The sequence below is a fragment of the Ursus maritimus genome, unplaced genomic scaffold, assembly GCF_017311325.1.
Source record: "Ursus maritimus isolate PB19 unplaced genomic scaffold, ASM1731132v1 scaffold_8, whole genome shotgun sequence".
Taxonomy (NCBI): Eukaryota; Metazoa; Chordata; class Mammalia; order Carnivora; family Ursidae; genus Ursus; species Ursus maritimus.
In genome coordinates this window covers 2242506-2386684 of record NW_024426996.1, presented here as the reverse complement: position 1 = coordinate 2386684, position 144179 = coordinate 2242506, and the positions used below count along the sequence as shown (strand labels likewise).

Sequence of the window (144179 nt, the reverse complement as noted above, 5' to 3'; positions counted from 1 at the left end):
TATATTCATTTTGGAAATTTTCTGTCTGCTATTTGTTAATTCTAATTCAGAGCTAAGTATCCTGTTCCCATTTGCTTCTCAGTTATCTTGCATTTATAACTTCTTTCTGATTTTCCTAGTTAGGTAAAAATATTTTGAGATGTACAGTAAAGCAACAGCAAACAGGAACACAGTTGTGCAAAGCAGAAGTATCTCATTGAAGTTACTTTTTGAAAAGTTATTTTAAAAAATGAAGAATGACTTATAAAACTAAAAAAAAAAGGTTTTAATTAGTTGATGGATTTCTTTATTTAAAACCTCCATGCAAAGCATTTTGAGGTTGTAAAGAACAGAGGCATGCTGAAGGAACCAAAGGCCAGTGTTCTTGGGAGCATATAGAGAAGACTGCATAAAATCTCTAGAACGTCATAAAGGAAAGTAGAATAGCTCTCATGACCTGGTTGCTCAGCAAGTTTCAGCAGCTGGTGCCTGTAAATGTTCCATCACTATAGTGTCTCAGACACTTCATCTGTTTCAACTGCTTCTACTTCTCCTGCCATTAAGGACCAACTGACCAGTGGAATACAAACTTTGTGAGTTTAATCCTGTAAAGGGAGACAGCTGCAGAGACAGACTGTGGGACAGAAACTGAGAGAGGAGATATGGTTTGATGCCCTTTATGAAAACTTCTGCATCAAAACAGCTGGTCAACCTCTGGCTGAGGTGCCATCCTTTGGTTAATCAGCTGTGGGCCAGAAGAGCAAGGTCACCTATAGGGAGCATGAGATCACACGCCCGAGGGGCCATCTGGTATAAATTATGGTGTCTTATTACCTCTTTTCCAAGTAGAAGACATAGTCATGGCAAACATTCCAAACAAGATAGAGTTCTCTAGAGCATATGTCATTAAATCAAAATATAGAACCTGGAACCTTCCAGGAACTTAAAACACATACCCTATTTCACATCCATTAAGATGACTGATGTTAAAAAAGAAACCCGGAAAATAACAAGTGCTGGTGATGACGTGAAAAATTGGAACCCTACTGCCCTGTTGGTAGGAATGTAAAATGGTGACGCTGCCATGGAGGACAGTATGAGGACTCTTCAAGAAATTAAAAATAGAATTACCATGTGATCCATCAATTCCACTTCTGGGTATATATCCAAAAGAATTGGAAGCAGGATCTTCAAGATGTTTTCCCCTCCTGTTCATAGCAGCATTATTCCTAATAGCCAAAAGGTGTAGTGCCAGTACCAGCAATGGCCAGCCCGGTGTGGTCGGATAGTGTGCAGACGCTGGAACCAGGCTGCCTACGCCCAACTCCTGCCTCCAGCAGCCGAGAACTGTGTGATGCTGGACAACTTAACCTCTCCGGCTTCAGTCTCCTGCTCTGTAAAATCGGGATAGTAACACTGTGTACCTCATGAGGTTGTTGTGAGGATTGCATGAGTAAATAGAGCACTTAGAGTAATGGCTGGAACATACCACGTGTTCCGGAAATGGTAGCTGTTCTTACAATTTGAGTATGCATAAAATGTGGTACTTTTTTCCTAAATGAATTGAATAGATCAAAGTGACTTTGGTAGGTGCCTCTTCCTTCACAGTCTGAAACAAAGAATTTCTAATAGAAAGTCCTAATGTTCTACTTGTGAAAGAACAAAAGCTCTTTGCCTTGGGAACACAATAGGTTGGTTTCTTTAGGTCGGATGTGTCCATATATAAACCCATATATTGTGATCTGCTGGGTTAAGAGTATTTTTTTTTTTTTTGCATGTGATTATTTTCAATTTTGCCACTAAAAGAAAATGAATTTCCACATTGGATATTTTGCTTTCTCAGGCTCCCTCATTAGATTTTTGCCTATCTATCCTCTCACAGTTATTCTGGGTTTGTATTTATCATAGCGAGCTTCGGAAACATGGCTGAGCATATCTAATTCTGCGAACCAGACGAGGCTAGACATAGAAGGATCGTATTTGCATAATGGCCACAGTAACAGCTAAACTTAAAACATTTTCTTTTGCAAAACAATGACATTCAAATGATTATGCCGCTCAAAATACAGCAGTAAACTAACCCGGTCAGGTGTCCTAGTTTAGTATAACATCCCGTGGTCCTCTTTTCCCCGAACATACCTAATGCGGCTCTTGTTTATTCAATTTTTTCGTGTCGCAATCCGTATAGGGCATCTCACAGGATTATGCATGGGTGAGCTTGTTTGTGCGTATGAGATTCTTACGTAAAACAAAAGAATCTGGTTTTCTGATTTGTTTTGACTCCTATTGAAATTATTTTCTCAATTTGTATTCTTATTGATGCAGTTTAAATAATTTTTAAAAGCCTAGTAAATATGCCTATATGAACAGTCACAATAGCAATTCGTATAAATGTGTACCATGAGTTTAGAGTGTTATGTGATTTCAAAGTTTTCTTTTTAATCAGATATACTGAGAATATAGGAATCGTCTTTGGCTGCCACAATATTATGTTTTTCAGCGGCATATGGAAAAATCTAAACTCACAGGTCTTTGTTGTGTTCTTTTTTCCCCGGAGTAGTAGTTATAAGCGTGAGATTCAGCATCATATAGGTCCAGGGCACTGCTTTGCTAGTTGTGTGACTTTGGGAAAACGAACCTCTCGAGCCCTCAGTTTTCTCATCTATAAAGTGGAGAGCTGTACTCATGTCTGATTACAAGGGGTGATTACAAGGATTAAGTGTGAAAGTGCAGAGTACGGCTTCCTCCTCCAGTGGCTAACAGTCTTGGTGGCAAGAGGGCTAGAAGCAGCTCCAGACTTACATCTGACTGGTTAAATAACTCGAAGAAAGAGAACTACAAAAGGCAAAGGATTGATATTCATTTGTCTCGATCAAATGTACAGTCCACAAAACTCCACAAAAATGCCCGTGGCCAGAAGGAAGGAACAAATGAAATGGCCAGGGTCTCATGCCTACTATTTTTTTTTTTTTTGGTAAAGGTTTGTTCTTTTAAGCTGTACCCAAGTGTCATCTACCTATGATAAAGTTCACCCATTTTATGTGTATCGTTTGATGAGTTTTGGTGAATGTATCCTAATGTGGAACCACCACCAGATCCAGGTGTAACACATTTCCATCACCCAACAAGTTCCTCTGTGCCTCTTACAGTCAAGCTCTCCCCTAGCCCCAGCCCCTGGCAGCCCAGGATCTACTTCCTGTCACACTACAGTGTGATCATTTCCTAGAATTTGACATGAATGGACTCAAATGGTCTTTTACGTCTCCCTTCTTTTATTTAGCATGCTAAATGCTTTTCAGATTCATCCATGCTGCTGCCTATATAACTAATTCTTTTCTCTTTCTGAGTAGTAATCTATTGTACAGATACAGCACAGTTTGCTTCTCCATCACCATCTGAGGAATTTGGGTTGTTTCCAGTGTTTGCTTATTATGAATAAAACTAGTATGAATATTAATTACAAGTCTTGGTGTAGATGCATGGGTTTTTTTTGGGGGGAGAATAGGGGTAGAGTAAATACCCAGGAGTGACATTTCTGGGTCATGTAGTAAGCATGTATTTAATTTAATATGAAACTGTTGGACCGTTTTCCAAAGTAGTTATACCCTTTTTCCTTCTAACTAGTGATATGTGACAATCAGTTTGGCGCTCATCTTTGCCCATACTTGGAATTGTCATTCTCTGAAATTTTAGCTGTTGGGTTGGGTGTGTAGGGATATGTAATTGTGGTCTTCATTTGCATTTTCCTAATAAATAATGGGGCTAAGACTCTTGTCATGTGCTTATTTGATGGAGTTTCTGTCTGCATTTTTTGCTCTTTATAAATTGGGTTGTGTGTTTTCCTATTATCAACTGTTCAGTATTCTACATATGTTCAGAATACAAGCTCTTTTTTTTTTTTTTTAAGACTTTATTTATTTGTCAGAGAGAGAGAGAAAAAGAGAGCACAAGTTGGGGCTGGGGCAGCAGGCAGAGAGAGAAGCAGGCTTCCCACTAAGCAAGGAGCCCAACGTAGGATTTGATCCCAGGACCCCAGGATCATGACTTGAGCTGAGGCAGACACTTAACCGAATGAGACACCCATGCGTCCCCATAATATAAGCTCTTTATCAGATACAGGTTTATAGAAAATGTTTTCTCCTACTCTGGTTTGTCTTTTCCTTCTTAAAGGAGTTTCTGAAGAGTAAATATGTTTAATTTAATATTAGTTATCTTTTAAAAATATTTCATATGTTTTATATTTCATCAAATCTGTTTCTTCTTCAAGGTCACACAGATTTTTTCCTATATTTTATTTTAGCAGTTTTAAAGTTTTACCCATTATGTTTACATTTATAATCTGCTTTGAGTTATGTGTGTATGGTGTGAGATAAAGATACAGGTTCATTTTATTGCATATAGCAATCCAGTGTCCCAAAATCATTTGTTAAAATATAATTATTCTCTACTGAATTACCCTAACTTCTGCCTTGAAAATCAATTTACTATGTATGTCTCTATGTCTATTTCTTGATTCCCTTTTATGCTAAATTGGTTCATCTGTATTTGTGTCAATATCACACTCTTGATTAACTCTGAGTTTATATTAAGTTTTATAATCAGGTGGTATAAGTCCCCCAATTTTATTCTTCTTTCTAATATGGTTTTAGCTATTTTTGATCATTTGAATTTACATATAAATTCCAGAACCAGTTTGGTAATTTCTGCTAAAATGTGTTGGGATTTAGATAAAGACTGTGGGGAATCTTCAGATGGATTTGGAGGAGAATTGACTTCTTAAAAATACGAACTTCTGATTCATGAGCATGATTTATTTCTCCCTTTTATTTTATTTTTAATTTTTATTTAAATTCAATTAGCCAACATATAGCACATCATTGGTTTCAGATGTACAGTTCAATAGTTCATCAGTGGCATACAACACCAAGTGCTCTTCACATCACGTGCCCTCTTTAATGCCCATCATTCATTTATTTTAGAGAGAGAGAGAGAAAAAACACGAGCAGGAGAGGCAGAGTGAGAAGGAGAGACAGACTCTCAAGCAGACTCTGTGCTGACTGTGGGGCCCAAGGCGGCACTCCGTCTCATGACCCTGAGTTCACGACCTGAGCTGAAACCAAGAGTTGGACACTTAACCGACTGAGCCACCCAGGCGCCTCTATTTTAGTCTTTTCAAATTTCTCTCAGCAATTTTTAGGAATTTTTCAGAGTACAGGTCTTACACATATTTTGTTAGCCATATCTCTAATATTTCAAATTTTTGATATTATTATAAATGATATATTTAAAATTTTTAATTTCTCGTTGTTCATTGCTAACAAATAGAGCTATGATAATTTTTTCTGTGTGAACTATGTATCCTGTGATCTTGCTAACTCAGATATTAAACTGTGAAGTATTTTCATAAATTACTTAGAATTTTCCTCTTGGACAATCATGTTATCTTCCTTTCCAATCTGTATGCCTTTTATTTCTTTTTCTTGATGTAACGCTCTTGTTAGGACATCTAATACAATGTTCAATAGACATGATGATATAGACATCCTTGCCTCATTCTCAAGCTTAGAGAGAAAAGCATTCAGTTTTTTACCACTGGGTATAGTATTGGCTATAGGTTTACATAGATGCTTTTTATCAAGATGAGGAGAATTTCTTCTATTCCTAGTTTGTTTGAATTTTTTTATTATCAATGGATATTGCATTTTGAAATGTGCCTTTTCTGCATCTAGATGTTCATGTGAGTCTTTCTTTTTTCAGTCTGATTATATGGTGAATATTTGATTTTTGAATACGTATATTAAAATGATCTCATATCCCTGAAATAAATCATTCTTTGTAAGGATGTATTATGCTTGAATTTGATTTGCTAAAATCTTAAAGATTTATGTATCTGTATTCATGAGAGATGTTAATTAATGGTTTTCTTTCTTGCCATATCTTTGTCTATGATGACCTTGTGAAATGTTTTGTGAAGTGTTTTCTTCTCTATTTTCTGGCACATTTTGTGTAGAATTGGGATTTTTTTTTCTTCCTTAAACATTGGTAGAATTCACCAGTGAAGTCTAGATCTAAGCCCTTAGTTTTCTTTGTGGGAAGACCTGTAAGTACAAAATTATAGCTATAGAGCTATTAAAGTTGTCTATTTCTTCTTGAGAAAGACTTGGCAGTTGGTAATTTTCAAGACATTTGTTTATTTCACTTAAGTTGTCAAATTTATTCACATACAGTTGTTTACAATATTCCCTTATTCTCTTTTTGATTTCTCTAGCTTCTGTAGTGATGTCTCCTCTTCAATTCTATATATTTACTTTTTTGTCATACCCCCACCCCCTTTCTCTTTTTTTGATGGGACGGGCTAAAGATTAATAGTATTTATCTTAAAACATCAACAACATGTGGGACTATATCAAACTACAAAGCTATGCACAGGAAAAACCAACCAACCGAAACCAAACCAACCAAACAAACAAAAAACAACCAAAGAAAAGGCAACTTATAAAACAGGGGAAAACATTTGCAAATCATACATTAGATAAGGGGTTAATATCCACAATATACAATCAGGTATTAATATAGCTACTCCATCTTTCTTTTATTACTGTTAATATATACCTCTTTTTGTGTCTTTTTACTTTTAACGTATTTGTAAGTGGATTTCTTGTAGGAAACCTACAGTTGGTTTTGTTTAGTACAATTTGACAATCTTTACCTTTAAATTGGTGTGTTTATATCATTTAGATTTATATTTGGTCTAATTCTTCCTCTCCTTTTGGCAGTATGCCATGTATCATATTTTGAGGGCAACAACTATTACAAGTTTACATTATAATTATTTCTCCTTACTCTGGTCCTAGGCTAAAGAAGCAAATTTATTATTATAATTTTGCATTCCATTGGTTTTCTGCAGGACCATAATGTATTGGCAACCAATAAGGTCCACTATAGTCTGACTAGAAGTTGTATTTCTCATCATAAAGCTGTCCATTGATATTCATGCTTACGCAGCTGTCTTTGTAAGCAGGGTTAACCGCAGGAACTAATCCCTCGGAGTGTGCTGCTGCTCTTCACAGCTGAGGATTGTGCCTATGACCATGATTACCCCCCTGACGTACTACCACCCCTGGAGGTCCTGAATGGGTGTTCTGCCTTCCCAGACAGCTCTATTTTTTGCTGTAACTAAACAGGACTTGGTTCTCAATGAGTGTATCTTCAACAGTGGTCTATGGAGCATTTATGTAAGAATCATCTGGGGTGTGTCTTGTAGTGTAGATGCCTGGGCACAAACTCGGGCTAATTGAATCCATCTCTGGCAGGTAGGCCCCAGGAATCTGTAGTTTAATAACCTTCCCAGGTGATTTTCATGCACACGCAAGTTTATGTTGTGAACTCTGATAATTAACGAAAGGCATCCTCTGTATTTATAATAATATTTATAAATTTTACACGTGTTACTATATTAGTGCTATAGAGAGCATAAACACAGGCAAAAATAAATGTTAAAACATCGAAATTTACAATAAAAAAATAGAAGTTCTGATATTTTTGTCTATATTCTGATGGTTGTATTGTACTCACTTACTTGGGACGCACCTGATCTAAACCTTAGGGGAGCTGGGTGGGCTGAAGGCTATTTTCAATAGTTTTATAAAAAGAAACCAACACAAATGCTCTAAATGAATTATTGGGAGTATTGTTTCTCAACCATGATAATGCTCAGGCTACACCCCGAACAATTAAATACGAATCTGGGATGGGACTCAGGCCTAAGTATTTTTAAAAGCTCCCCATGCAGTCTCGATGTGCAAAAAGGTTGAGAATATTGCTATTAGAACAGTGCTTCTTAAATTTTAACATGTATAGGAATCACCTGGAGAGCTTGTTAAAACACAGATTCTTGGGCTCTATTTGCAGATAGGCCTAGGCGAGGCCGATTTTGTGTTTTTAACGAGCTCCCAGGTGAAGCTGATGTTATTGGTTTAAAGACTGCTCTCAGTAGCGCTGTCATACAGTGATGGGGCAGCCCCTCTAAACTTTCGGACGGCCCTTCACCTGTCATAATATTGCCTAACTTTCAGTAATTAAAAATTGAGATTCAGCCTATGCCTACGTTAGTGAATTATTCCTTTGGGAATATAATAATTACTTAAAAATAGTTTCATCCTAGGCTCTATCTTACATATTTCAGGAAGACCACTTATGTCACTGTACACTGGCTCATCCTGATTCTGTGACATGAATTAATTAATATCATGGCCCTATGCCCTTTGCCATGTGATAACCAAGATACATCACCAAGTTTATTGACCTACCTTTTCTCCTTTACTGAAGAGTTTGTTTAATATCATATATTCTCGATGTAAGATTGAGCCTGATTCCTATGATGGCAGGTCCCTACTTTTTCTAGAATTAGGTCTTCCTGGACTTCATCGGTAGCAATTCTCAAATCTCAGAAGTAGAGACAGGGTAAATAGGAGTGAGGACATTCAGTTCCAGTCTGACTCTGCCATTAATTCTCTGTGTATGTCTAAAAAAGGCATGTTCAACTTTCTAGGCCTCATGGTCTTCATCTATCAAATAAGGAGTTGGACAGGTGAATGTTATTAAATTCTTTTTCAGTTCAAAATTGTCTTCTCTATAATTTTACAAAATATTGGACCCAGAACAAAAAGGTTATTATGTGAGTTTGTGTTGTTTCAGTAATTCAGTACCTTAAAAAAAAAAAAGCAAAGAAAAAGGAAGTTGAAATGCTTAGCTCTTTGGAGCTTTACTTGTCAGCTTTTAGGGCAGAGCAAGTACAATTAAAATGGGTATGATCTCATGGCAGCTTTGCTCGATCCTGCTGTGGCAAGGAAACGTCTCCATAGAATCTACTTCAAGAAAATCATCAATTTCAATCTTCCTTTGGCAAAACAAAAGGACTCTGTTATGCTGGCAGAAATTGTATTCTTCTGTATAAATTTCTGTGTGCCAAATAAAGAAACTTGATAACATTATTGCCAGTTTAAAAAAGAAAGATTAGTGATTTTTTAATAAGGTTACAACTTAGAGCTTCTAGTCTATTAGCCCCGGGTAGGAGTAACAGGTAACTGACAGCAATTGCAAGGGAGGAACTTAGTATTTGACTGATTTTAAGGACTAACAACCTAGTAACACACAATGCTTGGGAAAAATAGAAGCATTTTAGGTGTTTTAGGGGCGCCTGGGTGGCTCAGTCGTTCAGCGGCTGCCTTCGGCTCAGGGCGTGATCCCGGCGTTATGGGATCGAGCCTGCTTCTTCCTCTCCCACTCCCCCTGCTTGTGTTCCCTCTCTCGCTGGCTGTCTCTCTCTCTCACATAAATAAATAAAAAATCTTAAAAAAAAAAGAAGCATTTTAGGTGTTTTAAAGAAAAGAAGTGGATTCTAAAACTCACTTTTGATTACTCGATAATTCCGCTGTTGGATATGTTTCCTAAGAAAATAGTTAGAAACATGGTAAAAGCTGTGTTCGTGAAGATGCTGAAGATAGGGTTATACACACAGACAAAAGGAAGTAGTGAAGTAGAGTAACGTCCAACACTGGAGCAGTTAAGTGAATCACTCCATCCGCAGGATTGAATAATATGAAGACATTAACTATACTATGATTATACAAAAACATGGAAAGAATGGCTATAATATGTTAATTGATGAAACCCAAGTACAGAATATGTCCTGTAATAGTCATGATACAGAATCATGAATATCGAAAAGGTGGCAAGAAACTATACAGTACGCAGTAGTTACATAAGAATAAAGAGGCTATGGGTGACTTTTTCCTCCACTTTCCCAACTTTTCATAATGTTTATGTGTTATCTTTCTATCACAGTGGTTCAGAGCACAAATGTTGCAGCCATATGCCTGTGTTCAAACCTGGCTCCACCTTTTACCAGGGTGAATTTGGAAAAGTTATTAACCTCTCCCTCTCAGTTCCTCATTTCTGAAATGAGTATAAAATTAGCAACTCTCTCATAGGTTGTGAAGATTTAATGAATTAATGTGTAAAAATCACTTAGATCAGAGAATACGGCATATGGCAAACATAGAAGTGTTTGCTATTTATTATTATTTAAATAATCTTATCTCATCTATAATGTTTTTTCTATTGAAAGAAACACTGCACCTTTTTTTTTTTTAAGATTTTATTTATTTATTCGACAGGAGAGAGACAGCCAGCTAGAGAGGGAACAGAAGCAGGGGGAGTGGGAGAGGAAGAAGCAGGCTCATAGCGGAGGAGCCTGATGTGGGGCTCGATCCCATAACGCCGGGATCACGCCCTGAGCCGAAGGCAGACGCTTAACCGCTGTGCCACCCAGGCGCCCCTGCACCTTTTTTTTTTTTTTAATAAAAGAAATATAAAAGTTGATTCTTCAAATCACTTGGTCCCTCTGACGCATATACACCAAGTCCACACAATTCAGAAAAAATTACTGGTAAGTTTATATATTTTATACATAATCCCTGCTCTGCTCAGACTCTCATTTTTTATCTTATTTCTTGGACAGTCTCTTACACGCACTTAGGTACACCAGTGGGTTTATAGGCACTCACACAAATGTGAGGCTTGGTGATTACCACTGGGCTTAAAACGAGACATTTGACTTATTTTTGCTCAAGTCTCAGAAATTCCAGAATTCTTTGGGAGTCTTTGACATGCTATGAACCTGGTCATCAAATAAGGAAAGCTTATTTTTTAGACAACAATCCGTCATAGGCACACTCATTTCAAAAATTGCTGGGAGCTAGAATCTAACTTAACTTGTTCTAAAGCTCCTTGGCTCAGAATTTGTTTCCATAGTCACAAGGCAATACAGAAGAACCGGGACTCCAACTCATGAACAATCAGATAAGCAAAAAAAGTTTTAAGCAAACTCTTAAAATGAGAAAATCATTGGAATGTTTGAAAGTAGACGAAACCTGGTTATTGATAAATACTAATAGTGACACATAGATATTTCTAATATTTAAAAATTGTAAATTGGAAGAAAATTCCTAGCTCCGCTGTTCCTTTGTCCTCATCTAGTTCCTCAGAGGCAACAACTTTGAGTTTTCAGTTCTTACTGTTGTTACTTCAGTGTATTTAAATAATGTGCTGGTACTTCCGGCTCTTCATTTTTTTCTAATCTGACAAACTGTTTTACCTGGCAGGTGAGGGCATTTGTATGTGTAACGATGGCTGGTGTATTTGAAATGATTTCTACAATCTTATTTTGTGTTCTTTTTCTCCAGTGCTTTTCCCCTCCCTCTATCTTTTTCTGTCTTCTTAGGTTTATCAAGATTTTAAAAATCCTCTTATTTGCTATAATTAGTTTAGAAGTTATGCATTATATGTCTGCTGCTAATTTGACTTAACATACTTAAATTGATTGATTTTTAAATGTTAAACCAAATTAGTAATTTGCATATAAACCCAACTTTGTCACGCTATAGTATTCTTTTCATACATTGCTGTTTCTGAGTTGCTAAGACTTTAGAATGTTTTCTATCTCTATTTATGAGTAAGATTGGCCACTAACTTCCTTCCTTTTTACTGACATTGTGGGGACCAGGCAATACTAATTCTTAAAATCAGTTGAATCAGTTGAGAATTAAAACACTTTTCCACTCTTTGGAGGAGCTTGTGTACAATTAGAATGATCTTTCCTTAACTGTTTACTAGAATCCAGGGGTGAAACAATCTGGACGTGGAGTTTTTGTGGTGGAAAGTTTTACATTACTGACCTCATTAATTTAACATTAAGATGTCTGAAGAATTTATTTTATACAAATTAAATTTTTTTGTCTGTGGGATCTATAATGGTGCCATACTATTTCATGACTAAACTGGCTACCTTTCTCTCTTTCTCTATCAGCATATTAATTTTAATAGACTATTCAGTTACTTTTGGCCTGGTGACCCTCTCTATTGTGTATTTGTTTTCCATGTTGTTACTATCTTCTCTTTCTCTGCAAGTACTTCCTTCTTACTTCTTCCGAGGGATTCCTAGCTCCTTTATTTAAGGCTATCTACTTCTCTCTACGGAGTGATTTTGTTGCATCTTGTGAATTTTGATATGAAGTATTTTCAGGTTTTACGAAGAAGTGGATCAGAGTGGAGCAAGAGGTGGGCTGTAGTAGATGCTGGGATGTGATCACCCTTCCAGAAAGGATCACTGAGTCCTCCCAGCAGAAGGCCTGCAGCTGGAGTTCCCCTTCATATACTGCCCTGACTGATGACAGTGTGCCTCACTCATGGTCATGCTTCCTTCCTGGGGAACTCTGCACCCAGGCCTGACTGCCATGGGGTAAGATTCCTGACCTCTCTCCCTAATCTGGGACAGCACTTATGGGTCAGCTTCAAAATTTCCCCTGGAATCAGATCAGTTTTCTGTTGAAATTTCACAGCTATAATTCTGTCCAATCTTGTTTTCTTCTTTTTATTCCCACAGATATGGATCCTAAGAGCTCCCTAAAAACCCCCTGGCTGGATAATGTCTGTATCATGCTTCTCAGGGAATTCAACCTATGAGAACAGGCTTTCTGGAAGAAATGATATTCAAGCTGAGGACCGAAGTGGGTGTGTATAAGAACGTATACGGTAAGTACCAACGGCTCATTCCGTTGGGGAGTGGAAGGTGTATGCATGTGTGTGCGCGCTAAAGTGGAGTGATGGTGGGGAAGAGCGGCAGTGGGAGAGAAAGAGCTAGAAAAGCAGACTTACCTAAATCACAAAGGAGCTTATAGTCTACCTTGAGGAGCTTGGGGCCTTAGACGCCACTGGTAGTACTCCAGATGTAAGTACTAGGCACCGTTCATTGATTAAAAGGGGTAGGTCGGAGCTCTCTGCCAGATAGAATTCCAGAATATAAGTGGAGCCAAATTTCATTCAAAGAGTAAAGATATTACCATTTCTTGAAGTATGATAGCACTTAGCCAACAACAAATGTTTGCAGATAGAAATGATCACTGAGTGATTCCAGAGTTTTTAACTACCCAGTTCCTCATTAGAAGTCCACTTCACTGTTGACTTACCCAGCAGGATTTTGGAAAATGTTTTTACTCTATTGGGACCATGTAGCCTTCTACTCTTATGGCTTGCATGCAAATGGCACCCACAGGGAAAATTCTACCGCACATCGTCAGGACTCAGATATGCAACCAGACCACTGCTGTGCTTTATTAAAGGCATAAATCTGAACTTATGCTGAATATGTACAAAGGAAATTTGATTTGTACATCTTTATAACATCAAAGACTTACTCTAGTTTCCAAAGGCAACCTATTTACTGTCTCATTAGAGGACCAGCACCACAGTAATATTTTCTAAGAGAGGGTGTCACTGACAGGTCTGAGTTCCCTATGTTTTAAAGGCAGTGGAGAATGCGACATAAGCATAAATCACATCCAAGCTAATGCCTCCTTCTTCAGTTGTCAACAATGTATCAGGTATGGAAAAAGTGCTGATTTTATTATTATAAAAATGCAGTTAAAAATTAAGTTTTTTGGTGAGGAAAATAAAACCTCTTCAAGTATTTAGAGGAACTGAGTAGAAGGAGATGGCAGAAGGAGAATGAAGGGAGGGAGGAAAGTCAAAGGATATCTATCTTTATTTGACTGGAGAGAAAAAATAACAATGTTTTTATAAAGATTTGAATACACACTTCAAAAATCTGCCACCAGCAAAAAGTCAAGAGAGTCACTTTGATAATGGACTCAGCTGGAAGTGGCAAACCCTGTTGCATAAATACTGTGCTTCAAAAGCAGTATTGCAACGCCTGAGTGACAGGTTGTTAGCCCTACCGGTTGGACGTATCCAGGAGAGAGCAATGTTTGTGTATGGAGTTTCATAAACAGAATTGGAAAGCACAGTGATATTTTGTGGTCTCGCTCAACACGAGGGAAGTTATTTCTCACCGATGTAGTAGTCCAACGAGGATTAGTCATATGTTCCCACCTACCTGCAGTGGAGGCTGGGAAATGGGATCTGTGACCGTGAAGCCACTTCTCAATGTCATTTCTATACTCTGGTAATTTGGGGAGCTGCAGTTAACTCTTCCACATGAGCCATCACTGTCCTCAGAAAGTAGCAACGGATCCCCTTTTGATTTACTTTTCTAATAATTTCTGCACTGAGATGCAAACATCTAATCTATATCCAATCTTCTGCATTTAGAAAAAAAATATTATATTCAGTTCAATTAAATAAAAATCACTGTACTAAATATTATAGGGATCTGGTGTTGTTGCATTTCAATGTTAAATTCTGTGACTAAGATATTATTAGGGTCCTCAGGGAACTCATAGGAATATATTCTAATAAAACTCAATTTCAATACAATGTAGTAAGTGCTAGTCTCTTTTAAGAGTGCTAGAAGGTTATTCTTCCTATAAATATTTTCAAAGATTTTATTTATTGATTTATTTTAGAGGGAGAGAGCAGGGGGGCAGGCAAAGAGGGAGGAAAGAATCGCAAGCAGACTCTGCACTCAGCATGGAGCGACGTGGGGCCTGATGTGGGGCAACATGGGGCTCGACCCCACAATCCTGAGTTCATGACCTGAGCGGAAACCAAGAGTCAGCTTCTTAACCGACTGAGCCACCTCAGTCCCCCTATTCTTCCAAATTCTAATGAGGCATCATTCATTAGACTCAGATACAATTGTACCGACATTGGAATTAAGTTTATGTCACGTGTCAAGAAATGACACAAACTTCATAAGATTTTACTGTATCTCTAAAGTGTAACCATGTAGAGAACTTTACACTGCATTGAAAATATCTGATTTTGGAGAAAGCTCTTCTCAATTCTGTCTTTCCAAAGTGGAAAAATAGCATCCAGGCAGACACAGAGTAGCCAATGTCATTTTTATTCCATAACATAACACATGCAGTTAATCTTCTATTGACAGCTAATGATTGATATTTTGCCTTAACAAGATTTAGTTCCAGAAGTTTTCTGCACTAAGGAGTTTGACGTCCACCCAACAGCACAACCACAGCACGTACAATAAACACTTCAACTTTCCTGTATCAGTACATGCAAGCTATGTTCTTCAGTGGCCTCCGCAGCCAGAATTATGACTCCTCATTCCACTCTTGTACTTTTTGATAAAGAATCAAATACATTTTTGGATCTTCATATGGAATTAGGTAACGTAATGGAAAGAAATTAAACCCCAAAGGCCTGGGTCTGCCATGGTGTGACCTGAAATATGCATTTAACCATTCTGTGTCTTCGTTCCCTAATGAGTGAAATAGAGTCTCTGAGGAATGAAGCTTCGATGCCCTATGTATTTTGTTGAGTTAGTCTATTATTCTAGTACATTTCTGTGTAATTATGTTGTCTATGCAGGGAATTCCAATGCAAAAAAAAAAAAAAAGTCCGGTAGATATAGGCCATAGCCCTTTTGTTATTTAGATATAATTTACCTACTTGTTCAACTTGGAAATCAGTTGTTTACTCTACATTCTATTTATGTCTTCGACTTCTTCTGTGCTTTATCTTTCTTATCTCCATAAATACAAATTATCGACTACCTGAAACTAACTTCAGAAGCTACAAACTTAGAAATTGCACAATTCTTATGTTTGGCAATACTCTAAGGAGGAAGATAATGTATTGAAAATAAATAGGCTTGGTTTTGGGAATGCTTCCAATTTCGAATCCTTGGCAGGGTTGGACTTCCACTGGAAAATAAAATTAGCCAAAGCTCTAGCTCAAAATCTTTTGAAAGATAAAGCTATGGGGATTACTCTAATGCATTCAAGGTGTCCCTGTGCTTTGAGTACAGCTAATAATAAGCTCCCTGGAAAATATGACGAAGACACTGGCAGATTATCAAAGTTCAACAAAAATCAACCTCATGCACATCTAAGACTACCATTTCCAAAATAGATCGGTAGATTTTAGGTTTATTGTTTCATTTGGAATGTTAAGTTTGGGATGTGGGAGGCATTTTTCATAATCACAGGGAAAGGGACAATAAGCTTTGCCTCCCACGTTCAGTGTGTATCCTCATGCTGTTTTATCTTAGCGTCTGAAATTCAGAGTAGCTTCCTCCAAAGCAAAAGGCCACCCAGGAGCTGGAATGAAAGGAGCATGTGGAGGAATTTGCGGTGAAATTTGGCCACAGTCCCTGAAAAGCCCCCCTTCCTGTATTTTTTAAGAGTGTTGGGTAATCTTTGAGTGCTTAAAATGTGATCGATGTTCTACCCACCAGACTCGGTCTTGAGGAATTCTGGAGCAGCACTGTATTCTGCTCAGAGTGATTGCACCTCAGGAGTGACTGAAGGTATGACTTGCCTGTTCCAAAGTTCGGAGGAACTAATGAAAATTTTTCAGATCGTGAGAATTTCCCTAGTAATCCAGCTACATCTCAGGTTCATCGAAAGGGGTTGAAGTTGCATAACTGAATAAACTCCCTTTCTATTCAGGAGTTATATAACTTCCAGCAGTCATTTTCAACTAAGGAGATGAAATGAAGGTTGAGTCAGTCACCTGTGACACTTTCTCAATTCACACGCTCTCTCCTCTCCACAGGCCCCGTTTTCTCCCCTAGATTCTAGCACATTCTTGCCTGCAGGGCAGCATGGGTAGGATCTGCACTGTGATCAATAGCTCCTTATAAGGGGGGTTGCAGCTCCCAAGTACTGGGGTGGGGAAGAGGTTGAGAAAGAGCTCCGTTGTTTTGGAGCCACCGTTCTCCACAGTGTCTCTAGCTCTTCGAGGATTTGTGAAGTTAGTAATGGAGACCCACAGGCGATGTTCATTATTTTTCAAAACAACGTTGTAGCTACTGACAATAAAACTGCCCTTGCTGCTGGCTGAAACCGTATCTCTTGTCTTCAAGCTAAAATTACACCAACTCACGGCGATGACATAACTGTTGTAAGCTATGTGGAAGCTCTGATGGTCATCGGCATGGTCCTTCATGAACAGAAATGGGAAGCATGAATTTCTATTTAATTAGGTCTAGTCATTTGATGGACTATTTCAAAACACGGGACACATAGAGGAAAAATAATTGAAGGGCATGTGCCACTAACATGTTTGGAAACCACTGACCTCAAAGTAGGTTTCACACAAGGGAAATGTCTGTTGATTTTTCCTTAATCAATAACTTTCTTATGGATAGTAACATCTATAAATACATCACTATGCATATATGTACATATGTAGATAATGTATATTATATGTGTATGTGCACAGATTAGTATTTTGTTCTTTAGTAGGTAGGACTGGGGAAAGAAGAACAAATCTATTAAGGATGGAGTTCTTTATATATTGACAGCTGTAATCATTTATTAATTTTAATTATGATCTTCTAAAATTATTCATGTTTGATTAATCTCCAGTAAATTTGAATTCCACACCCTTGATCTTCCTGGAATGGGTGCTGTGGGTGGTGAGATCGTGGGAGGCTCAACTTCAGAATGCATTTTTACAAAATCACTAACATCATCAGTAAGTTCTGGGTCTTACATAAGCTATGAATGATTGACCTGAAAAATATATCTGGGAATATGATGCTTATTAACATAGTTCTTACTGCTTTTTATATAATGAATGATAAATGAAAGTTTGGACACTTGGGTGTCTTTCTTTCTGCAGTAGTGGCAAGAATTTCTACCAGCAAGCTGCCATTAAGAAACATCACTAAGGAAAGAAAATCACGGTGGGAGACCCTGAAACTACCAGCTTTTAACTTTTGGGGAGCAGCAGAAATCTATTTGTCCTTTTTCTATTTCCTTCCTAATACCAATTAGAATTGAAGGGGGGAAGGACAAGGGTGGCAGTGCTTTGTTACATAGCAGTAAGGAATAAGGGCTTGAGAAGTGTGACATAGGATCCAGATGAGCAAATATCTGGATCTGTTGGTTTGATCTTTTTTTTTATAATAATGTTTTTTATTATATTATGTTAGTCACCATACAGTACATCCCTAGTTTTTGATGTAAAGTTCCATGATTCATTACTTGCGTATAACACCCAGTGCACCATGCAATACGTGCCCTCCTTACTACCCATCACCCGCCTATCCCATTCCCCCACCCCCTCCCCTCTGTAGCCCTCAGTTTGTTTCTCAGAGTCCGTAGTCTCTCATGTTTCATTCCCCCTTCTGTTTATCCCTCCTTTCTTCTTCCCTTTCTTCTCCTACCGATCTTCCTACTTCTTATGTTTCATAAATGAGTGAAACCATATGTTGGTTTGATCTTTAACGTATCAGTGAGAAAACAATGGAAGGAGAAGACTGACCTGCTGATTTCCCTTCATGGAAGAAAGGTGTCTTTTAATTCTGAATCAAGTGCTATTCTAGAAGAATTCCGCTTTTTAAGGCGATAGCCAGCAGGTTCTTGAGGTTCCGGGTCATCCTTTCAAGTTGCTAGAACAGAGAGAAAACGTGCATGATTGGTATCAACCTCAGTTCCTTCCCACGTTTAGTTAACATTATTTCAGCACTCTTGGAGTGGTGGTGGGCTATACTATTTACCAGTTAGCTGTCATTGTGACTCCTCAGTCAGATTTTGACACAAGGAGATCGGACAGAGAAAGAAAGAAAAGAAAGAAAGGATGTAAACCTTTGCACTATGTGAAATAATATATGAACTCATCTTTTTGAAATCCCTTTTTCATCCCTGCCTGTTTCCATTATAAAGCAGGACTAATAGTTGGGAACTTGAAAGCAGTTTGACATCTGTCCCTCTTCGCGTGTAGAATATCTGCTCTCCATCAGTGGGCCATCTCTCTAGACAGAGGAAGCCCGTGGCGCAGGAACTTGAGACCCAACATACCATGGACCCTTCTGTGAGCCGTCTAGTCAGACAGCTCAGAACGAAGTCAGGAGGCAACTTCCAGGTTTACATGTGCTCTGAGAGTCTGACAAACAATTGCAGGGACAAGGCAGAGATCACTGTTCCTTGGTCAACAATTCCAAAGTTATCTTCACCCCGCTTTGAACTTCTTTGTGAATTTTCTATCCTTTGTCCTCTTCCTCCCCATTACAGTACTTAGCCAGCACTCTGCACACACATCAGCCTCTCAGAAGTCTGAGCAAGTTGGACGTAAGTTAAATTTGAAGTAGCGGGTTGGAGGGGGGGTGAGGGTCACCCAAATGCTCCACTTGGATCTGCCGTGGGAAACATAAGTGCTGGAGGTATTGCTGCTGCTTTCTAAAGCCCTGTTTCTGGTGCTAAGGCAAGTCCATTCCTGCAAGGGCAGGACTCCTCTCATAGATGACTTTGGCCCGAAGACTCTGGAGGCCTGGCTTAAACCTTTAGAGCTGTGTTGCGGTGTGAGACTCTTCCTACCAACCCTCCTTCCTTTCCCTCTCCTTCTGCTGGAGTCACACCTGCAGCCCACTCCGAAGCCTTTCCCTGTCTCCTCCAGCTTCCCCTGCTCGCCCCTCACAGGGTTATTCTCCAGCTAATCTCTTGCTGTCTAACCCTATCTTGGCATCTTCTTCTCAGAGGACAGGAGTGAACACCGTGGGAAGTCAACTTTCTCTCATGTGTTAGAGCTCTGAATCTGAATGTAAATAAGGTGTTAGGGAAAACCAAGGCAGATATCCAAATGGGATTTCAAAATGTGCTTGGCCACCCTCCCTCTCCCTTAACTCTTTTACCACTTCCCAGCCCTGGAGCAGGGATTAGCCAACTTTGTCTTAAAGGGCAATATAGTAAATGTTTTATGCTTATGGGTGATAAGGGCTCTGCACAGCTACTCAACTCTGCTATTGTGAAAAGCCACCGTAGGCCATACGTAAAGGAATGGATGTGTCTGTGTGCCTGTGTTTATTTAAAAAACAGGTGGCAGGGCATATTTGGCCTGTGGGCCATAGTTTGCCGACCCCTGGTCTTTCAAGTACACATCAGAGATTTCCTTCTGCTGACTTATTCAGTCATTTATTTAGACCTCTGGAATTTGAGAAGATCTTTAAAGCTCGACAGAACAGGAGGATCTGTGTTCTGTACTGGCATCTGCTCCTTTAGAAATGCCTCACTCTGCAGTCAGCATGGAAGCCTCTCTTCCCAGGGGGTCTCGCGGGGGCCCCATGAAACCCGTTCCTCAGCTCTTTTTCATTTTGCTTGCAAATTGCTAAGCACTCCACTTCCTATTCTAGCAAATGAAGCTTTATTTTGTTGTTGTTGTTGTTGCTGGAAATTTTAAAAACTGAAATATAATAAGAGCATGACTGCATCTTATAAAAGCTTCTAGCAACTACAATAGGAGTCACCATGGCAACTCACATTTTTTTTGGATTAAAGCATTTTGGAGTGGGAGCCGATGAGGAAAAAAAAAAAAGTGTTGCATGCAGCCAACTGAGGTTTTGACTTTCGCTAGAAAAATACCCCAAAGTTATCCCAGAGGCATAGGAATTGGGGGGGAAAGAAGCAGAGCTGATAAAATGTCCCAGGGCTGAGAAAAACTCAGGTAGGAAGTCAACTGATCAAACAGCCAAATACTCGGAAGCTACAGATGAGATGGGAAGATTTTACCTCATTGAGTATGTTTAATTGGTGGTGAACATGGATGTTGTGTGATTAATGTTTAAATGCTTACTGTGGCCTCATTGATATCCCTGCTTGGATGTCTCCTTGGATTGTACCATTCTCAAAGAAAAGATGTAGACGGAGGCACTGGGCCTGTTCGGATTGCCTTTGACACTTGTTCCAAACTCCAAGACAGGATGGAAGATAATGGCCTCCGTTCTTGGCTGTAGGGTGGTGGCAACGGAACCCTTGGCTCTACCTCCTGAGAGAGATCTTCGGCTCAGAATGGATTTCCACACCATCCCTCTGTCTCCTGGCACTTCAGCCTGATCCTCTGTCCTTCCCTTCTTCTTTGTTCTTGTTGAGGACTCAGGCAGAAGCGACGCTGCAAAATAAGCACAGTTGATAAAGCTTCATTTACATGGAGCCTCTTATTAAGGATGGTGACAGTGTGCAGTAGTTTTAATGAAGAGTCCAGAGTAGTGAGGGTTCATCATCAGATTAGTGACAAAATAGTAAATAACAAATATAAATCATTAGCAATAACAATCACAGTTACAAAGGGACGGATTGAGGATGACCGCAATGACCACTACAATAATGATGAAAGGCGTATCATCTCATTTGCTTTTCACAGCATCGTCTGTAGTTGCCATTTTACAGATCAGAAAATGTCGTCTCAGAGTTTAATTCTGATGACATGATTCAACCAAGGGCATAGAACTGAGAATTCACAGAATGGAAATTGTTGGCTAGTCTGGCTTCCGGTGGCTGGGACAAGTGTCTAGGCTCAGCATTCTGGAGCCGGATGACCAGGGCTTGAATCTCCATCCTATGCCGTGCATAGTAAGTTACTCAGCTTCTCTGTGTCTGCCGCACAGGGTTGCTGGGAGGATTAAGTGAGCACCGTTTGGAGAATGTTTAGAATCACGTTTGGCCCATGTACTACATCAGTGTTTGTAAAATCGATAAATATACCGTGTGGCTTTCAGGAAGCTGAATACGTTAGCTGACCTGATCGTTCTGAGCCTCATTTTCTATTGAACTGTAAAATGGAGATAGTAATAGTACCTATGTTACAGCTGCTTACTGGGCTAATTGGGCTTCATGTAAAGGCCTTACTACAATGCCTGGGATTTATTAAGGGCTCTATTCTGGTAGCTTTTGAAGTAGCCAGGGTTCCCTAGCAAACAGAACAAACAAGATGTGCGTGCATGCGTGCTTGTGTGCGTGTTACATACATATATGTATTTACACATATGTGTATTACATGCATGTTACGTATACATATATTTACTATAAGGAGTTGCCTTATGCAACTATAAAGACTGAGAAGTAAGCCGAATATCTGCAGGCAGCAAGCTGAAGAACGAGTAGTGTAAATTAGAATCTGTGTCTGAGTCCAAAGGCAGAACATCTATGGCCCAGCTCAAAGACGTCAAGCAGAAAACACTCCTTCTTATTCAGCCTTTTATTCTATTCAGGCTTCAATGAGCACCACTCACATTAGGGAGGGCGATGTGCTTTGCTCTGCCTGTCGATTCAGATGTGAATTTCATTCAGAAACACACTTGCAGACACACTCAGAAGTAATGTTTGTAATGGACTGAATGTTTATGTCCCTCCAAAATCATATGTAAATACCTAAACCCCAAGATGATGGTTTAAGAGGTGGGGGCTTTGGGGAGGTAATTAGGTCATGAAGGCAGAGTCCTTGTGGACGGGATTAGTACCCCTGTGAAAGAGACCCCAGAGAGAGAGATCCCTTGCCCTTTCACCAAGAAGACAGCCAGCCATCTAGGAAGCAGGTCTTCAACAGACACTGAATCTGCTGGTGACTTGATCCTGGACTTTCAGCCTCCAGAACTGTGAGGACTAAATTTCTGTTGTTTATAAGCTATTCACTTTATGGTATTTTCGTTCTAGCAGCCCGAATGGACTATGACAGTGTTTAACCAAATATGTAGGTACTCCATGGTCCAGTCAAGTTGTTAGATACAATTAACCATCCACATTAATATGGTTGTTTTTACTACTGTTGCATTGTCTTATGTGGAGGCAGAATCTATGCAAGCACATCAATCAGGCTAACATTGAACTCTAGTCAAACGTACATGGTTAATATGGAGGATAATATGTATAATATCTAAAATTTCTTAGAACACTCATTCAAAGATTAATCTGCTTGGCTGAAAAAACAATTTCAACTATATTTTAAGGGCATTGCTTTTTATAGATATGCATCTCATTCAGGCATTAGACAACGTGAGAGTAATGGGTTGACCGAAAAGACAGTGGTCTCAGAATAGACCGATGTATAAACATATTAGGACCTTCCTTAAGTGTTGGCATTTTAATGCATCAGTTGGACAGCAGGCTTTGCAAACTGCTAAATTAAGACAGAGCTCTTGCAGCACAAAGCACCTTCGCATGTGAGGGGAACTGGTGAGAAGTCACAGGTGGTTTGCTAAAAAGGACCCAGAGGAAATTCCTATGACCTACAGGAGAGCCACGCTGCAAGAGCTGTGCACAGCTCCCTCAAGCTGCCACAATGAGAATCAACCTGCAGCCCTGTAACCCGGGAAGACAAGGGGCTTGTGCCATGACCCCCCCTGCCTTCCCTTCCAGCTTTCTCTACGTCTCCTCCCTCGTCTCTCCTTCACTTATGCTGGACTTCCGAGTTCTACCAGTTAGCCAGGCTCAGCCTTACTTTCAGTCCTGTGCACAAGCCACTCCTTTCAGTGGGGGTCATTCTGTGCTCACTCCTGGTTAACTGCTTCTCATCCTCTGTCTTAGCTGAGGTATCATTTTTCTAACTAGGGTTTCTGTGATGGCCCAGGTGAGATTAGACCTTGCTGAGATATGCCCCAAGAGCATGTATGTTCCCCTCATAGAGCACCATCTTTCATTTAATTATTTTTCTGACTATATTTTTTAGTCACTACAGGTACTAAAGGCAGGACCCATTTTCACTCTATATTCTCAGTTCTTACCACAGTGCCTGACACATAGTAGGACTTCATTAAATGGCATATCTAATTGAATTTAAGATGTATTGATTGTAAGACACATCAGTATTTCATATACCGCTAGAGAAAAAAAAACCCTTCCAATTACCTATGACATAATGCTTTTTTATCATTGAGCATTTTTGTTCTATATTTGCTGGAAGATGTTATTGAGTCTAATTTAGACATAGGTTTTTATGATATATTACTCTTGTACACATATGAAAAGAAGAAAGTGAAATAAATTTGTTAGTATGTTTCATAAATGCTTTCATATTTGGAATCTGAGTTTTTTTATTTATTTTATTGTATTTTTTATTGTGGGAAAGTATACATGTACATGACATGAAATTTAGTATTTTAACTCTTTTTTAAGTGGACAGTTCAGTGGCATTAAGCATATTCTCATCATTGTAAGATTTATTTTTTAAGACTTTAGGTATTTTTTTCCTTCCTCTCACAAATTATTAGCCTCTTTGCCATCAAGAACGTCGGTGATAGCACGTCTTAAAAGGATGATCCACTATTGTCTCTGAGGATTTGATACAAATTTCACAACATCCCTCAAGTATTTATATACACACGGCCCAGCAATGACAGCCCCACCACGACTGTAGGTGGACCAAAGTGATTTTAGGATGTAGCCCATTTCCAGAGATGTGAAAAGTGAAAAAAAGGAGGACAACAAACATGGCATTTGCCAAATATATACTGTAAACTATATAAATACATGTAAGAAGGTCTAACACATATTTATGTAGGTAGGTGGTAGGTAAATAGCAATAATGTCTTGTGCTCAGTATGTGTGTGAAAAATGAGAAGTTCACATCTGATGGCTTACAGGCCTCTTTGAGAGCTTTAGGGGTCAAGGCAGGAGTGCGGCATGATGTACCCTCCTTTTCCTCCTGCTTCTCCACGTCTCTAGGCTGGGGCGAGAAGAAGGGTGCGGCTTTTACTTTTGTGAAAGAAACTTGGCCGTCTCCTTGTTCTGAGCTTGCACACCTTTTTCTTCATATCTTACTCTCTCACTGTAACATGCGACTGAATTTATACACAATGACTTAGGGTCTTGATTCTGTTTAGGCTTTAGGGCACCATAAATTTTAGTTAGTCAAATCTTTAGTTTGTAAAAGAGGAAATTTGATATCCATAGAGGTAAGAAGCAAACTTCTCATAGTCACATGTAGACAAATACAAAGCAGAATGAATGGAGTAGACACTGCGGTGTAAAGTCATGGGCGAGGCCTAAACTCCTGTACGTTCATCTATAATACATCGGGCTGAATTATGTCCTTCCAAATTCATCTGTTGAGGCCCTAATCCCTGGTACCTCAAAATATAACTATATTTGGATACGGGTTCTTTAAAGAGGTAGTTAGGGTTAAATGAGTCTGTTAGCTAGACCTAGTCCAATCTGACTGATGTCTTTATAACAAAAGATTGGGATATACAGAAAGAGACACAAAGATATGGCAAGAAGGTTGCCATCTATGAGCCAAGGAGCAAGGACTCAGAGGCAGCCAACCCCACCAGCACTTTCATCTTGGACTTCCAGCCTCCAGAACAATGAAAGAAATTTTTATTGTGTAAGACTCCCTCTTCGTGGCATCTTGTTATGGCAGCTCTAGCAAACTAATACATCTTGAGGGAAGAGAAGAGGGGATTCAGAAAGATAATTACAAATGAAGGAGCAGGAATGCACTGAAATATCCTTAATAACTTACAGCAAGATAGGCTATTAGTAGAGTTCGGGGAGTTTCAGGGGAAGCCAAACCCTCCCTCGAACCACAACACTCTTCTTCCCAAGGCACTCAAGGAAGAGATGAGCCAAGAGCAAGTCTACAACACTTGGTGGGTGGCTAAGCATGGCTTGGTGTGGAATGCCATTAGAGAACTCTGGTCTGCTGGGTGAGGAAGTAGGATGAGGGCTTCTTTCCTTGCAGTGAATTTGCACCTGTTGTAGCCCCTGGTTGCTTATGCGAGAGGACAGTATACACAAGAGAAGAAAATGATATTCTTGGCAGTTTCAGGTTTTTATTTCTTCTTGAGTAAATCTGAGCTATTTATATTTCTCTATAAAGTCATTCATTTCATCATGATTTTAAAATTTATTAGTCTCCTAATTGTATGGATTTTTCTTTTCTAATTAAAATAAGACATCTTCTGTATTCATTATAGACCTTTTCTCATATATTGTTTTAAATTCTCTTTTAGAAAATTTAAATCCTTCTCTTATATTTGGTTCCCTTGGAATCCTCAAAACACTTGCTCTCACGTACTGGCATGGCCTCTTAACCTGTGCTGTCATGCGGGTTTCTCCGTGATGTAGAGATCACATTCTTTCCCAGCTTTCTTGTGGTGGATCACTTTCAGACTTATGCTCTTCTTCTGGTCTTCATCCTTATGCTCTGTTCTCCTGACCCACATAGGATGTCTTTTACTTGCTTGTTGTTGCCTCTTCCCTGAAGGGAATAAATCTACACCTGGTGCTTATAAACAAATATAGTATATGTATTGCCTTTGACCTCACTCACCAACCACTTGAGTATTTGTTCTGTTGGTTCCATCTTAGGTACATGACAAGAGAAGAGAAAATTGTCGCACATGGTCTTCATTTCCATTTCTGGAGTTTGATAGCCTTTTGCCTAAGGCAACCCCACTGAAGTTCAACATATGATACCCCTCCTTGAACTCCCCCACTTCCTTTTGTAATACATCGAATCAGTGCACTAGGTGGAAAAGAATAGTACTCAGAATATTCTACTCCTCTGGCTCTTTTCATGCCCACGCTTAAGACCTGTTCCTACTGTCTGGCCCGTTATTTTCTGAGTGTTGCATTCTCTAGATGAATATAGAAAGAGGGGTATCATATCCTGGGGGAGGGAAAAGCATGACGATATCATCTTGTTTGCCTCAAAAAAATAGAATCCATGCAGCGGCAGGTTTCAGGCTCAATGCGTTGGTTCATATCCTCCTGAGTGGGGCAAACAGTGAGGAAATAAAAAGATATGTTCTTTTCCGTTATCTAACTTTTGCAGAACGACAGATCTGCTTTCTTTTCAGAAGCAAAATACATGTGGGGTACTAGTTGTATTTCCCAGTCCCATTTCATCGTTTTAATTCTAGTTTTAGGCTATTGTATGAATTTCCATCCTTTTCTCTGACCTCTACGTGGCAGTCAGGTTTGTCATTTTGCTTCTGACATATTCAGTGTCTGGAACACCCTAGGTGCTCGACAAACAATTCACTTCATAAATGGAGGAAGATCACCGTTGTTATATGACTGGGTTATTAGGACAATTAGCTAGAATAAATTTTTAAATGAGGCTTCACTATTAAGGTTGGTTTCATTAAATTCTAGTGCCAATTTTAGTTTCTTCCTATTTAGTAAATGTGGGTATATAACAGAAGCTAATAGGGACGCCCAGGTGGCTCAGTTGGTTAAGCATCTGTCTTCAGCTCAGGTCACAATCTCAGCATCCTGGAATTGAGCCTTGCATTGGGATCCCTGCTCAGAGAGGCTGTTTCTCTCTCTACCTCTGCCCCTCCTCCCTCCACCCCTTGTGCTAGCTCTCTCCCTTTCTCAAATAAATAAATACAATCTTTAAAAAACATAACAGAAGTTAATAACTTGATCTGAGAGTTTTGATATGTAAGAAATTGTATTAGGATCGATCATTTTTTTTTTCACAAACATGTATTGAGTGCCTATTTGGGTTACCACTGTGGCATGATAGAATTCTTTTCAGCTAGGGATTTGGGGGTGGCTATGTAAATATGAAGAGCACAGGTTCAATATACAAATACATTTTTATATTAAGAGTAATTACAATGTATTATGAAATATAATAGAGTAATGTAAAATGTACAATGAGATACGGAAAGAGTGACATTTGAGTTATGTTATGGGGTCTTTAGAGAAAATCATGAATGTTATGAGCTTTGAAGGATGAAGATCTAAGAGGAAGAGCATTTCTGGGGAAGGTAGTAATATCCAGAGTCTAGAACAGTCAGGGAATTATATGTACTTAAACGTGATTGAAAAAAGAGGGCGAAGGCTAAGTGGAAGGGCCTTGAAAATGCAGTTATTTATGGATCACTGAGGATAATTTTCCCTAGAATGCATGGATGGTACTAGATTCGGAAGACTGGTGGACCATAAACCAGAGTGATGATGACTGAGGTAGATAAGTGAGTGTGGGGCTGTGAGAAGTGCCTGTGGACAAGAGTTATATGATTGGATAAAGCTCCCTTCAAGGAAATGGATTTAAAACAGCACTGGATAGGTTAGAAGAGAAAGTGCTGAGAGAATTACTGTGTACTTATGGAAAGAGATGTGTGTGTGTGTGCGCGTGTGTGTGATGAGAGCACCCTGGACCTAGACTTGGAGCAGCGTTGCTGCTTCACGGCCAGCATTGGTTTGGTATCTTGGAGTCACGGCTTAAAACACTGGCTCAACTCCAAGAGAGGGAAAGTACAGATAAAGCATAAACCAAGAATACTTGGAGAATAGAACAAAATGAACTACCAGGGAAATTGCTGGGAAAGCATCACCACAGATTTCGAGGGCTCTGAGCTGTCATCAAAAGAGTGACGTATTGAGGGAACGTAGGACCTTAAATAGTAAATATAATTGGAAAACTATTAAGAAAGGGGCATAGAAGAAGAGTAAGTCCAGGCAAGCAGGATGTGAGGATTAGGATGTTAAAATCGTAAAGAATAGGCATTCACTTTTATTCACAGTGCAGGCCTTATCTCTAGGAACTTATATAAACCCCATCATTGACTGTACCAAACCTTTCCTGCTTTATTCGAAATCAAATTCCGCCCCTACCCATGTTGGTTTCATTTCTTGCATCCCCTGCATGTGCCCTTTGGCATAATGTAGGTTTTCTAAACCTTTATTTCTTCATACTGTTATTTAGCAGTGGTATCCATTGCCATGAGCTCTGCAACAATTTAAATGGTGATTAAATAGGTGTGCGTGGGTCCACGTGCACATGCAGAGGTAATTTTAAAATAACTTTTTTATTTAAATCAAGAAATATAGTATACTAAAAAATGTTCTTGAGATTTTATTTGTATAGGTGTTCAAATGTCCAGTGGGGGGAGATATAAAAAATTTGCTCCATTTTGCCATGTCTTTTAGCTATGCAAATTACTTGCCAGCCCAGAGGGACTATTTATAGTGCTGAGATAGCTCTCAAGGATGATAAAGAATCATCATTATCCAAGGTAGTAGTTATTTGCCACTGGACATAGTGAAAGGGACCAAGGATATGATAATGCTCAGAATTTTTCCTTAATGTAATTTCACGTCTGGACTTCTTCCGAGAAAGACATGCACTGCATGATAACAAGCCCTAGAAGCCACAGTGGAAAGATGACCTAGTTCTGTTGGGGTAGAGATGAGGGGGAGAATAAAGGGGTGGGGGAAATCAGAGCTGCTTTTTTATCTAAGAAGTATTTAAGATTGTATTTAACATTTAAACACAATTTAAAAAGAAACAAAAATAGCAAGGTAAATCTTATTGTTACCAGACATCAAATTAATGGATTAATGTAGGTTTAATTCTGAGTGTCCCAATAACTTTGGCAAAATGGAAGATATGTTGGTTTCATGTTGTTCTATAAGGGAAATAGTACCAGCCCATCAGCAGAAACAAACTTCGATGGCACAAATTCAAAAACGCATCCATTGTGTGGGTCTTTATATAAGGGCTATGGGATAACATATCTGGCAATGTTTTCAATTAGAATTTTGCAAAGAACACATCTATATTGTTCAAAATGGAGTTTTGTGTATCTATTATCTACAAAGGTTAGGGAAATAACAATAAAGAATCACTCAAAGAAGGCATTTCTGCAGGAAAATGAGATGGATTCAGGAATATTACTTCTTAATGGTAGTAATGCGGGGATTAACTTTCTTAATGCAGGCATTAGAATCTAGGGAAATGCCTAGATAAAATGCCCATTATGTTATTTCTCCAACATTTCAGGTGCTTAAAATGATCGCTTCACAAATGCTCAGAACTGGCTTTTGGTATTTATCTGATGAGACCCTGGAGTAGAGCTACTGTCAAATAAATATCATTTATCGGTTGGAATGGAATTCTCATGCTTGATTCAGGAGCGGAGCATTCTAGTAGTTCTCACCTCCATCTGCCTCTGTGACATTTCTCTCTCTTGCCTCGTCACCTGTGGCTGTTCAATCTTGATTTTCCTTCTGCCCTTTCTTTAAATGTTGGTGCTCTTCACTGTTTTATTCTTTTTTTTTAAATTAACATATAATGGATTATTGGTTTCAGAGGTACAGGTCTGTCATTCATCAGGCTTATGTAACACCCAGTGTTCATTACATCACGTGCCCTCCTTAATGTCCATCACCCAGTTATCCCATCCCTCCACCCCTCTCCCCTCCAGAAACCCTCAGTTTGTGTCCTAGGATTATTCACTGCTTTATTCTTGCTGTGTCAACTCTCCCCGAGACCGTGTATTCATTCTCTTCAATGACCGTGCATGTGCTGATAATATCTCAGGCTGTATTTCCAGTTGAGGTATCTCTCCTGAGAGTCAAGCTTCTCATTCCTACTGCACCTCCATACGGCTATCCATATAGATAGATATCGCCCGCTCTGCTTCTTCAAAATTAAACTTACCAGATTCACTCGCACCTTGATGTGTCTTTAACTGATACCATTATTCGACCAGTCATACAAGGGAGCCACCCATCTGGGAATCATCTAATTCAATCAAAAAACCTGGTGGTAATTTTTTGCAAGAAGAAAAAACTAGAGTGGGACTGTCTAGCAGGGCCACTGATGGATAATTTAAGGTAGCTTTTATTGATAAAGATGATATAGGTGACACTTCATTTTGAAGAATTAACTGGATAGTTTGACAAACATTTGATCTCATCACTAAGGACTGGCTCTGAACTCTTGGTATTTTAAAGTATTGCTCTATCTTCCTATTCCCCTTTTCAGTTTTGGATATTGGAGTTACTAAATCCCAGGATTGAGTCCCTACACTATTTGGACCTAGTCTGTAGCCATTAAACACAGTGGCTATCGAGCATTTGAAAAGTGGTGAATCTGAACTGAGATAGGTTATTAGTAAAATGCACACCAAATTTCAAAGACTTCATCTGAGAAAAAAAAGAATCTATTTATGTTGTCGTTCTCAAAAAATATGTTTTGTATGTATATGTTAAAATAATTAATTTTGTCTGTTTCCTTCTAGTTTTTTTTTTTTAAAGATTTTATTTATTTATTTGACAGAGAGAGAGACAGCCAGCGAGAGAAGGAACACAAGCAGGGGGAGTGGGAGAGGAAGAAGCAGGCTCATAGCGGAGGAGCCTGATGTGGGACTCGATCCCATAACACCGGGATCACGCCCTGAGCTGAAGGCAGACGCTTAACCACTCTGCCACCCAGGCGCCCCTGTTTCCTTCTAGTTTTTGATGTGATTACCAGGAAAATTTAAATTACATATGTGGCTCACATATGTCTATGGAATAGCATTGGTTAGACTTCAGAAGAATTGTCATAGGATTGTGGGTTGAGTGACGTAATTTGCTTAGGTATCAGTGAATATGTAAGACTTAATAATTCTGTTAGCCCGAAACATTCTGATTGTGTCTCCAAATATGTACCTATTAAATTCTTTTTTTCAAAACTTTCTCACAAAGCTAAGATGTTGAAAAAAATAACTTGCTCTTAAGTTTTTGGTGACTGAATGACTTCTTGTTAACATAATGACAATTTTTGGTAATTCCAGGCAGGGTTTGTAGGCCATCTAATTTTTCAAGTCTCGGGAAAGCAAAAAAAATGTCAGCTTCCCTGTGAAATGGCTTTGAACCGACGTCAGAAGACCTGGATTAAAGCCAAAACTTTCTTGGTCACTTACAAACGGTCTGCATGTTCTCCAGTAATAAATTATCTTTCTGGGAGCCAACAATGTGTTTCCATATCTATAAGAAGGGGAAAATTAACAATAGGGGCCCAACTTAACCACAAGGTTGTTGTGGAAATGGAATCATAATTTCAGTAAAATTTTTTGTAAAGCATTATTACATATATAAGGTGTGATTTTGTTACCTTTTAATATATAGGCAGTAGAATTATATGTATATTTGTTTTATTAAACTTTTTGAAGGAGAAAAATACATATGTAGTATTTATTTGGTAAAGCTCTTTCAAAGCCTAAACTGAGATTTACATTTACTCTCTGCCCCAGATTCCAGCTAGAGATAATGACCCTAACTATTTCTGTTTTCAGTTCTTCTGGGGCTCATCACTACAATTGTAAATAAACTTACATCTTTTTCTGTACATTGTGGCTCATTGACCCCGTGCTATGAGTCAAAGAGAATTTAGCTCACGAACACGACCTCCCAAGTTAAATAAACTATATCACTCTTCAATGCTTTTATTGCTTTTCATTTTAACCTTAAATAATATAATCAAACTTATTCTTTTTTCCATTAACTTTGACAGTGTCTCTGGGTTTCTCCTTGTGTGAAATACAGGCATCAGTGTCCCTACTGCATCTCTCACCTCTCCGCCTTCCCTCATCCCGTAACTTCTTTCAACTCCGCCATGATTTTGGATCTTCCATGTTTGAGTTCAACCTTAAATTCTGTCTACTGAATAATTCCAAAATTGAGAACCTATGAACATATCTTAGATTTTTATGATTAGATAAAGCGTACTCATGGCGGAATCCAGAAGTAAGGTTTGCTTTCCCTCAAAGGATCTTTGCACCATTCTGTGGAGGCTTCCTCCCTGTGGACTTAAAAGTTGCACTTGGGGCGAGCAAGCAGTACGCCCTTCTGTTCCAGCAGGCACTTTATGTATCAGGTGACCATCAAATACAAGATTCACTTAAATCATTGGAGCTCGCACTTTCATGGGAATTTTTGCCTACATGAAACCGTGCAATGTCTTCTTAGAGAATAGGGGAAACTTGCCTTCTGATCTCCATAATAGGAATGTACAGATTATAATTGGTTATTATTGTCCGTCACCTTGGGATAAAAGAAGCAGGCAGATTACTTCGAAGGACAGATCCAAGGCTCTGTAGATCTTGACCCTTGATTAATTAATTTTTAAAAATCTAAACTTTTTAAGATAGGGGCAGTGTGGAGGGAGTTATCAAAAATCTCAGGCCTTTGAAACAATTAAGGAGAGAGACGCAGGTGAATGGAGTTTGAGAATCCAGTGTGGGTGATAGCTGATTATTAATTAAGTAGCAAATAAAGGGATTTTTTGGAAATATTTAGACTAATGTTTGTATATTATGGGTGTGAATCTTTTTTTATAATAATTTTTTATTATGTTATGTTAGTCACCATACAGTATATCCTTAGTTTTTGATGTAATGTTCCATGATTCATTATTTGCGTATAACACCCAGTGCACCATGCAATATGCCGGTGATGGGTATTAAGGAGGGCACATATTGTATGGGTGTGAATCTTTCATTGCTTTAGTAAAATACCTTATTCATTAATTGGGCTCAGCAAGGACGGGAATCTTTCTTGATCTTTGGCCAAAACTATCCCCTAAAACAGACAGAGACACTAAGCGTAGGAAATATAACTCCGTGTCATTAAATTGTTTCACTTGAAGTTTCTATTCTAAACATCCGAATCACATATTCTTTTGGGAGTATTCTTGACTGTGTGTTTTCCCTTCCTCATTAAGAAAAAGAATGTCAAAAGGCAAAATTAAAAACGAAAAATCTCTGGTTGCATCTTCCCTTAACTGTTTCTTCCCCATAACATACTATTTGGCTGAAATACGTTTAGAGTTTCCTCAATACCTATAGAAAAAGAAGCAAAACCTTTCCAGGGGACGGCTTCTACTTATGCTCCGACCTTGTATACCTACGTACTTGTCCGTATTAGCTCTCTGCTACGCTTAATTTTTTGTCGTTATCGATGTTTTCAGTTATTGTTATTTATAGGGTAGGCATTGTGTTAAATGACGTGCACACATTATTTTACTAAATCCTTTCCAAACCTTAATAGCACCATTTTAGAATTGTGAGTCTCACCTGAGGAAACTAGACTTAACGCTCGTGTCTAACTCAGAGCTCATGGTTCATTCCGCTCCTGTGCGCTGCACCCACCACCTGCCACTTGGGGAGCAAAGCAGTGTCCCGTAACACTAAATGTTACTCTCCTGTCCTCACTTCACCTCCCTGCCCGTGGTAGCAGTAGGTCAAGAAAAGCCCTCCCTTTTAAGCTGTCTTCTCTTGTAAGACAATAAATTCTTAGAGGGAATGATCACCTAGGATGTCTTTTCATCACTCTGGTGCCTTAAATAATACTTTGGACTAGTAGGTGGTAATAAAACTTTATTGATGATAATAATGATAATAACTATTAGCATTTGGTATTAATAGCCGATTTCAATTTCTGTTCCCTTCCCACACACGTTTCTTAAAGCTTCAACCTTTGAAATCTTCCCACACTTGTCTATCCAGACAGTTTGACTTCAGATCCATACTTCACACTCTGAACCTCCTCAGAGTGGGAAGCACAGCTATCAGAACTGTTCTTCTTTTGAAATAAAAATTCACACCCATTTTAGGGAGTGTCCCAATAACAAGGTGGACTGAGACTGGCACATTTTCTGGGATGCCAGAGTTTCAGCTGCTACTTTACTGAACCGTAAGTCTTAGGTAATAGAGGCATTAATTAGAGACGGCTTCTTGTAAAGCACACATGAGAAACAGTGGTACAGCCCTCAGCAAGTAAGTGGGCTTTCCTGCAAAGCCAGAGAAAACCTCATCTGAGCCTCCTCTAATCTATCCGATCACCTAAGCTCTCTGAGATAACTAAATGGCATTGCAATGGGAGCAGCAGGGTCGTGGCCGACAGTTTTTATTTGAAATGCTTTCATTTGCTTTAGTTTTAGTTCCAAGCAAAATGTTCTAAATCCTGAGCAGTGTTTACACTTAGAATTTAAATGCAGCATTATTATACTGCCCTGCAACACGCACAGGTTAGCCCTTCCTCTGCCGATATATCGCCAGCACACCAAGAGATCTCCTTCCTTATCAGGGCCTATGTGCGTGCTCTGTCCCTGTCCCCTTCTCTGTCTCTCTCTCTCTCTCACACACACACACCTGATCCTAGAGGAGCTTAATGAAGACCTGACCCTAAATTTGAGTGTACAAGTAAGGTTTTGTAACTTAAAACATTGCAGACATTTAAGTGTGCTTAAATTGGCATGGTCCAGGTGTACATCTGGCCAACAAAATAAACATGTTCCAGAAATCAAACAAATCTGTATTTAAAAAAAAAGTTTTCTCAAATTACTCATCCTTATTGCCTTTTTCCTCATTATCAAAACACATCCTTAACACCAGTGATAGTCAAAATATCTCATCACAGGTGTGGCATGGGGCATTGATATGTAAGAACAGACGGCCTCACTTCTGCCAGACATTATCCGTTCAGGAGCTGGATCCGAGAGAGATCTGAGGTCCCAGGGGAGGGACCAGGAGGGGTCCTGTGGGGGCTCTTGGGAGGGAGTAAGCTTAGGATAGAAGCTATTTATCAATGATACTGAAACATTTCAATATTTTAACAGCTTATCCGATAAATGTTAACATTGCTAAAAGCTCATTTATATTAACAGGTAATACTAGAATCATGACACTTAGAAATAGAGAAGGTTCTAATCTAGTGGTAGACTAGAAGGGTTTAGAAATTCTCCCAGGTGTTAGAAAGGGATCTCAGTCTTGCCAGTTAACTTTGAATATGAATATGAGTAGTTCTAACCCCAGTTGTCTCAAGAAAAATCAGCAAGGGAAGAAGTTATTATAGCTTGTGTCCTCGTGCATGGTAATCTCATTTAATTATCTCAGTAACCCTACAGGACTCTAGTAGTTTCCCAGACTACCATAGTAATGTACCACAGATTGAGTGGCTTAAATGAGAGAAATTTATTTCCTCACAATTCTGGAGGGAAGAAATCCAAAATTAAGGTGTCGACAGGGCTGATTTCATTCTGAGACTTCTTTCCTTGGCTTAGAAATGGCTGTCTTCTCCCTATGTCTTCACACAGTTTTCCCCGTATGTTTGCTGTCCCCTCATTTCCTCTTCTTAAGGACACCAGTCATATTGGACTAGGGTCCATCGTAATGACATCATCACTTGATCACTTTAAACTCAGTCATAATCTGAGGTTATTGGGTTAGGACTTCAACATATAAATTTGGGGGAGCACAATTCAGTCCGTAACAGAAATTTAGTAATATAACCCCTCCTTTTAGAAAAAAATTCATTCAGTCAGTGCATTCCTTGCCTCGACTCGGCTTGCCAGGGACGGTAGCTGGTACCTGGTGTTTGCTCCTGTCACCTGTGCCCGCTAACCTGTAGCTATTATGCACAGTGCTTCTCTACCTATGTTGGCCAGACTGGGGTTCCGTTGCCTGGAACGTGGCATTCAGCCCAAAGGCCACATGCCAGTGACAAGACCATCGGGGGAAGAGCAGTGCATTACTTGCCTCGACTCGGCTTGCCAGGGACGGTAACTGGTACCTGGTGTTTGCACCTGTCACCTGTGCCCGCTAACCTATAGCTATTATGCACAAGTGTTTCTCTATCTATGTTGGCCAGACTGGCATCCATATCAACAATGCCTGCTGGGAGTTCCGTTGCCTGGAACGTGGCATTCAGCCCAAAGGCCACATGCCAAGTGACAAGACCATCGGGGGAAGAGATGACTCCTTCAGCACCTGCTTCAGTGAGATGTGTCCTGGCGAGCATGTGCCCAGGGCAGTGTTTGTAGACCTGGAACCCACGGTCACGGATGAAGTTTGCACTGGTGCCTACAGCCAGCTGTCCACCCTGAGCAGCTCATCAGAGGCAAGGAAAATGTTGCGAACAATGATGTCCAAGGGTACTATGCCATTGGCAAGACTGACCATGTCTTGGACTAAATTCAGAAACTGGCCAACTAGTTCGTAGGTGTCCAGGGTGTTTTGGCTTTCCACAGCTTTGGAGGGGGAACTGGCTCTGGGTTCACCTCCCTGCTGATGGGACTCTCTTTTGATTATGCCAAGAAGTCCAAGCTGGAGTTCTCCATTTACCCAACTCCACCCGTCCCCCCAGGTTTCTACAGCTGTAGCTGAGCCCTGCAACTCCTCCTCACCAGCCACATCGCCGTGGAGCACTGTGATTGTGCCTTCATGGTAGACCAGAGGCCATCTAGGACATCTGTTGTAGAATGCTTGATGTCGAGTGCCCAAACTACACTAATCTGCTTCATTAGCTAGATTGTGTCTTCTATCACTGCGTTCCTCAGATTTGCTGGAGCCCTGAATTTGATCTGACAGAATCCCAGACCCACCTGGTATCCTATCCCTGCATCCATTTCCCTCTGGCCACATAGGCCCCCGTCATCTCTGCTGAGAAAACCTACCATCAACAGTTCCCTGTAGTAGAGATCACCAGTGTGTGCTTTGAGCCAGACAACCGGGTGGTGAAGTGTGGCCAAGGTAAGAACATGGCTTCCTGCCTGCTGTACCATGGCAATGTGGTTCCCGAAGATGTTAATGCTGCCATTGCCACCACTAAGACCAAACATTCCGTTTGTGGACTGGTACCCTACTCTCTTCAAAGTTGGTATTAATTACCAGCCTCCCACTGTGGTACCTGGTGGAGACCCAACCAAACTACAATGAGCTGTGTGTGTGCTGAGCAGTACCACAGCCATTGCTGGGTCCTGGGGTCACCTGGACCACGACATTGACCTGATGTATGTATACCAGTGTGCTCACTGGTACACGGGTGAGAGCATGGAGGAAGGAGAGTTTCTCTTTTCTTTTTTAGAAGAGGGTAAGGCAGAGGGAGAAGGAGAGATAGAAGAGAGTAAGGCAGAGGGAGAAGGAGAGAAAGAAGCTTAAGGAGGCTCCCCGCTGAGCGTGGAGCCCGACGTGGGGCTATATCTCATGACCTCAATATCATAAGCCCGAGATTGTGACCTGAGCTGAAATCAAGAGTAGGATGTTTAACCTGTTTAGCCGACTGTGCCACCCAGCTGCCCTGGAAGGGCCTGTGAGGGCATAGCTGCCCTGCAGAAGGGTCATGAGGAGGTTATGGATTGTGTTGAGGAAGAGGGTGAGGAAGAGAGAGAGGAACACTAATTACCATTCCCTTGAGCCCTGGAGCGTGTTAGACTCACAACTGCAGCTTCAACAGTGGCTGACAGGCGTGAAAGCTTTCTGGTTAGATTGTCTTCACTTTTAACTGTGATCATGTCTTATTTTGCCATGTGTACTTACAGAATTTTCCCATCATGTTTCAAAGTAAAGGTTTAATAAAGAAAAAAATATGAAAAAGTTTATAAAATCTTTTTAAAAGTTAGGTTTATTAAGGCATATTTTATACCTAAAATAATAACCATTTTAAGTGTACGGTTTGAATTTGGGCAAATATGCGCACCATCTAACCCACACCACAATCAAACTACGGAAGTTTCTATCATCTCAAAAAATTGCCTTGTGCTTATTTGCTGGCACTCCCCCTTCATCCCTGGCTCAAGACAGACACTGGTCTGATTTCTTTTCTAGCGTCTCATAGAAATGGAGTCATAAAGTATGCACACCACTATCCCCGGCTTCTTTTTTACCACATGATGCATAGTGTTTTTGCGATTCATCCATTTTTTTGGGTGTATCAGCAGTCTGCTCCATTTGATTGCTGTGTGGTAATCCCTTGTATGACTCGACCACAATTTGTTTATTGTTTATAGCTTTTGGCTATTATGAAAAGAGCTAAAATGAACCTTTGGTTATAGGTCTTTGTATACCCAGGACATGTGTTTTCATTTCTCTTGGGTAAGTACATAAAAGTGGAATACTGTGTCATATGAGAAGTATGCATTTAACTTTTGAAACTTTTTTTTTAAGAAGAATCTGCTACATTGTTTTCCAAATGGTTGTATTATTTTACATTCCCACTAGCAGTGTATGAGCATTCTAGTTCCTCCATATTCCCTCCAACACCTGGTGTTATTGGCCTGTATAATTTTAGCCTTTCCTGTGCATATGTAGTGGTAATCTCCTTGTAGTTTTAAATGTGCATTTTCTTGATGACTAAATGATATTGAGTATCTTTCCATTTGCTTATTGGAAGATCATATATCTTCTTTTGTGAATCGTCTTTTCAAATATTTTTCCTGTTTTTAGTGGATTGACTTCTTAGTTTTAAGTTTTTTAAGTTCCTTACATGTTCTAGATATAAGCCATTTGCCAGACATGTGTAATTCCAATTTTTTCTTCTATTCTTTAGCTTGCATTTTTGGTTTATTAGTGCTCATTTCAAGAGCAGAAGTTTTAGTTTTGATAAAGTCCAATGTATCATTTTGCTTTCAGTTTTGCCCTTTGGTGTCCTATTTAGGGAATCTTTACTGACTCTATAGAAAGCAAATGTTACAGATGTTGACTTATGTTTAAATTTATGACATTCAAGTTGGTATATGTGTAGTACGAGGTAAGTGCTGACTTTAGTTTTTTATGCACATGAGTAAACTATTGTTCCATAACCATTCTTTTCTCCATTGAATTAATATGGCACCCTTTTAAAAAATCATCTGACCATATATGCATGTGTGTATAGGGAGATATCATATACTTACTTATTTCTGAAATATCAATTTTGTTCCATTGATTAAATTCTATCCTTAGCTCAGTACAAACTGTTTTGATTACTGTAGTTTTATAGTAAGTCTTCCAAACCAGGAGTGTAAGTAGTCCAAGTTTATTCTTAAAAAAAAAAATAAGATTTAGCAATTCTAAGTTCATTTTATTTTCATATAAACTTTTGAATTATCATCAATTTCTATAAAAAATGAAAACTGGATTTAGAATGGAGTTTTGATAAATATGTCAATCAATTTAAATAGAAATGACATCTTAATATTGAGTAGTTTAATCTATGATCTGGTGTTCTTTAACTTCTTTCAGAAGTCTGACAGTTTTAAGTGCATATGGAGTGCACATAATTTGTAAAATCTATCCCTAAGAACTTTATATTTGTTGTAAATGGTATATCTTTTCAATTTTCTTTTTTTGTTACTAAACAAATCAGTTGATTCTGTTTATTAATCTTACATTCTGTAATCATAACAAATTCGCTTATTAATTCTGGAAGCCTTTTAGTGGGTTTTGTAGGATTTATGCAGATTCTGTCATTTTTCTTTCCAGTCTGTACATGTTTTTATTTTTTACATTATTGCATTGGCTAGCACCTAATCCCCACCCCCACCTCTAGCCCAGAAAAATGTTGAAAAAAGTGATGAGAGAATATGTTTACTTTGTTTCTAATTTTAGGGAAAAGCATTTATTTTCATCATTTATATGAGTTAGCTGCCTTACAATGACTGATTTTCAAATGTCAGATAACCTTGGATTCCCAGGATAAATTTCACTTGCTATTTTTTATTTTGCTGAATTTTAGTTGCTAATATTCTGTTAATAGAATAGTTTGGGGTTTTTGGTATTTATGTTCATGAGGGCTATTGACCCATAAGGTGTTTTGTTTTGTTTTTTTTCCCTTTACTGAATGTCTTTGGCTGGTTTAGTTATCAGGATAAAACTAGCCTGTTGGAATTAGTTATGAAGAATCCATCCTTTTTATCTTTTATGAGTCCCTTTTTATTAACTAATTTTTCTTATGATTACTGTTCACAGCTTACTTCTTTGGGGGCATCTATATCATTTTAGATCAGATGATGGCTATTTGGACATTTATGTTGTCGATGATGTGTTGTTTTGCTGTATTTTGTTGTCTTTATAAAAGATTGTCAGACCTTGTTCTGGGAGGCCTTTAAATATGTTGGGTTTTTTTCATTCTTTCAGGGCTTGGTTTTAGGCTGTGCTAGGGTTTATCTAAAGTCACCTTTACTCTAGGGGTATTTTAGCATGACTACTAAAGTGTGATTCCCCGCCCTACTAAAGCGTGGGGTCATCAATCAAGGTGATCAATGAGGTTTTTCCAATATAGCTGGTCAGACCTTGAATGTCTTTCTGCCTGGTGTGGTGTCTAGGAATTTTCAGCATACAGCTCCTTTTTGTCTGGTTTCACGGAATTTCACCCTAAGTGTATGCACAGTTCCATTAGCAGCAGATAGAAAGTCACCTATATGCAGATTTTTGGAGGTCTTTATGTAGCTCCTTAGGCCTGGTACTCTGCTCCACGAATTCCAGCTACTGTAGTCCCCTTGCTCCAACCTATGTCTCCTCAACCCAGCGTGACTCCCAGGTTCTCCTCAGGGGTCCTCCTCTATGCAGCTGGTCTGAAACGTGTCAAAGTCAGGTCTTTACTAGGCTCACAATTTTGTTTCTCTCTTCTCATGGATCCTGGTCCAGTTCTGTCTTTTGTCCATTGTCTGAAACACTGGTTTAGTGTTTTAATTGTTTATGGGGGGAATCTGGTCCCTGTTTTTAACTGTGGCCGGGAGTATAATGCTTTCACCCCTTTTTATAGATAAATAAACTTAGATTAGAAAGACCAAGTAGTATAGTGATGTTGAACAGGGATTTGGGATTTAGGTTGGAATCCAAATTTTTGCTGCAAACTAGTTGTACAACCTGAGTAAGTTATGTAACTTCCTGTCTTGGCTTTCATATCTTTAAAATGGATATGCTTATGTTTATGCTTATGATGATAACAACAATAAGAAAAATAATATATTAGAAATTATTTCTTACCATTATTGGGACAATTAACGAGATGACGAACATGAAGTGTTTAACATAATGCCTGGCACGTAGTGAGTCTTGTATATGGTGTTAGCCAACTAATGATGTTGTCCATGATCACTTCAGAAGAATTCTGACTTCAGGTCCACGAATGTAACATTGATGGACATGATAGAGGTTTTCCCATTATTTAACACAACTGTTTTTCTCTTAAAAAGTATTCAGAACAAGAAAATATATTCAGGTCCACCCACAGGACAAATCCCCTTGAAGCAAGGACGAAGTATACTCGTTTAAGGTAACATGAGAAATCTAGTTTGTGCTGTTGGAGACATTTTTAAGGAAAGATCTATGAATAATCCATCATGAATTCTTAGCTCAGGATAACTATTATTTAATTAATCCACAATGATGGGTATCTTGAATATAGGTAAGAATTAACAGTGTCGCAGTTTTGAGACTAGTATCGTTCAAAACATAACTTTTAAAGGACATATCCAGTTTTCTTTTCAGAACCCCACAAAATCTTGAAAAATCACAAGTAGGGCTCAATAGAGGAAAATCAGGGAGAGCTAGCATATTCATTATTGAAGGTTCGTCGATGTCCTAAGTTGATCCTCACGATGGCAGGTAGACAAGAAATAAGACACAGATTTGTCAGATGTGTAATGGAATATTTCAGCTCAGCAAGGGGAATTTAGAAGTCTTTCTCTGCTGACTGATCACAGCCACTGTGTCGGCCAACAACATCTGCTTATTCTCAGATGACAACAGTGCCAGTTAATTAGCTCTTGTTTATGTTTTGACTATTGATAGACTTAAATTATATTCATATTGTCATGCAGAATAAATACATAAGAAGGTTTCGCTTTGATCTAAATACAGCCCTTCTACTGTTGCAGTGACATTTGACCTGTATATCAGAATAAAAAGATTATAATAAGTCAGGCATAAAAAGTAGATCATCTAAATCAGATAATTAAAAAAACATCTGATGAATGATCATTTTGGCTTGAAAACAAAATACCCTACTTCAACAGAAGTTTTAAGTTGATTTATAAAAACGCAGACATTATCTACGAGAGAGATTGGTGCTACAAAATGCCACTAACATCTCTGCAAAGTCCTCAATCCTCTTTTCACTTTGACTGTTTTAAAGATTTAATGCCGTATTTGTTAGTATAAAGCAGATTCCTTATGGCAAATTCTTGAACTAGAACGAATTTCATTCTTTTATGACCATTAAAAAGCTTTCCCTCTTCTGATCCTTGTAAACTCTCTTCCAATAATACTTATGAAAAGTCAAGTAAATGGTTTCTCTAGAAGCCAGAATAACATATCGCTTGTAGTAATTTAAGTTGCAGAAAAGTTTGTTTCTTTGCAGTACATTCTGTGTAACAAGGCTTCTGTCGAGGAGCTCAGTACAGCATTCTAGGGGTGTTGGAATATTTTCCTTCTGGGGACAAATATTCTGTGGTTGGCCAGCTCCAGCCTTTGCTGTTCCCATTTAAAGGCTTCTAGGTTAGAGTTGACCATAGGCAAAGCATCCCTCAGGGGAAGTGTATGTATAGGATATCCTCGCTTTTTTCTCTACCTTCTTACTTGCTTTTTTTCTGCCCCCACGTCCCCCATCTCTCTTCTCAAAGAACCATGAAGAGATACCATTCAGTCATATAGATATGCTTGCTTGGTGTCCTTGATTAGAAATAATCCAGACATGAGGAAGCTAAAACCAAGATGATTATTTATATAATTCTTAAAGCTGGAAGTTTTGAAATACACTGCAAAAAAAGCAATTTTAAAAAGCAGTTTTATATACACTATTCTGTCTCCACTACACTGCGCTCACATCACTAAGACAATTTAGCATTGAAAGCAGCTTAGGCAATCATTAAGTTAAAGAGCTGTCTGCTACTGGCAGCTTGTTAGTTCCAAGGCTTTCCATAGAACTTCAACCAACATGATGACATTTTGATCCCTTGTGTCCAAGAAGTGGTCAAGGTTGATCAGTCAGCTTTCAGCAGAAGAATTTGCTCCTGATGGCGTGGCAGCTATAATCGTATGGTATTTTTAGGAAAGTGATACACTGAAAAATAATATCATAATTATGTATTTATCAAGTGTTGGTTTCTACAACCTGGAGATTTGACAATGATTGCTCAAACAAATCATTACATTTCTTAAAAAATTTAAAAATGCACAGACGCTGTCAACTGAATGGATTATGAAAAATCTCAATCCTGTTACCATCTTAATGAATGCAGTACTGAGCGTCATAAATGCCCTTATATCCTTGTCACATAGTGTGAATTACAAATAGAAAGACCGAAGAAATGGTAAACTGACTTCCCTTTCATGGAGTCTGATTTGTGAATCCTTTGTTCTTTTCTCACTTATTACAGATGCCTTTCATTAGTGAGTTCTCATATTCAAATAATCAGCCCCCAAAGAGTCATAATTATGGGAAGACAATACCATTGCCATTTTCACAGTCAAATTGTAATATTTTTAGTGAGCTGAATATAGTAATTATTTATTAAAAGTAACACATGAAGATATGAATAAAATATCTTTATGTACAAAGTGGCATGGCATGATTTCTACCTAATATTTAATAATACACTTGCAAATTGTCCCTGCATTAACATAATACAAAACAATAAATACGAACATCAGGTAATGTAAGAACACCAAGAAAATAGGATCGTCTCCATGGATAGGAACCGCTGGCTCTGGAAACTTTAAACTCAAGGGAATGTCATGTCATCTTGAACCCACCTGCCTGGGCTATCAGGTTAACTGCTCACAAATGTCCTTCCTAAAACTCCATCTCCTAAGATATGCTTATATGTGCTTTTTCACATCTCAAATGACAGGAGAGGCCCCGGCTTCTTTTGGATTCTATGACACTTTTTTGGGACATCTGGGCATCACTTTTTTGGGACAGGCGACTGGCACAGACTGGAGAGCAGGACTGGAAGTCAGGATTGAGTCCACAAATTGAGTCTCCCTTCCTATCCCTGGAGCATAGAAGCTGAAGATTAAGCCTGTGGGGGAGGAAAAAAAAGTTCAGATTCCAAGAAAGAGAAGAAGTAGAGATGCTGGAGAGACCATTTTTTTGTTAAGAAATGTTAGTGACTTGCTGAGGTTTCTCCACTCAGTGGAATCAGGTGACTGTCTCACAAGCACTTCAAACTCAACATGTCTGAAGGGAAAACACACTCTGTAGCCCTACCCCAGCCCATCCGTGGTTTTGTTTCTCCTGATTTCAGCTACTCATGGTCAACCTCAGTCTGGAAAGTGACGATCCTCATCCTGACCTATTGATCAGAAGGTCAATAGTAGCCCGAGGTTACGTTACAACACACGTCATTCGTCTCACTTCATCTCATCAGGCAGACATTTTATCCTCTCACGTCATCATAAGAAGGGTGAGTACAGTACAAGAAGGTATTTGGAAAGAGAGAGAAGCCACATGCACATAACTTTTACCGCAGTTTGTTTTTATAACTGTTTTATTTTGGTATTAGTTATTGTTGTTAATCTCTTACTGTGCCTTATTTGTAAATTAAACCTGACCATAGGTATGTATGTACAGGAAAAAACATAGTATGTACAGGGTTTAGTGCTATCCATGGTTTCAGGCATCTACCGGGGGGTCTTGGACATGTATACTGCCTGCCAAACCTGTTCCCTCTGGCTGCACAATTCTAATCTTTGCTGGAGCCTCCATGGTCCACCCAGGCACTCATGCTGGAAACTCATGCTGGACATATCTACACTCCAAATCTTCCTCATTCCCCACTGTGCACATTCAATCAATCATGACCTCTGGAGAAGTTTACCCTCCAGACATTTCTCTAGTCCATTCTGCCTCTTCACCTCCATGTCTACTGTCCCTGCAGAATGGGCGAAGCCCTTGTCCTTTACTTAGGGAATATTGCAACAGTTTTTCAGCTTCGTTGCTTCCAGTCTTACTCTTCTTGATTTAATCATTATTAAACACTCAGTGATGTGTCTTCAGCACAAATCTCATCATATACTTCTTCTGATTAAAGTCCTTAACTCTACCCTATCATAATGGGACACAGTTCAAGATCTGTTGCTTGGGGTGACAATGTGAATAATGAAGATATTTATTGGCAACTTTTATGCTTTGCTGCTGTGTGCTTATCAGGGGGAAGCATGAACAGACAACTCTCCACTTCTCCTTCACAAGAAGAGAAAGAGAGCCAGGGCTTTGTTTTGTGACTGGGGTTTTCGTCTTTGCAGTGCATAAACAACTTTCTCTGTCGGCCGCACAAGGAGCAGGAGCTGGAGGTTTCTGTGCCTAAGCGGAAAAGGGGAAGTGGCCTAACCTGACAGGGGTTAGGTGCTGTCCTGCTGTCGATGGCAGGACTGCCAGTTCCCAAGAGTCTGGGTGGGGTGGGCCCTGGTACCAGGGGTAGAGACCTGCACCCTGCTCTGTCATGGCATGATTGGTGGAGGCAGGGACTTCGGTAGGGACGGTTAGTCACACTTTTGCCTCACGTGGGGGAAAGCTGGACCCTGGCTGTCTCTGTGGGGAGTGGTTTGGAGAGCGGGGAGTGGCCACAGGATCCACGTCAAGCTTTAGTCTATGGAAAGGATCATAGAACAGAGTATTTCTGATGTCCTCCCAGAGTATCTGCAACTGACAGATGGCCCAGTTTATGTTAGAGCATGGCACAGCTCTAGAAGGAGCACGATGATCATAGGCATGACTGCGGAACAGACCCTCTCTCCAATTTGGAACTGATTTCCTGGATATTTTACCTCCAAGGTAGCAGGATGGGGGTGGTTTCCCCAAATGAGGAAATTTCTGCATGGCATTAATGAAGGAGGAAAGAATCTCATTTTATTCTGCTTAGAAAACGTAAGCATTTTATTCTCGCCTTCTGCAGTCCTTGATAATTTACCGTGGAAAACAAGACCTCCCATGATCTTGTGCCCTCTACTGCTTCAGCCCGATTTTCCAGCCTCTCTGACATTGAATTATATCCTCTTGGCCCCTGCATCTCAAAATATGAATGGTGAGAACCAGATTTTTTAAAAAAATTTTCTAATCAGTTGCAAAATGATATTTAAAAAATACAATAACGTGAATAGCATATTGCAACCATATCAGATTGCTATAACAATTTTTAGAGGCTTATACTCAGTTTCTGTACTTAATCTCACCATAGAACGTTATCAACAGCTCAGTGACCTAGCAGCAGATGTGCGTGCCACAGCCCTAGGCCAACCCGTTGTTTCTAATTTCTTTCATATACATGCAGTTTCTTATCCTATAAATCTCAGCTCAAATGCCATCTTTTCTAAGTAATTAGCCATTAAATTCAAGGTGCCATGTCTAACTTACATACCACTATCTTATTATTTACCATATTAAAGTAAAATTGTCTTCCTCATGTGTATTTCCCTTCACTTCTGTAACCTCTTGAGGACAGCAGCATGTCATATCCCTGTTTATACCTGGTCCCGTACTTGGCAAAGAGCAGGATGTCTGTCACTCTTTGTTCAACTGACCCAGACTCTTTCGTAGGTGAGTTCCCAGGTGAAGTCAAGCGTTTGTAGCACAGACCATCTGGGTAAACACCTGGATTTATGTGAGTAAGGTAATGCTCATAATTAATACTGCACTGTTTTTTTCTTTCAAGGATCAGCAAGTAAACTGGGAACAAACTGACATTTTCATCAGCGTATACTCCACATGGATAATCTTTTTTCAAGAGATGGATTTTGCTTCATTAATGATTTTTTTCTTTAGTTAGAAGTTTCAATTTGAATGTACCAATATCAGTATTTGCTTCCTCTTCGATGTTACAATCTCTCTAAATTTAGTGTGTTGTCCTCAATAATGGTAATGCATGACTTTGTGGTCACTGAACGTCTCACAGCCCTAAAATTTTATAAATTTATGATGCTTATAAAGAATAAATGATCACTTTTATAATAAACTATCATAATGCATTCTTCAACACTGACAACACTTTATAAGCAAAGAATCAAAATGGTCTTAAAAGAAAATATCTTCCTGTACTAGGGTTTACAAATGTGGAGCCCAGTGTACAGCAGTATTAAGAATTTTGTTTAGGCACGTGTTGTGATGAGCACTGGGTGTTATACGCAACTAATGAATCATTGAACCTACATCAAAAACAAATGATGTACTATATGCTGACTAACTGAACATAGTAAGAAAAATGCGTATTAAAAAAAAAAAAAGAATTTTGTTTGGGGCCATAACTAGGATGAGAAAATAGGTCTCTTTCATGATGTTTTGTTTTTAGCCCCTGCTATTTTGTCTTAAAATGTAAGAAAAATGTTGAAAACATGTTAAGCTCTTCTGGAAGTTTGCGAAGATGTTTTTTAGATCATCATGGTACCATTGAGAAATGACAGAAGTAGAGTGAATTGTATCTGGGAGAAAAATGAAAATGGGTAACATTCCATACTGATGAGGGCCTGTGGGATGAGACTTTCATATAAACTGCTGGTCTGTCCAGACAATTGGTTCTTGATCTGAAACTCTTTTTGCTTCTTAAACTGTCAGAAGGCTTGGAATAGAATGGAGAGAGCCTACTGGTGAGGGAGCAAGCGGGTTACAGTAGCTCTCTCCCTTCCTATAGTACAGAATTGGTTGTGGAACAATCAAGTGCTTTCTGTCCCGTTTTAAAATTGTCCCCTCCCCCACTTAATATATACCTTAGACATGTTTGCATGAAATTAAAAATTGTCTTGAGAATTATTTTGCTAAGTTGTATAATGTTATTGATTGGATGAAGCATAATTTTCTTGAACTTTCCATACCACTAGACATGTAAACTATTTCTAAATGTTAGCTACTATTCTTTGTATATTAACCTTTAATCACAGTTCAAACAATGTCCTTATGAAAATTTCCTAGAAGTGAAGTTACTAGGTGACAATTGTGAATATTTTAAGTCCTTTAGTGAAAGTACTACCAAACTGTTCTTCAGAAAGATTAACCTAATTTATACTTTCAAATGCAGCATCTGATTTTATTTGCTTCACCAGTATGACTTTTAAAAATTAGGAAGGAAAAAAAAGTGTAAGTAAATTGAAGGTTACAATTTTTTTGGTCTTAATTCACATTTTTTAAATGACTATAGTAACTCTTCTGTAATTTTATATTGCCATTTCTGTTTCCTTCTCTATGAATTACCTGTTCCTGGCCTTTGCTCATTTTTCTACTTCCTAATCTGTATAGATGTCTTTGGTATATTTAAGATTAGTTAATTGGTCTCATATTTATAGCAAACATTTTCCCAATTTGTTTTTTGTTTCATAATTTTCTTTATGATAATTTCTTTGTTTGGACTTTTTAAGTCGTGATGTGATAGAATTCCTATCTTTTCCATTGAATTTCCTTACATTGTTTATGTTTTAAAAAACTTTTAATCGGTTACTTAATAATACACACAGAATTTTTCTTTTACTCTTTCTCTCTTTTCTTTTTTTGTATTTAGTTCTTTATACATCTTTCTCCATTAGACATTATTAGCTAATGTCCCCACCTCCATCCTCATTATGGATCAATTTATTCATTTATTGGGATCAATAAAAAAAAAAGAATGTACTTTGATCGCTCCACATTTTTGCATAGAAAGTCTGGCCTTATCAGAAGTTCTTTGTGATAGCAAATCAATTCCTTTAGCTATGTTATCCTTACCACTCCTTTTCGTGGAAGAATTAATCTCAGAAGAAAATAACAGCACATTTGCATTGTAAATGAGCACAAGAACATATAGAAATGCATATCACTAATATATTTCTAATCTTTGACTTTGGTCGCCTTCAAAACTTAACACAGATTATTTTTGCATTAATAGCTATTTTGAAGGTGGTACCAGCTAATAGTTGGGACCGAAGTGAATTGTACCAGGCAAGTTTAGGCTAAAATAATCCTTTCCTTATTCTTAAAAAGTTATGATCCCTAAATGGAGCAATGCATCTTCAGTAAAAGGATATTTTTTGAACCCTTATCAATCTTCCTTTTGTTGATATAAAAGTCTCAGAGATTTTAGAATCTGTTTGAATTGATAAATCAGTATCAATCATGCTCACATAGCTTTTAATTTTTTTTCTCTAATTATTATCTTACTTCTTATATGTGATTTCACGTTCCCACTAGGCAAAGCTTTGCAGAGGGCAAGGATCATAGATCATAAGTATTTTGGAAGTCTTGTCTGCCCTGCCAAATCGCATTAAATATAATGCTTTGCACAAAATAGAGGATCAATATATGAAGCAGCAAGCGTTAAACTATTACGGAATTTGATTTGAGATGAAAATTTTTAACGTTGTGAACTTTCCATATTAGTGTTTTCTGTTGCATACAGATCCAGACTTCTCAACTTCTATTCCCAAATTTTCTAGCTCTGATGACTATATTCCTATTTATTCTGAATCTCTGAGTTGATATCTGATTTCTCATTAATAGCCTAATAAAGTCATTACTTACTGGTTACTACATTCAAAGTACAATGATTGCCAAGAGAAATACACTGAAAAAAAGTAAGATGAATAGAATTGACATGTCAAACTTCTTTCTTCCCTTTACTTTCCGATCTTTACTTTTCAGAACATTGTTACATAATTTCAAAATTACACAGGAGAGCAACAAAAGCTACTTATCTCTGCAAATTAAAAGACATGAAATTAAAGGCTAGGCATATTTTTTAAAGTACAAAAAATGGGAAGGAATGGGAACTGGACAATAATTTATTTTGTCAAGCTTGTTTGGGTCTCCAATACTCCTGATCTCTGTATAGTTTTTCCTTCTGACTGAAAAGAAGACTTTGTCTTCCTCCATGTTGGACGATTAGTCACTAGGAGTTAAGCATTTTGATAATTTAGAAAGCATCATTTTACTAGCCACGAGGTTGCCAAGAAACCATAGCAGGTATAGAGGAAGTTTTCCATGCCCTGGGTAGGTTTGGACCACCTGTCTCAACAAACTTCTCAAATTTCTCAACTTTTCAAACTTTGCATCTAAAAGTGTCCATAGCAAAAGGATAGGCAGACTCTCAGATTACTCTCATTCTAATGCACCTTTGCTGGCTAGAAAGGGATGGGATTGTGATCCTGGTGGTCACATCTGGATGGCACTGCTCTGTCTCCTCTCCTGCTACTGGCCAGAGAAGCATGGCAAGCATCATGTACTCAACAAGCCCTCTCTATGTGTCTGTAACAGCACCGTATTAGTGGTTGGGTACTAGGCATAGGGACTGGACACAACAATAACATTCCGCCCTCTGGACACTACCCAGAGTCCCTGCCAGGGTGGTCAGGTCAATTCTGGACAAATACATATTGATTTGTGTTTTTTTGCTTTTTTACTCTTAGTTGACAAAGGGTAAATTCTTCTGCAGGTTCTAAAAAGCATCAAGCGCTAATTGTGAGGGCACTTAATCAATGCTTCTTGTGAAAACTAAATCAAAATCAGAAGACCTCCTTACCCAATTCTAGGAAAGCAAAAGACAATCCCATGCTAAACTGAGAGGGTTAATTCCACAATGCAAGAACCTGGCCTGAGCTGTTTTACTGAAATAAGAAATGTGTCCTCATTGCCCTGATTCCTGGTCAAAACAGAGGACATGCAGAAGAACAGTGTTGCTCGTAACCATAGTTTTGGGAGGTTTCAATTATTTATTGATTCACAATTGCTGTAATGAGATTGTTCATTTGCATCTGTTCTCATAGAGACCCTGGCGGGCTCTGTCCCTCAGCTAGTTATACAGCAACAGTATGCCCCTGGGACCAGCTGGGTATAAGAAACCCCAACGGAGACTACTTTCTTGGATCACCTTGTTTGAGGGGCCATGTGTACATATCCACGGTTCTTGCACCCACAGAGAATGTATATCCTGGTATAGTCTTTACAGAGCGAGGACAGATGGACCTCCTATCTGCCTTCTCTGAACCCCTTGCCCTGAAACAGCCTTTGGCTGTGATGCATATCCTTACTTCAGTGCAGCTGCTGTACCCTATCTTTTTCCTGCAGGGAACTGAAAATTTGTAAGCACTGTCATTCTGGGTCCTCCGTTAGCCATAGAACCCTGTCTAACTGCCACTGTTAGTGTGTAGACACCGACCAGGTAAAGGCAAACTTCATTTATATGAAAACATGACCAACAGGCAGAGTAACTGTGTCATTTCTGAGGTAGGCAAACAACTGGAAGAATCTTCCACAGCCCCCAATATAAGCATTTCTCTGGAAAAATCTTGGAGTTTGTTTTTAGACAGATAGACAATGATGGTTTCACTGACACAATCCGTTAGCTTTTCAGCTTGTAAAAATCTTTTGAAATAATCTAAGCTGCAGCACTCTAACAAAGCAGATACTAATGAGCATCTCAGTGAATGAAATTAAAAAAAAAAACGTACGTATTTATTGCCCAGGTGTGGGGAGGACTCATCAAGCTGTCAGTTCTTGGCTTTTCCTTGTGCGGAGTGCTCACCTACAAACAGAAGATATGTTTTGATCCATAAGCTCAGAGAGTGAATAAGGACGAAAATACAGCTTCTTGACTTGTTTTTTATTTTTCCAGGAAAGTCCAATTTCCCTGCAAGAATGTCATTAGAGCCACAACTTGTCTCTTGGTATTGTTTGGAAATTGTTCAACAAAATTTATGAGGTTTTTTCTACCATCATCTGTTTTCACCCTAAAGGAGCAATGCTAACTAACTCCCTGGGGGGGGGGGTGTGAGTTAATGAGAGAGGCACCCTAGGGAATGAGGTATAGATTTTTGCTTTTTCCCTGAGCCTAAGCAAAACTATGTTATATGTTTAAAGTGCCATTTTATCAGGAAGCCATTCTAGAGTCCTCTCTTTAAATAATTGAGTGAGAGTTTTGTGAAAATGAATTTAGAGGCCAACATAAACCCTTTGGTGATACACAGAGCAGCACAGGGAATATTACTCAAAATAACATATTATTCCATCAGCCAATATAAATATTGACCTAGGCTGATGGGAAGCTGAAGATCCCAAGTGTTTTCATATGGCCCTGCATCCACGAGCAACACATCTCACACTACCTGTGTCTTTCAGGTAGACACAAGTATCACCATCAGTCATACTATACAAAAGCAATATGGGCCCACGTTTCCAGCTTTGAGAATAAATGTCACTGTTTTGCTCCAGCTTTTATCTGTCATTTAGAAACCTGTTTCTGGGAACTCCGTTGATGTCACCTGTCACCAGAACTATTACGGTGATAATAAATAGTGCCAGAGACCAAGAAGGAGAAAAAACCTGGGATGCCCTTAAGAACCCCTGATGTGGGGAGCTCTGAGAGATGCCAGGTACGGAGCGACAACCCTCCCAGTTGCCTTCCAGAACAACTCTTTGCTCACTATCATTATTTTCCAGAAAGCACAGCACTTCCTGGAATCCATGGCTGTGAAGTAGAGGAATGAGAAGTGAACAAAATAAACACTTATCGAACCCCTACTGTTTGTCAGAGTCATCTAAAGCAAATCATATGAAAATCATTCCAATTCTTAATATCTCTTTTCATGTTCTGTCTAATTGGGAATAGAAAATATGAGAAAGATTCAATTACAATATGAATCCGATAAGTTATAATAATAATGTCTATGACAAAAGGAAATGAAACACATACCTAGAAAAAAACCACTGTAAAGAAGTACACCAATGCCAATGGTGATTGCATTGGGTTGGATTTCACAAGTAATTTTAAATTATTTTCTGTTCTCCAATTTTCCCTATTCTCTATTACGCATAATATGGTCTAATGTTAAAATGGCAGTGTAAGCCATGAAGAGATATTACAAGGCAAGTGATACATGTTGATTTGCCAAATGAAAAAAATATGTTCAGAAGAGGGAAAGACCATGTACACCGAGGATAGTCAAGGAAGCTTCGGTGAAAGTGTAGGGAATGGCCAAACATTGAAGGGCTGAGAAGACAGAAGCCGAATCTGTGTATGATTTTCTAAATCTTTTGATCTTTTTGCTCATCTTCACACTTCACATTTCTTTTTTAATTTGTGAAAATAAATAAGCAAAAAAAGTGACTGTACATTTAATAATTACCATAACATACTAATTAGTATTGGCATACTAATAATTTACTAAGAATGTGTAATTACCATAATGGTGAAGTGGTGGAGGGGAAGGAGTGACAAAAGGGACCAGGGCACCATCTCCCCCTTCGGAAGAGCTTGAGTTCGGCAAGGAAGACAGGGGCAGGAGATGAATGATGTCTGGAGAATATGAGTTAGTAAGTGGTTCACAGACTGAGCAAGAGAAGTCTTGGCGCATCACAAAGCACCTTCGTAGACACGCTAAAGTGTTTGAACTTTATCTTAGGTAATACAAACTTACCAGTTTTCTAAGCAGAGGAATATTATACTGAATTCAGATTCTCTTTTTCTTCTTCCAAATGGTTCAAAATCAAGTAGTGCTTTAACACTAAATTCAAAGATACTATGCTTTGTTTCTTCTGTGAAGTCATGTATTCTTTAATTGATTTAAGCAATTTTTCCTCATAATCCTATAGTGTTTGATATTAAAAACAAGACATTGTATATTCACTTTCTGAGGTGTGCGTAAGTGGGAGTCATTTCAAGATGCATCATCGTCACATGTACATTTTGCCGTCGATCGTGGAGATGTTTAACTGAGCAAGATTTCTTACCAAAGTTGAGTGGGATCTTGTATGTTCTCATAAAGGACTCCTTGATCGGTTGTGTTTGGTGCTCATTTGTTTCTGAAAGCAGATTCCTATTGTACTCTAACAACCTTTTTTCTTTTACGTTAAAGAAAACTCCTAATTTAAATAATCAAATTTTAAACATTTATGGATTACAATTTCAGCAAAACAACTTGCTCGAGAGTGAACACACTTGAAGAAAGCAAGGAATGTGGATGATGGCCTAATCAGAGGAGGTTTTGGAGCAAGGAACTCTCTTATTAGGAGAAAATGACCAGAACAACAACCATGGCTCTTGGAGGCTTCTGGAAACCCAGACATTTTAGCATCCACTGGCATTTCCCCCGAAGGTGGGTTGCTGCAGAGCTCTGTTTCCTGGGAAACATGATTTATTGACCTCCAAAATGGCACAATTTATTCTGAGATACAATACCAGAGCTGATAAATTAAAGCACTGACCAATCCAATGCGTTCTTTTGACCACTGAAGCTCAAATTTCATTTTGTTTCCACCTAGGTGCATTAACACCACATTTCTTAGGTCACAAGCAAATAACATAAAGTGTAACAATCATCAATTCTGAGTGGCGGGTAGTCAGATATTTGTTCTGTCAAATTCTTTTCTATATTTTTCAGATTTCTAAAAATTTTTATATAGGAGATAGTGGAACATTGAGCTAAGCCTGTGCATTTAATTCAAACCTACTCATTTAAGATTTTATTCTAGTTCTATTTTAGGAAAAATGTCATAGTTATGCAAAATATGTTTAGGTAAAATAATTATAACAACATAACTTCTGTTGAGTATAGTGGGCTATATTTAAAAAAAGCACATTTGAATACTTTTAAAAGGAAGTGGACAGGTATTTGGTGATGAGTGTTTCAGGAACCAGACTTTAGTAAAACTTGCAGTTGTACAGACAGCATTTGGAGATCATTATGTTTTGGATTCTTAATTCTCGGCTATTGAAACTGACTGTGAATGAGCAATTGCAGTTTTGCCCTATCACCAAATATCTTCCATGGTAATCAGCTAGGTTGACCATGGAGAGGTTATTTCATTAAAAGAGGTATGATTCCTCAGGTAAGGTTGGTAGAAATAAAAAGACCAGAGAATAGATTTTATTACTTCCATGATGATATTTCCTCCTTAGACCTGTGACTTAAAAATTTACTTATGATGAAAAGGAATCTTAGAGAATTAAGGGTCTTCTTAACTATCCCCCCGTAGTCTACGTCCCTTGTTACCGCAATGATTATGGGAGTGGGAGAAGCCAGTTTGTGTCGACTTTTCCCTGGGCCTTAAAGAAGACTCAGATATTAAATTTGCAACCAAAAAACAAGATTCTCTGGAATTTTCCCACCCTCAACCCTCAATTCTGGTGTCAGTTGTGATTTCCATGGTAGAAATGGGGGGTAGGGCAGGTTGTCCTCATCCCAGGCCTCTCCTCGCAAACATAGCCAGAGGCTCCTACACGGAGCTGGGGTCTCCCATAGCTAGGAGAGCCCTGAGGCTGCAGAGTGTTTTGTTAAATACCCACAGGAGTAATGACAGTGTGTGAAATTATTGTGATGCTTTCTTGCAAGCCACAGGCAGATTCTGAGAACTTTTCTTGGCAAATGGTGTGGTCACATTCAGGATCCTTACTTAAGACTGGTTCACATGTAGGCCGCACTTCCCTGACCTGGTAAAATAGGCTTGGCAACTCAGTCAAGACTGGTGAATAACCAGGGGAAACCTGTAAGTGGTTTCCAATTATCCTATGAATGAATGTTACTCCTTTGCCCATTCAGATAGTTACCTCTAAGAGAACTGTGTGGGAATAAAGGAAATGTGTGCATTGAAGAGCAGAAGAGATACAAGAATGAAGAATGTCTCTCGTAAGAGAAATGACTCCCATGACGGGTCTGGGCATGTGTCTGAAGATTCTGGGTACCCTCAGTTTTCAAGGCTTCTGTCTAAATGCTGTAGTTTGTTCTCGTTAGAATTTCCCACCTGAAGTTGGGACCACATTCAGCCTTTGGTACCTTACTCTTGAATTGGGACCATATTGATTGCTTTTTGTTTGACAAAATTGTTTTTGCTACATATATACAATGGAGCTCATTATTCCATAGCTTTCACCTGACAAACTACCTGTATTCTGTGATTATTTTGTACAGGTAAAATGGGGGACCTAATATTGTAAATGCAGTCATGTAACTTGATATTTAAATTAGAGCCACTTGGATTGTTTTGTAGGGCTAATAATTATTTTTTATATATGTTTTGCAATATTGAGGTTTTAAATCTTTGGTCTACTCAGAACAAGAACAAAATCTGTGCTTTTTCATTTTTAAAAGTTACTTAACATTCATTTTTCATTACTCAATAATTCATGCAAATCACACCTATATTTTGAAAAACTTATACATTTCAAATCCAATTTAAAAACCTAGGAAATTGGAAAAAAGAAATGTAAATTTGATCAATGGGAGATTGTGTTTTCTCCTCATTGGGAAGTTCAATTAAAATTATATGAAATGATACAAAATAGGATTTACATTTTATCTAATGAATCCTGGTTCCAGTTGACTATAGATAGTCATTACCAAAAATGAAACAAAGCAACAGCAATAATAAAAACCATGTAGTACATTTAATGTTCTTTCTGCTACTACCGCAGAGTAGAAAATGTCTTGAGTCACCACCCCTTTCTTGGAACACATTCATATTATAAAAAGCAACCTTTAAAAGTATAATAGTCCAATGATTTTACCAAAAACAGTATTTCCAGGACTCATCTTTTCCGTATACTTTTCCTGCATTGTGGGGGAGTTACTAATTGTCTGTTTCTAGAGAAATTATGCTTTTTGGTTGTGTTTCACCTGAACAAAATCCAAGTTAGATTTTGAAATAACCATTTTCAGCTAATCAACAATCTGGGAGCTTACCAGACTCGTGAGAAATTGTCTTAACAGTGAGAAGCTTCACACTCTCTTTATCGGACTGAGGTCTGTTGGGAACAGAAAACATAAGTCAACACCACAGTAATTAGCATTGTATGTTTGTGAAAGAGAGTATACATGATATAAGCAGAATGAAGAAGATACGCAAGCATATATATGTGTATATATGCCATATATATATATATATGTGTGTGTGTGTGTGTGTGTGTGTGTATGTGTGTGTTTCTATGGCAAAACCTGTCTTTTTACATACAGACATATGTATACTTTTATAGCTTTCTACTTCTAGAATCAAGCCAATAAATGTCTGCCACACTGTTAAACAATGATAGATAAATCAAGCACGGAAACGGGTTGTGTGAAACATTGCTCACAGGTCCGTAACGCACAGGTCTCCAGTCCTGAATTATGAAAGGGAAGACATAGGGATGTTTCCAAGCCTTTTGGGCTCATGCTACGTTTTGGGGACATCCCTTTTCATGAGGCCCTGGCTACGGCAGTGCAGGGTCTGACCTATTCTTTTTTTTTTTTTTAAGATTTTATTTAAAAACGGGTCGTGTGAAACACTGCTCACAGGTCCGTAACGCACAGGTCTCCAGTCCTGAATTATGAAAGGGAAGACATAGGGATGTTTCCAAGCCTTTTGGGCTCATGCTACGTTTTGGGGACATCCCTTTTCATGAGGCCCTGGCTACGGCAGTGCAGGGTCTGACCTATTCTTTTTTTTTTTTTTAAGATTTTATTTATTCATTCGACAGAGATAGAGACAGCCAGCGAGAGAGGGAACACAAGCGGGGGGGGGGGGGGGAGAGGAAGAAGCAGGCTCCCAGCAGAAGAGCCTGACGTGGGGCTCGATCCCAGAACGCCGGGATCCCGTCCTGAGCCTGAGCCGAAGGCAGATGCTTAACGACTGAGCCACCCAGGCGCCCCATGGGTCTGACTTATTCTAACCAGGAGTTCCCACCTATCTTTCTCAGATTCTAAACAGTTTCAAACCCAGGTTACTTTCCTTGGACGTCTCAAGAGACAGTATTTCTAATAAAGGATAAGTGATCTAGGGATATTGTTTTTAAAGTCCACAATTTGACGAACATACAAAAACAGCTACATGAAGGGAGGCTGCAAATTCGGGTCAACAAAGAAGCCTTAATTACAAAACTTGTTTTTGACATTAAAACAATTTGTCTCTTTATGGAACCTAGTTTGTAACAGCTGGCTGGATTGGTAACAACTGTTTTTTGTTTTGTTTTGTTTTGTTTTAATATGTCGAAATAGAATAACCATCTACTGTCACTAAGATAAAGTCACTTAGAGCTGTCTCAAGGTGCAGGCATGATTATTCCCTAACTGTGATAAACATACTGAACATTTCACTGGGAAAACTATTTTAAAACTCTAGGTATGTTTTCTATGAGATTTTTCCTTATAGTTATTTATATTTATTCTTCTATCTTTGCATTTCATCTTTATTCTTTTATTTATTTATTTATTTTAGAGAAAGACAGAGAGAGCACGCGCACAAGCAGGAGCAGGGGCAGAGGGAGAGGGAGAGAGAATCCCAAGCAGACTCCTCGTTGAGTGCGGAGCCCACAGGGCTTGATCTCTGGACCCTGAGATCATGACCTGAGCTGAAATCAAGAGTCGGAGGCTTAACCGACTAAGCCACCCACGCACCCCTGCATTTCATCATTTGATTTCCCATTTTACTACCTTATTCAAGCTTAAGAACAATCTTCCCTTCCAGTTGTTGGAATTTCTCTGTTGATTCAGACAGAGTTCTGACAAACAGCCAAACCCTGTTTCTTGTACTTTTTACACAGATTCTTTTAAAAAATAAACCAAAAAGAGTCTAAATAGAAGATTAATGTTTTTGGGGTTTGTTTTTGTTTTTGTTTTTTCCCCATATAAATGGTAGGGTCAGAACTTCTGGGGAAAAAAAAAGTTACGTGGCTACTTACTGGTCATTTCCATTTTCCGGTGTGCCTAGGGGAGGAGAGAATAGTTATTAGAGCTGTGAGAAGCTTGGCTATGAAAACAAACAAACAAAAAACAAACACAACCCCAAGACCCCTGCTACTTTCTGTGCAGAGATGTTTATAAAGCCATTTTGTAACTTTCTTATCTCCCTGCAGCCCCACTGGCCTTTTTCTCAGATATGGTTCCTATTACACCTCAGGTATGATGGATACATTCATGGGATAGTCCTAAGTAGGCCAACTCCACTGAATTTAGTTCTGGACTAATTTTAATCTTATAGTTTCATATTGCTATGTGAAACTACTATCCATTATCGCACATCCCACAGACACCAGAAAATGTCTCAGTTTATTTCAGTATCTCTGAAAAAAAATTTCCTCAAAGTATCAAATTACCTTTTTATACCAGAGAATTGAATTCTTGGCTCTCCTTTATACACTGCTCTTTCTGGAGACACAAATCACTGCTTTGTGGTGAACGACAATGTAGACATTGCTTCGAATGGCATCTGGAGTCCACTGATCCGGCCTCTCAAAAGTGCTCTGCAAAATGTCACTGAGGCTACTCACTGTAACTAATCTTTTGTTCGTTTTGCTGGGCTGCTCCACCAGGGTCTGGTAGAGACATCTGGGGTGCAGAGTGAGAATTCAGAATGATTTGTTCTGCACAAAGCCTTGAACACTAGGGAGGATACGCTGGTGGTCAAACCTTGCATCATTCATCTGGGGCGCATCAGGCAAACTAATGTAGTTGCTTCAGGTCCCCCTGTTTTGTTCCCGCTTTTGCTGTGGTTTTATTCCATCGCTACTCAGCTTCTGTCTCTTGGATTTCCTTTCACCTCTAATGTAGCCCTTGTTATTGGGATGTGCCCTTTGTATATGATTCTCCTGGTGGTGACCATCGTTCTTTTATAAAGAGCGTGAGTTCCACGAATGTTTTGGCTAATTCTATATCTGTCACTTTGGCTAAGAGACACCATCATGACTCTTAATCCCTAGTATGTAACTCATGGCGCCCATATGCTGTTCACCAACTCCATCTAACGTTGTCTTCCCAACATCAGCAGGATTTTAACAGCATGTTTTTATTCCTACTTTAAGCATTATGTATGATATCACTTGTCATGCTTATAACTCTATTTCAGAATAAGTTGATACTTTTTTGCATGTCTGTTTGATTTATTTATTTTATTTCTTTATTTTTTTAAAGATTTTATTTATTTATTTGACAGAGAGAGAGAGACAGGCAGCGAGAGAGGGAACACAAGCAGGGGGAGTGGGAGTGGAAGAAGCAGGCTCCCAGCGGGGCAGGGAGCCTGATGTGGGGCTCGATCCCAGGACTCTGGGATCACTCCCCGAGCCAAAGGTAGACACTTAACAGCTGAGCCACCAGGCGCCCCAGCATGCCTGTTTTAATATTTTTCCTTAGAATACTGTAATGCAGGTTCATTGGCAGATAGATGCATACCAACAGACGATCTTCTGCATCTATGCTGTTCTTCCTTGGGTTAAAGCTCAGACTACTGTCAACATTATCTGGATGAGCTTAATTTCATACCGAAATCTTTGGATCATGTTGTCTTCCACAGGGTAGCGAGGGCTTACAAATTTTCTGAACTTGATGAGTCTCACCCACATACTTGAAGAGAGATTAACTGTGGGTGTCTAATGTTGCTAATTTAATAACAATGCTGTAAAATTCTGTTTGGAAAGCAAAGTTAACAATAACCAAATAGAATTGGCTAATTGTACAATTGCTGAACTTTGTTATAAAGTATTATATGCCTCCACAATAACTCTCCATAGCTGTAGGAGTTTTATACATTTGTTTCCCTGAATGATCCAATTCATCCAATTCATCTTCTTTAATAGAAAATGTCAACTTTTCAAATAACTTATTTGCAATCTTCTTATGCAAAGCAGTCTTTCAGTACAGGGTATTTTTACAAATGGATTTAGCACATTAATTTTTTACCTATCCTACATACTCAACACCCACAGGCTTTAACTGGGATGGTCGATTTCCCATAAAAGGTAGGATTGGTGGTTTAGAAACTTAGAGAAATTAAACTGATCTATAAAATTGCTATTTCCCCTCTGGAAATTGACTAAGGAGACATATTTCAGACATTATTAAGAAGTTTATTCACTAACTCCCAAAGGGAAAAGCATTTATTTGTTTTTTGCTTATTTTCCAACAAGAGCTAAAATGAACACTACTGGCTTTTCGTGTACCTTTGCCTTGTGCTGTCACCCTTGGGTGCTGAACTCTCGTGTGGTGCACGGTCAGGGACTGGCCGCAGGAATAGCATCCCTTAGTATCCTAGGGTGCATTGTTCATGGGCTAAAGAAGAGTGTGGCTTGCATATCTATAAAAATAATCAGTTTTGGGGCTCCTGGGTGGTGCAGTCTGTTAAGCATCTGACTCTTGGTTTCGGCTCAGGTCGTGACCTTAGGGTTGTGAGAACGAGCCCCATGACGGGTTCCACACTCAGTGCGGAGTCTGCTTGAGATTCTCTCTCCCTCTGCCCCTCCTGCTTGTGCTCTCTCTCTTTCAAATAAACAAATATTAAAAAAATAAAGATAAAAATAATCAATTTTTACTTAACAGCTCTCTCTTTCAAATAAACAAATAGTAAAAAAATAAAGATAAAAATAATCAATTTTTACTTAACAGTATTTGAGACTTAGGTGATATTCTTGCTAGTGAAATATTTAGAATTGAAGTGAGGAAAGGGAAGGTTCTCTTTTACTGAAAATTTAAAAATTTATTCCGGCAAGCATCTGATACGGTTCTGCTATATGCTATGCATAATGCAATGTGGACGCTATGGGTGTGTGACGTGGAGGGCTTGCCTGATGTTATGGACTGCTCGTGTCCTCCTAAAATTCATCTGTTAAATCTTAATGCCCAACGGGAGCATGTTAGGAGGTGGAATATTTGGAAGGTCATTAAGTCATGAGGGTGGAGTCCTCATGAATGGGATTAGTGCCCTTATAAAAGAGGCCCGCAGAGAGTCTCCTGTCCCCTCTGCCATGTGAAGAGAGCAGGAAGAGTGCCCTTGTTGTTCCTCAGGTCCGAGGATGTCTTGATTAGACTTCTCAGCCTCCAGGACTGCGAGAAATGCTTGCCGTTGAAGCCACCCTGCTCATGGTATTTTTGTGATAGCAGCCCCAACAGAATTAAGACCCATCTTGCAATGGCAGTGGGCACATAGAGAAGTAACTGTATGGTCATGTGATGAATAATGCCACAGATTCTGTGCAATTACAAGTAAGAAAACACTGTTCTTCTTAAGGAGATGGTGTGTTCTAGAGACATACTCTCAGTTGCTGTTTGAGCTAGATCTTTCATGGATAGATTGGAGACTGGGTATGTTATAAAAGTTAAGCAGTGAACGAGGTGTTCTAGGCAAGGGAATAGCATGGATGAAGGCATGGGGACATGACACTACGTTGCACAACCAGGGCTCGGGTCTGGAATGGAAAGATAGGTCGATGTTTAAGACAACAGAGGGGAGTGCCAAGCCATGGGAACTGAAGGGGGTTCGAGAGAAGCTCAAGTGTCTGGGATAGAAAAAAGACTGCATGAAGACCGTAGGAAATCTGAATAAAGTAGGGGTTTAACGAATAACAATGCGTCAATATGGGTTAATTGTGACAGATATCGCAATACTACTGTAAGATATTAATGATAAGGGGAGCAGGGTGTTTGGTGTATGGGAACTCCATAACCATCCCTGTCACTTCTCAGTAAATCTCAGTCTATTTTAAAATAAAAAATTTATTTAAAAAAGAATGAAAATATAATGCCATTATGGAAACCATAAATATTTAAGAGGAGGGAGAAGCTAAAACAGCAAAAAGAAAAAAAAGAAAAACAGGGTGAAGATGTAAAAGAGAGCAGGGCTACTTAATTAATTAGCTAATTAATTAATTAATTTTAGTTTCAGGAGTAGAATTTAGAGATTCATCACTTCCATACATCACCCGATGCTCATCACAAGTGCCCTCCTTAATCCCCGTCCCCCATTTCACCCACCTCCCCTCCACCATCTCTCAGTTTGTCCTCTATCGTTGAGAGTAGCAGTGCTATTTTAAAGAAAAGAGGACAGACTTTAAATGCCATTGGAGAGATTAAGGAGGATAAAGAATTGTCAAGCTAAAAGCCCACTAAAAATCGCAATCATGTTCAATCCTGAGGAGCTGAACCAATTAGCAGAACACACAGTCACAGAAGACACCTCCATTGGAAGGAAGCTGTGCCTCCCAGGAGGGCATAAGTCACAGAATGCTCTTCCTGAGACTGGGCCCCTCAGCGAAATTCCTAGCAACGCTTACCTCTATCCTCTGTCACATGGAAGTGAAAAATTCTTCACTACAGATAAGGTCTGTGGTTTTATGCCTTCGTTACTACCATAATCCCCTGACCACTCACAAAACTGCGGTTACTTCACTAAAAAGAATCTGTCCATATTTGATAATCTCTCCTCGCAGGTAAACCCCAACCCCTAAAACCAACAACCGTCAAGGGAATTTCTCCGCCCCTACCCCTCTATTTCCGTGATCAAGCAGTAAGGCATTTTCTTTCTTTCTGTAATCCTCCTCTCCCCGTAACAGTTTAAATTCAAGTTTAGACTGAACATATATTCGCCTTTCGGAAAACAAAATGAAGCAAAACCCTGTGAACCTACCTGGGTCTGTCTTCCAGCACATTCGATACAAACCCACAAGGACGAATGCAGAAAGTGTCACTACAATCAAAGCAATCACCACTGGCAAAATAATACCTAAAAAGTATTGAAGACATTGTTAATTCGAGCGGCTACTGGATTTAACAGCAAGGAGTTTACGGAGCAACAGCAGGCACGCCTCCTTCCCTCTTTAAACCTCACTTAATTAAACGTGACTATATTTTCGGCAAAGAAGATTTATCTGATTCAAGTGTTTTACTCTAGTTGTCATTTCTGACATATCCACTTGATGTCAGTCTTGCAGCCTTTTGAAATAAAGTTCCAAGCCTACGGGAGCTGGTTTCCTCACCTTCTTAGAGACTGGAGAAGTGCGGGATGGAAAACTGGAGAAGCCGACAATGTCTTCTAGACTATAGTCAGACCCACATTCACATATTATATTCTTGACTACTTTATAAGAATGTTACTGGGATAGAGAGAGAGAGATCCCATACTGGAACTGCTCTAGTCGTGAGGCTGGCTTCCTAAAAAACTCAGAAATTCTTAATTTCTAGGGAAATGAGTGGATTTTTTCTGTTTAGTCGTAGAATGCACATATATGGTATATGATATGTACGTTTCTGCTAAAATGGAGCATTTCTTTGAAGGCCATTTTTAACATGAGGTTAAGTTCTGTGAAGGTGAACACTTCATTTTTATGGAGTTCTCTGCCTGTGCACTTACGGCTTATCTTTCCATAATAATATCTTAAAACTGGAAAAGGCATAAAATAGCGTAAGGGGACATAAATGGATATCAGAGTGGATATGATTTCTAAAAATGAGCCCATGGTTCAAGAAAGATGTAGTGTGTATGTGCCCACACATTTGAGAGCGTGGTGTTGTGACAGTAAATTGGGATGAGTTTTTATTCAGAGGAAGGTCTTGCTGTTTCGGTTTGTTTTTTAGCATCTGTCTTCTTTTGTGACAATCATTGCACAGCTTAAAACAACAGTGATGAAAAGACAAAGCTGTCATAGTCATACAAACCAGGGATGTAGAAGCCATATTCATTAGTTAGCTGGGTATTCTCTTCTGCTTGCGTATGTGCTCCTCGTATTTATCCAATTTTCTGTAGGATGGTTTGTACTTCCAGTGTTATAGTTAAATATTTGTTTCATAATAGACCTTGAGGGAGATCTGAGTGCCTCCCGAAATGAGAGTGCCATGTATTAGCAGGTCGATAAATGCAATGCTGACTTACTGAATGGAATGGCTTTACCTAAATTTACATAAGCTTTTATCGTCGGCTTCACATACATTCATCTTATTCTTAATTTCTAGGGAAATGAGTGGATTTTTGTCTATTCAGTCCTAGAATACACATATATGTTCCATGATATATACATATGTTTTTGCTAAAATGGAGCATTTCTTTAAAGGACATTTTTAACATGAGGTAAAGTTCTGTGAAGGTGAACAATTCATTTTTATGGAGTTCTCTGCCTGTGCACTTTGGCTTATCTGAGAATAGCCTCATCAATTCACTTTGACCCTCCGTGGTAATTGCTTAGCACTAGGGCAAGAAAAAAATGCCAAAGCTGTGCTCATTACAACCAGCGCGATAGTAGGAAATCCTCAAAACAGGTGGTAGGTAGGTAGGATTATGATGAAATTGCAGGTTCAGTAAAGTTGATAAAAGGCTGTCTACAATCGAATCCTCTCTGTTATCACATTCGAACATTTTGCATATTTGTCACCATGAAAGAAGATACGTCTGTTACTCACCCGAGTAAGAGGGGCTGGCGGAAGAAGAGCTTGCATTTTTTGCATCCTCAGTACCTATTATTTTAAGAAAGAAAAACAGTAAGTCACTTGGTTGATGGATGCCAATCCTCACTATCCTACCCCCACTTCCGTTTAAGGAAGCCTCTGTGATCTCCAGGTGTGATGCTTCAAGAGGAAGCAAAACCTCTCTCATTCTTAAAAAAAGCTCTGTTTTGTAAATTGAGATTGGCAGGGAGTTAATGTATACAGTTTGATGAGTGTGGACAAATGCCTTCACCCGTGAAACTATCACCACAATCAAGGTAAGACATCTATGTATCACATTCAAAGTTTCCTGTGTCCCCGCTTTAGCGCCGGTGTGCAGTTTTGTTTTGTATTTCAATCCTACCTCGATAAAGCTGTTGAAAAAAGATTTGTAGGATTTTCTTGGTGAGAAGGGATCAAGTAAGCACATGTCCACGCTCATGCACACAGAAGTCATACCTTGCAACTGGGAGTTGTTTCCTGGCGTTGTCACTGAGACGGAGGGTAATGTGCTGGTATGAGGAGATGACGCATCTGAAGATAGAGGGCTACCTGTAGGGAAATCACAAATCCAGTCAGATGAAGGTATTAATTCCGCTTGCTGAATTGCTTTGCAGATTTTAACAGCTTGCATTTCTGAAGACCTATGAAAACTGTTTACTGTTGAATCATACGATACACACAATCGTACACTAAATCATAAGTTCCTCTATTCCTCCTGTAAAGATGAATAAATTTGGAATCACGAAACCTGGATGTCAGTATCACATCTTTAAGAACTGGCCGGGAAAACTGACTGAGTCTCTTATCCTAGGCTGCGGTCTGTATCACCTGCTGCGTGAAATTCTTGTGGGATGCAAATCTATTCAAAAGCAGTAGTCACATTTCGGATATTACAACTTGGGAAATAGAGATTTTCTTTCCTAACACACATATTTAAAATAGACATTAATGCACAGGACTTCAGATTTTATCCTGTTTCTTAGTGAAGAAAAGATTGCAACTGAGGCTTTGGTTAAAAGGATTGGGGAAGATATCAAGGAAGATTCCTTCATTTTCATCTTTAAACCTCAGTAGTTGTCTACATTTATGTGCCTTGTCTAGAATAACTGTGGCTTGGTTGCATTTCCACCACTGTTTCATGCTCTTTTCTTCCAAAGAAATTGTTAATTTTAAGTTTATTATTATTATTAATTTGTTTGCTTAAGTCAACATCTGCCATTTCCACCAGAAGGACTGAAACAAAAGTTACAAATAAAAATGCATTATCCCACATCCACTCATCTCAACACGTCGTAAGGAAACACCAATATGTAAATGCTTTATGAGCTTATAGTATTTGTTCTTGTGAATTTGGGATAAAACACAGTTTGTATTTAGAATGATTTTGAAACAGAATTATTTTCCAAACAATGTAGTTTAAAATGATTTTCTTTGATCACACCTGTTTGCCTTGTCTCCCTGCTCAAGTTTAAGCTCCTGTAGTGTGTAGGCCGTAACTCCCACCAAACTCCACATGGAGCTCTGGCTGCGGGGGGTCTGCAGTGAAATGGAGCTGGCTGCTTGGCCGAAGCAAGAGGCATCCCTTATAATTATGGCCCCCTTAGGAGTATGGAGGACGTGTATAATTGCATCAAAGAAATCGATATTGCCTGTGACTGCCTTGGATCCTTCCCTCTGCCACCACAGCCCAGCACGCACTGCATGCTCATGCATTTTTGACATCTGTGGGGGAAGAATAATGTTTAGAGTCTGTACTGTTCTTGCCATGCAAGAAATCTGTGGGAGGAAGCTAGATATATGCCCATAAGAACAAAGAAAAATGTCAGGCTAGTGCACTCAACAGGCAGAAAAAGAAATATTAAATGAAAGAGTGGGAACTAGCTGAAACCTTGGTACTTTTAGTTGCTTTTTCCTGTGTCAAGTGTTTTAGTGAGGACGTTGCTCTTTTGATTGTGTTGGTAGAGAACAAGGTGGCTGATGAAATTTCCAATGGCAATTAATCCCCCTGGGATTTCCCAAGGGTTAATTTTCAAGACTCCACACCCTATCTCACTACCTTCTCATAGACAAGCTAAGTGGTTACAATTCTTAATATGACCTCAGTGGCTTAGATGAAAGTCCAAACGTTCTTACTTAACGCATGTTGATTGTCCAGTGCCAACTGTTATTACGAATGATCCCTAGGGTTGGCAATAGAGTTAACCTTCTTGAAAGAATTTATTGGCTCCTTGGACAAAGATTTTAAAAATTTTAAGATTTTATTTATTTATTTGGCAGAGAGAGAGGCACTGAGAGAGGGAACACAAGCAGGGGGAGTGGGAGAGGGAGAAGCAGACTCCCCACTGAGCACGGAGCCCGATGTGTGGCGGATCCCAGAACTCTGGGATCATGACCTGAGCCGAAGGCAGACGCTTAATGACTGAGCCACCCAGGCTCCCCCGCCCCCATTTTTTTTTCTTTTAACTGCAACCTTCAATTAATAAATCATTTCTGGGGACGCCTGGGTGGCTCAGTCAGTTGAGTGTCTGACTCTTGATTTCGGCTCCGGTAGTGATCTCATGGGTCGTGGGATCGAGCCCTGAGTTGGGCTCAGCACTCAGTCATGAGTCTGCTTCAGATTTTCTCTCCCTCTCCCTCTGCCCTTCCCCCTACTCATGCTCTTATTCTCTCTCTCTCTCAAATAAATACATAAATATTTTAAAAATCATTTCTGGGGTGCCCAGGTGGCTTAGCTGCTAAGTGTCTGTCTTCAGCTCAGGTCATGTTCCCAGGGTCCTGGGATCCGGCCCCGCATCAGGCTCCTTGCTCAGCAGGAAGCCCGCTTCTCCCTCTCCCACTCCCCCTGCTTGTGCTTCCTTTCTAACTGTGCCTCTCTCTCTGTCAAATTAAAAAAAAAATCTTTAAAAAATCATTTCTGAATCCGGTACACCTACACATATACACACACACTGACACACACTTTACCTCTATAATGTGTGATGCCTTCTGTTATCTTGTTTTCTATTGTTTTTTATTTAATTTTTCCAATATTGGTCATAACCCACTTTTGGAAATTAACTCGCGGTTTGAGAAACACTATTAACATGCTTATATCGATGAAATTATTATTCTTGACTTAATTCATAAATTGTGGCCCTAAGGGAACGCTTTCTGTGACTAATGTAGAGGGATGCATGATGTGTTCAGAGCTGAGGGTCTCTGTCGATTACGTTGAGACTCAATTATGCTACGTTAGCGCTCAGACTGCATTGGCAGGAGAGGTTCAGGAGAAGTGTGGTGGAGTAGTTAAGAGCATGAATCTGAAGTCCGAGTAGGTGGGTTCAAATCAGACCATAGACCTTGTTTCCTGTAGACTACTGGGCAAGTCACTTAACCACTTTGTGCTTGGGTTTCCACAGGTACAAGTGGTGATTTTAATAGTTCTGTGCCACAGTGTTGTAAAGTTAAATGGGTAAAATTAAATTCAAATGGCTTAGAAAAGTACTTGATACTAATATATTTATACTATGTTATTTTATAATAATATTTTATTATTATATTATTTAATAATATTTTTATTATATTGTGATTAGGCCTCTAAAGAGTTGTACTCTTCAACCAAAGTCAACTTGTCCCATTTTTTCAAAAACTCTTAATGTAAAAATATATGCAATAGACAATTCAGACACCTCCGTGTTTTTGGATGCTTCTTTTCTCTAACCAGTTATTAGAATAACTGGAGTATATAGCACTCTTAGGTGACATAAATTTACTGTGGAACCCTGACTTTTGGTGATTATAATGATTATTTAATCACAGATACATTGTGTCATAATTTTTTGAAGATTTTATCTATTTATTTGACAGAGAGAGAGAGAGCACAAGCAGGAGGAGCAGCAGAGGGAGAGGGAGAAGCAGGCTTCCTACTGAAGCTCAAGGTGGGGCTGGATCCCAGGACCCCGGGATCATGACTTCAGCTGAAGGCAGATGCTTAACCGACTAAGCCACCCAGGCACCCCTGTTGTGTTGTAATTCAAACGGGGTTTACAAGCCAGAAAACTTCAACTATAGTCAGTGTAATTGACCAAGCTTCCCCACCTGCTTTCCAAATTCATCGCTGTGTTCTTGCTGATGCCATGCCTCCCCCAGGCTGCTCCCAGCCAGTGACTAAGCCTACCAAAGATATGAAGGCAGGCTTGTTCCTGGGAACCAGAAACTCCTCTGAGGAAAGACTCAGGCTAGAGGAGTCCCTGTTGCCCTCTTAGAGGAGGGTATGTAAGATTCATAGATATTAATGGGAGAAAAGTGTGATTGGCAGTAGAGGATAAGACATTCCATATGAAAAAGAAAATAAAACTATATATTCTGTTTTTATTTCTCGTATGTTGCCTACACTTCTTTCTACTATGTGGACACTTAAAGTTAAGTACCTGAGGGGCTAAACTCAATTGAATTGAATGATTGTTTCCTATGATTTGTAAATAATTTGGACTTGTGTTTAATTGCAATTTGATGGATTCATGTCTCATTTTAAAAAATAACTTTTCAGCATTTCACACAATAAGTCATTCCTTCTTCCTTGACACCATTTCTTCATGTGGCTTCCAGTAGGAGCACTGTTCATGGCTTATTCTTCTTGGTCTCTGGCTGGTTCCGCTTTCTGTCTCTGACTCACAATCTTAGAGGCTCATGGGGCGTAGTATTTGGTCCTCATCTCTAACTACACTAATCTCTTTGATGATCTCATTCAATTTCAAGGCTTAAATACATCAATCCCAGTGATCTCCAAATTTATATTTCCAGCCCAGATGTCATTCTTAAACTCTAGATTCATAAAGCCACATGCTTACTCAGCAAATAATAAACATCTTAAATTCAACATGTCCAAACCTGAACTGCTGCTTTATCTGCAGCCTTCCCATCTGGCAATCATTCCCTCCAATCTTTCAGGCCTAAGACTTCACAGCTATTTTTGCCTCATCTTTTATAACCTATCCCACATGCAGGATCAGCAGGAATATCTATTGGTTTCTCCTCCGAAATATATACAGAATTTGGAGACTTCATGAGACCTACCCTGTGACTACCCTGGCCCACCCTAACATCATCCCTTCTCCTGGAAAATTTCCAAACTATTTTTGCTTCATCTGAGAGTCTCTCCTTAGCTCTCAGATTTATATTTATAAAATATGAGTCAAATCATGTCACTACTTTGCTCAAAACACCCGATGTTTCTCCATTCCACTTATGGAAAAAGCCAAAGTCCTTGCGATAACCCTCCAAAGCCTAGGCAATGTGCCTGGCAAATCTCCTGGCCCACTTACTCAGTGCTAGTGCTGAAACGCACTGGGCCTCTCCTCAAGTTCTTGCACTGCCTGAGTGCTCTTCTCTCCCGGATTGCTTTGCTGCCTTCCTCGTATTTACTCAAATCTTTTTAGGAGAGCTTACCTTGACCACTTTTTTTAGTCCTGCAAACTGGTCCCCGTATTTCTTCACCTCGTGAACCCCCCTTTCTACACTGCTGTGCATTCTCTCTCGACACATTGACCACCTTCTAACTAAAACACTTGAAGACAAGGGTAATATTTTGCTCACTGATGTTTCCCAAATGTTAGAACAATGTCTGGAAGTGGGGTTCATAAATCTTTGCTTTATGGATAAACAAACTTTTTGGCAGAAGTGATTAGTGTTAAAGATGAAATCGATTAATGAGCATGCCTTTTGTATCTTCATATTTGAACAGGTACATGTTTAAGATCATTGTATCATTAATATCTTCATTCATTCTACAATAAGAAAAAATAGACACCTACTCCAGGTCAACAGGAGATATTGAAGGAAATAGAGTGGAATACAAGAGGTAGTTATCGCATTTAAGGAGCTTATACTCTAGTAGGGGAGGTGAGCAGCACAGCCCAAAGTGGAGAGATGTGAAACAAGAAATAAAGAATAAGACAAAATAATATGTCAGGGATCAAAATAAGAGAGCCTATGTCATTGCTTATTGAATTTTACCTAAGAGCTAACTCTTAATGAAAAGGATCTGAGGATCTTAAGCAATGATATATACCACAAGATGAATACAATAGAAATAGGAAATCAGAACCACTGCAAATGGATGAAATCAGCAAGTTCCTTCTAAGAATTAATACCAAACATTAATACAGTTCCTGGTGTTCCTATAAGAACTGACTCTGAGCATCCTGACACTCAGGGAAAGGAAGCACAGTCTACTCCAGGTATTCATTATCAGAGAAAAAATGGTTTTTTCTGTAAGTAAGCGGCATGCAAGTGGTGTGGACAATAAATGCTATGAGTACGGTTGGTACCATTCTGTGTTTTGGGAGGGGAATATGCTGATACGATCCCTGAAGTCTCTTCTAGCTTTAAGATGTTGGATTCTTCTCAAGGTTCCTTTCAATCCAGATTTTGTCATAGCTAGAATGTATTTTCACCTATAATGGCATGCCCTGTCTAAATAATGGGCAAAGTATCAAAAGGGAAGTTCTCTCTTCTCATCAGGCCTTACCTTTCTGACCTTGGTGTACTTTTTTTTTTTTTTAAGATTTTATTTATTTGAGAAAGAGTAAGCGCACAAGTGAGGGGTAGGGACAGAGGGAGAGGGAGAAGCAGGCTCCCCACTGAGCTGGAAGCCCGGCACAGGGCTCCATCCCAGGACCCTGAGATCAGGACCTGAGCCAAAGGCAGATGCTTAGCCAACTAAGCTACCCAGGCTCCCTGACCTTGGTGTACTCTTAAAACAATGCAAAAAAAAAAAAAGTTTTATCTCAAATTTCTTTCACTTTGCTTTGGGTCATCAATGCGACTAACCTTGGGAAACAGAATCTTCTAACCCAGTGATAACTGTGAATGGAGATTTATTGACTTTACATAACTTGTACAATTATATGTTGAAGAAGGATGTATTTTTTTTGTGATTTGAATATGAATAGTTATTAATTTCCAGAAAGCCGTATACAATACCCAAAGAATGAATGAGGCACTGTGTTAATCATCTGTTAATCATCATCATCTAATCTTATTCTGAAATAATTTTAATCCTGTGCTTTAAACATGAGAAATACTATGGTTTGGAAGTAAGACATAAACCAAGTAGGACTCAAAAGCCTTTCTTTTCCCTTTTCATTTCACCAGGTAACCAACAGATGTTAAGTGAGTTAAGTTCATCTGACTTGTTAACGGCATCATTATCAATGAAAACAATGAATTTTTTCCTCAGCTTTCTGAAGGTTTAGAGCGTTCTTACCCTTTCCCTAACATAGAAACATCATCTTATCTTAAAGTCACAATTTGAATAATATGACCTGAAAACACTGAAATGCTTTATAATATGTAACTGTGTCAGTGTTATGCTTTCTGAGAATATGAGGGTAAGCATTTCAAAATATGGACATGAAAATATTAAATAGGATTTTTATCTTCAAACCCTTTTGGGATCCTATTGTCAGGCACTGTTCTAAGTGTTTTATGCATACTAACTTATTCAATTACTGCATTGTAAATATTTGTATTTTACAAAGTGGAAACTGAAGCTCAGGGAGATTAAATGATTTGCCCAAAGTCACACAGCAACTAGGCAGCAGAGTCAGGATTTGAATGCAGGCTCTGGCGTCTGTGCTGTCGGACGTGACTATGCTGCTTGCTGCTGCATTTCTGCAGGAATGAGGTACCAGTTCCTGCCTCTTATTTTGGTTACATAAAATATAGTCTATCTCAATTTAGACGCCAATCGAGACAAACTTCTTCCATCAAGACAGACTAAACACCTCCTTCCTGCAATAGGGCCAAACCAGACCATGCAGGTACATACAAGAAGACGGAGAGAATTGTTCCTAATATATTAAATAAAGCACACTGTAGAGTTTATAAGGCACACACCATTAGTAATAACATTGAAACGTATTGGTTCTTAAAGTGAATGCTGGGTAGCTAATCCGTTGAGACTCTGAGTTCCCATGACCTTTCGTGTAGACTAGAGAGGCACAAGCACTTCTTGGGGACTCCACAGACTTCTGACCTGGAGAAGAAACCATTTAGCTATGCCCAGATTTATACAATTTCCTAAGTGAAATTTTATGGCAGACCCCATCACATCAATATTGACATCTTCCATTACTGAGTCCTTTTATTCTCAACTGACCTTTTAAACGCTGTAAAATTACCAAGTTAAAAAAAAACCCGTAAACCTCTAGATCTTGCTTTGCGACAGGTTTATTTCTAGCTGGAGTGGATTCTGCCTGAACAACTGTGGCAAGATTCTGTTATTCAAAGTTAGAATACTCAGATAAGTAACTTTCTGCAGAGAAGGACTGATGCCTCACGTTATATGAATTCCTAGAGGTCAGCAACCGATTCTCAAGCATTACATAGGGTGTTGAGCACAATGAACATGCCCGGCTGGAGCGTTCTCCTTTCCAAAGGCCAGTGGTCAGGTTTGGTAGGACTTGTAATGTCTGTTTTGGCTTCTAACTTTCCATCAAAATTAATGTCTACAATGCAATCGAGGTTGTGAGACACAGTTAAAAAAAGTGAAGAAGATGGGTACAATGAGACCGTTCTCAAGTTGTGCTGATCACTGTGGGAATGTGGTTGCAATGATTAAATTTATGTGTCAACTTGACTTGGCCATGGGGTTCCCAGATATTTGGCCAAGCATTAGTCTGGATATGTCCATGACTATGTATTTTTTGGATGATACTAACATGTGAATCATTAGACTGAATAAAGCAGATTGCCCTCCAATGTGGATGGCTCCCATCTTATCAGTGGAAGACCTGAATAGAATAAAGAGGCTGATTCTCCCTCAGTAAGAAAGAAGGAGTAAAGAACAAACTCTCCTGCCTCATTGCCTTGAGCTGGGACATTGGTCTTCCCTTGCGTTTGGACTCAAGCTGAAATATTGGCTTTTTCTGGGTCTCAAGCCTCCTGGCTTTCAGTCTGGAACGGACGCCATTGGCTGTCTTGGTTCTCAGACCTTGGACTGGAACTACACAACTCGCTCTCCTGGGTCTCTAGGCTTCCAGTCTCCTGGCTGCAGATCTTGGGACGTCTCAGCTTTCAAAATGCATGAGCCAACTCCTTATAATAAATCCTTATACACAGCTATATAGGTTTCTCTGGAGAACCCTGAGTAATCTGGTTGTATTTTCCAGAAAATTGAGGGCAAATGGTTTATTTCTTTCCCAATACACTGAGGCATGTTGGTCCATTTTTCTTCAAATCTAAGGTCTGTTATCAAAGAAATCAAGAGTTTCATTTTCAAGGACACATTATTAGCTCTGCTTGTCTGTGGAAAATGATAAGGCTAAAGAAAAGTGAATTCCATCATCGCTTAAAATTGCTGTGATGGCCATATGATTCCTGCATATATCTCTAGGGAATAAATAGCCCTGAATCACTTTTTCTTTGCATTTCCTCATTAGCTCTGAACTCAGAGCTAGAAAAATGAGTAGGCAGAATAATCTGGAAGCTACACAGTCACTTCTTTCATGAACCTTTTCCTCCTCTTCTTTAAAGTGCTTTCCTATATCTGATATATTACACAACCACAGCTAAAGGGAGAAAACCATCTCTCCTTTCTCCAATCATAATCTGAGGTTAAGAAGTTTGAAGTTTGTCTATGACACATCATTGTAGACCTATATGGCTATGGAGTTATTATAGGTTTTTTTTCTTCTCTCTCTCTCTCTCTCTTTTTTTTTAACCATGCTGACTAGTTTCTTGGTAACCCTTAATGGCAGGCTTCAGGTATCAGTCATAACTCTTAGCTAGTCTTACATGTGACAGAACAGAAGGACTATTTATTAAATGCCTGGGTTAGTGGTGGTTGGTCGAATATACAGTTCTGTGTATTTAGTATAGTACCATACTAAATTTGTGGTCTTACCATATATGTTACAGTCAGTAGGTGAAATTTGACTTTCCCACAGACTTCAGACATTAAGCAGGAATTCCTCATGCTTAGCATCGTTAAACACAATGATCCACCTCATACTACCTTTCCTCTATTGAATGGAATGAATGGCCATGTCTTCAGACCTTGATTGATCATTTCCCTACTACTATGACTATCTTTCTTTATTATATCTATGGACAATTTCTTATAATTGATGCTTTATGTACAATTGCCTTACTTATTTTGCATTCCCACAAAAGTTTTTATGTAAAACAATCATCAATTTTTATACCCTTAATAATAGTTTTTGAAGTCAGTGGTGAAAACATAATTTTTTCAAGAAAATGAAAGCTGGCTGCATAATACGAAAGAAAATGCCAAATGTGAGAATGACGTATGATCTAATCAAAGGCTAAATGCATATTAGCTCATTTTTATAAAAAGAAAGCAGTAATAATAATAATTCTGCACGCTAGAATTCTACTTCAACTTCTACCTAGAAAAGAAATGTTAATTATTTCAAGTAAGATGCGATTCTTGCTCATATGGGTGACTTTCACAAATTTGGTATTCGAACATCTTTGATAACAAACAAATGACTGAACAAACAAAGAATTACAGTTGTCAACAGATGTGCAATGAACACCTTGTCATTACACTTTTTTTAAATGAGTCTGGATTTAGCCTTTACCCATAACATGTATCTCTGAAGTTAAGACTGACTTTGCTCACAGTTTGTAAAATCAGTCTCACTTCTTTTTAATCCATTGTTCAGATCAATGATGTGTTTATTATCTGTTTTAGGGGATCTAGTTTCTATACCTCAAAATTTAAATAGTGTAAATGGGCTTTTTATTATAGTTAAAAATCAACTAAAGTTAAAGCCGACATGTTGTAAATTCATCTCGTAAGGGATGCTACAAACCCTCCTTAAAAGGAGCTGATGATTTGGACAGCTTCTCAATTCTCTTCCACCTGTAACTTCTCCTGGATGACCAGTCCATGAAACAGGAAGTACGGACTTCTCCAGAACAGTGCAAACCATCAGCCAATGCAAAGCTGCACTGTTTGCTTGGATGCACTGTTTTGTGTTTTGTTTTGCTTTGTTTTCCCAGTGCTTTTTCTAGTGCATTTCTAGGCCAGGTAAATGGAAATAAGAATAAAAAACTTTAGCGATGAGGTGAAATAAAGAGGATTAGTATCAAAATAACATTTTTATTCATGAGATATACTGTGTAGAAGATAAATAATTAAAAGCTAACGGCACAATCATTTCAGTTTTGCGTTCCTCGAGCACATTAGGCAGAAGGCAGATGTGAGGGTCATTTAGCACATTTGTTGCGAAAACAGAGTGGGTCATGACTTTCATGGCTTTATTTTTCTGACTTGTTTTAAGTTATGTGACCTTCTAAGTTTATTTCACATATTTCTCATTTTTATATATGCCAAAAGTGACCAAGATTGAGAACCTAAAAGATTTGTCATTTATAAAAGTACGAGGTAGGAAGTAGGAAAATAAAAGTCTCCCAAGTAATTACGATTTCAAAACAACAGAAAGATTCAACGGTACCATCTCCCCCTGCCCAGCGATCCTTTCCAATGCCTGCCGCTCCATCATCCTCAATTTATTCAGTTTAAAACTTCAGATAACAAAACACGAGCACTTCTTGGAGTGATGATATTTTAGGCTGTTAACTGTGGTTTCTAACATCAGCTCCCGGGCTGCCAGGATCAGGCTGGCAGGATCAGACAGAGAAGACAGTCACGGACACACTATACATCTAGGAGAGGGCAAGCCAGCCGCAGAAACAGACCGCAACAGCGGGCTCTGGGCAGAGGACTTCGTGCATTTACCAGGCTTGGTTCCACTCACTCCAGCCACAGACCATTCAGGCATATCCTACGTTCTGGTCTGCATTCTCTCTCTCTCTTTTTTTTTTTTCAAATGCAAGTTCTCCTAAACATTTTAGTTGCCATGTAATGTTTTCCCTTGCACTATTTTCCCCTGCTCTCACACTGACTGATCTCCTTTATCTCATTTTGGGGATTTCACTCATAAATATTCTCAGAGAGAAGAAAATTAACTTACCTGGTATTTCTGTTGTTTTGACTGAACTCTGATTCTCAGCTATAGAGGAAAGAAAAGAAAAGAAAATCACTAGAAGTAAATATTGAATACCAGATGTGCTCTTACAATTGTTACAAGTGGTAAATGGATATAGATCCCACTTCATTTCTAATTCACTTTCCTTCAAATCATAAAAGCACACAGGCTTCATGGTTAGAAAAAATTCAGAGCATGGGCCAGCTAATTTTTTCTTAAAGGGCCAAATAGCAAATATTTTAGGCTTTGTGGGTCTTAAGTCTCTCTTGTAACTATTTAACTTCACCATCGTAGTGTAAAGGCAGCCATGCACATAATACCTAAGGAGTAAATATGGCTGTATTCCAAAGAAACTTTACTTAGAAAAATAGGTGGGGTGGTACATTGGGCCTGTGGGTCATAGTTTGCTGAATCCTGTTTTAAAGCATCTGGACCAACTTCACATCCTCAATAAACCAGGATACTGCAGACAACTTCAGATCTTTTGGGAGGGGCTTCATGAGAGGCACTGCCATGTGTCGTATTCCCAGGAAGATATGACGCATCTCCTGACTTGAGAAAGTTTCAGGAAGGTCCCAACAGTTACTCAAACTTAGGGAATTCCTTTAAAGTAAATGTAGTTCAGATGACTTTACTACAACAAAATTACTTGAGAAAATTATAATCAAAGATCACTTTAACAACTTTGTGTATATGTACCGTGAACAAATCTGTCATGTGAAAAATACACAAAATAATTTTAAAACAAAAGTAAGCCCATTAATGATAGTTCAAAATACCCATTTGCCAGTGCATCTGGGTGGTCCCATAGGGTAAGCATCTGACTCTTGATTTTGGCTCAAGTCATGATCTCAGAGTAGTGGGATCAAGCCCCTAGTTGGGCTCCACACTGCTTAAGATTCTCTCTCTCCCTCTGCCCTTTTACCCCTGTGCGCTCTCTCTCTCTCTCAAAAAAAAAACCAAAAAGCAAAAATCCATGCCTCCTTTGTGCGTTCACTTGACCGTCTCTCAGCATCTGAAGTTTAACATGCTCAAAACAGAACTCCTGACTGGTATCCCCTAAATCTGCCTCTTCCCTTGCTTTCTTGGTTCAACGGATGGTGTCATTGTCGCCCGGCTACACGGGCCAAGAAATAGTGGCCTTTCTTGATGCTCCTTTTTTTTTTTTCACCCCTATGGGCTCTAGCCTCAAAATACATTCCAAATATACTCACTATTTAATTGGCTACTGATCATTTAGCACCCATCTCTCTCCCTGCAACAGCTACCTGGAAAAATCTGTTTAAATTTAAACTTCACTGCTCTAATGGCTCCCTGTGTCTCTTACTATGGCTGGTAAGTCTCTACACGNCGTGGCCCCTGCCTTGCTCTTCAATTCGTTTCCAACCATTCAGCCCCATTTCACCCTGATCTGCAGATAACATCATGGGGCTCTTCCTGTCTCGGGCTTCTCTGCTTGCTCTTCCCTATGCCTGGTGCTGTCTCAGGCTACATGCTGGTTTCCTTCTATCTTTCGTGACTCTGCTCAGATGTCACCACTCAGAGAGGTCTTCTCCAGCCACCTCACCTAAAGTGGTCTCCTTATTTCTCTTCAAACTAGTCTACAACTTGGCTTCATTTGCTCACCAGTACTTTCATCATTACAGTGACATTTATTTAATTGTTTTAAAATGTGTTTGCTGTCAGTGAAATGTAACTGCAGAAGGACAGAGCTTATGTGTTTTATTTGGAGCCACGATTCCAGAACCTACCACTAGGTCTCTAGTAAAAACGTGGAATGAATGAGTGAGAGTAGGAAATAAAAATAATAATAAATAAGACAAATTCTGCTTACTGCTTACCTGAATTCAGTTTTTAAGGAAAAAGAATGATTTATTTAAAATTGCCAGCTGGATAATGATAGCTACCATTTTTAAGGAAACTCTTATGATCAGTTCCCTATATCATTTGCTGATGTCTGCAAGGGAGACATCATCCCCATTCTGCAGATCTACAAATATTAGCTGAGAAAAGTGAAACTACTTTCTCAAGATGGGGACAATGACTATAAATCAAGTCTGGCCATTCTAATGTCCATCCTCTTCTCCTAAAAAAGACAGCTTTTCTAGCCAATAAACTACTCTGCGTAGAAAGCCTATGTAATTAATTTTTATTTTGATAACTAGTTAAAATACTTTCGAACATGGCATAATGCTAGATTTGGAAGAAGCACTTAAAATATTTATCAGCTGCTAGAGGATTAGGATACAAAGAAAATAAAAACTCTTTGTTCCTCTTGCTATTAGTATCAGGTCATAACCGTTCTTGCTGATAGACTTCATTAAGAGTGAAAAAATTTTAAACTTGTATCAGACAAAAACTTCTGACTATTCTTTATTTGAGGTTTTTTTTTTTAATAAAGATTTTATTTATTTATTTGACAGAGACAGAGACAGCCAGTGAGAGAGGGAACACAAGCAGGGGGAGTGGGAGAGAAAGAAGCAGGCTCATAGCAGAAGAGCCCGATATGGGGCTCGATCCCATAACGCCAGGACCACGCCCTGAGCCGAAGGCAGACGCTTAATCGCTGTGCCACCCAGGCGCCCCTAATCAGCCTTCAGAAATGCATAATAATTTTAGAGGGACATGTCATTTAAAGAAAAACAACTATGCCTTAAGGCTTAGCTGAATCTTAAAAAAAAAATGATATATACCAATTCAAAACCTTTATATTGAGTGTACTAAGAAATCCAGACTTTTATATGTTTTATACGTTAATGTATATTTTGTTATTTTGAGGACAATATTCTGCTCAAATCTTAAATATTGAATCAAAACTGGAATCTATGCCTTTTTTGGTCTGAAATCAAAGATACTATTTTGAAGACAAGAAAATGTTTTCATATGGTACTTCAAATTTGGTCTCAGTTCTGTCGGTATAAAAGCTTAATAAAGATGAATGCTATGGAACATGGTTTAAGTGTGAATTAATGAAATGTGAAGATATTTGCAATTATTCTTGAGTTTTACTTGTAAGTTTCATAACCCACATGTTTTGAGAAAAGTCCAAGCTCTGACCTATAGTGAGCGAGCAAAGTCAGAGAGCAAATGAGTGTAGTGTATTCCGTCAAGCTGTTCTCAAACTTAGACACTTAGTAAAGACCAAAACCTTAGTCAGGGTGGTTGCCAGCTTGAAATCTGGTGTTGAGTTTGATTCTGTAATAGGAGATGGACGTCTTATGAAATGCAAATGAACTTCGAAATTTCTAAACTTTCATCCACATTAATCCAAAGCTAAATTTCACTTAAGTAGCTTTTAAAACAGAAAGCTTAAACAGCAATACAACAAATAACTTTGACAAATAGGATTTATTTAAAGGATCTTACAAAGGATATTGTGTTTCTAGCTATATATGCATATATTATTGTATATAGTTATCTGTAAAAAATATCATTAACAGGCAGGGAGAAAGAATATATACAGCCATTCCCATATCTATTACATATATAATTCTTTACTGATTTGCCTAAAAATAATTTCCTATGACCAATTCAAGTTTTCCTTATCATTCACCTATACACGGCATTGACCCTCATTATAACTGTTATAAAACAGTTGACCCCTGAACAACACAGGTTTGAAATGTGTGGGCCATCTTATACATGGATTTTTTCAATATAGTACAGTACTATGAATGTATTTTCTCTTCCTTATGATTTCCTTCATAACATTTTCTTTTCTCTAGTTTGCTTTATTGTAAGGATATAGTGTATGATGCATATGACACAGAAAACGTGTTAATCAACTGTTTATGTTACTTGCAAGGTCAACAGAAGGCTTTTAGTAATTAAGCTTTGGGAAGTCCAAAGTTCTACGTGGATTTCCTACTGCTCAGGGGGTCAGCACCTCTAATACCCATGTTGGTCAAGGGTCAACTCGTATTTCTTATTTGGCTAGACGTAACTTGTGTGTAACTAAGACTGTGTTATTCGGAGAATTTCTCTTGTATCCGCCCACATGAAATGATACAAACGAATTAGAAATCATGTAAGAAATGTTCTAAGTTCCCAAATAAGTAGCATAGGTAAATGGTGCAATTCACAAAAGAATGATGCTCAGCAATCTGGTAAATTACTGTTTTCCGAAGGATGAGATGCACAGCATTGTAGGAGGGGTTCCATATGGCAGTACTGCAAAGTAACATTAAGTAAGATGGAAACATTCAATGAGAAAGTTATTTCCTTTCCAGCCTTCTTTCAGTTTATTTGGCTATTTCAATGAGGAACTTTCAAACTTACGATCTAATGCAAACGTGTCATTAATATCTAACGTGCTTGATTTAGTTTTTAAACAAGAAAGAGCAAGCCTCAAACTAAAAGCTTTTGGCAATCAACAAAATCTAGCTATAATTTAATTATATTGGTTTATATCGGTGAGTTTATAGCTCCTGTTGACGCCTAGTGAAACAGTTTTTCATTTATGATGGTTTTCTTTTCAAGCAAATTTAAGAATAAAAAGTGCATCAGTTTAAAGAAGGCACTAAATAAATAATAGTGCTGGTGGTTTAGATATCTCGTGACACTCATTAAGCTGTGGGCAATACCGAGGTAAAATCTTGTCGAGGCCCTTGATGGATGTGTAGAATTGGAAGAAGCAGTTGGAGGGGAAAAAGGGGGAAGAAAGACTAGGACCATGCAAACGAGGAGGGCAGGATGAGAAACACCACAGTTAAGAATAAATCTGGCCTGGTGGGCGACAGCGAGAGAATCACTTTCTTAGAATCACAGGCTTTTGTTCAGGGAGCCAGCCAGTCAGCCAGTTTGCATTATAATTATTGAACACGTACTTGTCAAGCATATGATATGCCCAATTAAAAGCAAGTTGTTTTCTAGTACCTTCCAATATTTTTTGTAAAATAGTTGTAATGAGAACAAGCGTGGTGTAGTGAAGAGTTTATGGAACTGGGGGCAAGAATAACAGTGTTTCAATTTCATGCTTTTAGTTTAACCCTAGCCAAGTCATTTAGTCTTTCTGAACCTGTTTCCTTGTTTGGGAAACTGGTGTCGTCAATATCAACTTTGCCTGGCTTGCATAAGGATTGTTATTAACAAAATAATAGCTAACATTTGTTGTGTTTACTTGCCAGACACGGTTTTAAGCTTTGTCTCTTTTATCTTTTTTACTTTTCACAAGAATCCCATAAGGTTGTAATCTTATAGCTTTTTTTACAGATGAGGAAACTGAGGCACGGAGAAGTTAAGTAGCTTACCAAAAGCCACAGTACAAATAAATGGTTGTGCTATTATTTGAACCAAAGCAATCTCACTTCAGAATCATGCTTCATAGTCAACAAGCTAACTTCCTCTTGGCATGATTGAAGTGCCTAATTTTTATTTTAAGAATGGTGTGTGCCTTAAAAAGCAAGGCTTAGGCATAGGCTGTTCTCATGTTCAGCTACCAGTTTATCTAAAATGTCTATTTGGGGCGCCTGGGTGGCACAGCGGTTGAAGGTCTGCCTTCGGCTCAGGGCGTGATCCCGGCGTTCTGGGATCGAGCCCCGCATCGGGCTCCTCCGCTGGGAGCCTGCTTCTTCCTCTCCCACTCCCCCTGCCTGTGTTCCCTCTCTCGCTGGCTGTCTCTCTCTCTGTCAAATAAATAAATAAAATCTTTAAAAAAAAATAAAATAAAATGTCTATTTGGTTATTGTACAGTTATCTATGCTTTTCGTGTAAAAATAAATTCCACATTGAACGAGAATAAATTGTGCAACAAGGATGTATATTTGGTAAACTAGTCACTGTATATAAACGTTATTAATGCTTACTTAATCATCTAGTGATGACTTACCGACGTTATTTGTTTACACTTGACAAAAGCCAGAACTGCCCTTCAGATTTTAAGTCAGTAATATTGTCTATGCCGGGGTAGCAAAAACTCTGGCTGGGCACGACTGTTAGGGGTATTTCTACCAAGTGCTTGCTCGGCAGAGTAGTGTACTGGCATAGCGCTCATCTCAACGTGCCTTCTATCTAACAACTTATTCCACTTTCTTCCCTCAGCCAAGTGAGAATTCACCAGAGAGAGAAAGAGCAATCGTCCTCCCTTTCTGCCAGTCTTTACCATGTGCACCGTGCCTGCTTGGAAATCTAGTTACAGATACCTGAATCACCAAATTATTAGCAAGAAAAGCACCCATTTTGCTTTCTTCTCTCCATCTTCCTCTTCCTGTCTTCTCCTCTCAGAAACCAACGGGATGTGCCAGCATGGGAAATGAACAAAAGGAGTCAGAGAGAGCACCACATTCTCAAGCCCTCAGCAGGAATTAGGAACTCCGGAAGAGGGCAAATTCTGTACTTGTGCAACAAAGCTTTACACGTGATCCCTCCATGGGGTGGCTGTTGGAGAGCCAGGACTCCTATGATGGACGTTTCCTTTGAATCCCCGCTCAGTCCCCAAGGAGGTAATCCTGTATATAGGCAATGACAAATGCATGGACGACAGAATCTAGGTGTGGCAAAGGGAGTTCAGGATCTGGTCTGGAGTACGTTAAATGGTGACCCCCGGCCCCTAAAAATATGTGCACCTGGAACCCGTGAATACGACCTTATTGGAATGGGTCTTTGCCATTGTAATTAAGTTAAGGATCTTGATAATTCCAGGTATCTGTATAAGAAGAGAATGCACAGACAGAAGAGGAGACACAGAGGGGAAGTCCATGTGAAGACACAGAGAAAAAGGCCATGTAAAGACAGAATCCAAGATTAAAGGGGTGCATTTACAAGCCAAGGAACGCAAAGGATTGCTGGCCATTCCCAGAAGCAAAGAGACATGCCAGGCACACAGATACCCTCTGAAAGACTTGTAGTGAACAAATAAATTTATTAATTAATTCAATAGGCCCTCATTTGTTTATTTTTTGTAAAGATTTTATTTATTTATTTGTCAGAAAGAGAGAGTAAAAGCAGGGCGAGTGGCACACAGAGAGCTGAGCAAGGAGCCCGATGTGGAACTCGATCCCAGGATCCTGGGATCATGACCTGGTCTGAAGGCAGGCGCTTGACCAACTGAGCCACCCAGGTGTCCCCCTCATTTATTTAACTGTAAAGTCAGAGCACTAAATTAGTGATAATATCTTGAAAGTTCTAGGATTCTAAGAATGTGTCTTCTCCAGGCTGAATAAAATAGTTAAACAGGAGAAGTACACAGAAATTTAGAAGAATGGGAAATGAGTCGTGCTGGGTGGTACAGTTGGGTAGGTGTCCGGCTCTTGGTTTTGGCTCAGGTCATGATCTCAGGGTCCTAGGATCGAGCCCCGAGTCAGGCTCTATGCTTAGCTCAGAGTCTACTTGAGATTCTCTCTCTCCCTTTCCTTCTAATCCTCCTACTCGTGTTCTCTCTCTCTCTCTAAAATAAATAAATAGATCTTTTTTTTAAAAAATGAGAATGGAAAATGATCAGAGACAAATACTTTGAGGACATGCTTCTTTTCTATTCTACACCCGTTCCTTTCCAGGGAGTAAAACAATAAACCTCACTAACCCTTCTCTACTCTAAATCAAATCTGCACTTGAGATGATGTACCCATAATGCTTTTATTTGATAGTCACTCTCCAAGGGCCCATTGCCATGTGTTTAAAGGAGAGATGACGCTTCAGCTGTTCAACCTTCCCTTAGATCACTTTGTTCTCTTTCCTTCTCTCTGTCTTGGCTTTGCTAATTCTTGAATGTTTATGTGTGTGATGGGTAGAGATAGAAAGGGAACATTACTCTGCTAACCAGGAATCTGGGCTAGATCCTGGTTTTACCGGGCACAAATGGAAACGTGTGCCAAGACATTATATCAAGTGGATTCCATACAGGATGCACCTTGAAGAACCCAGGAGATCTGGGGAGGAATGGCTACCAAAAATAGGAGTTTTATAACATAATATCTAAAGGACTTAGTATAGAACTGGTTACTCAGATGGCAAGTGCAAAGGGTAGCAGTAAATACCCTTATTTCATTATCTTGCTTTCTGGGGTGCCTTAATTTTCAAGAAATGGCTTTGTGGGTGTATTTAAAAAAACCCACTTAGAAGAAAGCCACTTCAAACTGTGTTTAGAAGCTAAATAAATACAATAGTCCCCAGAACAGAGATTCAGTGGGCATTTTACTACATAAATCAAAGTAAAATTAGTAGTCTTCATTGACTCATGGGGCTGACGACACACTTCTGTATAAGTGCTAATTTTAATAAACCATGGTCCCTGAATGACATTCCTCATCAGTCACTTAGTGAGTGGGTATTAGTGCAGAATACAAATTACTTGAGTTTAACCTTCAAGTGCTATACATTTTGCAGATACATATTTACTTTTATTCTTGTTTATATGTGGGACAATAATGGTATGAAATGGATGGGGTTTTGGTCTGCCGAAGATGCCTTTCAGACATATTTTGCCTATAAAATATTCTACTTATCAGAAGCCAAAACATTCCCATAAGGAAATGTCTTCCATATGAAGGAGAAATGACCCAGCTCTTCAAATTCCTCTATTTGGTGATCTCCTCATTAAATAAAATCATTAGTTTAAAGTTATGGTATGAAGTTAAGCTCCTTCTATGTAACGTTCTTTAGGTTCTGCTGAAGAGAATTACAATGAAATACGGGAAATGGATGTTCCATGCGTGTCCCTAGGCAAAGGTAGGCCTGACACACCCACAGCTGCCACCTGCCGTCTCCTCCTACCCTAACGTCTCCCAGGCAGAGACTTGGGGACTGTAAGTCATCTATAGTTGCTTCTTATTAAGGACTGTGGATATGCCGAGAACGCCTCTATTGAATGGATGGTATGTGAAAAGGCTGTTACGGCAGATGGCTAGTTTTTCTAGTTAGGATATTTTGACTAAAAGTACTGATTACTTCATATCATGGAGGCCAGGATTTAGGACATGCTTGTATTGACGATATAGGTGGTTGGAGCTAGAAAGTTGTCTGAGCTCAGGGAAGCTCTAGGTCTAGCTCTGTCTGTCTCTCATGAATAACTTCATCTCACTCATGGGGTCTCTTCAACTCTCCACATTCTTTCTCCATTCCTCCCATCAACTTTACTTTCTCATAAGGTCTGCTTGCTCCTGCCACAGGTATGCCCAGGAGTCACCATGGCTGTCTCAGACTCTCTCTACTGAAACCTTGCTGCTCTGGGGTTCACAGCTAATCACCCTTTGGTTTGTTTCGGTTTTCTAGTTCACGTTACACAGAAAGGAAAATTGATTGGCCTAGCTTAATATTCTCTTTCCTTTTTTGTTTTGAAACCAAGCTTTATAAAGAAATTCACAACAAAATCTACTCATTGCAAGTATACAAGTCAGTCATTTTCAGTGAATTTATAGTTGTGTAACCATCGCTATATGCCAGTTTTAGAACATTTTCAACACAAAGAACTCCCTTGTGATTTTCTGCAGTCAATCCCCAGTTCCACCTTCAGCATTAGGCAACTACTTACATGGTTTCTGTCCCTATAAGAATGCCCATTCTGCGTATTTCATATAAATGGAATCAAACAATATGTGGTGTTTTGTCAAAGGCTTATTTCACTGTATATAATGGTTTTGGGGTTTATACTCTTATAACCTGTATCACCAATTTGTTCCTTTAAATTACTGAGTAGTAGTCCATTGTATGATATCCTATGTTTTAGAATAGTCCAAATCCATTTCAAATGGAAAATGCAACGAAATATTCCATCTCACTCATTAATGGGCATTTGAATTGTTCCCAGTGTGACTATTTATGAATAATGTTACTATGAATATTATTTCAAAAACACCTGTCTTGATTACTATAGCTTTAGAGTAAGTTTTGAAGCTGGCTTTTGTAAGTCCTCCAACTTTGTTCTCCCTTGACAAAACTCTTTTGGTGATTCTAGGTCTTTTTCATTTCCATGTATTATTTAGGATCAGCTTATCAATTTCTAATGATTTGCTATGATTCTGTGATTCTGATAGGGATTGAATTTAATATATTAATCAATTATTTATCAACTTGGGGAGAATTGCCTTCTTAAAATATTGAGTCTTTCAATCCATGAAATGTAGTGCCTCTCCATTTATTGAGATATTTCATGTCTCACAGAAATATTTTGTAGTTCAATATGCAAGTCTTGTACTTCTACTGTTAATATATTCCTAAATATTTTATTCTTTCTGAAGTTTTGTAAATGTCACTATTTCCTTAATTTTATTCTTGGATTGTCATTGTTAACATACAGAAATATGATTTATTTCTGTGTATCATATAGCTTGTGATAGGAAATACTCTATTAGTTCTAGCAGTTATATTGTGGATTTTTTGATTTTCTGCATAAAGATGTAGTCTGCTAAGAAAACCTGTTCTGTTTTTTCCTTTCCAATCTGAATGAATGGATCTATCTATCTACCTACCTACCGACCTATCATCACCTTATCCATCTAGAACCTTTGGTTATAATTTTGAATAGAAGTGGTGAGAATGGACATCTTTGCTGTGTTCAAGATCTTAAGAGGAGGAAAGCACAAAATATTTATTAAGTATGATGTTTGCCATAAATTTTTCATTGATGTCCTTTTCAATTTGAGTAAGTTACATTTTATTTCTAGTTTATTGAGATTTCTAATTAAAAGTGGGTATTAAATGTTGTCAAATGCTTTTTCTGCATCTACTGATTCTACTAATATGGTGCATTGCTGTCTTTGGTTTTCATTTATTAAAGCAGTCATACATTCCTAGATAAATCTCACTGATTTATTTTTTCTATCCCTTTTTACATGTAACCAAAGTTAGTTTGGTAAGGATAGTTGCATCAGTGTCCAAGAAGGATATTGGCCTATAGTTTCCATTACTTGCTTTTTCTTTTCATTCTTTTCTAGATTTGGTACCAGGATAATGCTGGTCTCAAGTAATGACTTGTGTAGTGTTCCCTCCTCCTCTTCCTGAAAGGGTTTGAGAAGAATTGGTATTATTTCTTTTGAAAATATATAGAAAATACATGGAATTCACAATTGAAGCCATCCCGATGAATATTTTCTTCATGGGACCATTTAAAATTTCTAATGCAATGCAATATCTTTAACTGTTTTTATATCTTTTCAGACTACCTATCTTCATGAGTCAGTTTTAGCAATTTGTTTCTTTCTAAGAATTTTCCCATTTCATCCAAGTTTTCTAATTTGTTACCAAGCTCATTTTTGTGTCAGGTGATATAGATTACTGCTTGGCCCTGAGTTGATCTTTCCTGGCACCTACCCATTTGTGGCTACGGAGGGATAAATTTCCACAGTACGAAGCTAAGTTGCCAAGTGGTCGTCCTATTTGGTAGAGACTAGAGAAGACCTGCTGGGCAAGGGTTTTTGGTGGCTATAGGCTGGAAAACACTCCGAATTTAATCCTATCCACCACACAAGTTAAACATTTCAGCATAAATTTTTATACTTACTCTTGTTTTGGGAACTTGGTAATGTTGAAGAAGCATTTAAAAGTGGAATCTTTGTCACTGTTGCATTTGTGACAGTCAACTCAGTCTTTGTGACACCACTGGTTGTGGTTCCTAATCATGCAAACACAATGAGCAGCCATCAGGGGTGTAAACAATAAATAGACAGTCTTATTAGTATTAATATTAACATTCAGTTACCACTTGAATATTAGTTACTGAAAGTCTTCTGATCAAGTTTTAGAAATCCAACATTTTGGTATTTACCTTTTGACGATCAGGTTAATTACATTAAGAAAATAGAGGCATATTAGACTCTTCTATATGTCTGTTAGAGTTTATCTCATTTGAGCACACAGTAATCCTATTAATTAAGTAATAATTGTGATCATAATTTTATGTATAAGACCCAGAAAAGTTAATTTCCCCATTGTCACATAACTTGTAGTAGGAGAGAGCCAGGATCTGAATCCAAGCCTTCCGATGTGAAAGTTAATCACTCGGCTACCCTAGAAAAGGGGTGGTAAGGAAGTGGTAGTAGTTGAAGATGGTACCATGGTTCCCATGCTGTCTGGGAAAGAATTTTCAGGTAAGGGGAAGAGACAGCAGGAAAGGGATATTAGGAATTCCATAAAATAAACTTTTAATTATACTTAGTTCATTTTTTGAAGGGGGGGAGAAAAATTAACAGCAAAGAAAAGATAACCTGAGATTTCGAAAAAAGCATTGGAATAAGATTACTTGAAACAATTTATAATTAATCCACAAATATTATAAAAACAAAATAATTACTGCTTTTCAGTCTTTCCAAAGTCTGATGTGGAGAACACTGGGTAGTGAAGAAAAGACAGGCATGCTGGTTGGTGCAAGCTTACTGTTAGCTACATATGATGCTGACTGGATATGGGAGGAAGTCAGCCTAATAGATTTCTGTCACACAATAGGCGGAAAGACTGAATTGATGGTGTTTTCCAGAAGTGCCAATCAGCTTCCATTCTATGGCACGCAAGCATCTATACTGTAACACAAATTCTTAGTGCAGTTGAGAGATTGATGTCTGAGAAGCTGATAGTTTGCAAGAAGACCTCAGAGACGGTAGGTAAATATGTCTTTACACAAAAAGCCTTCAGGAATTGGGATGCCAGCAAAATATAAACCTAAGTTCAAATATAGGCTATAGCATTAACACTGCATATGAGAAAGAAAGAGCTGAAATGGGCAAAACTTTGGAGGCATCTTCAAGTACTAAATTGAGAGAGAAATACTTGGGAAAATAAAGAAATATCTTATTGTAGCAGACATTGTTGGTCGTGATAACATGGAAGTACAAAAGATCACCCAAAAGGCAGAAACTCAACACTTCAGGATGAAGGGACATGTGGGGGTAAAGATTTTCCTTCTCACCAGAACTCCAAGAACATATTCTTGGAAAACATAAGAACAGGATTTCCTCTTTAGAAATTTTTGGTGGAGAATTCTTCTGCTGAGTTACAATAGAAAACCATGAAAAAGCTATCCTGCTGGCCTAAAGGATTGTCTAGCATGAGGCAGACTCAACAGTCTTGGACATGGAAAAGAGACTCTATATTTAAGTAAGATGTGGGAAACTGGCAGATTAGAAAAATACAAAGAAGAGAGCAGAATAATGGAACAGCTGGGGATACAATGCCAAAGAGTTTGCTTTGAGAATTGCCTATTACTGATGTGGAATATACTTCACAAATGAGGGTAGAATGAGAACTCACACTCAACTCAGGACAGGTTGTCAATTTTACAGAGTCCTGTAGGCAATGGAAGGAAACTTGAATGCTTTAAAGGTAACCAAAATATTTTTTAAATATAAATGCATGGTGCACCTAAAACAAATAGAAGGAAAGATGCAGAGACAAATATTGCTGCAACCATAAATTTTGAAATTTTACTAGTATGCTGAAACGTTTCAAATCCTAGACTCAAGAGAGAAGAAAATGGGTGACCTACATTTATTAAGATATGAGAATTATAGTCTTGTATAAACATCTTGTTTGAAAAATTTTCCCAGTTGCACTTTGTGTTCACACTTAGATTCTGGACTTCTGCTAGGAAGTGACTGACATCTCAGAAAAATGAAACCAATCTTAGAGCTGTTCTTTAAACTTTTATGGTTTACTCTCTTTTGGTTTTTTGTCTGGCCATTTACCCCCAGATAACACTATGAATCTGCTTTGGTCTACAGGTGCAAATTGTACTGTAAGTCCATGCATATAATATTATATTAAGTTTGACAAACATTATTTTGCTTGAGAAATACTAATTTAAATTGTAACATCAAAATAGCATTGACTTTACTTCTAGGACTTGTGTTTTTGAAATTCATGTCCTTCTAGTTCTTAGAACTTTGGTATTGGTAGAATGAATGAAAGACAAAATATAAGAATTTTAAAATCATATTTGACTTGAATAAGATGAGTCTAACACATGAGATGCTTGAAAAGTCTCATCAATACCAGAGTGTGAGAGCAAAGAAAACAACATCACCGCAAGCACACCCTTAAGTGAAAACCATTGGCAACCATACCCTTGAGTGAAAACCATTGGCTAGAACTGAGCAGAATGAATTTGAGGGACAAGGACCATTTTATAATCGCCTTAGAATTATAGATGTGAGATTCATTTTGTATAATTCATGAGATTAAACTTTTGGGAGAAAGTAGTAAATGTGGGTATTATTTATATTAGGAATTTAGGCTGTGTTTATAACAGATTCACAATTGACTTGAAAGAGAGGGTTTATGGAGTTAAATTGTACAAGGCATGGTATTAAGCAGCTTTGTTCCCTTGGAATTATATAATTTGAATTACAATATTGTATTATTTAATGCACAGAGCAAAAGCTGCTTGTGTGGTCACTTTGTCTTCAGAAATAGAATATGGGATAAGTGACTTTTTGACAAAGTCAGTATTTACTAAAACATGTGCTAAGAATACTAATACTGTGGTATGTTAATTCGGTTTTATGTTTAAGAAAAGACATTTTGTAATCAAATTAACTGGAGCTGCATAGATTGTAAAAAAGCCAAACGGATGTCTTTGTGATAGGATTACTAAGATTAAAAGAAATGTTATTGTGCACTGTGGAACCCCAAGGGGGTAGTCTTTTCTAAAACAATTGCCCAAGGACCTTCATTTCCAGGGATCGTTTTATAGGCTAGCGCTCCATAGAAATTTCGTATCCATAGCGAAGTGGGTAGTCTAGGATAAACTTAATTAAAGTAATGTCTTGATTCATTTAAGTGACTTTAATATCACTTCTGGTAATATTAAAGAGCCACTCATGGAAAGACTGTGAGAAGCCTAAATATTTATACCAACGGTCCTATGGAGATGCATCAAAACAGTGACAAAGACTAGAAAAAAAAGGCTCTTAAGATTTTGTTCAGATTTTCTGATCTCTTTTTGGAGTGAAGAGTAACGCATCCGAATGTAACTAAATTCAAAAGCTAAGCTCAAGAGCCAACAAAGTGAAGTGGTGTGGGCCAAACACCTGAACGATTCAGGGAGAACTAACTGTGGATCCTCCAGTACTTCACTCGGATAATGGACCGGGCTACCGCGGAGTGCCGAAGATGCTGAAGAAAACAAAATGGTGATGGTGGAGGGCCGTGCAGATAAAGTAGGGCTAGAGCTCTTAATGGGAGACAAGAAGAGGAGGGAGTTTTCTTTCTATGTGAATTTTGTATTTTCTTTACCTTTTCCATATTATTTAGATGGTGAGTTAAGGTAGATATGAAGGGTCCCTTGAAATTGTGCATTTACAATATTCTCCCTCTTGCTAGACTAACTGGGACCTGGGAATAACCCCAGGGAAAGCGAGTCAGAGCAGACCACCAAGAGTTCCCTGACACTTTGGCCTTGGCTAACAGAGTGTCTAGGTGTCTTCAGATCTAGCCATTTTCTAACTCAGTTTAGCAAGTGAAGTTCATATGGGAATTTGGAATTGATTCCAGGCCAGGTACGAAGTTTTACCTATATTTACAGTGCCTCTTTGCTGATACACCTCAGAAATCACGTGGTTTGCAGTGGTTTGGTGACCTCAGAGGGATCTAGTGATTTGGGATTCTTTTTAAGCCCTTGCTCTTCCTTAGAGAGTTCATTAATAAGTAAATATTGACTTTCCACTTTTTAAAAATCTATTTTAACAGTGTTTCTTGGAGCCAGACCAAATATTGGTAGGGTTGTCTCCTTCATTTTCCCAGACCTACTGATTCTATTTATTTACCTTCTTACACATCTGTGACTAACTGGCAACAGTGCTTATGGGGATCTTAAAAGCTTTGGGAACATTTGAGCTGCCCCTTTTGAAAACTATAGTTCATAACAATTACCAATGGGGTTACTCCCATGTCAGGTGGTGGGTATAAAAGAGTTTTTTGTTTGTTTTCTGGTTGTACAATGCACATTACTTTTTAACATTTTACTGTGAATGCATTTCAATAACATAATGGTACCTTATTTTGGCAATTTTAAACTGCACTGCTGAAGCCCTAAGGGCTTGGTGTGGAAGACTCACAGACTACTGTCAGCAGTAAGAGAGAGAAGCAGGTAGAAGTCCACCCTACCCACATACGCACACCACCACCACATTGCTTCAGACAAGTAATACATCATAAAATATATATATATTCCATATGTAAAATTTTATATGGAAATGCATCTGCCAATTAAAAGAATTTAGATAAGAATGATCTTCCTTAATAATGAGGTTCATAAAATGTTAACCACACTAAAAGATGAAGAATATCAGAGTAGACAGAAATAAGATCTACTGTTACTATGAAATTCAGATATTAATAATGAACCAACACTATATGCAAGAACATGGCCTTTCACCTGGACATATTTACTCTTTTTAAAACACAATTCTAACAGGTTTGCTGTTTGTGTCTGTATCCGAATATGTGTGTGTGCACGTGTGTATGTGTGTTTCCCATTTAGAAGAAATGAACCTCCGTAGCTAGGCTGGCAATATCATCAAAAGGATAGCTTGAGAGCAGGGACTGAACAAGAACATTTAGCAAAAACTTAAAAGTTAAACTTACAGAATCTGATGACCATTTTGTGCAGGAAGAAAAAAAAAATTCCACATAAGCCTTACTAATACCTGGGGGGCTTACTGTTTAAAACCCAAGTATAAAATCGAGATTAAAATGATAGTACCAAATCATTAAGAAATAGTTGATTATGCATTATGAGTTAAATGGAAAGAAAAACTTAAAGCTAAACTATCAGGTTTGAAATTGCAAATTGTTACTATGAATTTTGTGCTTCTTTTGCTAAGTCGCTTAGCCTCTCTGAAACCCAGTTTTTCCATCTGGGAAAATAATACAATAATATTTATTTAAATAATAATAATAATATTTAAATAATAATTTAAAAATTAGCTTTAAAAAATGATAACACATTTCTTAAAGTAAGAGCCAAATGCACTATCATAAAAATAGTACCTTGAAAAAAACTGCAAAGCATTTGCAAGTCACGCTCATTGTGCTTTGTTAACAGAGACAAGGATATCTATAATATACTGTTGAATAGCCTCTATATCATTTATTTTTAAAATTACATTAAATTAAATTTTAAAATTGGATGCTTAAGAGAGGTAACTTCTGGAAGGCAGTGAATAGACTGAAGAGGAAAAATTATTTAAAAATGTAATGGGGAGAAATTTATAAATATGTAGAAATTAAAAAATAAACTGAATAACTAATGGGCCAAGGAATAAATAACAAGGGATATTAGGAAATACTTTGAGATTAACAAAAATGGAAATACAACCTACCAAAATTCATGGGATGCAGCAAAAGCAACGCTGAGGGAAACTTGTGGGTGTAAACATTTAGTTTATAAGAGAAGAAAGATCTTGTATTAATATCCCAATGAACCAACTTAAAAATTTAGTAAAAGAAGAGTGAACTAACCCCAACGTCAACAGAAGGAAAAGGAAATAATAAAGATTAGAGAGAAGAGAAATAAAATAGGTAATAGGAAAGCAATAGAGAAATTAATAAAATAAAAAGTTGGTTCTTTGAGAAGATTGGCAAAATTGACAAATGCTTAGACTGACAAAGAAAAGAGAGAGGACTCAAATTACTACATCATGAATGAAAGTGAACACATTACCATCATCCTGACAGAAATAAGAAGGGTTATGAGGCAATGCAATTAATAATTGTATGCCAACAAAGTATATGACCTAAATGAAATGAGAAAATTCCCAGGAAATCACCAACCATGGCCAACACTGAGTCAAGAAGAAATAGAAAACCTGAATACGACTATAATGAGCAAAGAGATTGACTTAGTAATCAAAAAAAAAATTCACAAAGAAAAACTCAGGACCAGGTGGCTTCACTGATAAAATCTACCACATGTTTGAAGAATAATTACCATCAATTCTTCACAAACTCTTCCAAAAATTAGTAGAGGAAAGAACTTCCTATTCTGTCCCAGGAGGCTAGTCTTAACCTGATATCAATATTAGGCAAAGACATCACAAACCTATATCTCTTATGAATATAGACACAAAAATTCCGAACAAAAAAATACAGATCAAATCCGGAAACATGTAAAGAGCATTACATGCCACAACAAAGTGGGATTTATCTCAGAAATGCAAGGTTGGTTCAGCGTACAGATATCAATGTCATATGCCACATTAATAAAATAAGGGATCAAAACCACACAACAATCTCAATATGGTGAGAAAAGGCACAGGACAAATTCTAACACCTCTGCATGATAAAAGCATTCAACAAACTAGTAATAGGAGAGGACTTCCTCAATGTGATAAGGGCATATTTGAAAAATTCACAATAACATCATACTTAATGGTGAGAGACTGAAAGCATTCTCCTATAATTAGGAGCAAAACAAGAATGTTTCCTCTCATCACTTCTATTCATAGAAAAATTCACATCTAGGAAGTTCTAGCAAGAGCAAAATGTCAAGAAAATAAAAAGCATCTAAAAATTAAGAAATAAAAAGCATCTAGATTGAAAAGGGAGAAGTAAAACTATCTATATGTGCAGATAAATCTTATATAAAGAAAATTGAAAGGAGCACACACACACACACACACACCACAGACACAAATTAGAACAAATAAATGGATTCAACAATGTGGCAAGATACAATATCAATATATGAAAATAAATTGTATTTTTATACAGTAACAATGAACAATCCTAAAACAAAATTAAGAAAATGATTCCATTTACAATAACATGGAAATGAATAACATATTAAGAATAAATTGGACAAAAGAAATGGAAGTCTTCTACACTGAAAACTACAAACATTATAAAAAGAAGTTAAAGAAGACCTAAAATAAACAGAAAGGTGCCCTATATTCATGGATTGGAAGACTTAAGATCTTTAAGCTGGCAATACTCCCAACTTGATCTGCAGATATGATGCCATCCCTATCACAATCGCAGTTGACATTTTGCAGAAATTGGGAAGTTGATCCCCAATTTCATATGAAAACTCAAGTGAACCAGAGTAGTGAAAACAATCTTGAAAAAGAAAAAAAAATTTGGAGGACTCACATTTCCTGATTTCAAAACTTAATACAAATGGTTACTCAGAGTGTATGATTCTGGCATAAAAATAGATATAGAGATAAATAGAATATATTTGAGTCCAGAAAAAAAACCACATCCATTTATGGCCAACTCATTTTCATTAAGGGTGCCAAGACAATTCAAATAGGGGAAGAGTAGTCTTTCAACAAAAGGTGTTAGGACAACTGGATAATTATACACGAAAGAATGAAGCTGGACATCTAAATCACACCATATACAAAATTTAAAGACTTAAATAGAAAAGCTGAAACCATAAAATTCCTAGAAGAGACCATTGGCATTACTCTTTGTGACCTTGAGTTGAGCAATGGTTTCTTAGAGTTGACCTCACTGACTGAAGGAAACCAGAATATGTCACCCTGAAATATGCCTCTTAGACATAAGAATTATTTTGAACTGCAGCCAATTAAGAGGCAGCCAATGAAGAAAAGGCTTTTCTGCTTAAGGGCAGGATATAAAATCTCCTTTCAGTGGAGACAGAATCTTATCAGCCCAGAGAAGACTCTAGAGGAATCTGCAAACAAACCCTACTCCATTAGGTTTCTTCCAGATATTTACCTTCCATTTTCTTGTCACCCTTGGAAGCTTAAACTACTTTCTTTCATCCAGTCATTTTTCTACAAACTTACTGTTCTTTGTTCTAGATGCTATATAAGCCAAAATTCTAAACTATTGCTTTGAGTTACTCTTCGTTTCAGGTTTCTCATGTGCAGTGCACTGCCCGTGTTAATAAACTGTTTTTTATCTTGTTAATCTGTCTTCTTGTTAGTGTCTCAGCTGAAAACCTAAAATGGGTAGAGATAAAGTTTTACCTTCTTTACATGAAAGAAAAAATATAGATAAATTTTCCTTCACCAAAATTAGAGATTATAGTGCTTCAAAAAATACCATCAAGAAAATAGACACCCTACAAAGTGGGAGAAAACATTTGAAAATTATCTATCCAATAAGGCTCTAGTCTCCAAAACATATTTAAAAAGTACTTAGAACTCAACAGTAAAAGACAACCCGATTTTTAAAAAGTGGGAAGAATTAAATAAACAGTTTTCCAAAGAAGATATACAATGGTCAGCAAGTACATGAAAAGATGCTTGGCATCATTAGTCATTAGGGAAATGTAAATCAAAACCACAATGAGAGACCACTTCACACCCACTAGAAAGGCTATGATGAAAAAGACAGACAGCAACAAGTAGGAATTAGAAAATGGACAATTAATGCCCTCCTACATTTCTGGTGGGAACGTAAAATAGTGAGGCTGCTCGGGAAATGAGTTCCTCAAAAAGTTAAACATAGGGTTACCATGTGACTCAGCAATTCCACTTTAAGATACATAGCACAAGAGAAATGAAAAGACACAGCCACGTAAAAACTTAAGGTTGTTCATAGCAGCATTATTTATAACAGCCGAAAAGTAGAAACAACAGAAATGTTCATCAACTAATAAGTAAACAAAATGTGGTATATCCATACCATGAAATACTAGTCACCCATAACAATGAATGAGCCACAGATAAATGCTAGAGGGTGGATGAACCTGAGAACACAAAAGATCGTATACAATATGATTCTGTTTATGTGATTTTTTAAAAATGAAATTTCTTTTTTTTTTTTAAGATTTTATTTATCTATTTAATAGAGAGAGAGACAGCCAGCGAGACAGGGAACACAAGCAGGGGAAGTGGGAGAGGAAGAAGCAGGCTCCCAGCAGAGCAGGGAGCCTGATGCGGGGCTCGATCCCAGGACCCTGGGATCACGCCCTGAGCTGAAGGCAGATGCTTAACGACTGAGCCGCCCAGGCATCCCTTAATATGAAATTTCTAAAATAGGCAAAGGGAGAGAGAGTAGGTTAGTGGTCCCTGGCAGTGGGGGAAGGAAGAAATGGAAAATGATTAGTAACAGATATGGGGTTTCTTTTTGGAATGATGAAAATGTTTCAGAATTAGATAGTGGAGATGGTTTCATAATCTTGTCCATATACTGAAAACCACTGAATTATCCACTTCAAAGGAGTGACTATGATGGTATATGAATTATATATATGCAAGAAAAATGATTGCAAATGATCATTACTCACCTTCACCTTTAACTGTTGTCGTTAACGAAGAATGTGTTGGCTGCGAAGATGTACTTGAGAGTTTCTTACTGGTTGTTCCTAGTTTGATAAGACAGATGACATTATTAATCACAATTTCATCTTGCCAGTCAAGGAATAAATAAATGTCACTCAAAGCTGGAGGTAAACTAGAATCCCTCTATAGTGGTGCTGTGAGCTTTTGACTATCTTTAATTTTCTTCATTTCCCATCTCCTTTTGTCCAAAGTAAGGAACGTAAGTACTGAATGAATTAGGTGACCCGATGAAAACGCACACACACACACACACACACACATTTTTCTATGATAAGCCCCAAAAGCAAATTTTTACTGCAGATTGTTACTTCGTTATCTTAAAACATGCAAAAAATATATATTGCAAAAAACACATGATTAAAATTATGTTATTTTTCCTAGAGAGAAAAATAACTTGGTCAATAGGACCTTTTTCCCCCCAGAATTATATTTCATTTTGTTTATTTGATTATGACACTAGGACTTCCAAAATTACATAAATTATAAAGGAGCTTGCAAATTCTTTTAATTAATTAATTTGTTCTTTTACGAAACATTCATTGAGTTTCCACTCTGTTCCAGACCCTTTTCTAGACTCTTAAGGGCAGTCTCAAACTCTTAGTCACCTTTTTAATCTGAGTAGTATCAAGGATAATTCCTGGCATATTGTAGACATGTAGTAAATGTTGTTTTTGATAAGCTGGAACTCATACAGAACATGGGGACCAAGGAAAGGACAAAGATTTGCTTTATGTAGTGAATACGACTTACCAATTTGATAGCCATAATAGTCAACATTCCCTTCTTGAAACACTTTAGGATATCCTTTTGTGATTAGGGCATGGGTTCTATTTTTACTGTGTGACATATATAAAATCCTGGTTCTTAAAGTATGCATGCTGTATTGCGGGAGAAAAAAAAAAATTGGCTCTGCACAGTTTAAGGCTTTAAAACCCGTCCAGAAGAAAGTTTTCAAGGGTAAGCTGACTGGAGCTGTGTATCAGAAAAAAACTAAGGAATCACAAGGAAGATAAGGCCTTTGGAGCATCACTGAGGACAAATGCCTCCAAGTAGGTGGTAGAAGTTTTCTCTTCTGCTCCTCTGTCCTCACTGCTTATTAGAGGACATAGATTATTATAGAAATGGAAGGTGGCTTTAATAGGTAGATTCTGGGAATTATAATGTGGAGAGTGCTGAAGCACTGAAGACTTCCTCAAAGTCTTCTGTACCCAATATGTGGTTATATTTTAAAAGAAGAAACCAACGAAGGACACGTTATTCCTAAAAGCTAGGTTTGAGATTTTGCATTGCCCACTCACAGGGATGCCTTTTTGTTTGTTTGTTTGTTTGTTTTTTGAGAGAGAGAGAGAGAGAGAAAGTGCACATGAGCTGAGGGGAGGGAAGAAGGAGAGGGAGAGAGAGAATCCTAAGCGGGCTCCATGCCCAGTGCAGAGCCCAAAGTAGGCTGGATCTCGTGACCCTGAGATCAAGACCTGAGCCCAAATCAAGAGTTAGATGCATAACAGACTAAGCCACCAGGTGCCCCAGAATGCCATCTTACGGTGAAGACGTAATGATATAAATGAAGTGTCCCTTCCAGCCAGACGTGGTGAATTTGTTTTCACTTCAGCACTACTCTTGGCATTCTTGGTACCAATAACAGGCTGAATTAATTTTTACAATTACCTTGTTTCATATGTTTCACTGGTATGTTTCCTATTTCACTTGAAAATTCAAGAATAGAGATGATTACAGGAAATAATTAGGACACAAATAACAATAAGCATGAATATAAATAGAAAAAGTACCAAGTGTGTGCAGTTCTTGAGTTTCTGAAGCCCTTGACCCTTTTCTTTTACAGCTATCCTACTTCATGCTTGATAGAGGGAAGATACTAACAAATTTGAGCTTTGACCCGAGCAATCAGCCCTAATCTATTTGACTTCAATTTCAGCCTTGGTCTTTGGAAAACTGAAGAGCTAAATGGCCATCCGTTTCTGGTGTTCCTGGGCTTGTGTGTGAACAGTGATCTTGGGATCATGCCCATGATCATTGTATCTAACCAATGTTACTGTATCTATAGCAGAAACAGAACACAATTGGTTTTAGATTTATTGTTAATGTATGAATACTCACTTTCAAATATGGATAAGCATTCTACATATACTTTATAATAAAATTCTTATGTGTTAAATATGTCGAAATTCTGAAGCATAAATGCATCCTTATTATTGCAAAAGTAAAATGTTGCACTAATGAGGATTGTGATTTCTGTTTTGATGTCCAAAACAATAATTAAGTACTTATTCTAGTTAATAAAAGAAATAGATTGAATTTAATATAAACAATAAGAGAATATTATAGCCATTTATATTTAGAGATATTATATAATTTTGTGTCAACAGGTGTTTATAAAAGATTAAATCATTAAAATATCGTAATTGTACTCTGTAAAATTTTTAGTAAACTATCTTCCATAAGATCACCCAAATAATCTTTTGGAACTGTGTTTAATGCCATGTAGGACATCAGGGTTTCAAAAAAATGTCTGATTTGTAAACATTTTATATCTTGTGAGCATAAACTAAGAGCAAAATGCCAACTTTGATCATTTCAAAATTCCATGAAAAGGAAAAACCAAAAAATCTTGTACAAAGATATCCCAGGTAAATCATTTTCAATTCAAACTCAATAAGGCACACAAAGACAGTGAAAAAAAGAAAAAAGATACGGAGAAAATGTGGTACCCAAAGCTATTTTCCCACTAAATTATGAGAAAACTTAGAAGTCTGCCTTTTAAAAGTCCCTTCTTTGCAGTTTTATCTTCGTCAGTTTCTAGGGGCGAGGTGCATCATAAACGTCACCATAACTGGCAGCCTACATGGAAGAGATGGCCAAACACACTGGGCTCCTCTATTGCCCTCAGTTGAACTGAATGTCTCTTTAGTATCAGAAATGCGAAATATCAGTGCTAACAAATTAAGTCAGCTAATTAAAAAAGTTTGACTTTTAAATGCTTTAAAAATCAAGCTGAATAATAATTACGTTTTAAGAATGAAATTTCAGGTTTATTTTTCTGTCTTAGAAGTTCATTTCATGATGATGAGATTCGGTGTCTGCCAAGTGTTGATGTTAACTCTGGCCACTTGGCATTGCAAAACGGGCAATGCACTTGATCCATAGCTAGGAAGAGATCGGGTCCCACCTCTCTAATAGGGTAAACCTCTGAAAGCAAACCCTACTCCGAGCAAAGCTGCCAGTCACTTCTGCTACTGGGGCTACGTCGCTGCCAGAAGAGTTCCCATCTCAGTAGCACATTTTCCACTTTTTTGATGATGGAATTTCTGCCATCGTCAAGAGAAAGAACATTTAGGTGCTTTAGATAGACATAAGCATTATTAAATCAAATATCTTTTGACATTTAAACAAGAAAATCTGGTTGGAAAGCCTTAAAAGAAAAATAGAGATGTTTTTCCATGTTGTATTTTTTTTTGGTAAATACATTTATTGTGTCTAATGACCATGCTATCTGGCACACCTGGGTGGCTCAGTCGGTTAAGCCTTCAACTCTTGATTTTGGCTCAGGTCATGATTTCAGGGTCGTGAGATCGAGTCCCGTGTAGAGCTCAGTAGGGAGTCTGCTTGAGTTTCTTTCTCTCCCTCTCCTTCTGCCCCTCCCACCGCCCTCTCTCTCTCTCTCAAATAAATAAAAATTTTTAAAAAATTTGACAATCAAATAAAGATGGAGAAAGAGAAAAAAGGAAAAGAAAGAAAGGAAGGGAAGAAGGGAGGGAGGGAGGAGAAAGAAAAAGAAAAATGAAGCAAATATGGTGAAATCTTGATAATTATTGATTCTGGGAGATGGGCATATGGGGATTAATTATAACACTTTTTATTGTGGGTACATCTGGACATTTTTATAATAAAAAGTAATAAAAAGAAAAGCTTCACTGGCCGATTACAATTTGTATGATTGAATATGAATAATTTAAAACTCATCTGCAGACTGGAGTTTAGTTTTTGTTAACCAGGTTATGCAAGACAGGGAAGTGCCCAGAAAAGAAATTAAGAGGAAATTATGTACGTGTGTGTGTGTGTGTGTGTACTCTGATTTCAAGTGTTTTCCAAGCAACTTGTTTCAGGTAAGGGGCTTCCGTGACCCACTGTAAGAGCCACCAGTGGTAAAGTTGTTAGGATAGTCTCCTCAGTTTATATGAGTAGGTAGAGTTTCCCTACCAAGCAGGGCAGGTAAGATGCACTTCCGGTATCAGAAATGACAATTCTGCCTGAATTCCTTCACTGAACCCTCCACCTCTCCCTTTCACGGTCATTTAACATAATGGTTAGGGTCTGTGTGATTTGGACACTGTGGTCAGGGCTAGGAATCATCTCATTGAGAAAGCATAAGTTCCAAGGATTAATGCAAATATTGTAAAACTTCAACCCTTTGAGTCAGCACGCAATATCAGCACCTACCTTCTCTTTATTGGTACTTTTGGGGTGATTTTTTGATTACAAAAGTAATATGCTTTTACCAAATTAGTGCAATTTTATGCCAAGAACTCAGCTGGGAACTCACAGAGAGAGTGACAGAGAGAGAGGGAAGTAGCAAATGCTTATACTTTGTAGAAGTGTGAAAATGCTTTTGCCTAAACCCTGAAATCATAGGGTTGAAACAATTTTTAAAAATAAAATAAAGAGCAGTCAGTCTCCCCTTTGCTGTCCTGCCTGCTGCTCCCTTGCTGTGTATTCAATAAACTTCTATCTCTTAAGATAAACTAGAATAGAATAGAATAGAATAGAATAGAATAGAATAGAATAGAATAAAATAATAAAATAAAATATACAGTGCAGAAGACCATGGTGGCTCCATGGTCCCTGGCTTTTTTGACTGTGTCATTTGGAGCTTCCCTCGGTTGGTGATATAGGTCATACCACATTCTGGGAACAAAACCCCTGTGCTGCTGTCTTTGTGTAATGCTTTCTCCCCATTTGGTACAGAAATTCTAGGAGAATTGGTTTGGTGTCATCTTAGAATTGCACATTTCACAAATAATGGAGTATATTTCTCAGACCCTTTTTCTTTGAGGATCACCACCTCAGTTAAGTCTCGCGAACCAGCCCTCATTGGTCCGCTACATGTATTTGAACTTGGTTTTAGAATGAAAAGTAAATGAGGAAGAAGAAGTGGAGAGGTGAAGAAGACAACAGGAGGAATTTCAGTTATCTCCTCGTTAGGGTACATGACTTTCAGGTCTTCCTGTGACCTTAGCATTCTAACCAGTTTCTGCCCATAAACGATAAACAAGTAATTCTATTTTTCTCTCTCCATTGATTATAGAACCTGAATGGTATGCCTCATTTTATGTGTGTTGCAGGATGGACTATGCAGTATGCATTGGATTGATAACCTCTTGGGTTTTTAATCAAATGACCCTAATGGCTCATTTTACTTTTCATGGATAGTAAGAATACCTAGAACCATAAAACACGATGCAGTCGCCACTCAGTTCAGTAACAATAATGATGACATTGCTACCGAACCTTACAAAATAAATCTATTATCATCCTACTGTAACTAACAAGATCAGTATTGTTAATTTAGCTTCACCTTGTTAATATTAGGTGCTGCTTATGTGGACAATTAGACTATTTAGAAAAATATTTTTATGACTAAGGAAATGGTACTTCTTTTATTCTCTAAAAATAAACTTTGTGTATGTAACAGTCACAATAGGATTATTCTCAAACAGGAAATGATCCAAAGGGATATCATCAAAGAAGCCAACTGTGATCTCAGGGTTCTGTATTCAACCCAAAATAACATGGAAGTTTCAAAATAGTGAAATGTCGCAGACCTTCATAACAATAGATATAATACCCCAAATTATTTTTCAGTGATTGAATTATATAGATGCTACTAATTTTATCCGTTGAAGTTAGAGTAAATTTCACTAAGAGTTAATCTTACCTATAGACGTTCCAGCTGTCGATTCCGTAACACGATTTGACGTTGCGGTTGGTGTTGGTACAGATGCTTTTGTTGGAGAAATTGCTGCTGATGTTAATACAGGAGTGTTTGAATGTTTAACATCTGCAAAAAGGAAACTGCGTTAAAGTTGCTGCATTAAAGTTTACATTTATTTTGCCAACTAACAGATTAGTATATTTAAGCAAAGTAAACTGTATGCATACTCCTGCTAAGCCAGTGGGTAAGGCATGGCTTTGAAATTAATTTTCTAATTGTAATGGATTCAGTCTTCAGTTCAGTATTCACTCACAAATTCCATCTGCTTCTCACCAATGGCGTGAATTTTCAAGATAGCTGGCAGGAGCGGTCTACAGTTCTGAAACAAAATGATATCTGACAAAACTAGTGAGAAATTTAACAATATTTTTAAGCCAACTTAACGAACATTGTCAGATGAAATAATTAAATGGATGTTCTCTGGGCAGTGGATGTTTTACTAAATATTTTCATAGCACATTGAAATTATTAAGTAGTAAAATGTCAGTATTAGCACATCGTTCCTGATATAAAGTATTTTTCCCTCTATATATATTCCAAAGGAAGACAATAAATTTTATTTTTTTGAAGAAAGACAATACATTTTAAGAAATTCAACATTGCGACATGCTTAAATTTTTGTCAATGGAACCACCATAAATCTGCATTTTCAAATGAGTAATTTCTCTAGATTGTACCGATCAAAAGCACCAAAATGAAGGTGCTACATTGGTATGTATATTGCATGTTTATTTTTAATAATACTTTTTTGACAATAGAAAGTAAATATTTAATGATAATTCTTAAAACTCCCATTGAAATATTAGTAATTTTTCAAAGTGAAGTATGTAGGACTTAATTCGCAGTTCTTCATGGAAATATTTGTTTTACATATGACTGAATTTTTTAGCATTTATAGAATCCTTTTAATCCTGCATTAGTTGGTCTCGTCTCTGAACACTCACTGTTGTGTTGAAGATCAGAAAACAACGCACAAACGTGTACAGAGGACTTGGACAAAGTGCTCATGTGCACGGAGGGCACTGTTTTCGTGTTGTTAGTACCTCTGTGCAGAGTATATATAGTACAGCACATTAGCTCAGAAGATAGACTTGAGTGACTAAGACTTATGTTTCGGTCCCAGTCAAACTGGATATGTCATTACAGTAAATATATGTCATTAGGATGATTTTCACAGTTAAATTTTATCCAAAATTTTCCTCTTTGAATCTGGAAAAACCAATAATCTTGCACATCAGCGAAAAGCAGTATTTCAGATGTCAGGCGCTAAGAGTGTACTTCCTGTTTCCTTTTATAGACTTGAGGTGCTTGGAAGTGCTAGCACTCGGCACTGACTCTGTTGATAGTACACGAAATTGCTCGGTGTATTCAGCGCGTATGGATGTGTTCAGCACATTCGGGAATGACAGAAGTGCCTTTTCACAGGCTTTACAGAAATCAAGTCAAAAGCTTTTTTCACCTCTGGATACACTTCACACCCTTGCTCTTACCGCCCCCCTCACTCTCCCAGCAGGCAGAAGGAACACGGCAAGCATGCATGACGTTATCTTTTCTGTATTAGTCATTTTGTTCTCACTATCTTTCCTTTCCTCCCAGAGTCTATGATGTAACACCGATTTTTAAGTTTAAACTGAAGTTGAAGAAAGTTATTCAAAGAAGCACATACCACTTTGACTGGAAAATTCACTTATAAATAAATGATTCCTATCTGTCGACTTGCTAAATAGTAGCATCCTCAATTTCTGAGTATAATCAACATCTCCGGAGAATTTTTTCTTATTTCTTTCCTCCCTTCCCCCCTTCCTTTTTTCCTTTTTCTCTTCCAAAAACACTTACTGGGTAACCGATGTGAAAGGCTCGATTAGATCTAGTGAAAGACTGTACGCGGTTCTACACGGAATCACCTGTGAGTAGGTCTCCATTCGGTAAGGAACACGATGCCTATACACAGGAAATGACGAAGGACATTCTGTATGAGGTGTGTAGATCAGTGTTTTTCAAACTGCAGGTTATGATACAAGTAAAGAGTAGTTAAGATCTAGTTAGTAGATCTTGCAGTCAGAGCTTTTGCCAAATGAAAGAGAAAAGAAACGTTGGAGGGATATTGCAAATAATGAGGATAACTATTGTTTCATGAAGTTCATGTGCACATGTACGTGTGTATGTGTATTCACATAATTTGTTAGTGCAAAATATGTTTCCTATTGTGATTCCGGCTAAAAATTTGAAAGCTACTGGACAAGAAATTGGGCAAGAGTTTACAAGGTAAAGGATGACCCCCCTGCTGGCATGAGCAAGGACTCCTTTATGAGAGAGTTGACATAGGAGCTAGAGTTGGAAGCGTAAGTAGCATGTCCACACAGCTAGAGCAAGGGGCCCGGACAAAGGTCTGGAGGGGAAGTGAGAGGTAATTGAGAGAATTACAAACAGTTGTGTTTGGCTGGATCGCTCTATGCTATGAAAGGACATAGGAGCCTTGTCCGGCACAATACCGGAAGCTAGATCTTAAAGGACCTTGAACACCAAACCAGGGACTTGGGACTTGATTAACAAGTCAGTGGGAAGCCCTGGAAAGTGACCAAATAACAATTCTACTGTAGGAGCAGCGATGGGGAAATGGGTGGGGTGGAGAATGAGAGGACACCAGCTGAACTGAATGGCAAGTCCCATTTTTATGTTTACCAATGTCTCTGACCTCTTCAAGTTACCATGTGAGATCAGTGAGTTCACATCTAGAAAATGACTTGCTGCCAGCTACAAATAGACACATTTTTTTAAATTTTTAAAAAAATTTTTTAAATATTTTATTTATGTATTTGAGAGAGAGAGAATGAGCAAGGGAGGAAGGCAGAGGGAGAGAGAGAAGCAGACTCCCTACTGAGTGGAGAGCCTGATGTGGGGCTCGATCCCAGGACCCTGAGATCATGACATGAGCTGAAGGCAGACGCTTCACCAGCTGGGCCCACCAGGTGAAGGAGGCATGTTTTTTAACACTGGTGTGGTAAGATCGAGATTGGGATGTACTGTAAGGTTTTCCCTCAGAAGACTGCAACACATTCGCCCGGTGATTTCCCTGAGTAAAATCTTAATCCAGTAGCGCTCGTTAATATCTCCATAGTAGTTCTTCACATTGACCCACAAAGACAGCGCCCTCCATTGGCAAGGACTGGCAAACCACCCCTGCAAATACTGAGCGTCCCTGTGTGCCAGGCTCTGTGTAAGCACTTCCTGTGAATTAGCTCCTTTAATCCTACAAAAACACCAGGATGCCCATACTGATATGATCACCACTGTACAGATGAGGATACAGTGGGAAGTCACACAGGTGGAATTTTACTCCAGGCCCCTTTGAACCCAGAGAAGATCCTCTTAACTACCAATTTCGTGCTAAGCCACATACTCCTGCCCTGCCTGCTCTCTGCCTTTGACGGGGTTTGATATTAAAGGGGTAGAAGATGCACAGATGTTTTACCCTCATGTACCTAGGATGAGGAAACAAAGTACCTCACTGTTGTTTTCTTTAAAAATGCCATCATTTTGTCATATACGTTACATATATACACATATAAAATGTGTCCACCTATAAACACCCGTAAAACGTTTAGACTTAAAGCTCTGGAAGCAATTTTCAATCTACTACAGCTATTTATATTTGAAAAATAAAAATAGAGATTTACTCAGTTGGAAAATTCTGCAAGTAGAAACATTCTTATGCTACGGTGGGAAAGAATTACTCTAACTACACTGTTGAAGGTTTTATTGACTGGGATGCGAGTAACCACCAGTTATGTTTTTACAGCATTTTCTATAAATTTCTCTTAGGTCTGATTTGATCTCATAATAAACTATTGAGGAAAATGGCTTATTCTGAAGTATTTTCTCTTCACGAGACATAATGAGGTAGCATTTTGCTCTTCTTTATCTCCAAAGTAATTAAAGATAAATTTAACAAGGAGACCTGTATTTCACATCTTTGCTTATGCCCAGCCACATAGGGCTGCTCCTAGGATGTTGTGAGAGAAACAGATGGCATTTTGTCCTGATTCCACCCTATACCATACACCAGCTGAGAGAGCACAAGACATACTAGCACTCTTAGTTTCCTATGCTTCAAAAGGATGAAGCAGGATTGGGATTTAAAAAAAAAAAAGCTATTTTAATTACAGAAATCATAAGAACTTTGAAAATTCAGCTTATGGCTGAAAACCAACTATCATATTTTCTCCTCTTTTCAAATGATTAGTTCATCTACTCCAATCTTCTTAGGCATGCTTTGTAATTACATTTCTAAGTAACTCACAAGTGGTCTCTAAAAGAGTTCATCCATCCTCATAATGAGAAGCTATCTCTCCAATTATCTTTTTTCCTACCGAGTCTACATTTAAGGTCCACTGGAAAACCACTACCAGTGAGTATAGATCATGGTTTCTCTAGATCAACACGAATACTGAATGACAGTAACTGAGCATTCTAACACTTGAGGTCTCAAAATAACTTTAAAAAATATCCCACTGTAACAGAATTCCTACATTTTATAGCTTAGAAAACGTATGAGTTTAAGGTAGTTTCAAAAGATCATAATACCAATTAGTAAAAAAGGTGCTTTAATTCCTAAATGATCAATCTATATTATGTAATTTAGAAAAATCTTTTTTCCCCCCAGTTCTATTTGGGCATGTGGAATACATTTCAGACAGAGACAATGCTGAAGTTTCTCTTTGAACTACAGGAATAAATATTTACTTTGTGAGTTTTAACCATAAACAAAAGTTCAGAAGAAAATTTTAAGCTCTTTAAGGAAATAAAAGTCTGATTTTTTTAGAAATATATTGGGTATATACAAAATGCTAATTACTAAATGGTCTTATAACCCTCAAAGTATCATTATTAGGTAATAATTTCACAACCTAGATTAACTAATGGAATTAAAGGCAAAATAGGTAACTTCATATTTCAATAGTTTATAGTGTATTATTTCCCCTAGTTCACAGTTGCCTTCATACAATGCCACCTCCTATACATTCCCATTTCCTCTGGCTTTTAAAAACTTTATATAGATTGTGTATTGAAATAAAATAAGTGTCAGTTGTTCAGTTACCATTTGTGGATGCTTATCCCCAATGCATCACAGTTTATAATGAACATAGATCCACTTCCTAAATTTGCACGTGATGGTAGTGTATAAATTGGGATGTTAAGGGTGAGAGGGCCTTTTTTTCATAGTAATTTGTCAGTAATTGCTAGTATGACAATTCTGTTCAACTGATACCCTGTTATCTATTTGTTAATAAATAATCATAAGTGAAGTTTAAGTTGAAAATTTCAATTTTTCCTCACTAATCAAAAATACATATTAAAATATAATGAAAATGTTTAAAATATAATATACTACAAATTGATATAAAAATAAAATATATTTATGTACGAATATAATGAAACAGGCAAACACATAAATAAATACAATACAGTACCACTTGCTATATTCCCATCATAATAGCATCTTCACGAAAGACAAGACACCAACTCCTTTTGATTATCAGTATCTTATCAAAACAATCTTACACTAACAGTGATCCTTCTATTTTAACGTAGCAAAATTCACTTTGGTTTATTGCCTACCAAATTAAATATGGTTAATTTTTTATCAATTAAAACAAAATAACAATTATTATCTTACGATGTTTCTTTGATGATTTCTTCTATTTGCACTGACCCCAAAATTTCATAATATCCTATTTTAAATGTATAAGTAGATTACTAACCCATGAACTGTTTACCTCAATAAACATTTATTAAGCATCTATTTCTTTTTTTTTTAAGATTTTGTTAATTTATTTGAGAGAGAGAGAGAGAGAGCACCAAAGCAGGGGGAGCAGCAGATAGAGGGAGAGGGAGAAGCAGGCTCCCTGCTGAGCAGGGGGCCCCACAGGGGGCTTGATCCCAGGACCCCAGGATCATGACCTGAGCTGAAGGCAGACGCTTAACTGACTGAGCCACCCAGGGACCCCAAGCATCTATTTCATTAGGGGCTTAGCAGAAATAGAAAAACATATTTTTCCCAGAGGAACTTAAAGTTTATTTTGATACTCAAGCTATGCATGCATGAAACAACGCTAATATTATGCTAGAGGGCCGTATATAAACGCTGCTCATTAATACTATGCAGAGCTGGTTCTATCCAATGTTAAATGAAATTAAAGTAAGGTGATGTGTCAGGAATAATCAGAATTACTTTCTTGGCGGACAAGATTTCAAGAGGAATCAGATAATTGAGCACATCAAGGAAAAAAAATGTTTCATGGGAGAAAAGAAAGAAAGGATATTCAAATAGAAGAAGAAAGTCAACACTGCCAAGTAAAACAGAGGTCATATAACATGAGACCTGAAAGGGGACATTGAGGATACTGGGGCACTTATAAGCAAAAACTTTTGGGAGAGGAAAATAGGAAAATCCCATTTTCAATGAAAACATTGAGCTAGTGGCAACTCTTGAAAAAAGAATTTTAAATTTGAAGTATATATTCAATTAAGACTCACAAAATACCATAGCAAGCACCGAAGTTTTGAAAATGCTTTCATTTCCTAGGTGGAATGAATTTGGGAGATAAAGAAGAAGAAAATCTCATCTCTCACAGTGAGGAAAATATTCAGGTAAGTGGGAGAAAGCTGTGCCCCAAAGAGGAATCTCTCAGGTTGCCAGCCATCTGTGAGGTGGGGAGGAATGCCAAGGCCGGCAGGCTCCGAGCGGGTGGACAGGTGTCTCAGCCACCTGGCCCCTCCGGGGAGAACAGGAAGGCAGTATCACATTGGTGAGTTTCTTAAACAGAAAACAACAATATCTGCAAAATGGACCTGAGAATTCAAGGCATTTTGGCTGACAAGTGGATGCAAGTGTACAAGGCAAATTTCTTCCACTGGCCCAGATGTCAGGCTTGAAACGATGGAGCAATGTCGTTATTTCCCTTTACAAAAATAACTGTGATTTAAAAAAAAAACCATATTCCATAATAATGAGATATTTGAGATTGTGGACTCGATTACAAGTGGACTTCGGCTTTTAGGAGTTTCAACTTCTTGAAGTATAAAAAGACAAAGTCGTATTTAATATGTATAAGGGTGGGAGTAGGAGGGAAGAGGGACAACCCGGCCATACTCTTGGACTCAGACTGTCGTCCCGCCATGCCTCCCTCCGGGCTGTACCCTCAGGCCAGAGACGAACTGTGGTTTGGCAGCTCAAGAAAACATCTTTCAGGGAAACAAGATGCTTAGGCTTCACACATTTTTGTAGGCACCAGCAAACTTCACAAGCAAGTTTCTTGGGCCCATCTCATGACTTCAGGAAGGGGATGAATTTGGGGAGCCCTCTCAATCTTGGGAGGAACAGCACTGCCTTGTCCCTTCTCTGGGCTCCACGGAGGGGCAGTGATTATAAAGGAGAGCACAGTCCTATTCTCTCTCTAATGGCACCTCCAGCTTTCCTCTGAACTTAGAATGTAGCCACTTGAGATCTTGGGTCTTAACTATAGGCTGTCCTGAGCGGTTTCTTCGGAAGGGAAGGTCTCACTAGACACTGTTGACCAGCAGATTACGTTCATTTGGAATCGTAACTTATACCCATGAAATTACATGACAGGAGACAAGACCCAGACCTGGCAGTTCTGACATTAGCTAACTGTGCAATGTGGTGTGAGCCACTCTACCTCTCTGGGTCTCAGTTTCCTCTCTATAAAAAGTGTCCATTGAACAACTTCACTTCAACAATAAAATTGTATTACCTCTAAGATTAAGTTACACTGTAAATATCCATTATGGCAAATCATAAAATATAAGTTGCATTTCTATATACCAAGTGGAAACTTGTACTTTAGCAGGCATACACAATGGCTTTATGGAGTCATTAACTTGCTACCAGGGAGAAATCTGAGCCCAAAAGGGAATTCCGTATTTCAAGGGGCAACAATGACTACATTCATTTGAGTCTGGTAATGTTACCTGGACTAAATGTATTCCCCTTTAGGATGTTGGTCTACCCAGAACTAGAAGGCAATGTGAAAGACAAAGTTTGAAATATGCATTGGGAATACTTTGTTTCAGAGTTTTCTTTTCAACATAGAAGAGCAAGCGTAAGAAGAAATATTTTGTATAGGTGAATTAATTCTTACATGAATGAATAGAGCCCATAGCAAATAAGGTAGTCAACTCCCTCTCACCAATGCGTGCATGTGTCTGCGCTCATGTCTATATTCAACTAGTGACAAATGTGTTTCCAAAAATAGTCTGTAGTATTGCATTTGAAGCCAGAAAATGACATTTGGCTAAATTTGAGATATCTTATTAATCATTTCATCTACTTTTATTTTTGTCTTCTCTAAATGTAAAAGGAAACTCTCTGGATGATTTAAAATGCTCTTTAGTTTGTTAGCAGCTGAGTGACTGTACTTTCAATTATAAAGAGGTAAAATAAAATGAAAAAAAGCTATTTCTCTTTGCTTGAAGGGACAAAACAACTTTAAAATATTTTAAAAAAATGTTATTAATTTATTTCAGAGAGAGAGAAAGAGAGTGCACGCAAGCATGAGCTGGGGAAGGGGCAGAGGGAGAGGCAGACTCCCCACTGAGCAGGGAGCCCGATCCAGCCTGGCTGGATCCCAGGACCCTGAGATCATGACCTGAGATGAAGGCAGGCGCCTAACCAACTGAAGCCACCCAGGCCCCCCAGGACAAAAAAACTTTAAATGATAGAGATCCCAAAGACACAAACTCATGTAACAATTACTTTCAATTACATCAGTTGATTTTAACAACAATTTTGTAAAACAGTTGAACAGACACAACTCTTATCTCACCTTACAGATCAAGAAACTGAGGTCCTGGTAAGTGATAGTGACTTGTCAAGATGCAGAGTTAGAAGGAGTTGTTGAAACTCACATGTTCTCATCCCTTTTTCATGTTCTTTTCCTCAACATTGGCTAGCGTCAGAACTGTACGGTCACGTCTGCTGTTGTGGTTATGCTATGCCACTACTTTAGTATTAATGACTTCACTATGCTTTTCTCTTATATTATTGCTAATTGTTATGAAAATAAATGTAACTGATTAAGGTACGTAAAATGGTAAAAGTAAAAAACAGGGATTATCAGTAGTACTTCATCTATTTTTGGCTGACCAACCACCTCATCCATCAGAGATTATTAAATAAATCAAATCAAAACAAAATCTCTTAGCTCAAAGTTTTATCTTATCTTGTCCATGACTAGAACATTAGTGTGAAACAATTTTGCTAAAAAATTAAAAAGGAAGAAAGTCAACTTTTATTGTAATATCAAATGACTCAGAGAATTTGTGAACGGTTTTTCAAGGTGTGATTTTTTTAAGGGTCTTTTTCACTTTATTTGTTACTTGTCCTGGATTTACGGCAATGTTGTAAAAAGAAATGCTTCTTTTCTTCCTTAGGGGTACAGCCCACAGTGTTATGGTAAATACATGATTGTTTGGTCTCACTTAGCAAAAATCACTCATTACCTTGGTCAAATCAAAAACTATTTTGCTCTCTTAGTTTTATTTGCATCAAATTATTTTTTGATGTATATATCCAGTATCCCCTGTGAATGTAAGAAAAGACATTAAATAAAGGAAAGTAATCTCTTAGCCAGGTAATAAAGCAAGGGGCAGTATAGTGCTGCAAGTAACAACAGCAGGGTTCTGGGGCCATGCCGTCCAATCCAGGCCCCACCATTGAGCAGCTATGTGACTTTCTGCAAACTGCTTAACCTCGTTAGCCTGTTTGCAAAATTTCGGAAGCCTACTCTATATGGTTTCTGTACAGATCAAACCATTGATACACCACAAAAGGGGAGACGTGCAGTTAATCACTGGGTTACACTTGAATTTATACTGGTAAAAAGCTCAATGAAATGAAGCACCTTTTAGAGTTCTACCATTAGGTGAGATAAATTATGTTTCTGACTTACGTTGCCCCTAAATACTTGATTCACTGCTTACAGGGCCATGTCCCACACAGTCAGCAGGCTGGAGCTAGGAAAGTCTGGAAAACCTGAAGCTCCTCCCTAAATCATAACCTGATTCTCCCAATTAAGTCCTAACTTTGACAACCACTTTGCCAGGTTTTATAAATTATTTTTTCCTTATTCTTGTTTTCTATTCTCCTTATACCATTTCTTTCAAGAAACTAATTATAGTAGTAGAACGGAAAGATTGCAGGATAGAAAAAAGAAACCTGGGAAGTTGGATTCATGTAGTAGAAGAAAGAGCTTTTCCATGCTGTAGTACTTAGGCACATGGTTGTTGGCATGCTGGCAACTATTGGGCGCTCTTGGGATCTGCAGAGTTTCTACCAGGGATCACTACGCCTGTATTCACACTTGGGCACTGGGTGATGTATGTAAGTGTTGAATCACTACATTGTACACCTGAAACTTACATAACACTGCATGTTAACTATACTGGAATTAAGATAAAATAAAAATTTCAAAAATCTGTATACACACTAATTATTGTCTGTGTTTTGAAAAAGGTAACTCACGCATATATGCTACTATTTAAAAAATATATATTTTTATTTATTTTTTATTTTTATTTTTTTAAAACATTTTATTTATTTATTTGACAGAGATAGAGACAGCCAGCGAGAGAGGGAACACAAGCAGGGGGAGTGGGAGAGGAAGAAGCAGGCTCATAGCAGAGGAGCCTGATGTGGGGCTCGATCCCAGAACGCCGGGATCACGCCCTGAGCCGAAGGCAGATGCTTAACCGCTGTGCCACCCAGGTGCCCCAAAAAATATATATATTTTTAAAATACAAATTTTAAATAGTTCCTTAGTATTGAGCAGCATTCTGTTTCCTCAATTAGTGGGTGCAAATATTATCTTACTGGGAGGGTAGTTTGCGATTTTTCCAGGTAAATGAGGTATTGCTCTTCAAAAAGTTTGAGGACCACCTCTTGGTGGATCTAAGTGTGTTAATAACAGTACAATCTTGTTAATTTGGCTGAAGGCATCATATAGCATCGCAAAACAGCCAGAATTTAAAATCTTGTCTTATCCATTGCAACACAAAGTTAGGGACACTCTTCAAACACCTATGACTCATACTTTTTAATTAGAAACAAACAAGCAAAGAGTGACAGAGCAGGGGATTTAGAGCCCTTTCGGCTCTAGCATACGCCAATGCCCCGTGCTAGAACAAAAGCATATCTTTTCTTCCTCTGAATCTGTTTCCCCACAGTTTCTCCACATTGGAGATGGAAAAACTGCTCTGAACCACACGCCCAGTAGGAGCCCATCATGTATTTATACAAGAACAGGAAAGTAGTCAAAGTGTCTACTTTCCGATTTCAGAGTCTAGCTTTTATACGGTATATTTTCCAAATTAAAAATATTTAGAACATTCCATTAGGACGTCATCAAAGGAGTCACTTGTGGTGGGTTAATTAAATCTAACACATTTAAAAATAACTCTGCATGTTGTGGGACAGATGCAGCCTTTGGAAAAAGAAGGAGCCTACACTGAACATTGCAACAGATTTTTGTATTTAATAGTAGGCAACAGACATGTTTCCAGAATATGCTCTCAAAGCCTCATTGGGAAGTGTCTGCTCTGCTGACAGCAGGAGAAAAAAAAAATCCATATATAAAGTAAAGAAGAACAAGAAGTAAATTGTATACTTTTACTTCTCAATTAACTCAAATTTACTTCATTATTTAGAAGTAGTATCCCATTGCATGATGTTGTCCAATTTTAACTAGAATAATGAAGTACTCCAAGATCTTTTCTAAAATGCAAAGACAAAACCTAGGATGGAAAACTTGCTCTTAGCTAAAAATAAATTGTCAGGTATACCCTCGCAAGAGGTAATTTTGGAAATTCAAAAGGATGTTCAGAGCTATAATAGATGTGGGAGAAAGGTCTGGAGAGAGTTGAATTGCTCTGCCCGCCAAAATGGACCCAATATTTTACTCCTAACAGTGAGAGAAAGACATAGGCAAAAAGGAGAGAGAAAAGGCCATGAAAGAAGGTAAATGTCCAAAGGATTTTTCAGACTGAGGATATCTAAAACTCACTCTTTGCATCACTCTTACATAAAACCTGGCCTTTCAGTAACATCAGCAACTACACACAAAGTCTGCAATTACCCACCAAGGCTTTAGTTAGGTGGATCTTTCAGGGCATGCTTGAAAGAAAGGGCGTCTGTGCTTTAGTGGTTGCCAAAGTGCAGTTAAAGAAATGGTCACAAGAAACCAAACGGAGTACCTGATTTGAAGGATGCAGGAACTAAGAAAGAAAGGTGGGAACATGAGAACTTAATCCTCCCCCTGCCACGAAGGATTTGCAGAAACATGGGGCATTGGGCTTGTTGTGCCCAGAGCAGAGAATAAGTTGAATCTGAACATGGTTTTATATCAAAGGGTGGTGACATCCAGGTGACACCTGAGTTATAGAAAATGATTTCCTTATTTTATTAAACGCTGTTTACTACACTGAGAATCAGATTTGCTAAGTCATGATTATGACAATGCATTTACTGAGAAGAGGTTAATCATAAGTTTGTTCTATAGAAAATTGTTCCAGACAGAGTGGGTTATAAATTGTTTGCTTCACAAATATGGGAGGAGAGATTATCAGGACAAATAGACTCTACAGAACAAGGATTTCAATGCAACATCAATAATTACTTATATCCAAGATATTAGTAGTGTTGAGCAATAAAGTATTTTCTAAGTGTGAAGGCTACCATTAGATCACAGTTGACATTCACCCATAAACTGGGTTTTTTTTTCTTTCTGTTTTGATGACAAATTAGTGCCAGAACAATTAAATTTACTTTCCTGACAAAGTAACAGAAATATTAGTAAGGGAAAACCAATAGATGTAATGTCACATTTTTATCAATATATAATTGGTTTCTTTTATTGAGAATGCCTAAGAAATATGGTGCTGTGTATAAACATGGTCATTAGTTTAGAATCATTGTGTAAAATATACCAGAAGGATAAATTTTCAAGCAATTCTAGTAGATAACACTACCATTCATCTGTGTATTTTCAACTAGTACAGTACTTGACAACAAGCCCTTACTAAACATTAATTGAATGACAAATGTCAGTAATTTTTTCCCGAATAGCCAGAATTTTCAAAATGTTGCAATTATTCTATCATTTTAAATTAAATTGCCATTGGCTACAATTAGAAAGTGAAAAACTTGCGTTGAATTTATAGTGAACGTATGACTCCTTGTTGAAACTTCATACTGAAATAAATTTTCTCCATTTAATGGTAAGTCATTATTCTTTACACTTTATTACTAGTTGTAAACATATCTCTGCTCCTAGGTGACCTCAGGAGTGTTGAATATTGGATGAATTTGGATTTATGATATTTTCCTGATACAGGGTCACTTCAAAATCTGGGAATACTTTTGGGGGCACTTTCTGTGTTCTTGGCACTTTTCTTACCTCCAGGGAGACTTCTGTAACATTTGAAAGCATTGTGCTTCATGTTCCCCTGGTGACAAAGGTTGAGGTACAATGTATTTGCTAAGTGCAGAAGAGTCACTCACCAACTCTCAGAGTGTCCTCAGAACGCTTGTTCACTTGAGCAACGTACTAGCAAGGAATAAAAGCTGGCAAAGAAAATGCCAAAGGTGGCTAGAGTTGCCTCCGGACGTTTAATCTCGAGGAAAGTGTGTCCAAAATTTCATCCACACCTGTGCCACCTTTGTGAGTTTCTTTATAGGCTTTACTCTATGTACCCCTTACTTTATTAGGTCCTTACTCTTTTTCTTAAAAGTCAAATCACTTTTAAAAATTTAATCCAGTTTTTAAAAATAAATATTATAATGGTACCACAAAAGAAGAGTAAGATCTCTAACGAGAAAAATAAAAACTATAAAAAAGTCATATTCCATAGAGATACCATTAACTATGGTGGTCCCATGCTTGATCCTGCACAGTCTGTGTTGAAAAGTGAAATTAGTGAGTGTTAGGCCATAGCAAAGACATAAGAACACCAAACATACACTGAGATAACCAAAAGCATAATAGAGATTTGAGTCCAAATTATTTAATCCCCTGACATTTATCCCCCAAATGATCTCAAGCACCACCAGCTGTACTCATTATACACCCTGGAAATACTGTTTTAGGGGAAAGCCTCTTAAGGCCACCTAATTAGTTATAAAGTGCCTTGTAATGCACCAAATTATAGCCTTTCCATATAGCAGAAAGTCAGCCCTAATTATTTTCTGTCCTTCCCTTTTCTCCTCATACTAGCATACATTGTTGCCATCTTCTTTTAAGAACCAAAGTCAAACAAGCTTAAAGCCCAGCATTATTTCAGGAACTCATAATATAGGTAGAAAGTAAAGGCTGAGTAGGTGATTAATAATCATGTAATATCTTAAATACCATAGACCTACATAGAGGCCTAGAGCAATCAAGTTAGGCTTGAGGAAAGCTTTTGACTTTTGTCTCCTATCACACTGTCATCAACAAACTAGACAAACTATAAGCCAGTAAACAATACAGTCAATTTATGAAAAAAATTAGCACAGCTTTTCAAATGAATCTGACCTTTACATCTTGAAAAATAATCCAAGTCAAGTTTTTAAAGGATAGTATGTTGAACTGCATTTTAAACATTTTGGATAATAATAAGGAAATTAACAATATAAAACTAATTAGATAAATTATTATTTATTTACAAGATGAAGTTGAGTTGCAATAAATAAAAGTGAACAACAAAAGAGCAAAAGCCAAGAGTGGACAAATTTAGTAGAATAGTATAAAGAAAAGTACACCAGGAAAAGATGTAAAGCCAAAGGAAACTCCAAGTAAAAAAGAATGAATTAATATAATATTTTATCTTAAATTCATACTTGCAAACAGAAGCGTAGTGATAGATCACGTCATATAACTAACAAGTAACAAGTGCTCTTTTGCTCAATAAAGTGGTTAGATTCTTATTACGACATTAATTCAATCTTGCTCTCCGTGTTTTAAACAAGTAGGAGCAAAACTGTCAAAGAAGAGGAACTAATGTGAGTAAAGATGGAAATTGGATTCCAGTAGAAGAAATAGGAGCTGGAATGATTTACTGTTTAATCTGAGAAAACAATATCTGAAACTATATTTAATCCTTTCCAAATTTGCTTCTATAATATCATTTGTGTCTCTAACCTAATTTCCCAATATATGAATGCAAGTGAAAAGAATTTCACCTTAAAATTTCTGATGTTTCACTAGATGAAAAGAATTACTAATTATTTTACCAATATTCAGAGATATAAATGGACAAATATAGTTTATTCACAGCAATTCTCATGTAAGAACATCAAGAAATGCAAATGATAGCTAAGCCAAATTCATTAGTAAAATATATTTGCATGGAAAATAACATTATAACTTCCATTAATTACAGTGTATAATTTTTAAATTATCTACGTTGGGGGGCGCCTGGGTGGCTCAGTTGGTTAAGCGTCTGCCTTCAGCTCAGGTCATGATCTCGGGGTCCTGGGATCGAGCCCTGTGACTGGCCCTCTGCTCAGCAGGGAGTCTGTTTCTCCCTCTCCCTCTGTGTGTGTGCTCTCTCTCTCAAATAAAGAAATAAAATCTTTAAAAAAATACATTATCTATGTCGGATTATAGAAAAAACTATGTTGCTTATAAAATTTCTGGCTATTATAATTATTTCAATATTACAAACAGGGTGATCGAGCATTATCCTTGTTCTACCTGCACCAGTTCTTCAACGGTAAATCAAAGCTCTGAACTTTAAGACTGTAATAGGCAAGACATATAATCCTAAAGATGTTTTTGGCTTTATGGAGCAAGTAAATAATGGATCAATTAAATAGGTTCAGTTGGTATTAATTAAATATGTAATGTGGGTGTAGCTTGAAAGAAAAGAATTTAACTTGAAATCTAGGAAAATTCCCTTGACACAAGGTGTTCTTTCTGATCTGAATATCAATCAAAATTGTATCAAAAACTTGAATGTATTACAAGTTTGAAAGATGGCGCTTATATTAGCCATGCGTTGCTGTGCGACAAACCATCCCTAAACACATGTCTGACAACAGTCATTGATTATCTCTCACAATTTTTGTGGGGAAGTAACTCGAGAGCAGCTTTGAGCAATCCTGGCTTTGGGTCTCTTACAAGATAGCAGTCTGTAGAGATTGCAGCTGGGGCAGCAATCAGCTCAGGGTGTGATGGGTCTGGAAGACCCATTTATGAGGTGGCTCATTCACGGTGCTGGCAAGTTGGTGCTGGCTGTCAGGTTTATTCCAATGTGTTTCTCCACAGGGTTGCCTGATTGTTCTCACAATGTGATGTCTGGCTTCCCCCAGAGAAAGCAATCTGAGAGACTGAGGTAGAAGCCATAATGTCTTTTACTGCCTAGGCCTTGGAAATCACACAACATCCCTTTCACTGTATTCTATGAGTCACACAAGTCAGCCCCAATTAAGTGTGAGAATGTTCCACCCAAATGCTTGAATACCAAGAAGCAAGGATCATTGGAGGCCATCTTGGAAACTGGCTACCACAATACTTAACAATTTGTTGGATTACTTTCAAACACAGAAATTATAGATATTAAAAAATGAATTTCTGTATTTTAGGAAAAAAAAACTTCTAAGTTTTATTTATAACCTGAATCTACCCACTGAACTTTCCCATTGTTTCCCAACAGATAAGCTGGTTTCTTTGTCATCTCTTAAATATGGCATTTTTATTTCCTACTCTGTAGTTTTGCTCACATTTTTCTCCTTTTTAGAAAATTTAATAAAAATTTTGGGGAACGTGGATAATTTTTTTCTTCAAACTTCAGCTGAAGTTGTACCATCTGCATGAAGCCTTATTTATTAGTTCTGTCTACAATGACTACCTTCTCCTTAGAATTTCTATATATACTATTTTTAAATCACACAATTAATACTTAGTGAGTACTTTTCATTTACTTAACAGACGATAACTGAATGCCTCCTATGTACTAGGGCTATTCTAAGTGATGGCATAAAATCAATGATTTATTTCCCTCACCAATCCAAAGAATTTACTTATATATCTTATATTCATGGTACTAATACTTAATATACTAACTCTGTAAGCGTATTTTCAAGTTGGTAAATGTAAGCTTTTTAAAATGTCCCCAAGCATACATTTTATGTGTAGAAAATGTTTTATAGAAGTTAATTCAGCTTTGGAAGTATATATTCAGCTATTTTTTTAAATTCATAGAATGAAAAATCTATTTCTCTCTTAAAGTTTTAAGTTCAATTTACAAATGATATAATTCTATTTATTAATAAGCAAATTTAGCAATCACTTTAGAGACCTTTTAACATTTAATCCTATTTATATATTTGGTTAAATTCCCTTAAATATATAAAACTCTATTAATAAATTGAAAATATCTAACATATACCAGTTTGCCTGCCTTGTAGGATTTTGTAGAGATCATGTATATAAAAATACTTTGTAAACTCCTAATTAATGCATAAATATGGCATTATTGTTATTAAATCATAAGGTCAGATGTGCTTCTGTATTAAAATGATTCGATAGAAAACAAAACACTTGGCTTTGTTCATAAGTACTTTATTTTTTTATTTGAGAGAGAGAGTGAAAGAGAGAGAGCATAAGTGAGGGGACGGGCAGAGGGCAAGGGAACAGACTCCTCGCTGATCAGTGAACCCAGTGGGGGGCTTGATCCCAGAACCCTGGGGTCCTGACCTGAGCCAAAGGCAGACACTTTCTTAACCAAATGAGCCACCCAGGTGCCCCTGCTCATAAACACTTTTAATAAATGTTTTTAAATAGTCCTTTCTTACACTGAATTAGATGGAGATTGGAGAAAGTTGAATTTAAATGAAGTTAAAGACCTCAGGAGGATTAAACACTGTTCCAACGCATGAAAGCCTGTCTTGAACACAAGAAGCATAGCAGGCAAGCTTTGATTTGGACTTCACAAGACAGGTTCCATTCTCAAAGAGGACACGCCTAGGATCAGAGATCTTGAGGTGATTGTTAGGCATGAGTTCTCAGACCAGCATTTAGTCTAGTAGAGCAAGCTTAACAAATCAAAGAATGTGTATCAAATTAAAGAGGATGAGTGCCTCTGAGTGCTAAAATAATCCTAGGTAGTGACATCTGACAGAAAGCTAGCTCAACACAAGGGGACAAACCTGAGCAGGAACAAGTCCTACGTGGAAAGCTTCTGACCCTAAATAAGTAAGGGTGAATAACAACCTAAAATTCAAGAGAAAAACAGAATGAGATTGAGAGGAAAATGATAACATCTAAAATAAAGCTTAAAAGTATACAGTGTCCAGGGGCGCCTGGGTGGCTCAGTCGTTAAGCCTCTGCCTTCAGCTCAGGGCGTGATCCCAGCTTTCTGGGATCGAGCCCTACATCAGGCTCCTCCGCTGGGAGCCTGCTTCTTCCTCTCCCACTCCCCCTGCTTGTGTTCCCTCTCTCACTGGCTGTCTCTTTCTCTGTCAAATAAATAAATAAAATCTTTAAAAAAAAAAGTACACAGTGTCCAAAAAAAAGCATACAGTGTCTTCCTTGTTCTTAAGAGATTTGTACTAGAGATGTGGGGAGGGGAGCGGGGGGGGGGTGGAGGATGGAGAATTGACAAATAACGTATGAATAATGACAATAGAGATTTATTTGTTAAAAATAGATTACTCTTGTCATCAAATACTTCAGAGGGCTGCTGATATTTCTCTCCACAGCTTTTTTTTTTCTTGGTATTTCTTAAGATTTTCCGATTAAATATATTCAGTTTCTGTTATATACTAATTACTCTTAACACCTTAAGGAGTCTTATCATCTACCCAATAAGACAGCTTATTTCCCTTTTAATAGATCCCAGCTTCAATTTTAAGTTTCTTAAGCTCAAGCTCTATATTTAATTCATTCCTCCCAACTTTTGATATAATTATAAAAGGGTAACATAGATGGAAAAGTGTAAAAATATAAATATACATATCATGAATAGATATTAGCCAGAACCTGGTGTAATTATAACCCAGATTAAGAAATAGAATATTCCCAGCAATGCAGAAACTTCTAGAGAATATTCTATGAATTACATCCCTCTCCCACTGTTCTAGAGGTAATTTGTAGCTAATCTGACTTATGGTAATCATTTGTAGCCTTTTTTTTAAATAGGTTTACTGTCTATTTGTACATCTGAATATGATAGAATTTAAATTTTTGACTGTTCTTAACTTTATGTAAATTGCAATATGTAGTATTTTTTGTTTTGTTCAATGTCATATTTTAAGATTTTTATTTTATTGATTTTAGCTACAGTATGTTCATTGTTGCTGCCTATGGTTAATTGAATGAATAAACCATAATTTACTTATTAATTTTGTAACTTATAGACGTTTGAGCTTTCACTAACTTTTATCATAGAAAATGTGCTGCTGTGAGCCTACTTGTATTTCAATTTTTTTTTTCCAAAAATGAAGTACCTATTTAAGACTGCCAATTTTTTGTTTTGTTTTGGGATTGGGTTGTTTTAATTTTCCTTACTGATTTGTAGCTTTTTCTATATATTCTCGATGCATCTTTTTTTGGTCAGTTATATCCACGTCAAATAAACTTGTCCCATTTTGTGGTTGTCTTTTCACTTTTTTTGTTTTTAAAGATTTTATTTATTTATTTGACAGAGAGAGAGACAGCCAGAGAGAGAGGGAACACAAGCAGGGGGAGTGGGAGAGGAAGAAGCAGGCTCCCAGCAGAGCAGAGAGTCCGATGTGGGGCTCCATCCCAGGACTCTGGGATCACGCCCTGAGCTGAAGGCAGACACTTAAGGACTGAGCCACCCAGGCGCCCTGTCTTTTCACTTTTGCTCTTATTTCTTTTGATAAACAGAATAATTAATTCTAATGCAACAGAATATATATCCCTCATTTATGGTTAGTGTTTTTTGTGTATTTTCCTAGAATAAAGTTACACAGATATTCTCTTATATTTTCTTCTTAAAGTTTTAAAGTTTAAATTTTACACTTACATCAGTATGTAATTCATCCGGATTTGGCTTTTGTGTATGGTGTTACATGGGAATTGATTTTAATTTTCCCCAGTGCCTACCTGATTGTCCCAGCAGCATTTATCGAAAAGTCCAATCCTTTCCCACTGCTCCATTGTACCATCTTTGTTCTATATCAAAGATCCATGTATCTGTAAGTCTGTTTAAGTGCTCTCAATTTTATCCACTAATCTATGTGGCATCAATGCCACCATTGCTTGATACTTCTACCATGCACCAATTTGACAGTTTTAATGACTACATCTTTATTATGGGACTTGATACCTGATAGAACAAGTTCTCCTTTTTTGTTTTTCTTCCATAAGAATTACCGTCAAGAGTTTCTTAATGCATTTCCATATAAAACTTATAATCAGCTTTTTACATTCCACAATAAAATTTATTAGGATTTTAATTGGAATTATATTGAATCTCTAGGTCTATTTGGGGAAAATTAGCATCACTTAAATGCTGGGTTGCCCAATGAACATGGTTTATTTTTCTAACTTTCAAGGCTTTCTTCAGTCTTTAATTTCAGTCAATAAATGTCATTATTCTTCTTTTAAGAATCATGTCTACCCTAAAAATCGTGCCTATCTTTTACTAGAACTCTTTGTAGGTGCTAGATGTTCTTTTTTGATGTTTTTGTAACTTGTATTTTGCTAAATTTTCTTTTCATATAGCTGTTGCATAGATAGAAATACAATTAATATATATTAATTCTATATCAAGAAGCCTTAGTTAGGTCTTTAATTCTAATAAGTTATCAGTAAATTCTTGTAGATTTTCTCCTTACACAATCATACCATATCATCTCCAAATACTAAGTTCTTATTTTTTCTTTTCCAGTTATTGTAATATTTATTTTTCTTGTTTTACAGTACTAGGTAGCATATTTGGTACAATGTTTTATAAAAGTAACATTACTGGGGGCCCCTGGGTGGCTCAGTCGGTTAAGCCTTCAACTCTTGATTTCTGCTCAGGTCATGATCTCAGGGTTGCGAGACCAAACTCCATGTGGGGCTCTGCACTTAGCACAGAATCTGCTGGAGATTCTCTCTCTCCTTCTGCGCCCCCCCCCCACCGCTTGCGCTCTCTAAATAAATAAACTAAATCTTAAAAAAAATAATATTACTGGACAAGATTTTCTTGTTGTCATTCTCAGAGGGAAAGCTAACAATTCTCCACTATGCACGATAATTGCTGTAGTTTTTGAAGTTATTCTGTCAGATTAAGAAAATCCCTTACAGTCTTGTTCCCTAAATGTTTTTTATGAAGAATAATACTGAATTGTTACAGGAGTTTTTTTGGCATTTGTTCAGATGACTATATGTTCTTCTCCTTATTCTGTCAATCTAGTGAATTAAGTTGATTGATTTCCTAGTTAGTTGGGGTTTTTTGTTTGTTTTGTTTCTTTGACGTACTCTCTATGACTGACGGGGGGCTCAAACTCACAATCCTGAGATCAAGAGCCGCTAGCTCACTGTCAGAGTCAGCCAGGTGCCCTGATTGATTTCCTGGTTTTAGACCAATTTCACTTTGCTAATATAATCCCAGCTTGGGCACGTTTAAGTAACTTCTTAATGTTTTGTTGTATTTTAAATCTTTTTCATAATGAGGTTGGCCAACACCATTCCTCTCGTAATATTCCTGTCAGGGTTTGATTTTACCCATATGCTAGCCTCATAAAATAAATTGGGGAGTAAAACTTCTATTTTTAGTCTCTGGAAGAGACTAAAAGTTTGTGTAAAACTAGATTTATTTCTTATTTGAATGTTTAGTATAATTTTCTGGTGACACCAACTGGGCTGAGATTTTTCTTTGTGAAAAGATTACTAATTGCCAACACAATTCTTTAATGGTTAAAGGTCTACCAAACTTTTGTATTTCTTCTTTAGTTTTGAGGCTGTATTTTTTTCAAAATTTGTTCAGTTTATATAAATTTCCAAAATTATTGACATAAAGTTTTTCATGATATCCACTTAAATTTTTAGCAACAACTATAGTGATGTCATCTTTCTCATTTTGTTTGTTTCTTCTCTTCTTTTTCCTGATTAATATTGGCAGAAATTTAGCTTAGCAATCTTATTACATATGGAAATTCTTTGCATTATGTATTTCTTTTCTATTTCATTAACTTTTGCTCTTACTTTTCTTATTTTCCCCCACCTACTTTATTTGGGTTTATTTTGTCCTTTTATTTCTTCCTTTCTAATGTGCAAATTCATATAAGAGTTCCCTCTAATCACTGATTTAACTCCATCATGCACATTTTGGTATAAAATATTTTATTTCTTTTCATATTCAACATATTTTCTAATTTCCATTATGATTTTTTCTACAATCTATAGGTTATTTATAAAAAATGTTTTAATTTCTAAACATACAGAGAATTTTATCGTTCTAATTATACTATTGATTTGTAGCACAATTACATTTACAAAGTTTAATGTAATTAAACTTTGAGAAAATACACATTCAAGTCTTTAATTGTTTCAAAGGAAAGATTGGCACAGGATAGATTGGCACAATATGTGAACATTAAAGTTTTATTCGGTTACTAATATATGCGAAATCGCAAAGTTGTGAGACAAATAATCGTACACAATTTTTCAAATAAAATATCTAAAGCCTGCTTTGTGGACACTTGAATCCTTTTTTTTTTTTTTTACTCTGGAATATAAAAAGAATATAAAAGTGTGGAGAGAGATACACAGATATTATTTTATAGCAGGCTGTCTTTGCAGAATACTTCTTTTGAATACCATTCCCAATTCCTTCACCCCAAAGGAGCAAAGCTTGTCTGGCCTGCTATGAAAACCTACCTTAATATGTGGTCCTTACAGCTGAAAGGCAAAGGGACAGACTCACGCCTGGAAAAATCAACAGAATGAAAGACTGCTGGCTAGCTGCATTGGGGTAAGACCAGGGGAGTTATTACTATGTTGAGCATGACTTCCCCAGCAGAGATTGTTCCAGAAAGATACATGTGACTGTCACCAGTGGATCAAATGAAGGGAGAGAGTGAGAGGGTGGACTTAGAGCTGTTTTGTGTCCTGTTCCTCAGAGCTATGTAGAGTTGGGCACTTTTAGCATCATGAAACTCTGGGGTAACACGGGATTACTAGTGCTTTGGAAGGAGTAACCAGTGGGCTCCCAGAATAAGGATCCATTCTTAGGAACCAAAGAGCTGCAAGGGGGAAGAGGCCCAAAATCACACCTTTGAAGAACCCATGGAGATGCATCACTCTACAGGCTCTGGGCACAACTTAGGGTGCCAGGTCAAGTAATACCTGGCATTCAACTTTCTTACTCCTTCCTCACTCCGTTCCCAACACCAAATGGTCAGAAAGGGACTGGAGACGGGACAGGAAGCAGAAAAACAGAGATACCATAAAGAACCCACTTTGTAGAATTCCATCCCACAAAGACATGAGCTATAGGAGAGAATTTTCAATTATTATTTTGGATTGCATATTCTAATTTGGAATTGATATACGCCAAAAACTTAGGTTGTCCATAGAATACTGTTTCCTTCTTAAGAGTGAGCAAAAAAGCAGTGGGCCTTCAATATTTTCATCAAAGGCAGGAAGTTTATGTTTACCAGATAAATTGTAAAGAGATGGTGGGAAACAAAAATAGAGTAGAATTTTAATCAATTTTATGATTTGTAGCTTCTAAATGCTTTAACTCATTTTCTAAGTTTTATGCTTTCTTAAGACTAAGAAAAGAGTAGTAATCTGTGCCACATTAACGATTTATAGCTATATTTCAATAAAAGCATTCTTATTTTCGAAAAATGAAAAAAATTGGTGACTGGAATATGTCTTTAAAATTCCGAGATTGAGCTAGCAAGCCTAATCAATAGTAGGAAATTGCCCCAGAACCCTGTCTTTCCAAAATCCATTGCATCACCACAAACATGGTGATATGTTTGCAAATTACACACTTAATGCTTCTATGAAATCCTACAAATTCTATGAAAAAGGTGAAGGAGTTAACCCCAATGCCCAGAGGTTGGACAGAGAGGTGAACAGTATTTAAGTGCACATATGTTTGTACATTCCACAATTTAAAGGGGTATGAATTATTCAGGTTTAACTGTATACTGTCATGAGGGAATATGGGGCCTGGAGTTACCAGAAAACCTGAAAATGAGATTGTCAGTTTCTTTCTTTGTTGCTATTCTGTGAAATTTTCTCATTTTTAAATATTTTCCTGTTGTCACAAAACACCGTGTGGCAACCGCACACCTGCAGATTATGTCAGAGGATGCTCGTTTGTGAACTCTGGAAGAGAGCCTGTTGAATTCTTCCTGTAACTTACCCACTTTATTAAGTAATGGCAGGTGATAAACCAGTTGACAAATTTCAACTTGTCCTTTTCTAACACTAAAGTTTTCCTGCATCTCTGGCAGAGATTCGTAATGTCACAGCTTCTCGATTTCTTCTCATGTTCCAAGATATTTATTAACATTGGTCATTTAATTCTCCATACCTTCTCAAGCTCCTCTGGCTCTAACACTTCTCTAGGAACCAGAAATATTTGTGTTTGGATTGTCAAAAACATCCTGACACCACTTGAAACTTTGATGGGAATATTGTAGCTGTTTCTCGAATCAGACTATTTTTTTTTTAAAAGATTTTATTTATTCATTCAACAGAGATAGAGACAGCCAGCGAGAGAGGGAACACAAGCAGGGGGGGTGGGAGAGGAAGAAGCAGGCTCATAGCGGAGGAGCCTGATGTGGGGCTCGATCCCATAACGCCGGGATCACGCCCTGAGCCGAAGGCAGACCCTTAACCGCTGTGCCACCCAGGCGCCCCTCGAATCAGACTATTATCCGAGGTGGCTAATCTTGAGCAGCAAAGGGATAGAGGCCCACGGTCTTTCAGTGTTAGTGAAAATAGGAAGAAGATTAATAGAATGGAAAGGAATCAATAGGCTCTTATAATGAGTAAGGAATCTCCTTACAAAGGGATGGTACCTATTTGCCTATGGAGATTTCAGCTCTTCAACTAATATTCGTCTTGGCCAAATCTAGTTTCTATTATACTAAACTAGTATTAAAAAAAACATCACACTGAATTAATACCAAAATTCTCACTGCAAGCACTAGACCCTAGCACTTTAAAGGCATTTAAAGGTAAACACCTCATCATTTTGTGGGTAGGTGGCAATAAAAAGAGTTCAGATGACTAGTCAGGAAATTGGAGTCTAGTCCAGGATTTCTCAGAATGTATGTCCATGTACTAGTGTATAAAAATTATTTGTATTAATTGCTGGAAGCATAGTTGTTTGGATTCTACTGGAAGAAGTCTTGGGATCATAGGGGTGAGCCCTAGGAAAATCCATTTTTAATGGACACCGTAAGTAATTCTTATGAATAATAGATGTTAAGACCTACTGATCTCAGTTATGTGTGTGTCCTTTGGCTCTTCTCTGACATGAGCCCCAAAACAGCAGCTTGTACAATCCCCTAGGCAATGGCAAGGATTAAATGAGATAATTGATCAATAAAGTACTTTGAAAAATGTGCAGTATTTTGCAAATGGAATGGATGGAGAAATGAAGGACTAGCATGAGATTTAATGATAAGAAGAAAAAACCTGGGGTGCCTAGATGGCTCAGTCGGTTAAAGCCTCTGACTTTTGGTTTTGGCTTGAATCATCATCTTAGGGCCGAGGTACCAAGCCCCACCTTGGGCTGCACCCTCCTTAGGGAGTCTGCTTGAGATTTTCTCTCTCTCCCTGTGCCCTTTCCCTCTCTCTCTCTCTCTCTCTCTCTCAAATAAATAAATAAAATCTTTTAAAAACAGAAGAAGAAAGAACCCTACTGAGTACCAAGTCTATAAAAGTGGCTGGAAGTCCTATGGGGAGTGCTCTTACCAAATTGTTAGAGCTTTTGTTACATATCCTTCTCCCTCCCTTTCTCGTTCCTGTTCTTTCCCCACCCAACCCTCTCCCAGAAGCTTTCTCTCTTTCTCCCAGCATGTGGTACCTTCTCGGACTCCTTTAATCCCATCTTTACTCTCAATCTTCTTCTGGATGTCTATGAATTCCTCTTTCTCTCTCTTACTTGCTTTCTTTCTCTGTCCTCTTTTTTTTTTTTTTTTTTTAAGATTTTATTTATTTGACAGAGAGACAGCCAGCGAGAGAGGGAACACAAGCAGGGGGAGTGGGAGAGGAAGAAGCAGGCTCCCAGCGGAGGAGCCTGATGTGGGGCTCGATCCCACAACGCCGGGATCACACCCAGAGCTGAAGGCAGACGCTTAACGACTGTGCCACTCAGGCGCTCCACTCTTTTTTTTTTTTTTTAAACTCCCTCCCAGCAACACGTCTCCAAATTATATACAAATAAGACCACAGGGAAAATGGAAAAAGGTGTCTTTTGCTGATGTGTACTCTGAGAAATGTCTCTCATGGCAGAGAACCGATCCTTTACGTGAGAATCAGATGCTTTTTACAGCCTATCCGAAAATTCCTGAAGGAAACAAACATTAGGGGATAGAAATGAGCATCTTGATTCAAAATGAACAAATCTAGGAATAACAGGATGAAAGTGAAGCAAGATAACTTGAGGCAAAATATACAGAAATTGCTTGTTACAGAGAGATCTTACGACTGTAGATCCGGAAGGAAACTTCAGTATCATTTAGTCAAACTGCAATCCTATTACTGATGGGGAAATTAAAGACTTTAGAGACTAAAACATTTGCTTTAAGCAAATGCTTTAAGCAAGCTTGTGGCCCTGGGTAACTAAGACCAAGAACTTGTGGCCCCTGGTAACTAAGACCAAAGGCTCTTGGCTTAGCCAACAGTCAACTCCACCATTGCACAGAGCTGGCTTGTGACACTAGTCAGAGCTCAGTGAAAAAAAAATGTTAAATTGACAAATATATGCCTATAGCTAAAGTCGACTTTATGTAACTTAATGGTAAATGATGTAAACATTGTAGGTGCTTTGAGTCTTTATTTAGCAAAGTAAAAACCTGTTAATTCCCTGTCAAATGTCCAAAGGGCATTTGATTATTTACTGATCAATGAAAATTTTAAAACCTGGGAATAACTGAATTATCTAATGCCTTTGCTTCTGGACAGGATTAGAATAAAGTTAATTACTCAACATAGTGAATGAAGACCTCAGAGTTAGAGCGGTAAAATCTGTAATCAATGCATCTTTACAATTGCATTTTCATAACTTTGCATTTCAGTAAGGATGAGGAATAGAGTGATCTCAGTGTCTCAGAATTACCCAATGAATGATACATAGAATTACTGGATGCCGTTTTGTTTCTCGCGAGCAAGATAGGAATGACTCAGCACTTTCATTCTGATGGTCACACCATTCCTATATGATTTGAACAGTCAACATAAACCAAATGTGGGCATTTTCTGCTATTTATACAACAATAAGATCAATTTCATAAAGCAAAGCAAATAGTTCGGCCAACGAAGAGAGTATCCCAAAACAACACTCACAATTTAACCGCTATACAGGCCAAGGATAGAAAATAAATATTGTCTTCAAGTTCCTGAAAGCAAATCCAAGAATGCCTTGTACATTTCCAACTCTGCTGACTTTTGAAGAAATACAGTTCTCCAAATTAAAGCAAGAGCTAGTTAGTAAGCGCCACGTACGTGTCCAAAGAAAGTCCAGGGGGAAAAAAGATCAATTGGACATTGTCTTTGTTCCCAACAGATTGACATTCAGTTAGGTTGTAAATGGACTCTAATAAAGGTTTTTAAATGGTTGGTAGCTTTGTCATTTTTCTTTCTTCTACTTTGCACATCTATAGAGTTATAAACTTTAATTAATATAAACCTTGTACTCAACAAATGAGGCTGTTGGAAAAAGAAAGAGGAAAAGAAAAATAATAAGAAGCTTATGGATTCACATAATTTCATTATCTTAATCCCCAAAATGCAATTACTATTAAAAAATCTTTAATTAGTTAATTCTGTGCATTTAAAATGGTGGGTCCCAGTTTTTAAAACTGGATTTGCAGGGAGAGATAGTTGAAGGTTGTCTCATTGCTGGAGAGAGGAGTTGTCACAATGGCCATGAGCTGACCAGTGCAGGAGTGGCCTCTGTGCCCTAGTGACAGTGTCTAAGAGCTCAGAGTTGTTGTCCTCACACTTGCCGAATGCCCGAGAGGATGATTTCACAATTCATACCACAAAAAATAATTTCTTTTCCTATTTCAGTTAAAAAAAAGCTCAATGTGTGATACAAATGGTTTTCTGTGTTTTATGTGTGTGGCTTTTTAATAACCCAAGCATTGTTCCAACACATGGCTTCTTGAATGTGCAGCAGCCATAGAAAAACATATAAAGGTATTATAGCCAAAAGAGCAAGGGTGGAATGGCAGTTACAGACCCAGCCAATAAGGAAAAATTCTCAAATTTATGAAATGTCTTCCTTCTTATCCCTTGATTCTGTCAGTTAAATGTTAGCTTGCATATTAATAACTAATATTTAAATAGTAATTTATGACTTACAGAACGCTTAAAATAGGTTTTCTGATTTTCATGTAACTCTAATAATGTGTCAACAAATATCATTTTTCTCATATTTAGATAAAGAAACAGAGGCTAAGAAGTATGTAATATCTTGGTCAATTTCAGCGTACTAAGGAGCTAGACCCAAACTTGCTTGTCACATTAAAGTGAAGGTTCTTTCCGCCAACATATTCCACCTCTCAGATTAAGCAGCGCTCAGTACATGTGAGGATTTTGACAATTCTCAGACTACAAAGTTAGAATCCTCATTACAAACAATATAATTTTATTTACAAATTTTAGTGATTAGTGAGTTAAATAACTTACAAATCTGAAAGACACTTTAGAGAATACAGTCTGAACATATCAAATGGTGCCTGTATATATTGTGATTAAAAATATAACTTGGCAATCACCTTTCTAGTATCTCATACCAATTCTTCCACGAAAAATTTTCATGTGCTGGTTTTTCACTTTGTGAGAATTAACATCACAATTATTTAAATATTTGCTGATTTTGCATTAGAGTCAATTTGGAGATAAGGCTGTTTACCTAAGGAATGGGGTTTAAGAAACTATCGGGCTCTGAGTTCCAAAACTCAAGCAAACCTTATAGAGTCCTCCCACGCACGCCACTGTGTTGGGTGCTTTGTGCACATCTCTTCACGTGATCTCCCTAACACTCCTACAAGGTAGGCCCTGCACTCATCCCATTTTACAGCTGAGAAAGCTGAAGGTGAAGCAACTTCCCAAGTTCACAAAGAGAGTAAGTGGCAGAGCTGGAATTTGAACCCAGGCAGTCTGGCTCCAAAAGAATTATAAATGTGACACTAAGTGATTAATTCACTAATAGTTATTTCCTTTGCTTCTTTTCTTCTCCTCCAAGTCCCATATTAGCTGCACTCACATTTATATCACAGCCAAGTACATTTTTTTTCCAACTAACTTAACAAGGGTAGGTAGGCAAATGCCTACAACTCCTTTCGACGCATCCTCTACTCATTAATTGAATCCAGAGTATGAAGAGGACCCTTGTCACTAAGCAGACACTCCTTTGTGGCGTTAGTTTGTGGTATAAAAGTGTGGAAGATGTTAGGAGAGGCAGTGCTGGCTTCTGAATTACTCAAGTGGCAAGTCCCTATCCTTCCTCTCTTCTATTAGAAAAACTCCGTGTGCTACAATCTCACCACCCTGGAAGGCAGCAAGCTATAAGGAAGATTTTGAAGAACAACATCCTCTGGTTTGATTTGAAGCCACATCACTCTAGTGTAATTTTATAGCCTCGTTTCCTAATTGTCAAAATGGGAATCATAAAGTCAGTCTTAAATGTGCTGGAAGGAATCTGTGTAAAGGGCCAGGCACAATGAATGGTAGATGTCAGTAGATGTTGTGACAATACTCACCTGGGTTAACTTGGACCTGATCCAACTGAGTCTGAATGGTAGATGTCAGTAGATGTTGTGACAATACTCACCTGGGTTAACTTGGACCTGATCCAACTGAGTCTGGGTTTTGACACTAGTTTGGGTTCAAGCCAGAACATGACTGAACAGACAGGTGTAAAAAGCAGTTCATATTTCGGGTGAGCAGCACCCCGAGAATAAAATCAATGACTTCAGCATTTTCAGCTACTAACCTCACAACGTAAGTCATTACTGACTCTATGCAAACAGGCAAATGATTGCTGTAGAACAGGGCCTGCTTAGAATATTGTTGAACGTATTCAACAGAAGATTGATAGACTTTTCATTTGTTTTTTAAATGAAGAGGAAGAAAGTGAATAATAATTGGAGTATCAAGAAACTGTCACACTCTATATCTCGACATACACTATCGTTCAAACCAAAATGTTCCTATCAGGAAAAATAATAAATCCTGGATTTTCCCAGAAAGCAGAGCCTGAGACAAAGGCTCGTGTGCAGACAGTTTGTAAAGGAGAGTGAAGTCAGGGAAAGGAATAGAGGACTATAGCAGTGAAACGGAGCAGGAATAGAGGAGGAAAGCATTCATTCCCTGGCTCCACTCCTCCTTCCGGCAAGAGATGTCTCATAGAGGGCTTCTGCCCCTGCACTTCCAGCTCAGACATACAACAGTACCAGCTGGGGCTCTGCAGGTGACACATGCCTTGGTATCAGAATAACAGCAGACAGGAAAATAAAGGATATATATTCACGCGAGGCAAGGTACTGTCGGGCTAGACATGTGCGTAGCAGGTTGCCATAGCAATGGCTGGAGTAAACACAGCCAGAGAGGGTACTGGGAAAAACACAAGTGTCGAATACTTGTCCAGTGGCTGCTTCTATTTGGAGCCTAGTTATGATTATCTCTGCTGATATTTCTATAAGACATGAAACTTCTATTTAAGTTTAGATGAGTATTTTTCTTTTCTTTTCTTTTCTTTTTTTAAAATGATTTTTCTATGGTTGTCCCAAATTTGGGAACCATATAGTGGCCTTTCTAGATGTAACTGACGTCACTAATGTTTTTCATGTCGACACTGATGTTGTGTCTGCAACAGTACGAAAAGGATCTTGTTTGCTAACTGAAAGAGCTTCTTTTAACACCCAACAGGCATTATTATCCTACCCTGATAGAGCGATAATGACCCACAGGAATTCGGTAACAGGAAAGGAGGCACTTACTAACAGGAATTGAATGTCCCTTAGAGTACATTCCTGCTTTGACAGTCAGTGTTTAGAAATGTGCATCTCAAATTGTTCTCAAAGATGAAAAGGAAGTTGGAAAGTGATGACTAAAAAAAAAAGAGGCATAGAAGTTACTTGAATTAGATAATTATTCACAAGGTAAAATATTTACCTGAAGCTTGAAATGTACCTTCATCAATGAAAAGGAAAGGACGGGCAATGATCCAGTACAACAAAAGCTTTCTGAAACCCTCATATATGCATCATCTTTTCCCCTCAATTATCTGAATAATTACAATTAGCAAGATAAAATCACCAGAGAACTTACTGGTGACAGCTGTTATGGGTCTCTTGAAAACAGGAATTCTAGAATGACCACTTCTACTTTTAAGCAGAGACTATTAAAAAAATAAGTCCTGGAAAAAATGAATGTTAAACAAACGGTTTGGGAACTAAATAGTTTCCCATTGGATTTGTTTGCATATTGGTTCATTCTTCCCACAATACATCACTCATTTTAGGTAAGATTTTCTGATAGTGATGAAGCTAAACAGAAGTAATAAGTAAAATGATCTGTTTTATTTTATTTTATTTATTTTTAAAGATTTTATTTATTTATTCGACAGAGATAGAGACAGCCAGCGAGAGAGGGAACACAAGCAGGGGGAGTGGGAGAGGAAGAAGCAGGCTCCCAGCGGAGGAGCCTGATGTGGGGCTCGATCCCATAATGCCGGGATCACGCCCTGAGCCGAAGGCAGACGCTTAACCGCTGTGCCACCCAGGCGCCCCAAAATGATCTGTTTTAGAGCAACTCATATGCGATCTAAAGTAATACATGAATTAATGATGTGTGGTATTTATTTTTCTTAAACTTCCTTTTTTGTGAACTTTGCTCTTTAAAAAAGCCATTTTGTATATTTTTACGAAGTTGGTTGAGAAGATTTCTCCTTCATATTTCTAACTTTAAGAAGATATTACCTAAAGTACTTTATGCCCCAAATGGAAAGGTAGAGCCAATTCTTTTTAGGTATTCTTCCTCCCAAGGATTATAGTCAGAACTGTTTCTTTCCCCAGATTTGTTGTCAATTACCATCACCTGTACTAGGTTGTCCATCTATCCCTATCATCTTCTCTCCTGGCTAGATTTTGGTAATTGGCTTACCTTTGATAAAAAGGCCATTTCCCCCTTTCCTCCTCTTTGGTGCCCATTTTCATAGCCAGGGATCAAAGTAATCCACTTGTATTCATGTTATATGCTATGAGTCATATGTGTCCATAATCTTTTCACAAGGACAAGGCAGTAAACTGGTAAATTATTGTCATTGGAAGAAATTAAAAATGAAAAAAATGAAGGCAATTGTATCATTCATTTAAATGTACATTCATCTATGTCCTTATCATATATTTAGAACCGGACAGAGGCACCTGGGTGGCTCAGTCAGTTAAGCGTTTGCCTTTGGCTTAGGTCATGGTCCCCGGGTCTTGGGATGGAGTCCTGCTTGGGGGGAGCGGTGGTCTCAGCTTAGCAGGGAGCCTGCTTCTCCATTTCCCTCTGCCTGCTGCTCCCCCTGCTTGTGCTTTCTCTCTCTCTCTCTCTGCCAAATAAATTAATAAAATCTTAGGAAAAAAAAAAGAACTGTTATTGGACAAACGAAGTACATATGGTAATATACATGGCCCTTACTTTCAAGGTGCTTATAATCTGGTAGAGGAAATAAGATATGTCTTTAAATAATTATGATAGAATTAAGAAAACAAGTGCCATAAGAGAGTTAGAAATACGAGCATCTAGGTGAGAAATAAATTGTTTTTCTATGTTATCAATTCTACGATAACAGGACTAAGAACTCCTGGGATTCAAGAGTAAAGAACACTCACCCCCTCATCCAGCTGCAGGGGCATTCCAACTACCCATGGATTTTAATTTACCCTGAACATCTCTATTTAAATATCTTATTAGGATTTCAAGCTCACCATGTCCGAAGTCAAATATATCATTTTCTCCTTAAACTGTCTCCACCTATCTTTCCCTCCCTCTGTTCCCAAACCGTTTCCCTACTCCTAGTGTTCAGATAATCCTCTGTATATCACAGTCACTTTCTTCCTCATTGCCAGTCAAGAATATGTCAAATCACCAACTTTCTACTTCCTTTAAGCGCTTCCCCAGATCCTTCTTTTCATTTTATTGATAGACTTTCAGACTTGCAATAGCATTTGCACTATTTTCTTTATCTTTTGTCTCTCCTGATTGCACTAGTCTAATTTATATCCTGCTGACAGATTAATCTTCCCAATTTATAGCCCCAATCATTTAACTCCCACACTCAAACACGTTTAGAGGCTCTAAGCTAATTAACTATCCAATTTTAACTATTGGCTATTAGCTAGTCAATATCTCTCATTCTGGTAGTCAACATATATCCTGAGGCTCTATTTCCAACATTATTTTCCAAAACTTATTTATGTCCAATCTGTGACCTCCTTCCTTGTGTACCCTAGAATATCCTGAAGTTTTCATGTTCCTACTCAGGAAATTCCATTGATCTGAAACCTTTTTTCAAATTTTGAAGTTTATCATAATTTCCACTTTTATATGAAGCCTTTACTGATGCCCCACACCCAAAACTAAGCTCCAGATCATTCTTTATTTACCACTTAAGAACCTACAATGTAATCAAACTCATAATTACCAGACTCCTTTTCTCCCCCCTCATTTCAAGGGCCACGGCTAAGTCTTACTGATCTCTGCAAATCTATAGCATTTAGCATAATATCTGTCTTTCAATCTGTTCTATCCTTTTTTCCCCCCACAAAACTGAATGTTCCATCACTAACAAACGAATGTCTCCAAGCAATGATTCTTCAGATACCAGTAAAATGATGTTTGCTCCTGTTTGCAAATGCCTGATACATTTTAATCTTTCCTAAATTAACATAAAGTTCAAAAAGCACATGGCGCTGGGTAAGTACATTTTTTCCTGGGCCTCCCTTCTCTTGGGATCCCTCTTCATTTAACTTCTCTTGTCCTGACAGTCAAAGGCTCATCGATCTAGGCTTAAAAGCCACGGGAGGGGGCTGTTCAGTTTTAAATACAATTTAGAAAACCTTGGGAAAGAATGACAGTTCTTTTTCAGGAAACTCCCCTACGTATTTCAAAAGAACAGCTTTCCAAATTGGAGATGGTAAAATATTATACCACCAACCAAGTAATAGAAAGTCACTCACTGCTGTGTAGAAAGATTCACTTGATTTTCACAACGAGCACAAAAGACTACATTGTATGTATTTAAATCTGAGACTGACAAAAATGTCAGAAGGAAAAAAGAAGAGTAGTCAATTTCTCTAAAAGATCATTATTTAGGAATAAATTACTATGCAAAGAAGCATGGATCTCCTTGACAACTTGTGAATTTAAGGCCGATGAAATGCCTCCCTCCTCATCCTTAATAATCAACTCTGCTGATGAAATATGGTAAGAATTCTAAGTTTGGGGAACATACAAAGCTTTGAAATCAATGTGTTTCCGGTACAGGGGGTTAAGGAAAGAACTTAATAAATCAGCTTAGGAAATGCTTCATTTCCTGCTCCCTATCTGGGAAGGGAAACATAAAACAGGCAGAGCCAGGTGTAACAAAACCATACACCTGGATGGAAAATCTCTTCCAGTTCCTTCTAGGCACCACTCGGGTGGTCAGCGTATCCTCTCAAGCTACAGCTTCCTTTTCTCAGAAATATGGAGTAGTTTTTGCAGACACTTTCCTTAAGTTAACAGATAGGGTTGTTGGCAGAAGTTGAAGGAGATAGTCATTATGCAATTATTATCTCTGCTTAAATGAGAAATTATCCTACTTGGGTTAATAGTTCATTAGAAAAAAGACACCATTAATGAGCTGGGCTCATTATCGATGAGGTCAAAGAAGTTGGTATTTTCCCAAAATGCTCATACTAGGAAAACCTGCCAGGTCATCTCTGGGTTGTCCTCCACCTTTCCTTCTTCCTTACGGCTAGGTTTTGCAGGCTGATTCTATTGCTCCTACTCCATTTTGCTTTCAGAAAGACACGTAATCCAGTCGGAGTTGAACAATGCCAGGAAAGTCGTGTAGTTGATGGTGCTTACAGACCTGGAATGGTGAGCAGCCTTAACCCAGACTTTCAAATTTATATTGACCCGACACCTGTTTGAGAGCAGTGTTTTTCCTGGCATTGGGATTTCCCATGCATATGGAAGAGTTACTTAAAGCTTATGCACTGATTTCTGCAGCCCTTCATAAATACTCTTTATTTTTAAAAAAATCAGATGCTTGGTAACTCTTCTAAGTTAGATTTTCTGGCCTTGATACGTGCTGCAACTTAACTCTGGAAATGCCAAGGTGCACGATAAGCAATCACACTTGATTTTGAAGTGTTTGGGAATCTGTTCTAAATTTATATATGTATTTTTGGAAATTAATGATAAATATCGCTGGAGGAGTGTGCATAATTTTTCCTACACTATTATTCTAAATTAGAATTTTTGTAGGCAGCAAATTTTGAAAAGAGCACATGCAAAGTAAAATTAGAACTGATTGTTTTCCAGGTCTCCTCAGAATCAATATTTCCCAACTGTGTTCTTTTATGATAGCTTGTACTTTGGTTTTCACACTTATTAAATTTGCCTTGTATTAGAATTACATATTTGTTTTTCCCAACACTACATTTATCACTGTGGGTAAGGACAATGTCTTAATCACTTATGTATTCCTTACACTGATGAGTACATAGTAGGATTCTAATAAATAGTCATTAAATTTAATTGCTTACAGGGAATCCCTCAGAAAGGGCTAATGCAGTCATATATAATAATTTCTTGCAACTGGTCGTTAATATAGTCAGGACTTGTAGTGGTTCATATATATCCTTTATCTGAATTTCTGAAATTGCAATCAGTGGCTAGGATTTTTATGTCTATAAATTTCTGAAATGTTGTGCAAAATGTTGTGTGTATATGGGTAGATATGTGCTTATTTCCAGAGCAAATGTTATTAACTTTAATCAAATGACTCTCCTTTTTACCCACCGTGCCCCCTTGAGATATTAATATTCACTTCCCCAGGCAGCTTGATCCAGCCTCTCAATTTATCAAAACCAAAAGAGAGTTGGGACAAATATAGGCCAGCATCTGCAATGCAGTATTTCTGATTACAGCCTTTCACCCATACTTGACAGTCTTGTTATTTCCAGACTTAACGCCGGAGAAAGAGTTTTTTGAGAAAGAATACATCTGTAACCAGCATTTTATCCCCAGATTCTGCTCCCCAAAATACTATCGTGTATTCTCAGTACCTTTATTGTGCCATCAAATCCACTGCAAGGCCCCTGCACCAGCAAACATTTCCTTTCAGTGAAAACAAACATCCTCTCCACACACTCCCAGTCAACACCCACACACTCGACTCAGCAAATGAATTGCTGCATCCAAGTTTCAGGGGAAGGTCCCTGAAGGTAAACTGAGGCTAAGAGTCCCGTACTAGTGATTTCTGATCCACACCGTCCGAGGAATAAGAGAAAATGGTACCTGTGGCATTTTCACTGCTACAAAGACTGGGCAGAAGAAGACAAAGGATGGTCACTTGAAGGAGTTTCATGGTGCCCGTGGATCGTCGCAGTGGCACTTCTCTCCAGAGTCAGGCCGAGACAATTCCCTCCCAGCCTGGCAGGGCCTTATTAGCAAATGGAAAAGGTGTGCTGCATGTGAGCAGCCGCGGCCCATTCCCACTTATTTCGGGGGCTCTGATAAAGAACGGGAGGAAATACACACACTCCCTTTGGGAGTTCAGCAGAGAGGAGATTTATTGTTTCAGTCCCTTACAGGAACTTTTTTTTCTCTTCCTTTGGCAGCCACTTGTGTTTTTGTTACTACATTATTTTGTTCTTCTTCAACAAAAAGGTCAGGGCGGGTTCTGAACAGAAACAGATCTTTCTTGAGAATGGATCATACAGCTTTCTAACTTTTGTTTTGAAAGTGTGTTTCGGACTGGTTATAAAAAGGGCCTTATTAACCAGAGACTTGCCTTGGATAAAGAGGCATTAATCGCCTCAGGGTTAAAGTTTAGAGCAAAATCCACAAGGAATCAACTTTCTTCTTTTTTTCCAACTTGAAAGCCAGATTAGCAAAGACCACCTTCTGGAGATAAGTGCAAAAAACCGTGTTAAATAGGTCCTGCTCTGCTCTCGAGAAAGCAAAAAGACTCCTTAGGGGTGTCCAGGCAGGTGTTTCAGGATATTTCTAATAGAGTTAAGCAACGATGTGACCGTTCGCTGCTCATTCCTGGTTTTTATTGCTGGAATTTGGTGAAGAATAAAGAGAAATTAATGACACAAGTCTCCCCTGCTTCTGGAAACTAGTGTTCGGTGTCTGCGTTGCGGTGAGCTGGCATAGAGGCAGCAAGCCCCTGAGCAGCCAGAGGGGTCCCGCCAAGCTCCTACCCTGGGATCACACTCAGCAGCGTCAAGCAACGTCAGCTTTGAGCTGTATGCTGGCATCCTCTGGGCTTTATCTCCATCGATCTTGCGCTTCCATTAGCACAATGTGTCCAAAGGCACGAGAAAAGCCTACAAAAGGTTATTTTGGGTGGAGGGTGTTGGGAATGCTCAAGAATTTCTCCATATAAATTAATAATTGCTTCTTCACTTTACACCATTTCCACTTAGGGACGTTTTCACAGGAAAGCTCTACTTGCAGATAGAGAGGGAAACCTGTAACAACCCAACCTGCCCGCCCTGCAAAGATACTCTTCTCTAAGAAATATGATTGAAATGGCAGTGGGGTAGAGTGGTCTCCCAACAAGTCAGTGAGGTTGGGAGACACAGATTCTTCAGACCAGAACGCCAACCAGGAAAGACCTCGGGTATATTAAGGGTGTCTTTGATGTTCCTAGCAATTGACTAAGACACGGTGATAGCACAGCCATAATCCCCATGTGTGCCAAGTAACTCAACACTTCTCCTTAGCTACGGTCTACACATTTAACCACAGCCGATGATCCTTTATAAACCTTTATCCATGAAGCCTCATGGACAAACGAGTGTCAGTGGATCAGTATAGATCTATCCGCTTCACCATGAAAAGTACTCCAAAAGTATACTTTTTTACCTGGTTACAAGGAAGACACACATTTCACTGCCGCACTGTGCTGAGGAGTACTCATTACAAAAGTAGTTAGGGCGTCAACTGATCAAAATATCCCAAACAGTAGCTTGTTTCTTCCTAAATTATACCAAGCCTCAGAAGAGCCTCCAAGTTTATATTTTGTGCATAAGCAAGACTGGATTTTACCCTCTCTTGTAATTAATTTTCTAAAACAGACTGCCTTTGGACTCGTTACTTTATTTGGCATATCCTGGAGAGTATAAAGATAGTAATGTATGTGAATAGTTGTCACATGCACTTACCAGAAATAAATCGAGGTGTGGCCATGAATTCACAGTGGAGCACTCTCATTGCCTCACTTCCTGCTCCTTGTTCTGCTCTAACTGTGGCGTTTTCAGCACACGGCGGCACCACTGGTGTTGACCGTGCTTGTTGCTATGCTGGCTCCAAGAGCATTTTGACTTCTCAGCCCTAACTGGTAGGCATTTCCATGAAAAAGGCGATTTGCCTATTTCAAGAGTGCTTGATAATAGAATATGATGTCTATTTAAAAGACAGGATCTGTAGATGAAAAAAATTAGAACTAAAACATCAACTAAGCAAATTCATTTTTAACAGTATGGAGGTTCCTTAAAAAGTTAAAAATAGAGCTACTCTATGACCCAGCAATTGCACTATTAGGGATTTATACAAAGGATAAAAAAATATTGATTTGAAAGGATACATGCAGCCCCATGTTTATAGCAGCATTATCTACAATAGACAAACTATGGAAGGAGTCCAAATGTGTCCATCAACTGATGGAAGGATAAAAAATAGGTATATATATATATATATATATTACTCAGCCATAAAGAAGAATGAACTCTTGTCATTTGCATTGACGTGGATGGAGCTAGGGTGTATAATGCTAACCGAAATAAGTCAGTCAGAGAAAGACAAATACCATATTATTTCATCATATGTGGAATTTAAGAAACACAACAAATGATCATAGGGGAAAAAAAGAAAGAGGAAAACCATGAGAAAAATTGACATTTGATAGGCAAAAAGTATTATCTCAATTCTTGCATATTCATTTCTTTGGCTTCTAGTGACGTGAATATTTTTTTCCATTTTGTTGGCCTTCTATTTCTCCTTTTGTGATGTTCTTTTGTTTTTCTTTCAGTTACAGACTCATTGGCTTATTGTTGATTAGCAAGAGGTCTTTACATATCAAGGATATCAAATCTTTATTTTGTATTCTTTTTTTTTTTTAGATTATTTATTTATTTATTTGACTGAGAGAGAGACAGCGAGAGAGGGAACACAAGCAGAGGG

The 144179-nt window shown here is 38.1% G+C and overlaps 1 protein-coding gene across 1 annotated transcript; it reads right to left on the bottom strand.

Moving 5' to 3' along the window:
• Positions 1-44101: 44101 nt before the first annotated feature.
• On the bottom strand, positions 44102-141524 carry EMCN (endomucin). Its single transcript, XM_040625439.1, has 12 exons — positions 141285-141524; positions 104464-104586; positions 98459-98536; positions 88766-88876; positions 77317-77355; positions 65789-65881; positions 65306-65359; positions 63540-63635; positions 58828-58852; positions 56855-56916; positions 51629-51702; positions 44102-44244 (listed from the first exon to the last, which is right to left on the bottom strand). The coding sequence occupies exons 1-11, from the start codon at positions 141352-141354 to the stop codon at positions 51668-51670; spliced, it is 786 nt and encodes a 261-aa protein (XP_040481373.1). The 5' UTR covers positions 141355-141524; the 3' UTR covers positions 44102-44244; positions 51629-51667.
• Positions 141525-144179: the final 2655 nt, after the last annotated feature.

Coding starts and splice junctions, on each gene's coding strand:
- EMCN (XM_040625439.1), bottom strand. CDS start 141,354: ATGAAACTCCTTCAAGTGACCATCCTTTGTCTTCTTCTGCCCAGTCTT. Junction 104,587..141,284: donor TAGCAGTGAAAATGCCACAG/GTACCATTTTCT, acceptor TCCTTTTTGCAG/ATGTTAAACATTCAAACACT. Junction 98,537..104,463: donor GACAGCTGGAACGTCTATAG/GTAAGATTAACT, acceptor TTATCAAACTAG/GAACAACCAGTAAGAAACTC.